The sequence below is a fragment of the Ornithorhynchus anatinus genome, chromosome 4 (assembly GCF_004115215.2).
Source record: "Ornithorhynchus anatinus isolate Pmale09 chromosome 4, mOrnAna1.pri.v4, whole genome shotgun sequence".
NCBI lineage: Eukaryota > Metazoa > Chordata > Mammalia > Monotremata > Ornithorhynchidae > Ornithorhynchus > Ornithorhynchus anatinus.
In genome coordinates this window covers 46,226,849-46,370,574 of record NC_041731.1, presented here as the reverse complement: position 1 = coordinate 46,370,574, position 143,726 = coordinate 46,226,849, and the positions used below count along the sequence as shown (strand labels likewise).

At 45.5% G+C, this 143,726-nt stretch overlaps 3 protein-coding genes and 2 long non-coding RNA genes across 14 annotated transcripts; 3 read left to right on the top strand and 2 right to left on the bottom strand.

Annotated features, from left to right (window-relative positions):
- Nucleotides 1-17,766: 17,766 nt before the first annotated feature.
- Nucleotides 17,767-22,220, top strand: LOC114811322. 2 transcript variants are annotated; one of them, XR_003759004.2, is made up of 3 exons: nt 17,767-17,860; nt 18,403-18,529; nt 21,993-22,220. It is a non-coding gene; the product is annotated as an uncharacterized LOC114811322 (long non-coding RNA). The 2 variants fall into 2 exon arrangements; XR_003759005.2 differs by lacking the exon at nt 21,993-22,220 and adding an exon at nt 18,632-18,749.
- A 4,769-nt stretch (nt 22,221-26,989) lies between these two features.
- On the bottom strand, nt 26,990-94,445 carry GAPVD1 (GTPase activating protein and VPS9 domains 1). Of its 7 annotated transcripts, none has more exons than XM_029062198.2 (27): nt 94,328-94,445; nt 76,748-76,866; nt 72,234-72,452; nt 70,218-71,061; nt 66,902-66,988; nt 64,796-64,930; nt 60,780-60,969; nt 56,677-56,837; nt 54,124-54,253; nt 52,306-52,431; nt 51,174-51,347; nt 49,780-49,920; nt 47,772-47,906; nt 47,067-47,186; nt 44,681-44,758; nt 43,397-43,770; nt 40,824-40,911; nt 39,685-39,765; nt 37,497-37,619; nt 36,882-37,011; nt 36,215-36,324; nt 35,254-35,413; nt 34,607-34,794; nt 33,977-34,190; nt 33,525-33,597; nt 32,861-33,058; nt 26,990-29,288 (listed from the first exon to the last, which is right to left on the bottom strand). In XM_029062198.2, the coding sequence occupies exons 3-27, from the start codon at nt 72,416-72,418 to the stop codon at nt 29,148-29,150; spliced, it is 4,386 nt and encodes a 1,461-aa protein (XP_028918031.1). In that variant the 5' UTR covers nt 72,419-72,452; nt 76,748-76,866; nt 94,328-94,445; the 3' UTR covers nt 26,990-29,147. The 7 variants fall into 7 exon arrangements, with proteins under 7 accessions (XP_028918031.1, XP_028918034.1, XP_028918035.1 ...); XM_029062201.2 differs by having other exon boundaries at nt 43,397-43,767; XM_029062202.2 differs by having other exon boundaries at nt 54,187-54,253.
- Nucleotides 94,446-96,090: 1,645 nt separating this feature from the next.
- On the top strand, nt 96,091-110,569 carry LOC114811080. Its single transcript, XR_003758780.2, has 4 exons — nt 96,091-96,170; nt 103,094-103,183; nt 109,020-109,118; nt 109,809-110,569. It is a non-coding gene; the product is annotated as an uncharacterized LOC114811080 (long non-coding RNA).
- Nucleotides 110,570-114,552: 3,983 nt separating this feature from the next.
- Nucleotides 114,553-121,959, top strand: HSPA5 (heat shock protein family A (Hsp70) member 5). Its single transcript, XM_003430953.4, has 8 exons — nt 114,553-114,846; nt 117,107-117,338; nt 118,108-118,245; nt 118,785-118,897; nt 118,993-119,383; nt 119,511-119,748; nt 120,598-120,765; nt 121,055-121,959. Exons 1-8 carry the CDS (start codon nt 114,716-114,718, stop codon nt 121,615-121,617), a joined length of 1,974 nt encoding a protein of 657 aa, XP_003431001.1. The 5' UTR covers nt 114,553-114,715; the 3' UTR covers nt 121,618-121,959.
- Nucleotides 121,960-122,716: 757 nt separating this feature from the next.
- On the bottom strand, nt 122,717-139,043 carry RABEPK (Rab9 effector protein with kelch motifs). Of its 3 annotated transcripts, XM_039911801.1 has the most exons (9): nt 138,918-139,039; nt 138,745-138,803; nt 133,412-133,569; nt 130,424-130,576; nt 128,440-128,601; nt 127,779-127,928; nt 123,832-123,981; nt 123,321-123,615; nt 122,717-122,992 (listed from the first exon to the last, which is right to left on the bottom strand). In XM_039911801.1, exons 2-8 carry the CDS (start codon nt 138,795-138,797, stop codon nt 123,329-123,331), a joined length of 1,113 nt encoding a protein of 370 aa, XP_039767735.1. In that variant the 5' UTR covers nt 138,798-138,803; nt 138,918-139,039; the 3' UTR covers nt 122,717-122,992; nt 123,321-123,328. The 3 variants fall into 3 exon arrangements, with proteins under 3 accessions (XP_039767735.1, XP_028918318.1, XP_039767736.1); XM_029062485.2 differs by lacking the exon at nt 122,717-122,992 and having other exon boundaries at nt 123,294-123,615; XM_039911802.1 differs by lacking the exons at nt 122,717-122,992; nt 123,832-123,981 and having other exon boundaries at nt 123,294-123,615; nt 138,918-139,043.
- Nucleotides 139,044-143,726: the final 4,683 nt, after the last annotated feature.

The following is a 143,726-nucleotide window of genomic DNA, read 5'->3' as shown; positions in this document are numbered from 1 at the left end:
GTATATATGTACAAATGTATTGTTCTATTTATTTTATTGATGTGCATATATCTATAATTCTATTTATATTGATGCTATTGATGCCTGTTTACTTGTTTTGATGTCTGTCTCCTCCTTTCTAGACTGTGAGCCTGTTGTTGTTGAATTTTACTTTCCAAGCACTTAGTACAGTGCTCTGCAAACAGTAAGTGCTCAATACACACAATTGAACGAATGAATGAAGTGCCTGGGCCAGCACTGTGGTCTTTTGGATGGAGAGGAAGTAACTTATGGCCCCAAACTCCCAAACTACCAGAATGCCAGGAGAGTGTAAGTGCCAAGACCACCCCCTAGTTTCCCTACCGACAATTGAGAGAAGCCCCATGTCAACATTTAAAATTTAAGACGACTGTGGCAAGGTTAGCCAAACTGAAAGAATAAGGTTTTGTTTAATAATATGTTTTAACCTCTTTATTGCTCTGTCACATCATCTGTGTGACTTTGGGCAAGTCACTTCACTTCTCTGTGCCTCAGTTACCTCATCTGTAAAATGGGGATTAAAACAGAGCCCCACATGGGACAACCTGATTACCTTGTATCTACCCCAGGGCTTAGAACAGTGCTTGGCATGTAGCAAGAACTTAACAAATATCATAATTCTTATTATTATTATTATTATTCCCCCAATGTGCTTGTCCTCCCCTCCCCAGCTTTTCCTAGAATGTGAGCTCAGGACTGTGTTTGAATCAATATGGAGGATCAGTGTGGTCTAATGGAAAGAGCACGGGCCTGGGTGTCAGGGAATGTGGGTTCAATCCCAGCTCCACCACCTGCCTTCTCTGAGGCCTTGGGCAAGTCATTTAACTTCTCTGGGCCCCAGTTTTCTCATCTGGAAAATGGGATTCAAATCTGTTTTCCCTCCCCCTTAAACTGTGAGCCCCGTGGAGAATATGGATCATGTCCAAAATGATTATCTTATACCTGACCTACTGTTTAGGACAGTCACTCATATTTAGAGCACTTCTTTTTAGTGGTATTTATTTAGTGCTTACTGTGTGCTGGGCACTCTACTAAGCACTGGAGTGGATACAAGCAAATTGGGTTGGACCCAGTCCCTGTCCCATGTGAGGCTCACAGTATCAATCCCCATTTTACAGTTGAGGTAACTGAGGCCCAGAGAAGTCAAGTGACTTGCCCAAGGTCACACAGCAGACAAGTGGCAGAGCCAGGATTAGAACCCATGACCTTCTGACTCCAGGCCCATGCTCTATCCACCAACCATGCTGCTTCCCTACTGTGTGCTGAGTACTGTACTAAACACGTGGCGAGTACTATACATAATACATTCCTTACCCCCAAGGAGGTGACAGCTTAGTGTTTAGTGGTTGGAACATAGTGAGCACTTAAATATAATTATTATTATTCTGCTCTGTACATGCCGAGTGCCTAATAAATGTTCTATAACTTATGCTTGTCCCCATTAGACTGAAAGCTCAAGGGCAGGGACTTGGTCCTCTTCTTCAGTTGATATTCTTCCAAGGACCCAGTACAGTGTTCTGCCTAGAGAAGATGCTTAATCAAAGCTGTTGATGATGGTGACGCTAGACTGTGAGTCCACTTTTGGATAGGGATTGTTTCAAGTTGTTGCCGAATTGTACTTTCCAAGTGCTTAGTACAGTGCTCTGCACCCAGTAAGTGCTCAATAAATACAATTGAATGAATGAATGAATCTTCATGCTGGGAGAAACATCTCTGGAGTTCTTGCCAGAGGCCAATTCAGCGCTGAGCAGAAGGGTCTAGGAAGAACTCTGAAAAGGACAGGTTAAACTGCAACTAGAGCCAAAGGGAACAAACTAACAGAGACATCTGCTAGTCAAGGGCCTTCACCATTAAACCACTGTAATCACGTCCCTTGACAAAAATCAAGAACACCGCTTAGACCCTCTGAATTAGTGGCTTCGTTTTTTTTCTTTCTTTAAGTCACTACTATACTACCACTATGACTTCTTGTATCACTATTATTAACATCACAACCATGAATGGAAGTAATTGACGGGTCACGAAACCAGGAAGAAACGCTTCCCCCAGATTACCCCCGGTCCGCACTTGGGTTGGTTTGGCCTCCTTCCCTTTTGCCCACACCACTCCTGTGCTCTCTACCAGCCTGAGTAATTTTGATGTTATGGAAGCCATACAGGGGTCAAGCAGCTCTGCTCCAAGCCTGGCAGATACAGCCGACTGCCCAGCGTGTGAGCTGCGGCTGCAGCTGCAAAAGCCATAGGGAATGAGTCATTAATGACAGAGCTCATTATTAGGCCAGCAGGTAACGTTCTGCCGGGCCGCGGCGAGGAACGGTAAATCTTCAGCACGGCTCCCTCATTCATCAACTCAGAAAAGAGCGACTATTAATATTGGCATCTGTTGAACCCCTGTGTGGTGTGAATGCCTGCGTCTGGGGCAAAGTGAAGAAAGGAAGTTGAGTAAAGCAGGGCTACTGCAGACCCCGCTTCTCTGGTTTTGGAGGCCTGGGTGACTGACTTCTGACGGGCTTTTGGACAGAACATCTTGGCTAGCTGTTGATGAGCGGAGCAGTTGTAGTCAGACCTAAAATGTGGCTCTGGGTCCTTTCTAACTTGGTATGATCTCCTTGTCTGCCCTTCAGTAAATGGGGGATTGCTTAAAGCAAGCTGGTCAGGGAGAGAGGTTTTTACCAGTTACAGGGATTGAGAAGGAAGGAATCATGACCCGCTTCACTAACTCCTTCCCTTCCTAATACGGGATTCAAAACCCACCTTTGTCCCTCTCCTCTAAACTGCCCAGGACTCCAGCTCTCACCTTGGAACTGCCAGAGGGTCAGCATCTGTTCTACTGCTGGGGCTGACTCACAACAGGAGGGGCAAAAGGCTGCAGGGATTGCAAAATAAGGCAACAGGGACCTCACTGGGCAGGGGCAGACACATACAATGGCATGAAGGGGGAGATATTCACAGTCTCTAGCTAACACAGTGCCTTCTGGCTCTTGCCCTAAGGCTTTCAACTCACTCACTGGTTTCCCCCTTAGATATTCTTTCTGAAGTTTAAATGAACAAACATTCCAATCGACTTCTTAGAAAAGTCTTCCCAGTTGGGTCCCATTCTCCCTCCCCACCACTGCTTCTGCACCCACAGATCCAGCCTCTTTAAACCAGAGGCTGAGCCTTTCCCATTCTGAGAATTCTGGCTGCGGCTGAAAAGTGCGACTGACAATCACATTCCTGAGGCCTGGGGACTAGCAAGGTCTAGCTGTCTTTCCTAGAGGAAGAAAGTCACTGTGCCCCCTGCCCAGGTTGGGCTGAATTTAGAGAGATTCCAACAGGTAAAGACATTGATCGCATTGTGCCTCAATTTATCACTTGAGAAAAGTGACTTCTCAGGCTAGGGCTAAGTTAAATGAGGGTCATTTTCGCAGACCAGTTTCAGCCAAGGCAAGAGTTGCTTTTGAGTCCTCGACTTCCACCTAGCAGGGGAGATCAGAAGGAGGAGGATTCTTACCCTTCCCAATCCTTGCTGACCGCAAGGCTGGCAATCTCAGGCAAACTCTAATAGAGTGACAGTGCAGAAACAGGATGCATCTAGGGAATGTAAAGGGCCTGAAGGGTCACAACTCTGCATCCAGCTGCTTCCCCTAACTGTAATTTATTTTTAAGGTCTGTCTCCTCCTTACTAAATCGTAAGCTCCTTGAGGGCAAAGATCACTTTTACCAACTGTATTGTACTCTCCCAAGCACTTAATACGGTGTTCTGCATACAGTTTAAGTGCTCAACAAATACCATTAATTGATTGAACTATCTCTGAGGAATTCCCACCGGGGTCCTGTTCCCATAGTAAGGCCAGTAGTCTGGCTGTTAAGTGCCACAGGAATTAGGGAGAGAAACCTCCAGTCAGGTGACCTGAAGTCCCCAGCTTCCCCAGGGGGGAAACGGAGCCCTAGAGTGATTCCTTTGTTACCTTCATAGGGAAGAAGATCTGCCCCAAAGGGGCTGAAGAACTCATGATGCCTTCCCAAATTTTAGAACACTCTTTCCCCCATCTTTTAATAATAATAATAATGTTGGTATTTGTTAAGTACTTACTATGTGCAGAGCACTGTTCTAAGCGCTGGGATAGACACAGGGGAATCAGGTTGTCCCACGTGGGGCTCACAGTCTTAATCCCCATTTTACAGATGAGGTAACTGAGGCTCAGAAAAGTTAAGTGACTTGCCCACAGTCACACAGCTAAGTGGCAGAGCCGGGATTCGAACCCATGACCTCTGACTCCAAAGCCCGTGCTCTTCTCTTTTAGACAACCTCTTGTGGGCTAGGGAAGGAATCCAAATCAATATCCCTGTACCTTCTCCGGTGCATACATAGTTTCACATTTTGCAAGTGAGCATCTTTTTTTTTCAAATTTCATAATAAGAAATAATCTTATTCATAGACCAGCCCAGAAAGGAAACACTGAGGAGGAATTTGGGATCTTTTGGAAGTTTTCTTCAACCTCTGCCTGCTCTGGGGGCAGCTCATACATTTCTGCAGAAACCTCAGAGAAGCTTTTTCTTAATTGTTTTTCTGCCATTTCCTTCGCCAAACATCTTCTAGTTTAATACATTTGACTCTCAGTCAAATGAATTAATCAATCTGAAAGCCAGGTTCATCAAATGTTCCTGAGTTAGGAATGGTGGGGAGAGGGCAGGAAAATAGGTCGCAATCACAATGAACTTAGCCTCTTTCTTAGGGAGAAAAGAACGAGTAAAAGTCCCATTCTGCAAAGTCACGTGCTCTTGTAAAGCCCTGTAAACCATAAGCTCTTTGTGGGCAGAGAACACGTCTATCAACTCTGTTGTGTTGTACTTTCCCAAGTGCTTAGTACAGTGCTCTCTATATACAGTAAGGGCTCAATGAATACACTTAATTGACAACTAAAGCAGCAATTTTCCAAACCTTTACAGACTCAACCCAGGTAATGTCTTTTCCCCAAACTTTTCAGATCAAAACTCATTTCTAAAAGATATTTCTGATCACTTTCTTCAGGTCAACAGTAATTTAGGGTTTTCCGCTCCTTTAGAGATGGCTCTCGCTTTCCCAGATTTGGAATCAACTGGAATTCTGTCTGATGTTCTCCGGCTTGCAACTGACTTCCAGGTATAGGATTAAATGAAAGGCACAATAAGAAGTGAAACAATTAGAATTTCTGCCTCATTATCATGGTAATCTTATCAGTCGGGTAATGAGGTATTAATGGAGATTTAATGTGCATCTCATAACAGAATCCCTTGGAGAAAACACATAGGGAAATTGCTGTAAATCCACTTAATGATGGAAAGGTCCCAAAACACCATATTCCAAAGGATGAAAAATGCTGGATGCAAATGAGAGAGAATCAAGGTCAATAACACTGCAGGGACCAAACTAATGGTAGTTGTGGAGATATATGTAATAAAAATTGCATGTTGCGTTTAAACCTCACCCTCTGTTGTTTTCAAATGTGCATTTCTGCTAATGAAATAAGGAATCATAGCTGAATGATTTGTATGTTTTAGAAACAATGGAGAAAAAAAAACTCTTCAATCTCATCCCTCACTGGGGAGTAATGGGACACTTGGCATTTCACTGTCAGCTCTCTAAAGAGGAGGAGGAAATGGTGGCCCAGGCATTTCTGGTTGCTTGTCAGAGGATGGGCGCCAGGATTGCCCTCAGAGTCAGTCAGCAGAAACCAAGCCGAAGGGTGGAAGAATTCAGCACAGATCAAAAAAAACGGGGACTCACCCAATCTGACCCTGCCTGGGCAAATACAGGCCCAATTCAACAGGGCCCCAGAACAATGGAGCTATACTCTGATACTTGGCCTGAAAGGAGCTCAACTTCACTCCCTGGGACGTGTGTTTGGCCCCTGTGGGCTGCTGGGATTTTTAGCCTCTTGGAGAAAATTACGCATGCATGAATACACCATGCAAGCAAGCGAGGCAGCACCACAGCTGTTGTTCGATGGCCATCCCTTGACCCTAACCAGAGGATGGGAGAAAAACTCCCCCACACCAGCCTTAGTCTAGCAGAGTTTTGGGTTTTGTTGGGTGTTTGTTTTTTTTACTAGCCCAGCTCATGTCACCCTGCAAGCAGGTTTCCTCCTAAGGCCAAGTAAATCCATGCAGGGTTCTAGTAATAGTAATAACAGTATTTATTATGACTGTAACTGTACTAAGCACCATGGGCAAGGAATTTGTCAACTGACTCTGTAGACTCAGGGACAGAGGGAGAAACCCAACCACATGTACCTATAGCAACTGAAAAATCATTTTTATACCTCCAGTAAAGCCTCATACTATCCAGACTGAATAGAAGCAGCGTGGCTTAGTGGCAAGAGCATGGGCTTGGGAGTCAGAGGTCGGGGGTTCTAATCCTGCCTCTGCCACTTGTCAGCTGTGTGACTTTGGGCAAGTCACTTAACTTCTCTGAGCCTCAGTTACCTCACCTGTAAAAGGGGGATTACGATTGTGAGCCTCATGTGGGACAACCTGATGACCTTGTATCTACCCCAGTGCTTAAAACAATGCTTGGCACATAGCAAGCACTTAAATACCAACATAATTAGTATTATTATAATAAGCTACAATTACATTTTGTATCATCAATAAAGAAGCATTCTCTAGAAAGACTGAAAAATATTTCCATGATTTTGTTAGACTCTGGAGAGAAAGAGCTACTTTGCCATGTCCATGCCATGTGCAGTACAGTACTCCACTTATCTTTATGGACTCATTTTCATTCAATCGTATTTATTGAGCACTTACTATGTGCAGAGCACTGTACTAAGCACTTGGAATGTACAATTCGGCAACAGTTAGAGATAATCCCTGCCCAATAACGGGTTTACAGTCTAAACAGGGAAGACAGCAAAGCAAAACAGAACAAAACATTTATACACTTAGCATTGACTAAATTTAATGCTTTTCACACTATTAACAGAAGGCTTTTACACCAAAACAACAATCAGGACAACACAACTTAACAGGTCTAGACTTGTGAAGAGAAAGGACAGTAGCAAAATAGCTCAGGAGCTGCCTATTGGGGAGCTAAAATGGGAATCCTCCATCCCAGCCAGTGTGGGCAGCAAAGGATGTGGCTTCTAATCCTGCCTCTGCCACATGTCTGCTGTGTGACCTTGGGCAAGTTGCTTAACTTCTCTGTGCCTCAGTCACCTCATTTGTAAAATGGGGATCAAGAGTGTGAGCCCCATGGGGGACAGGGAGTGTGTCCAACTTGATTACCTTGTATCTACCCTAGTGTTTAGAACAGTGATTGGCAAATAGTAAATGCTTAACTCTACATTACTATTATTATTAGCGCCATCTCAAAAAAAATCAGCAAATACTTATCCATTTAGTATTTAGAAGAGAGAAGCAGAGTTTTTGGTTTACTTAAATGAATAAATGAATGAATGAACTTAAAGTTAAAATGGAGCACAACTTCAAGCAGTGCTGTGAAATCTAGACTGGGATGTGGCATTTGGGAAGCTGAAGCCTTGGGAAGATTGAGTTACTAAGAGGCAGAATGGCATATGGCACCAGTTCCTGCAGATAATTGCATGCAACAGCACAGCATACGTGAGAAGCAGCGTGGCTCAGTGGAAAGAGCATGGGCTTTGGAGTCAGGGCTCATGAGTTCGAATCCCAGCTCTGCCACTTGTTGGCTGTGTGACTGTGGGCAAGTCACTTAACTTCTCTGGGCCTCAGTTCCCTCATCTGTAAAATGGGGATTAAGACTGTGAGCCCCACGTGGCACAACCTGATTCCCCTACGTCTACCCCAGCGCTTAGAACAGTGCTCGGCACATAGTAAGCACTTAACAAATACCAACATTATTATTCTTATTATTAGAAGGAACTGTTGATCATTCATCAGACACTTCCACAAACAAGAACTTGGAGGAAATATAGATAGAAATATAGATAGCTATACACATATACACACAAAAGACCTAACAAGTATTGTCTCTAGAGGGCCTTGGAGCAAGTTGCCCTCTGATCTAGGGTGATTTTGACGGTGGGGGGGGGCCCTCAAGGTTCAGTTCCGGGCGCCCTTCTATTCTCCATCTACACCTGCTTCCTTGGAGAAGTCATTCGCTCCCATGGATTCAGCTACCATCTCTATGCAGTTGATTCCCAAATCTACTTCTCCAGCCCCTACACCTCTCCTTCCCTGCAATCTCATATTTCCTCCCACCTTCAGAACCTAACTGGATGTCCTACCAACACCTCGAACTAAACATGTCCAAAACTATATTCCTGATCTTCCCACCCAAACCCTGTCCTCCCCAGGTCTTTCCCATACCAGTATCCTATCCCACAAGCCCATAACCTTGGTATTGTTCTCAACTCCTCTCTCTCATTCCACCTCATGTTCAATCTGTAACCAAATCCTGTCAGTTCTACCTTCACAACATCGCTAAAATCCACCCTTTCCTCTCTAACCAAACCGCTACCACGTTAATTCAAGCCCTTATCCTATCCCACCTTGACTATTGCTTCTGCCTCCTCACTGACCTCCTGGCCTTCCCTCTGTCTCCACTCTAGTTCATATTTCACCCTGCTGGAAGAATCATTTTTCAACAGAAAGATTCAGTCCACGTCGCCCCACTCAAGCATGTCCAGTGGCTGCCCATCCACCTCCGCATCAAAAAGAAATTCCTTACCATTGGCTATAAAGCACTCAATCAGCTCTCCCCATCCTATTTCACCTCACTAATCTCCTACTACAGTCCAGCCCACACACTCTGCTCCTCTTGAGCCAGCTTCCTCACTGTGCTCCGGTCTCATCTGTCTCGCCGCCACCCGCTTTTCTACGTCCTCCCCCGGCCTGAAACTCCCTCCCTCTCCACCTACAAAGCATTGTTAAGGTCACATCTTCTCCAAGATATCTTCTTCAATTAAATTCTTTTTCCCTGGATCACTCTCCTTCTGGGTCATCTATGCACTTGGCTCTGTGACCTTTGGACATTTGATATTTGCCCCACCACCCACCCCACAACATCTATGTACATATCTTTAAATTATACATTATAAATTATTTGCATTAATGTCTGTTTCTCTTTCTAGACTGTAAGTTTGTTATGGACCGAGAAAGTGTCCATTAACTGTTGTATTGTACTCTCCCAAGCACTTAGTACAGTGCTTTGCACATAGCAAGCATTCAATAAATACCACGGCTTGATTACAGAGCTGAACTACTTGCTGAGGATCGGGTTCACCACTGAACTGCTCCTTCCTCCCCACCTATTCACTTCTGTGTTTTCTCAATATTGTTTGTCAATTTAGGTCTCTTTCTTCCCCCTTTAGATTGTAAGCTCCTTAGAAAGCCCCTGACTGATCTTGGAGTCTTGCAGGGGAGGAAAAAAAGCTCCTGACCTGGCTCCAGAATGCAACTGGGAGACCACCAGGTTCCAGCTTGACAACTAAACCCAGTGCAGCACAAAGAGTGTCCCCCAAAGTGACAGGAGGTACCCCCAACTTGCCTCCAGCAACCTCATAAGCATCATTAATAATAATTATTATGGTATTTGTTAAGCACTTACTATTTGCCAAGCACTGTCCTAGGGGAACAAGTATTCTTCAAGGGAGGAGTCCCCAACTCAAACCTCTAGGCAGCTTGATGGGGCCAGGGTAGTAGTAAGCTGCGATTACGGTGACAGAATTCTGATCACCTTAGGTAGGACAAGCCACCTACCAATATCATTGGCCTACACACCTTTCTAAAATAATGAATGCCCCCAATCTGAAGGAGTGTTTCCTTCTGATTGAGAAATCAATAAAAATGATGCTTCAGTCCCTCAAGGGACTGTGATTGCGAGAAGACGAGCACATAGACAACTCTTCCAACTTTTCTAAAACCAGATTCCCCTTCCTTAATGCTTTTTCCCTTGTGCCTCCTATCCACTTAGAAGAAAAACCAGAGGGTCACCAAACCTTCTAGAGTTGCCCATCCCAGATTCAGTAGATCTCTCACCATTTGGGCACTGGAAAGAAGAGGTGAGAGCTGACTGAGCTTACCCAAGATGAGTCACAGAAAATTCACAGAGAGTGAAAAGTCTTTGCCCTTAAGCACATAGGATCCTCACACACTAGTTTCTTTGTGCTCTAAAGTCTCAATCAGAAAACACCTGTTGACTCACCTGTTTTACAACCTCCCTGGAGCCTGCTTTAAAGGAACAGCTTTGTTACACACCTCAAGGCGTAAGCTGTTTAGTCAGGTCATTGATGACTAAAACTGCAATCTCTAAATGTGATCAGAAGCTGGGACTAATTCGGGGCAGACTTTGGAAGCTCTCAGATTTAAGTTCACCCATTTAGGGAGGCCATCAAATACAAGCCATCACCTCAGATAAATGGATTTTACCTCATTTTATGTAGCTTGGCTTTACTAAAGCTGAGAGGAAACAATGCAAGATTTGAAGTCTAAGTATTTGGTCCTTGTAAGTAAAGGACTTTCTACTCTTTAATTCCTCTTCTCCCTCCTAGGATAAATTAAGCACTACTCAATAGAAGTTTCTCTTGAGTTCCCCTGCATTTCTTTTGTAAATTGACCATTTGCTTAAATGCTCCAGGATGTGATAATTGTATATTACTTGCATTAGCAGTTTGACCCAGCTAATTGCTGCCAAAATAACAGGCTGTCCTCATTTATCCTGTAATTAGAGCTGGTTATTATTATTTTTGTTTGGTTTGGTTTAACAAGGTGGTTCTTACCTGAATCCCTTATCCCCTGAGAACTGGCTGCTAGAAATGACTCTTCATAGTCCAAAGGTCTTTCTAAACAGGTACCTGCCTTGATTACCCCCAGGTTTTTCACTGGAGGAGCTTCCATTTATCTTCATCACTGATTCAGCAGTGGAGACAGGCTATTTCAGTCCACCACCCAACCAAGTCACCTGGGCTCTTGCTTGACCACTCTCTTCTGCTCACAAGGACTTTCATATTCTACCGGAGAATCATGGTTGCTTTCTTGAGGGTTTCTGTTTCTCAGCAAGGAAGTTCAGCATGCACCTCCACCACCCTACAGATCCTCTCTTCTTTCCTCCCACGGTGTTTCTCACTCACCTTTCAGCTGTGGCTCGTTCATCTGCCTCCAGCTGCTTCTACCAGCAGGCTTATTTGCATTTTCTAAAGGCCTCTTCACTAAAGCGGCCACTGGGGGAATTTTTATAGTGGCCTTCCCTCCTTTTCAGCAGGGATGGTGAATTTGACTCCCTGATGGAGAGCAGCTCAGTGGACCTGTGACAGAACCCTACACTCCAAGTCCAAGGCAAAGACTAATTAATGGTACACTCCTGCAGAAGCTTTCTTTGAGGAAACTTTTAGGTGAGGTTTTCCAGACCGTCTAGACCTCCCCCTTCTCTAACAGCAGGGTCCTTAATCAGTATGAATACACTTCTCAGAGGGGGCAGGGAACTCTTTTCTGTGCCACTCCACAAAATCAGGCTCTGAATAAGAAATCTGCCTTCTCCATTTAAGAACACAAACCCTTTTCTTGGATGGAAGGGGAAAATGGGGACATAGAAAGGAGGCCAGACAGACATCTCCTTAGGGTCACCGATGCCACTCAATAAGTCAGTTCACTATGATTTCTACTTCCTGAGACGAAGTGTCATAGTGCTGGCAGCCGCTAAGGCTTTCAACTAGTAAGAACGGTAATATTCACCTTCACTCTGACAAATCAGGGGTATTCAGTAGTCACCAAAAATATGCCATCGTCATAATTTAATCTGTGCCATCCTTAAAAACAATGCCAAACGGCCAATATTCAGCCTCTCAATGCCCACCCATTGCTCCCCTTATCTCTGACTTTTACATGCAAATTTATCATGCCTACATATTCCTCCTCACACGAATATGGTTGGTCATTCATTCAATAGTACTGATTGAGCGCTTACTATGTGCAGAGCATTGTACTAAGTGCTTGGAATGTACAATTCGGCAACAGAGAGAGACAATCCCTGCCCAATGATGGGCTCACAGTCTAATCAGGGGAGACAGACAGCAGAGCAAAACAGAACAAAACAAAAACAAGACAACATTATCATGATAAATATAATCAAGGGGATGTACATCTCATTAACAAAATAAATAGGGAGGTAAATAACATATACAAATGAGCACAGTGCTGGGGGGGGGAGGAGCAGAAAGTGGGGTGGGAAGCAGAGGGAAAAGGGGGACTCAGTCTGGGAAGGCCTCTTGGAGGAGGTGAGCTCTCAGTAGGGCTGTGAAGAGTGGAAGAGAGTTGGTTTGGGGGACGTGAGGAGGGAGGGCATTCCAGGACAGCGGGAGGACATGGCCCAGGGGTCGATGGTGGGATCGGCATGAACGGAGGACAGTGAGGAGGTGCGCAGCAGAGGAGCAGAGTGTACCGGGTGGGCAGTAGAAAGAGAGAAGGGAGGGGAGGTAGGAGGGGGCAAGGTGATGGAGAGCTTTGAAGCCAAGTCTCACATTGCACCTCCTGCTACAATTCCAGAGTGTCTTCAGATGCCTTTCATATCAATTACCTTCTTTATTTCTTCCTCCCCAGTATGGCACCCACCTGCTACTTCCTGGAGAATTTCTCAGGACTTCACAAAACATGCTCAATGAACTCTTGGGTTGTTGAACAGCCACACAGGAAATGGACATCTCTAGGAGTCTTCAGTCACAAACATTCCTTCTGAAGTCAAGGCAGTTGAGTGTAATGTGGATGCACCAGGTGATCTATGAAGAAGAACAGAGTAATCTGTAGCCAGTGGTGATCTGGGACAGGAAGATGGGGTTTACCAGAGAAAGGTCAGGGAGGGCAGAAATTCATCTGAAATAGAGGGAAGTGTTTTTCAGTTCAGAAAGGGAGGAGGAAGCAAATATTCAGTAGTTGGTCCATTTTCACCTTATTGCTTTTCATAAGCAGATCCTTGGCACCCCATTGGTTTTCACTGTGTTTACCTTTTAATGCCTTCCTCTTTATATGTTTCACCTGTTCAGCACTTGCCCAGCATTACAGGTGCCACTTATCTAGTAATAAACTTGGTTTCCAATAATAATCATGGTATTAAGTGCTTGCTAAATTCCAAGTTCTGAGGTTAATCAGATTAGGAACAGCCCCTGTCCCACATGAGGTTCACAGTGTACATTTTTCTCATTTTACAGATGAGGAAACTGAAGCACAAAGAGGTTAAATGATTTACCCCAAGTCACATAGCAGGCAATTTACACGGCTGGGACTGCAGCCCAGATCTCCTAACTTCCAATCCCATGGTCTTTCGAGTATAAGCCATGCTACCTCCCATAGAGAAGTCCATTTGAACCCTCAGACCTAGAGGACTTCTCTGAGCGATCTCCTTGTCCTCCTTGCCTCGCTCCAGGGCTAATGCATTCCATTCATTCGATAGTATTTATTGAGCCCTTACTATGTGCAGAGCACTGTACTCAGCGCTTGGAATATACAATTTGGCAACAGAGACAATCCCTGCCCAATGACGGGCTTACAGTCTAATCGAATTCCACTTTCAGCTCCCTGTTCTCCCAGGCACCGTTTCCATCTCGGGCTGGCTGCTTTTAAATTTTGAACTGCAGCATCCCTGGGCTTCTGCTCTCTTTCCACAGCTGCCATCCTCTGATGTTACACTCAGATTTCCTTACAAACCCACTAGCTGAAGCCTGCGGTTAAATGGTGGGGTTGGGCAAAACTTTGGGGGCTGTGCGGGACTTTACCTTAGTATAGTGGTCTGCACACTTAGTATAGTGCTCTGCACACCGTAAGCACTCAGTACATTCCATTGATTGATTGATTGATCAGACAGGATTCGCCCACTTTCTTCTACCCACCTTCCTAGGACTGAATTTGTAATTTGCACTATTGGCCACAAGATGGCCCCCAAGGAAAAGCAAAGTATCTGCGGCTCAAGTCCTGTTCCCCAAGCTAATAATAATAATTATTATTACGGTATTTGTTAAGCGCTTACTAGGCGCCAGGAACCTTACTAAGCGCTGGGGTGGATACAAGCAATCGGGCTGGACACAGTCCCTGTCCCACGTGGGGCTCACAGTCTCAGGCCTCATTTTACAGATGAGGAAACTGAGGCCCAGAGAAGTGAAGTGACTTACCCATGGTCACACAGTAATAATAATAATGTTGGTATTTGTTAAGCGCTTACTATGTGCAGAGCACTGTTCTAAGCGCTGTGGTAGACACAGGGGAATCAGGTTGTCCCACGTGGGGCTCACAGTCTTAATCCCCATTTTAGAGATGAGGTAACTGAGGCACAGAGAAGTTAAGTGACTTGCCCACAGTCACACAGCTGACAAGTGGCAGAGCCGGGATTCGAACCCACGACCTCTGACTCTAAAGCCTGTGCTCTTTCCACTGAGCCACGCTGCTTCTCAGTAGACAGGTGGCGGAGCCGGGATTAGAAACCATTGACTTTCTGACTCCCAGGCCTCTATCCACTACGCCAGGTTGTTTCTCAAGGCTAAGGATGACATAATGAAGATCACCACCACTGACGTTCATCCATAAACTTCTCACCATTGGCTTTAAAGCACTACTTCACCTTGACCCCTCCTACCTCACCTCTTTACTTTCCTACCACAACTCAGCCTGCACACTTCATTCCTCTAATGCTACAACCTTCTCACTGTACCTCTATCTCGTCTGTCTCGCCGCAGACCAATCGCCCACATCCTGCTGTTGGCCTGGAATGCCCTCCCACTTCATATCTGACAATAACTCTCCCTCCCTTCAAAGCTTTACGAAAGGCCTATCTCCTCCAAGAAGGCTTCCCTGACTAAACCCTCCTCTCCTCTTCTCCCACTCCCTTCTGGGCCGCTCTTACTTGCTCCTTCATTGATCCTCCCATCCCCACAGCACATATGTGTACACATGTACATATCTATAATTTATTTATTCATTTATTTATATTAATGTTTCTCCACATCTAGAATGAAAGCTTATTGTGCAACAATGTGTCTGTTTGTTGTAATGTTACACTCTCCCTAGTGCTTCATATTTATTGAGCGCTTACTGTGTGCAGAGCACTGTACCAAGCACTTGGAAAGTACAATTCAGCAATAGAGACGATCCCTGCCCACAACAGACTTACAGTCTAGGATGGGGGAGGCAGACATCAAAACAAGTAAAAAGGCATCAATGCCATTAATATAAATAAATAGAATTAGAGAAATATATATATACACATCAAAATAAGTAAACCGGCATTAATATAAATATAATTTTAGATACATATATACACAAGTGCTATGGGGCGGGGAGCGGGGGTAGAGCAAAGGGAGTGAGTGGGGTAAATGGTGAGGGGAGGAGGAGCTGAGGAAAAGGGGGGCTCAGTCTGGGAAGGCCTTCTGGAGGAGGTGAGCCTTCAGTAAGGCTTTGAAGGCAGGGAAGTATGATTGCTTGGTGGATTTGAGGAGGGAGGACATTCCACGCCAGAGGTAGGATGTGGGCCAGAGGTTGGCGGTGGGACAGGCGAGATGGAGGCACAGTGAGAAGGTTAGCACCAGAGGAGCGGAGTGTGAAGGCTGGGATGAAGAAGGAGAGAAGAGAGGTGAGATAGGAGGGGGCAAGGTGATGGAGAGCTTTGAAGCCAATAGTGAGGAGTTTTTGCCTCATGAAAAGGTTGATAGAAAACCACTGGTGATTTTTGAGGATGGGGGTGACATGCCCAGAACGTTTATGCAGAAAGATAATCCGGGCAGCAGACTGAAGTATAGACTCAAGTGGGGAGACAGGAGGTTGGGAGGTCAGAAAGGAGAAAGATGCAGTAATCCAGTCGGGATAAGATGAGTGACTGTACAACCTGGTAGCGGTTTGGATGGAGAGGAACAGGAGGATCTTGGCGATGTTGTGAAGGTGATGGTCACCAGCAGCCTTTGGTGATGGTTGGGATGTGTGGGGTGAATTAGAGAGCGGAGTCAAGAACGACACCAAGGTTGCAGGATTGTGAAACGGGAAGGAGAGTTGTGCCATCCACAGTGACGGGAAAGTTCGGGAAAGGACAGGGTTTGGGAGGGAAGGTAAGAAGCTCTGTCTTGGACACGTTGAGTTGTAGGTGGTGGGAGGACATACAAGTAGGGATGTCCTGAGGGCAGGAGGAGATGCGAGCCTGGAGGGAGGGAGAGAGGACAGATTTGGGTATCAGACATATAGAGATGATAGTTGAAGCCATGGGAGCGAATGAGCTCACCAAGGGAGTGTGCAGTGCTTTGCACATAGTAAGCGCTCAACAAATGATTGAATGAATGTTTGTCGTTATACTGTACTCTTCCAAGCGTTTAGTACAGTACTTCATTCATTCATTCATTCCATCGTATTTATTGACCACTTACTCCATATTCCTGGGTGCTTCTGTGGAAGGGAACGTAGTGGTCTTTTCACTTCACTCCCAAATCATGACACCAAGTTTCCCCAGAGCACTTGATGATTTAGCAGGAATTTTATGGCAGTGGAGTATTTGCATTTGGGGTAGGGCACAAGACCCCGCTGCTCCCTGAAAGAGGAAGATCAATCTGCCTCCGGCCTCAAGGAATACAGGGTGACAGAAGGGGAGAGAGGGCATTAGCAATCCTTTGAGTTGCATTCGTTCACTTTCAATGGTAATTAGCAAGCACTTTAGTGCAGGTGCGGGGAAGACGGCATGGTTTTCCTTAAGGAGCTGTCAGTGCAGCCACTGACCTCCCTCCCCACCCCCATACTTTATTCACACTAAAGCTTTGAGGTTCTGCCTTATGCTTAAGAAATGGGATAGAACCCCTCGGCCAAAGTGGAAACGGCAGCAGAATATCCTGTAAACTCCTCGGGAGCTGGGAACGTGTCTACCAACTTGCGGACTATGCTCTCTGGAGAGGTCACCAGCACCTGCAATTCAACCTGCCCAAAACCGATTGATTTTCCCTTTAATAACACCACTTTTCACCCTGTCTCTGAAGCCTGCAACCTCGGTGTCATTCCTTCGTTCAATCGAGCATTCACTGCGTGCCAAGCACTGTACTGAGCGCTTGGGAGACATTTTCTTGTAGCCCTCACATCTAATCAACTGCCGAATCATCCCACTAGACTGCTCTATGACTTTCCTCCCTCGTCTCCCAACTTCTGGCACCTCCCCATTCAAGTCTCTATTAGCAGCGTGGCTCAGTGGAAAGGGCCCGGGCTTGGGAATCAGAGGTCAGGGGTTCGAATCCCGACTCTGCCACGTGTCAGCTGGGTGACTGTGGGCACGTCACTTCACTTCTCTGGGCCTCAGTGACCTCATCTGGAAAATGGGGATGAAGACTGTGAGCCTCACGTGGGGCAACCTGATTACCCTGTATGCTCTGCAGTGCTCTGCACATAGTAAGCGCTTAACAAATACCAAGATTATTATTATCATTACATACTGTAGGCCAGATTGGCTTCCTAAAACGGCACTCGGCGCACCTCTTTCCACTCCACAAAAAAACCTTCAGTGGTCGCATGGCCCTGATGTTCTGTCCACTTACTTAAGCTGCGTAAATTCCGTTTCTGCTTTCTCTCCGCCTCTGCTAGGCTTGGCCTCTTTCCTAACCCCGGCCTCCTGCCCCCCGCAGTCCGGCCGGCATGGAGGAGGGCGCGGGAGCCGTCGAGGCTCAGTGGGGCCCAGTGGAGGAGGAGAAGGAGAAGGAGAAGAAGAAGAAGGAGGAGAAGGAGAAGGAGAAGAAGGAGAAGGAGAAGAAGAAGGAGGAGGAGGAGGAGGAGAAGGAGGAGGAGAAGGAGGAGGAGAAGGAAAAGGAGAAGGAGGAGGAGGAGGTGTCCCCCCGTGGCCCGGGTCCCAGGCCGGGGTCGCCGCCCGCGGGCCTCGCCGGCCTCTGCCAACGCTTCGGGTGCACGTGCTACCCCTGAGGGACGCGGGGGTCTGGGGCTGGGGCAGGGGGTGGGGCAGGACTGGGACTAGGAAGGCTGGTGGGGAGGGGGCAGGGGATGGAGGTGGGACTAGGAAGGCTGGTGGGGGATGGGGCAGGACTAGGGCTGGGGCAGGGGGGGGGAAAGGGCTAGGGCTGGGGCTAGGAAGGCTGGTGGGGCAGGGGCTGGGGCAGGAGTAGGGCTGGGGCAGGGGGTGGGACAGGGATGGGGCTGGGGCAGGGGGTGGGGCAGGGATGGGGCTGGGGCAGGGGGTGGGGCAGGGCTGGGGCAGGAGTAGGGGTGGGGCAGGGGTGGGGCAGGAGTAAGGCTGGGGCAGGGGGTGGAGCAGGAGTAGGGTGGAGTAGAGCGTGGAACAGGGGTGGGCAGGGGCAGGAGTAGGGCTAGGAAGGCTGGTGGGGCTGGGGGTGGGGCCTGGGGGTCTGTTGGAGCTGGGGCCGGGGGTGGGTGAGGTGGTGTATGGGGGTGGGCAGCAGCACGCTCTTTCCTTCCCCTTCCCCTGTAGGGTCCCCAGCACGCTGGTGCCCATCCTGCAGGAGGCGGGGGTCGACCGACCCCCCGAACGACCCCCCAATCGACCCCCAGACCGAGTCCAGAGGCACCGGCTCTACCGCGCTCTCCGCCGGACTCTGGTGAGGAGGGCCGGGCCGGGGATCCGGGGGGCCGGGGGCGGGCTGGGGGGTCCGGGGGGTCCCGGGGGTCCGAGGTGACCCTTCTGGGGCCCCCTTGCACAGTGGGCCGCCGGGCTGGGACGGCAGCGGACCCCCTTCCCCACCTACGTCTACCCCACCGAGCTCAAGCGCCTCGTGCGACACCTCTTCCCGCGGGACATCTGCGACCGCCCCGACCCCACCCACCCACGGGTAATAATAATTACTACTACTAATAATAACGTTGGCATTTGTTCAGCTTCTACCCTTGCCAAGCACTGTTCTAAGCACTGGGGGAGTCTACAATAATAATAACGTTGGTATCTGTTAAGCGCTTACTGTGTGCCAAGGACCGTTCTAAGCACTGGGGGAGATACAGTGTGATCAGGTTGGCCCACTTCGGGCTCGCAGTCTTCATCCCCATTTGACAGATGAGGTCACTGAAGCACAGAGAAGGGAAGTGACTCACTCAAGGTCACACAGCCGACAGGCGGCAGAGCTGGGATTTGAACCCACGATGACTTACTAGTTACTAATTACTACTTACTAGTATTAGTATTGTGCCTACTTGTTTTGCTGTCTCTCCCTTTTAATAATAATGTTGGTATTTGTTAAGTACTTACTATGTGAGGAGCACTGTTCTAAGCGCTGGGGGAGACACAGGGGAATCAGGTTGTCCCACGTGGGGCTCACGGTCTTAATCCCCATTTTTCCAGATGAGGGAACTGAGGCCCAGAGAAGTGACGTGACTTGCCCACAGTCACACAGCTGCCAAGTGGCAGAGTCGGGATTCGAACCCATGACCTCTGATTCCAAAGCCCGGGCTCTTTCCACTGAGCCACGCTGTTTAGACTGGGAGCCCGTCGCTGGGCAAGGATCGTCTCTCTCTGTTGCCCAATTGTACTTTCCAAGCGCTTAGTGCAGTGCTCTGCACATAGTAAGTGCTCAATAAATACCATTGAAGGAATGAATTATTGCATTTGTTAAGCGCTTACTAGGGGCCAGGCACTGTACTGAGCGCTGGGGTGGATACAAGCACATAGGGTTGGACACAGTCCCTGTCCCACATGGGGCTCACAGTCTCCATCCCCCTTTTACAGATGAGGTCGCCGAGGCCCAGCGAAGTCAAGAGATTTGCCCGAGGACATAGAGAGGACAAGTGGTAGGGCCAGGATTAGAACCCATTACCTTCTGACTCCCAGGCCCGTGCTCTATTCAGTTTGCCACGCTGCTTCTCGAGTCAGAGGACGTGGGTTCTAATGCCCGGCTCCGCTGCTTCTCTGCTGTGTTGCCTTGAGCAAGTCAGTTCAATTCTCTGGGCCTCAGTTACCTCCTCTGGAAAATGGGGATTAAGACTTTGAGCCCCGCCTGGGATGACCTGATTACCTTGTATTTACCCCAGCGCTTAGAATGGTGCTTGGCATGTAGTAAGAACTTCACAAATGCTATAATTATTACCATGCTCTGCACACAGTAAACACTCCATTAATACCATTGATGGTGAAGGGGAGGATGAAAGAAGGGACAGGTGGTTTTTGAGTTGAAGTAGCACCAGGCTGGGTGAGAAAATGAAATGGAAGAACCCTGAGATTTAAAGTCATTTCTAAGGGACACAGTGGGGCTCTTTGTCACCACGGTAAACTGTGGGGTAGACCATCAGGGAAAAATGACTCAGAAAGGGAAAAAGGAGAGGAAAAGGGGGGAGGGGGGTAAAGAAAGCAACGGAAGCAGAAACTGAAATGAGCATCCAGAGAAGTTGCAGAACCTAAAAGTCACCAGTGCCAGTGGGTTTCACATCAGTCCTCCTCTCTCTCCCTCTCCTATGCCACCCCTTCTCCCTATCTTAATAATAATGTTATTTGTTTTGGTATTTGTTGTACTGATTTGTATTTGTTAAGCGCTTACTATGTGCAGAGCACTGTTCTAAGCGCTGGGGTAGATACAGGGTTATCAGGTTGTCCCACGTGAGGCTCACAGTCTTAATCCCCATTTTATAGATGAGGGAACTGAGGCACAGAGAAGTGAAGAGACTCGCCCACAATCACACAGCTGACAAGTGGCAGAGCTATGATTCGAACCCATGACCTCTGACTCCCAAGCCTGGGCTCTTTCCACTGAGCCATGGTGCTTCCTGCTTTTCCCTACCTTTCGCCCCTGACTGGCCTCCCAGTTTTGCAATTCCCAGAATGTGGCAATCACAAGCTGTAATAAGCCGGTGGCAGCAAGGGTGGCTGTTTAAAGGTGATGGATGATGATCTTGGAGGTTCCAATAGAGAACAGACCCGAGTCCCAAGAATTCAGGAACAAGAATCTGCAGAAAGGAATTAATTATAGTGATAATTTTCAGAGCGGCCCTAGTTGCATTCCCTTATCTCAGTCTCTAGTTTTTCTGCTGGGGGGCAAAGTGCAGTAAGCTAGTAGGCAAACAGGTGTGCAGCCCTGGAAAATTGCTTGCAAAGCGATTTTTTTGGGGTGGGGGGCGGGGAGTGGGGGTTATCTGCACATTCATAGTTGAAGTGACGGCAGATTAGCGTCAAAACCCAGGAGGTGGTTAGCTTGGTAAGGGGTCTTTACACTAGCCAGCCATTTTGCCAAAAGCCTACTGGGCCCAGCCACCTCACCAAATACCATCGATGATTTTGGGGGGGGTCAGAATCATTCACCACAATTGGCATAATCCCAGTAGGCATCCCCCTATTTGCAGGGTGGGGATTAGAACCCAGATCCCCTGATTCTGTCCCATGTGTTCTTTTTCTTGATGAAGAGCAAGAGTATAAAAAGTGAGTTAAAAGAATAGACAAGACAGGGACAGTGGGGAAAAAGAAAAAAGGGGATGAAAAAACTGCAAACTGGGGAGCACAAAGGGTGAAGGGGATTGGGCTCAGTTTAAGGAACTCAAACTAAGAGATCATTTTCTTCACACTTTATCCTAAAGTAACTTGCCCAGGCTTTCTGATAGATAATTGTCTTTGACTATTAGGTCCCCCCTACCCTGACACATAATCATACATATATCTTCGAAGGAAGGGTTTCAAGTCTGTTTTGGGGGAGGGGGCCCTCATAAGACCCGGTTTTCCTCCCAATGTGTCATTGTCACAGACTCCTAGACTAAGACAGAGAGTAGGTGCCATCTGTTTCAAGGCAGTGTGGGCTTCTTTGAGTGTTTATAATAATGCCCTGCCACACACACCCCAGACACCCCAACGGGATATCAGACTCATCTTCCACACACTGCAATTTCAGCCTATGTCCTCTTAGGTTTGGAATTCGCAGCAGTGGAGAGCCTCTGGAACCAGATAACCGAAAGCCAGAAGGAAATAAAAGCCCTAGAAAGTATTTCCACTCTGCCATTTAAGGAGAACTTACTGGAACAGGGCTTGGAACAGTATATAAGGGTCCAGTGGCTCCAACATTCAGGTCTGGGATTTTGTGCCTCCATTTTAAGGTTGTGCATGTGACACTGGAAGATCTTCACCTTCTGGGAAATCGAAAAGCATAACCAAGGCCTGGCTCTTTGCCCGTCTCTGGCCCGTTCCTGCCAGGACCTGACCTTCCCCCCGGAGAACCAGCTGAAGCCATCTTGCTGAAGGACTTCCTGTTTCCACAGAAACTTGACTCTGTAGACCGATGCTCGTCCATGTTTCCACTTGATTAAAACCGAAGTTGAAAGTAAGTTTCATTGTTGTGTGTTGCAATTTTCGCAGACCCAAGCCTGACCCAAATCTCTATGGTGTAGTGGATAGAGCACCGGCCTGTCAGGCCATGGGTTCTAATTACGCTCCACCACGAGTCTGTGTGACCTTGGGCAAGTCCTTATCTGGGTCTCGGTTCCCTCATCTGTAAAATGAGGATTGAGACTGAGCCCTACGTGGGACAGGGACTGTGTCCAACCTGACCGGCTTGTGTCCACCTCAGCACTTAATACAGTACCTAACACATAGTAAGCGCGTAATACCATAAGCATTATTATTATCCATTGTGCTGCACCTTGCCCTTTATTCTGTACTGTTTCAGCCCAAGTGGCTGTCCACACAGCAACCAACCACAGCAGATACATTCTAGAATATTTCCTCCACCAGAATCATCATCATTTCTCCTCTTGCCCCTCCTTCCAAACTTTGGAATTAAAATATACTCCTATCCCTTTGATCAAACTTGGACCCCCATTTCCTTAGGAATCTCTCCAATTGGTACCTGTTGGGACAAGATGACTTATACCCTTTCATTCCCTTCCATTGTCCAGCATACATGTACAACAGGCAGGCTAGTCAGGGGGTTGAGAGACTTTAATAAGCTTAGTTTGATTAGGAGACACTGGTTTTGATACTACTGACCAGCAGTATTTCCCACATTTTCTCAGTACAGCAGCCTAAAGAGAAATTAGGCTGGGTGTTCTCCAGAAAGGAAGTCAAAGAAGTGCTATAAAGGTGCTGGGAAGACAAGCATCAAGTGAACATAAACTATTAAAATACAGTAGGGTTGCTTTCACTTCTTTAGACTTCCTCACACTCTTCCAGACTGTAGGCTGTAGCTAGTGGTAGGCAGGGAGCATGTCTACTAATTTTGTTGAACTGTACTCTTCCAAGTGCTCAGTACAGTGCTCTGGACACAATAAGCAGTCAAATACTGTTGATTGGCTTGACAGTTCCCTTAAAGTCTTGGGTTTTCTAGGCTAGTTTCTTTTACCACATCTGCATCACCTTTTCAACAGCTATCCAATTTTCACAAGAATCCCCCTTCTGCTTAAATCACAGCCAGAGATTTGGGGAAGTGCTTTTTTTCCTTTAATTCCTAGTTCTTTTGAAGTGCATACAGTAAGACTGTCTTTGATTCCAGCAATAATTGGAATGATCAGACAGTAATAATTCTGGAATTTGTCAAGCACTGTGTGCCAAGCGCTGAACTAAGCCCTAAAGTAAATTCAAAATCGTCAGATTGGTCAAAAGTCCCTGTCCCAAATGTGGCTCATGACCCAAGTAGGAGGGAGCACAGGATTAAATAGGATTGTGGGTTAAAAATATTTGTAAATCTCAATCTAATTGGTCTTACCTAGAGACACATAAAAAGGTCAGTATCATTTTTGATTCAAGTTTGTGATTACTAATTTTGAATATTATTTTTGAAAACTATGAAATGGAAATCATATTCTCACATTGAACCCCTCTACACTGTAAGCTCCTTGTAGGCAGGGGACAGTCTGCAAACTCTAATAGTGTACCCTCCCAAGGGTTTAGTACAGTGCTTTGCACAAAATAAGCACTCAACTATGATTAATTTAACTGAAACCTGTCACATTAAAAAATATTCTGTTTCCTGGAGTCAATCTATTGTATTAGAGTGCCTGTGTGTCATGATAGAAAGAGCCTAGGATGGGAAGTCAGGACGTCCAAGTTCCAATTCTGCCCACTGACATACTGTGTGACTTTGGGCAAGTCACAACCTCTCTGTGCCTCAGTTTCAACTGTGAAATGGGAATAACTTGCTCTCTTTATTTCTTAGATTGTGTGGGACAGGGACTGGGTCTAAACCTGAATCTTATAGACTTGTATCTACACCAGCATAATGCTTAGCACTGAGTACTTAATAAATATCATACTTACTGTATCTCAGGTAGAGATATCGCAGACTCCTTGCAAGCAGGGGCTATGGCTTTTACTTCTGTGTCACTCTCCCCAAGAATTACTGCTTTGCATCCATGATTGCATGCAATAAATACCAATCATCGGGGGCAGGAGTCTTTGAAAGATGCACAAAAAGTTGATCTGGAGTCTCTGTCCACAAGTGAGGGAACCTCTGATGTGAATGTAAAAGGATTCCCTAATATATTCTTATAGTGAGAAAACTGGAACCACACACTGATATATACTTCTGAGAGGACACAGTGTTGATTACACTATATACCTGGTCAAAACTTGCCTGTTACTGACTTTTATCCCACTTCAAATGTAAATATTTTTAAAGTAAATATAAAGCACCTTCCATGACAGCAAGCCCAAGGGGTTTGAACTTCCTCTTCCCCCAGGACCCGGGAAAATCTAGTCCTTTGCTTCAATTTCTGCTTTATCTGGAGTGTCTGCCTACTTCAGAGTGAGGGTTTCTCACCTACTAAGGAACCCAAAGCATTTCTCTACAAAGCATTTCTCAACATGACCAAAAGGGTTTCTTGTACCAGCCATCTTTGCATTTAGGGTTGATGCCGACTGGCACCTGCCAGGTACCATTACTTTAAGTCTCTAGGGTCAGATGTGAGCTAAGCCTGACCCATCTGTAGCCCCTCCTACCGTACCTGACTGATCTCCTACTACATCCCAGCCCAAGCACCTGGCTCCTCTAGCGACAGCTTACTCACTGTGTCTCCATCTCATCTCTCTTGCCTCCCACCACTTGCCCATATCCTCCCTTTGGCCCTCCCTGCTCCATCAACCCCAGACCACCACTCTCCCACCTTCAAAGCCTTATTAAGGTCTCTTCTCCTCCAAGAGGCCTTCCCCGATTAAGCCCTTCTTTCCCCTGGTCCCTCTCCCTTCTGCAGTCTAGGCACAGTTATACTTTCCCAAGCGCTTAGAACAGTGCTCTACACATGGTAAATGCTCAATAAATACCACTGATTGGTTCACCCAAACACTCGAAGGCCCCGATAAAGACTGAGGGCACAGAGAAGAAAGCCATTTACACCAACCACAACAAAGGTTCACAGAGGTTTCCAATAATGCTTCTGAACACACAGAACACTACAATGTAGAGGCGATGATGGCAGACATGAATTCCAGTGAGTTAAACTGCTCTCCTTTTTAATCAGCTTTACAGAATGATATAATACATTAATAACAACATTAGAGACAAGATGGGTTTCCTGTATACAAGATTGTGCAAGCTCATTAATTTAGATTTATATAAAGGCTTTACCAGTTTCAAAGAGGAGAGGCAGTACAAAGCTTTTCAATATAGGTGAAGCACAAGATACACAACACACAATATTTACTTGGCAGAAATGAATCCTCAAGAAGTCTGGACTTTGTCTATGCTGCCTGTTCTTACCCCCCACCCCCCACCCCCCACCCCCAAATAAAGAGTATTTTCTCCTTAAATCTAACTTCTTTTTCCTGCTACTTCCAGGCAGGCCTGCCACGGTGTTGGCCTGCAGGCACATTAAACACAATAACTGGACCACCAGATGAAAAATATAAGGCAAAAAACTGCTTTGTTTTCATGCAGCTCTCTCGGAAGCAAGAAAATTATTGCTGATGACTGCCCCGATTCATTATCTACTCACGCTCTACATTACGTTTTGCAGTCTTCATCTGGCGAGTAGTTCTCGGGTATTTTGGCATTCGACTTTTTCCTTTCATAAAAATGATTTAAAATCATTTCCTTTTTGTCTGTTGTCATCCTACCCACTAAAAGACTCCTTGAGTTAAATAAGATTGCGCTTGCATCTTTTCAGTTTTACTTTCAAAGTCATGGCAGTTACATTCAGAGTTTTGCAGAATAATCGCAATGGAATAAAACAACAAAAGAGAGAGGAAATACAGATCTTTCCTTAAAAGAGGGAGGAGGGAGAAAGAGGAGGTAGAGAACAAGGGGTGGAAAGCCTCACGAGACACTGGGGAAAAAGGAACGAACGAAGCAGGATCCTGGTTTGGGATCTGGGAACCTGCTGACTCCCATCCTGGCCACAACAGGGAAAATGTCTATCTACTTGAGTTTGAACACATAATGTGCTAATGGTCTGGGAGGCTGGTATGTCTGCCTCTTTACCCACCCCACCACCCAAAATCATTTCTGAAAAGGAAACCAAAAACCCCAGATACTAAGTAATCCATCGGCCATTTTCATCGGCTAAAAAGGTTTATGGCTGCCAAAGCTATTAAGTGTGGCTAGAGATTTTTCGGGCAAAACAGTTCCTTTGCTGTTTGATCCTGGATGGACTTTCTATGTTTTCAGTTCTTGCTTTTATGCACCAGAAAATATAATATACAAATTGATCTTCCTGGAAACAAAAGCTTTCAGGAGATCATGAAAAGACACACAGCACACACACGTTTTCTAAACTCTCTGGAAAGCCTAATTTCTTCTTTACTATAACTATTTAACAATGTTTGTACAAATTTTTTTAAGCAGGCTAAAAAATGTTTTTAAAGAAAAAAATGGAAAAGGACCAACATTTCTGGATGAGGTTTTTGATCCTCTGGGGTCAATAAAAATATTTAATGATTTTAAATCATTTTCCATAGGGAAAGACTGAAATCTTTTTGAATTATATTTTTCAACTCAACTTTCAGAAGCAGTAAATGGATAAGATATGTGAAAATGCATTAGGCGAGTCCCAAGCAAAATGAATAGCTGCTCCCAAACCGTAACTCTGTGGTGTGATATTTAAGACAACTTTAAAGTTCAAATGTTTCCCTTCATCTAAGAAAAAACACACCATCACCACTGTGAGAATTTTTGACTGATATCAACATTTCAAATCCAAACACAGAACAAAACAGGGTGATAGGTAAGAGTGAGATATTTGTTTTTGACAGAGTTCCTAGAATGATCATTTTAACTGTCTCCTGAATGGCAGAGCTTTTTTTTTGGCCAAAGGCCGTCGATCAGGAAGAAGAAGAGCTCAGCGGTCATCTCTGGCCCGACAAAGAACTTGGAACTGCATTAGTTGTGCTCTGACTACACTACTCTTGTTCCTGGCTCAAGCATTAGCACAGTGAACACTTACAGGAAGGTAAACTACTGCTATCAGAATCAAGTTCTGTTACCCCCAGAATCAAGTTTTTAAAGACATAAAACAAACAAAAAAAGAAACCTCCAAGACCTTCTCCACATGATCTCCACTTCTCAATTCACATAATTGTCACACTGGAAATATAGTACTAATTTGCGTATATGAAATATTAAATATTTTGCAGAAGAGAAAAAAAAAAGATTCTCACTGAACTGTATTACCCAGGCAAGTTAAACAATCCCATCCCATCAAGTATGTAATACTGTACAAAGGTATTGAATTAAAGAGTTAAGAGACTCAGGAGTACCAGTTTTATTCATTCCCTTTTTGTTTTTTTACTACTACTCCACACTGCTTCTACATAACTTGATATTTTGGTATTTTCAAGTAAACGGAGGAAAGAGGGAGAAATGAAAGAAAATCCAGTTTCCCTTAATAATCCAAAATACAAAGGTGCTCCTCAACATCGAGAAAGGATGCATCTTTCCTTGCCTAAGCAAGGCTGGCTGTTTTGGCTCACCCAATTGCCAGCAACAGGATACACGGTGCAGGTATTTGCCAGCGTCAAGGGGCCAACTAGCTTCTTGGTTACAAAAGAAACCCATCACTCAAAAGTGTAGGAAAATATACAAAGTGAAACCAGCCAGTGACAGCTTATATACAAGAGTGTCGCTTGATGCCTGCCAATGCCAAGTCACTTTCCCAGGCATCAAGGTCCACCTGTCTAATTAGTTATCTACATACAAAGAAAACTATTTAAATGTATTTATCCTGACAGTTTCAAGAGAGGAGAGGAGAAGAGAGTAACAGAAAATCTGCCAAAATACCCTGAAGTGGTGCCAAAATATATATTTTATAAGAAGTGTGTGGTCTTTTAAAATATTTTTATATGACTAGTAAAACTGCACAGCTAGAGCAGACAATAAAAAGAACACTTTGTAAAAAAACGCCATTCACTGAATCCCCTGGCATGTGCATTCAATGTGAATAATCATCAAAACATATATTACAATTTAAGGTTTATAAGGAGCTCTGTTTGGGATTTGTACAGTATACACAATATAATATTACAAGAAGGTAAAAGATATGTATTAGTTCTTTTTATATTTAGTGCTTGTCTACTGACATCCAGCTCCTAACTGTGCAGGTCCAAAAATCTGTAGTGAGAAAGCACTAAATGACCTTACCCAAGAAAAAAAAATGTACACATTATATCAAATGTAGCACTGCACTTCAAACCCTACTTCCAGAGAGGTCTATAACTCTTATTTTTCAATAAATATTTACTTACTTTTTTTTAAGGTCAAATTACATTCAATAGAAATCACTGAATGGAGCATTACAGCACCCTACTTGTTCATTAGTTGGAGGGTCAACCAACATAATTATGTATTTTACATTTACATTCTTTCTCAATGTTTAAATTTAGGGAAAATGTTTGCAGAGGTAATGCCCTTCAGGAGAACTGGTGTTTTCTGACCATTATGTTTGCTATGCATTAGGAAGTTTCCTGTTCTTTTTTAAAAGAGGATGACTATTCCTGAAAGAAGACCTATAATTTTCCTGAATGGTTTTTAGATTCCAAAACTCCTGAAGAATGTGGTTCCATATTGCAGTGCTAATCTCTATGGGGGGGGGGGGTGAGGGGAAAGAACAAAAGATTCGCCCCAGGAAAAGGGGAGGGGGAGATAGACCCAGAAAGAAAGGCAAATCTGCTATAGTTAACCTACTAATCTGTTTAGTAAAGACCTGTTTCAAAATGTCAGAACGCTGTACAATATCATACAAGGAAAAGATTCAGCTTCCAAAATAGCTGGTATACATTCTTAGAGATGCCATCTGCTAATAGTCTGCTTCGATATATTCCAGTCTAGGTCACTTTCGATCGTCGATGGTTTTAATAAATTCAACTGCTGCTGTGAACTGCATCCACCAATATGATTCTTCTCCGGACAGGCAATTAGCATAAAAGCTACTGATGTACTGAACAGTGGACAGCAAACAGGGTGGATTAGCCTGGTGGAAAAAGTTTAAAAAACAGATTCAGTTACTTTCAAATTATGTACAGTCAAATTCAGTTGATCACATTTCTAAATTAGTTCATGCATGTCAAATTCACTTCTGTGGATGGGTCATGCATATGGGTTGTGTTTTGAAAATGCTGCAACCTAATATATCATTATTAAACAGAACAAAAGAAAATTGAATTGCTAATTACAGCTACCTTTATTATTTTCTTGCAATTAAATTATTATTATATGGGATTGGGGAGAGAGGTCTAAGATTGGGCGGAAGGTGGCAGCAATAGAAGAGAGAACTCTCTAAAGGTCACCAATGACCTGCTTTTTGCCAAATCCAAACGCCTCTACTCCGTACTAATCGCCCTCTACCTCTCAGCTGCCTTCGACACTGCAGTTCACCCCCTTCTCCTGGAAACATTAATCAGTGGTATTTATCGAGTGCTCACTGTGCATGTTGTTCCAATGTTCCAATGCGCATAGCATTGGAACTAAGCACTTGGGAGAGGTCACTATAACAGAATCTAACCTTGGCTTCAATGACACCATCCTTTCCCGGTTCTCCTATCTCTCTGACTGTCCCTTCTCAGTCTCTTTCACCAACTCCCAATTTGCCACCCACCCCCTAACTGTGGGAGTCTATCAAAGCTTAGTTCTGGGTCCCCTTCTATCCTCCACCTACACTCACTCTCTTGGAGAACTGATTTACTCCCACAGCTTCGGCTGCCAACTCTGTGCAGATGATTCCTCAATCTACCTCTCCAGTCCCAAACTCTCTCCTTCTCTGCAATCTCATATTTCCTCAATCGATGGTATTTACTGTGTGCAGAGCACTTGGGAGAGTGCAAAACAAAAGACTTGATAAAACGCACCCCACCCACAAGGAACTTACAGTCTAGAGGGGAAGAGAGACATTAAAATAAACTCTCAAACTACACCTAAGTGCTACGGGGCTGAGGGTGGGGTGACCATCGAGTGCTTACTGGGCACAGATACAACTGCAGAGGCAGTGCCGACGGGGGAGTGTGGGGGTAAGGAGGGTTTAGTTGGGGAAGGCCTCTTGGAAGAGATGTAATTTTATTAAAACTTTGAAGGTGGGGAAGGTGACGCTGATGAAGAGGGAAGGAGTTCCAAGCCAGAGGGAGGACCTGGGCAGGGGTTCGGCAGTGAGACGGACAAAACGGAGGTGCAGTGAGTAGGCTGCCATTAGAAGAGTGTAGCGTGCTCGCTGGATAACAGTGGAAAATCAGCGCGACACGATAGGAAGGGGAGTGAGTCGACTGACTGCTTTAAACCTGATGGTAGGGAATTTCTGTTTACTGCAGAGGAGGGTAGGCAATCACTGGATGTTCTGGAGAAGTGAAAGATGTGGACTGAACTTTTTTTTTAAAAAAAAAAAACTGATCCAGCCAGCAGAGTGAAATGGACTGGAAAGGGGAATAACAAGAGGCACTGAGGAAGCTGGTGCAGAGGTACGATATATGATAAAGGGTTGGATCAACATTGTAGCAGTCTGGATGGTGGAGAAAGGGTGGATTTTAGCAATGTTATGAAGGTAGAACCAACAAGACTTGGTGACAGATTGAACACATTGGTTGAATGAGAGAGATATTTTGCCTTCCGGATACTGTTACCTACATGTCCCACTGGCATCTCACACTTGACATGTCCAAAACAGAACTCATCTTCCCACCCACATCCTGTCCTCCCATGACTGTAGACAATACCACCCTCTTTCCTCTCACAAGCCCATAACCTTGGCATTCTCTCCGATGCAGCTCTCTTACTGGATCAGTCAATCAATGGCATTTGAGTGCATACTATGTGCAGAGCACTGTATTAAGTGCTTGGTAGAGTGCAACAGAATTGGCAGACTCGTTCCCTGTCCATGACATGCTTACAGTTTCAACCCACATATTCAGTCTGTCACCAAATCCTGTCATTTCTATCTTCACAACATCCCTAGAATCTGCTTTTACCTCTCCATCCAAACAGCTACCATGCTGATCTAAGCACTGATTAATATCCTACCTTGACTACTTCATCAGCCTCCTCCCTGAATCCCTCTTCCTGTCTCTCCCCTCTCCAGTCTACACTTCATTCTGCTGCCCAATCATTTTTCTAAAAGAAACCCATTCAGGCCACATTTCTCCACTCCTCACAAACCTCGATCATTACCCATCCACCTCCACATTACAAAAAACAATACAAAAAAAACCCCTCCTGACCACCAGCTTCAGGGCAACCAGCAATCCCCATCCTACCTAAACTCACTGATTTCCCAGTAGAATGTAACCCATGCACTTCGCTCCTCTAATGCAAACCTACTTACTGTATGTTGATCTCTTCCTTCTCACCGCCAGACTCTTGCCCACATCCTCTCTCATGCCTGGGAGTCCCTCTGCCTTCATATCCAACGCCACTTTCCCCACTTTCAAAGCCCTGCTAAAACTCTACCATCGCCATGAAGACTTCCTTAAGCCTGCATTTCCTAAATTCACAAAGTATCGCCAGTGCACATGTACCCCTTAAGCATTTTGACATATACTTTCAGTCATATTTACTGCTTTTGTGTGCAAAGCACTGTACTAAGCGCTTGGGAGAGTACAATACAACAAAAGACACATTCCCTGCCCACGATGCTCTCAAGGTCTAGAGGGGAAGACAGACATTAACATATATAAACTACAGATAGATAGATATATATATGTGTGTGTGTGCGTGTGCTGTGGGGTTGGGAGGAGGATGAATGAAGGGAATAAGTCATCAGGGTGACGCAGAAAGGAGGGGGAGAAGAGGGGGGGGGCTTAGGGAAGGCTTCCTGGAGGAGATATACCTTCAATGAGGCTCTGAAGTCGGGGAGAGCAATTATCTATCTGATATGAGGAAGGAGGGCGTTCCAAGCCAGAGGCAGGATGTGGGCGAGAGGTCGGTGGCGAGATAGACGAGACTGAGGTAAAGTGAGAAGGTCAGCATTAGGGGAACCAAGTGTGCTGGCTGGGTTGTAGTAGGAGAGTATCCAGGTGAAATAGGAGGGGGCAAGGTTGCTGCCTGCTCTATCTGTAATTTGCCTTAAGTATCCAACTCCCCCACTAGATTGTGAACAGTGTCTAGTAAAAATCACCATTATTATTATTTAAAATTCCACCCAAACTGCAACCCCCAAAACAGCTTAATGCAACATGCTTTCTTGCCCAGAAATGGAATTTGGAAATTGGCGGTGAGCAAAATTCATTTCATTCATTCATTCATGCAATCATATTTATTGAGCACTTAGTGTGTGCAAAGCACTGTACTAAGCACTTAGGAGAGTACACCATAACAACAAATGGACACACTCCCTGCCCATAATGAGCTCACAGTCTAGAGGTGCTTAAAGAGCACATTCATCTACAATGAATACAAACAGCAAAATTCATCAACAGATCCATGGCAGCCAGCTCAGACCAGGCCGCTCAGCATGCCAACTAAACCGCAATCTGACTTTTGGTCATTCTGTATTTAAAATAGTCAAAACTTTACCCAAATTTAACTTAGGTTAAATTTAAATTGTTCAAAAAGTTGACGCACCTTTATCAGAACAAACACTAGGACAGGAACAAAATCATCTGCTCCAGGGACCGAATCTTCATTGGCTAGACTCAGCAAGTTCATAATAGTGGAGCACATTCTCAAGATGCACTGGACCTTATCTCTAGGGGTTTTGTACGCACTTATTGTACGGATTTCAGACTGTGCCGACGGCCACGGTGCCTCACGTAGATAAACCTAAATGGGGAAGATGGAAAGTCCAGCGTCAGTAACCACTACTGATAGAAATCGATAGAAGACGCCAAAGCACAAAAAGGCTTCAGTGCAACCCTCCACAAGAATTTGGAAACAAAAAGCGTATTTGCGTGGGTGGGCAGAGGGGAGCAGACAAGGTGACAGGTATCAGAGATGCTCTATGATGATACAGACTGTATATAGATAAAATTCAGCAGGTAGGGGTGAGCCTAGAGAGTAAAGCCCTATGGGCACTCCTCGAGAGTAATCAGGGTAGAATTCTTCCGTTTTTGGCAGAGGGACCCAAGCACTGAAAACAGCTGCACAAGGCCCTTAGTGATCAGGGCAAATCTAGGAATTACAAAATTGATTCACTGATGCAAACGTCTCACGTAGAGTACGTGTCCTTCCTTTAAGAGAGGCTAATTAGAGACCAGACTAATGGAGATTTTAGTCTAGGGATGGTTACCTCAGGTATCTGAAGTGCTCTGTGATTGGCTGAAACCACTTTAGACAACCTCTGGATGTGTTCGTGAAGGACTCTGTGAACCCAAAATCAGAATATGTTAAAAGGAGCACCGAAACAAATAACAAACAAGTTATTCCCAAATAAACTGGAATTTCTAACCGGACCTTAGACGTAGCATCTATCCAGTCAGGAGCAGCAAAATGCAGACTGAAATAACTGTAATACAGACTACTTCTTAAAACCTCTGATAAGCAGAGTGTGAGTTTAATGAGACTCGGTCTTCTGAAGATACATGAAACTGAAAAATATTCCAAGTGAGGACAGATAGACAAACTGTGTGGCCCACACTAAATTTCATTTATCTGAAGTAAGAACGTCTCTTGCCATCCTCTCCTCGATAACCCTCCCCAACTTAAGAAGAGAAACTTGATTATCTGCTCACTGGTACTCACTGGTCACGCAGGGTATCCCCATCTTGATTAGGGTAGAAGGCAAGCTTAAAGATGCGATTCATCACACTGCGCTCAATCGCAAGTTGGGCATCCTGAAGTTGATCTTCACTGGCATTTTGCCAGATGACATCCTGGGCCATGGCCCCATACAAAAACTGCAGAAAGTCTTCCACTTGGGCAGTTTTATCATCCGCCGCTGTGAGTTTCTGAAAGTCTACACATACGAGATAGTCAAACACAAAAAATTATCGACATCCTTTCATACCTCGAAATTCTAAAGATAGCATCGCTGAAGAAGCATGAACGTGACTATAGCTCTCTAAGGCTTTTAGATAGCACAGCGAGGCGGGGGTTGCAATAATTAAGAGCAGAAGAAAAATGAGAATAAGAACATATTCAAGAAGAAATTCATTAGTGAGCTCAGGAAATTTTGCTTATCTGAACACTAATCTTTTTCTGTGTTTTGGTGAGGTCCAATTTTAAGGCATAAAAATAACCTTGGGACAAGAGAGTCCATAAAATAAACTTTTAATGAGTTGTCCTCAGGCTCTCTCGCTCCAAAAACCCACCTCTCCCGCTCCACTCATCTATACCACTGGCACTATGGAGTTAATTCCAAAAGATTAATACCTTGAATGAATTCCCTAATCTTCTTTTCTTTGCTTTCCAGCAACAACCTCACACAAACTGTGGTGAAGTATCTGTTGGCCACCTCTTTATCTCGCAAAACCCTCTGCAGCAATCTTTCCAGGTGAGCCTGCGTCGTCTGAAGCCCTTGGCGACATCGAGTTAAGTAAGCGATATACGGAGCCCTTTTCCTGGAAGGTGAAAAGTCTGATTTAGAAGAGATTTGGAAGAGCTGGGGTAGGGTGAAGGGCACTATTATATCAGCTATCCTTAGATAATTCTGGTGGAAAAATAATAACTGCTGAATTAACATAATATTCTTAAAAGACTTTTAAGATCAGGCTTTCTCCAGCTCCCATTTCCCCAGCCAAATACTGCCATTTTCTCCTCTGCCGGGCCTTTGCCAAACAAATTCACCAGTGACCTTATTACCACAGGGTAGGGCGAGTTGTGTTTTTCCAGGGGTAAAGTTGGCAGTATTTGCATTCTTAGACCCAAATTGCAGGGGTAACCCATGAACACTTACTGCTTGTTCCCAAATGAACATGGCCAATAACTGCAAACCAATCATTGGTTTACTTCTGAAATGAAGGACAGTGAGAAAAGACCGGACTCTGAAGTGTTGCAGACTTTACAGGGGAAGAAATTACCTGTAGTCCTCAGCAATAGAAGCCAGCAGTTTTCGACAGGTCCTGTTATCAAAGCGTCCCACACAACGCATTGTTTCTTGAAGCTGAGCCATCAAGTTCTTATCTTGTAGGTTAATTGCTTCAGCTATCTGAACTTTGAGGAAGCACACAATCTCGTTGTCTAACCAAAAAGAAAAACCGCCGATAAGTAAATATCCCCGTAAAGATATTCTGTGACCCGGACAATCAAGGCATGTTCGATATCAATGCAACTTGCATCTATCAGATGTAATGGATTTGCTCTGGCATACTACAGACAGTTCATTCATTCAATAGTATTTATTGAGTGCTTACTATGTGCAGAGCACTGGACTAAGCACTTGGAATGTACAGTTGGGCAACAGATAGAGACAGTCCCTGCCCAATGACAGGCACAGTTCTGCAGAATGTTCTGGATGAGGGCTGGGGTGACATTAAATCATTATGTATATAGCTGTAATTTATTTATAGTTATATTGTCTTTCTCCCCCTCTGACTGTAAGCTGTTGTGGGCAGGGAACACATCTACCAACTCTGTTATATTCTTCCAAGGGCTCAGTAAAGTGCTCTTCTCACAGTAAGCGCTCAGTAAGTAATAATAATAATGTTGGTATTTGTTAAGCGCTTACTATGTGCAGAGCACTGTTCTAAGCGCTGAGGTAGATACAGGGTCATCAAGTTGTCCCACGTGAGGCTCACAGTTAATCCCCATTTTACAGAAAAGGGAACTGAGGCACAGAAAAGTTAAGTGACTTGCCCACAGTCACAGAGCTGACAAGTGGCAGAGCCAGGATTCGAACCCAGGTCCCCTGACTCCCAAGCCCGGGCTCTTTCCACTGAGTCCTCTGACTCCCAAGCCCGGGCTCTTTCCACTGAGCCACGCCTGATTGATTACTGACCGAGAAAAAACACACCATTAAATCCATGACAGGGTGCTGTTTACCTTCAGGATCTGTGTGGTCTGGTAGACCATTCCTTGTTGAATGGGTTAGCAGTGGAAATGCAATAGAATCTGCTGAACAAAGAGCAAGCCTCAGTTTCTTCTTGGCATCCCTGAAAGGGGGGTAGAAACAAATTTTAGATTAGTGTCCCATTTCAAAGATTCATTTTTTTTACAAATAGCTATTGGAGTTCATCCACGTAGGATCCAAACATGGAGTTAAACTTCCCCTTCACCTGAAATGCTTCCTTTTTGGAGCAATTACCCAAGAGCTATAGAAATTTCTACGTTCTTTTTTCTCTTTATAACTTTGGCACCTTGAGCCAACATTTCTTGGCCCAAACGGCCAAGAAGCAGCCTAGCAGAGAAGCAGCGTGGCTCAGTGGAAAAAGCACAGGCTTGGGAGTCAGAGGTCATCGGTTCTAATGCTGGCTCCGCCACTTGTCAGCTGTGTGACTCTGGGTAAGTCACTTAACTTCTCTGTGCCTTAGTTACCTCATCTGTCAAATGGGGATTAAGACTGTGAGTCCCACTTAGGACAACCTGATTACCTTGGAATGCCCGCAGTGTTTAGAATAGTGCTCTGCACATAGTAAGCGCTCAACGAATGCCTCATTATTATTATTATTTCTTGACTTTTAAAGTAAATGCAGCTCTGGCCTTGACATACCTATAAGAGAAGGCGGAATCCTGCGGCTGTGCCACCTGACTCGCTGAATCTGGGAGATCATCAGCTGAGATGTTCTGCAGAGCTTCATCCCGCGGAGAGTCATGCACACTTTCACCATCACAGATGGCCTCTGAAACAGAGCCCATTGCCACAAGCTTTGAAATTTTTGAGTCAGTTTGGCACAAGAAGATATTTCTGGGTTGACAAAAGGAAACTGTACTTTGTACTAAAAATCTCAGGCTCTTTGGACAAAACTGATGTGAAAATAGAACTTAAGCTTACATTTTCATTCAAAATAATTCAAAAGTGTTCAACATATAACTTACAACACCTGGAAGAAACGCAGTTACTTTGATTTTAAAGCAATGCGACTACATATTCTATGAGTTTTTTTGGGTGTGTCGTTTTTTTCCCGATTTCTGGGCCAACTCATTCCTGTTAACTATTGGAGAGTATTCTCAACCCGATGGTAACACTATCATTCTTCTTAAAATGCAGGCATTCATCCCCAGTGTTTTCTCTCTCATCTTCATTCAGTCCTGCTGCAAAGGTGGTCTTCATTTCTCAGCTCTTTCCATGCAGCAGTCACATCGTCAAACCTCTCATAGGTCTTACCTGCACTTTCATAGTTTACCCCTGCTCCTTCACTAGGACTAGTTCGCTTTATGGCATTCCTATACTTGTCCAGAATATCCTCAGCCATTTGAGCCTGTGCACTGAGCCGTGGGTTAGGATCATCTGGGAAGAAAAGGAGACCATTCACAGGAATTAGCTTCCTTCAATATACATCGGCGGAAATGTTAGTTTGATACTGGGAACATGATAATCCTATGGGCCAATTAGAGATCAATCTTAAAAAGAGCAGAGATTTCAATGTTAAGAGGCACCATGCAATTATCTCCTCATCCCCACTTCATCAGAATCTTGCTATGGAGTCTGGGGATGAACGGCTCCATTTTCTCATCATCACTAACATTACAAAACTAGTGTCCGAGTCCTACGCAGACTTTAGTGGGTGAAGCATGTTTCTGAGCAGTCTAACCCCAAGTAATTTTTCAACAAAATGCAGTTCTACTCGTAGACTTCATTTATTCATAGACATCTCCAGCTAAAGGGGGAAAAAAGGTAAAGCGTTCAGACACTAGAAACAAATTCTTCCTCCATCCTGCCTTCAAAATGTAGCATTTCCACATTATTTCTGAAAAGCAGCAACTAAATCAACCAATAGTATTTATTGAGCGCTTACTGTGGGCAGAGCACTGTACTAACACTTGGTATTCCAGCCAAATGAAACCATGCAGCTGTTACAGAAGGGCATAACTGTGCATGCTATGACCCCTGAGGCAGGCCTATGTTATCTAGAGATGCTTAGGGCATGCTCTGATCACACCTTTTATGCACAAAAGAAAACACCTTTTCACAGTCTAGAGGCCATGCTATTTATCCAAGCTACCATCCTGCAAAATAAGCAGTTCAAGAATGCTCTTACTCCCTGACCCTGAATGGCAAGAGCACTCAAGCATTCATCGGGCAGAGTTGAGCTCAGCAGCTCCCAACACAAATTCCTGGGAGCGATCTGGGCAAAGGAACTCCCCTGAAACATCCATATACCGTCTGATGAACTACGGATCAGGGAGTGAAAACATCCATTCATTTGGGATAAGTATCCTCATCTAAAATCATCCGAGGACACGAGATTAAGAAATCAAAAAGAATGGAAGGTAACTCCTCTTCAAGTCTCTAAGTTACCAGAAGGTATATGGCTAGCTGAAAACTCAAGATTGGACGATGACACCCAGTTCTCCTAAAATGTGAGGGTTGCAGTCTTGCAAAACCTAGCATTAAGGAAAACTTGTGTTGTAGTACTCACCCATCCCGGCACTGCTCACATGAGCACACGTGCCCCTACCCTTGCGTACAAGTGGTTTCTTCAGTCACAGGCTCACACTGTCGGAAAAACGTGCCTCGATTCCTTAACTGCATTCTAGCCAAAATACATACTGAAAACCCGCCTTGCGGCAGAACTGAGTGAATATACTCTCCATCAAGAGTCTTTTCTTCCAGTAAAACTATCCCAGTTCTCCCCAACCACAAACTACAGAGAGGAAAATGATGAACAAGATAAACTCCCAAGTTTTGGTTATATTTTCTGCAATCTGTCCTAGTAAAATGAGTGCTGGCCGTTTTCAAGTGGAAAGTCCGGTAAAACCTTACCATATTAGGTCAGTAATAAAGAAACTGTGCCTATTTGCAAGTTAAAGAAAAATTAAAATCAAGAGTCATGGATTTTGAGTGAGCTTGAACAGAAAAACATTAGTAACTACACAAGCAAGCAACTTGGGGAGGGAGGGTTACACTGTAATCCAGAGTATTAAGAGAGAAAACTATGATTGGAAATAATTGGAGGATTCCAGTATCAAGGTTAATTAAAGACCTCAAACCTATGGGCCAAAAGGGCTGCCTGCCTTTTGCTCGGCAGTTTTCTCAGACGATGATGTGTGTGTTCTTCAGCACTGCATAATCTGTGCCTAGCTATGTAAAGGTTCTGTTGAGGGAAGTCACTTATCAATTGGAATTGATGATGACAATGGTGGTGATGGCCTAGAATGAGATCACTTTAAACCAAATCCAATGGAATCTTCTGTGTGAAGATATGAAGTTATGAAGGAGATTTAGTCCCCATCATCATTTTACACACATACACACTTTTCTATAAAGGCAACATTTATGGCACCCAAGAAAAAGTGTTATGGAATATGGACTCTGGGAATGAAAGATCCAGGAAGTCCGTGGGTCTACAAACCTGTAAGTGTTGAGAATCTGTCAGGCCCCAGATCATCTTTGTCTTTTTCTTGTTTTTCTTTCTTTCTAAATGGTATTGGAGCTGGAAATTAAATAAAGTCAGTATTGTGACATATAAAATACTACACTGTTCTTGGAAGACAGTTGTCATTTTGGAGCTACTGGTGTGCCAACATTTCTAAGTGAAAGGAGGTTTCAAAATTGAATTGCTAAAAAAATGCCCTGTAAGGCGGCACATGAAAGTTCTCCAAGTTGCTCTCGGAGTTCATTTAAAATGCCCTCAAACATAACCATCTATTGTCGAGATCGTCTTTCACATGACGGGACGATTTACCAGGGAGTCCACTTGGTTCCGGTTGGATCAATTGTGCCCATTTGTCTCTTCCAGGAAAACACCCCATTTCAAAGCCCTTTACACCGCTCTTGCCTCAACAAGGAAGGTTCTTTGCAAGCGGCCCTCATGTTGGAATGAAAAGGGTCACTTGCCAGACTTACTCCCGCCAGATAGGCCCACAACTCTTGAGTCACACGAAAACTGGGAAGAGGCAACTGCTTCTAAACCGGACGCTGCTTTCCGCTTCAGGAATCAATACAATTACTACAATGCCAACTGCCCTCTGGCACAATGCCAAGCTGTTCACAAAAAAAAAAATCCGAGGGGACTGATACAGTCTAGCTGTGAGCAAGTTCTTTCATAATGAACTCCCACTAATGTTTACAGGGTAAAAAATATTTGAAGAGTCATTGAGGTGAGGTGACTAAATGGACTCCACACAAGTGCAATATGGATCTGTAAATTTCTGGCTCCATTCCAGATCCTTCACTCAAATTTCAAATCAGCATTTCTATGCCTAAAAGTGCCCACCTTGCAAAGCATTGGGCATTATTTGATCATTTATGAATCCTTGACAAATTCCCCTAGGTTCACAATAAATGATCAAGCCGTTAACACTCGTTTCAAATGGATTCCTCGTATAGCGACTCATAGAATACATACTGTTTAGAGCATCCTATCCCAAAACTTCAGTTAAGGAACCATCGCAAGAACCACAGAGGATTCCCCATCTATGCTGGGGAACTGAAAATGACCAACTCATTTCTTGCGTATTAAGTGACGGTATTAAAGCTTTGTAAAATTACCTTTAGGCATGGCAGAAACAAAACGCTTTCTCCACCAAGGTCTGTTCCTGTCGGATTTCTCATCGTCACTATCTTTTCTTTCTTCAGCCTGTAGAAAAAAGACCGTGTTTTGGTTTTTTTCAGTCTGCACTGTAGATTGTCAGAACCAGATGGCTTTGGCAAACTCCAGGAATGCTAAAATCGGCATCGAGGTACTCCCAAAGCACAGCAAAAGTGCTCTATAAATTGTGATATTTGTTAAGCGCTTACTATGTGCAAAGCACTGTTCTAAGCGCTGGGGGATACAAGGTGATCAGGTTGTCCCACGCGGGGCTCACAGTTTTAATCCTCATTTGACAGATGAGGTAACTGAGGCACAGAGAGGTTAAGCGACTTGCCCAAGGTCACATAGCTGACTAGAGGCGGAGCCGGGATTAGAACCCATGACCTCTGACTCCCAAACCTGCGCTCTTTCCACTGAGCCACGCTGCTTCTCTATCTCACTATGAGAAAGGATCTCAGTTTTCAATAGAAACCTGAGCAAAACTTCATTTGGTATTAAAGCTGTATCATGAAAAGGACTATGATAAACTGACATCTATCTATGTATGTAATTTTAAGTTCTGGAACTGACATCTATCTATGTATGTAATTTTAAGTTCTGGAAAGTGGGGGTAAAAAAGTCTTACAATTCTGTGCACAGTGGTAAGATAAGCTACTAGCTGGTAACAGGGCCAAGTTTAGAGGTTGAGTACCTTCCCTCTTTTGCACTAGCTAAAGTAAAGAGGACTTAAAGTTTCAAAGCTCATAGTTCTGGGGCTAGACCATGCTCAGTGGTGAACTAAAAGGGCTTTACTAGTTTCCCATTTACAGATTTTGGAGCTGCTCTACACCTGAGAGTTTCAAAAGCCTGGAGACTTATTAATCACAATAATATTAATAATAATAATACTACTTCCGGTATTTGTTAAGCACTTACTGTGTGCAAGCACTGTACTAAGCGGTGGGGTGGATACAAGCACATCAGGTTGGAAACAGTCCCTGTCCCACATGGTGCTTAGTACAGTGTTCTGCACACAGTACTACTCAATAAATATGATTGAATGAATGAATGGGGCTCACAGTCTCAATCCCTATTTTACAGATGAGGAAACAGAGGGACAGAGAAGTTAAATGATATGTCCAAAGTCACACAGCAGACAAGTTGTGGATCCAGGATTAGAACCCACAACCTTCTGATTCCCAAGCCTGTGCTCTATCCACTACGCCATGCTGCTTGCCCTGGTGGCATCAGAGTCTCCCCTGGAGTTTCAGTGAGCTGCCTAAAACTCATGCAACTTGGAGCAATCACCCTGGCTGCCCAACAGTTCTGCTCTTTCTAAAGAGCTGATTTTAAGGGCAAGACACACAATTAACTAATGACACTGTCAATTTGAAGGGCTTGCTGATTTGGGGCTCCATTTTTCCAGATTTTGGGTCCCCAACCTTACCTTGTCCAAGCCCAAAGAGCATTGAAAAAAAAATCAAAACCTCAACTAAAACTCAATTTTTTAAAAAATTGGTCTGCACTGTAAAACTGACACTTAGGCACCTAGCAGCCATTTAAAGAGCGACTGTTGAGGCTGGCTACATAACTCAAGGTGATCCTGACTCAAAAGAGTGGGAGAACAGGTAAGAGGAAAGGAAACCAAAACAATCAAGGACCTTTAAATACAAATTTAGTGTCCCCCTTGTCCTTCCTATTTAGCCTGGATTGGGGGCAGACAGCAGGAAGCAGCATAGCCTACAGGACAGAGCATGGGCCTGGCATGTCAGAAAGACCTGGGTTCCATCCCCAGTTCCACCACTTGTCTGCTTTGTGACCTTGGGCAAGTCACTGCACTTCTCTGTGCCTCAGTTACCTCATCTTTAAAAGGGGTATTGAGACTGTGAGCCCCATGTAGGACATGGACGGTGTCAACCTGATTAGCTTGCATCTACCCCAGACTATGCCCCGCTTTTCCTCTGCTCCTTCTCCCCTCCCCATCACCCTGACTCCCTCCCTCTGCTCCAGCGCCCCGCCTCACAGCACTTGTTTGTATATGTACATATTTAGTTATTCTATTTAATTAATAAATGTGTATCCATATATATTTCTATTTATTTATATCGAGGCTATTGATGCCTGTCTACTTGTTTTGTTGTGTTGTCTGTCTCCTGCCTTCTAGACCGTGAGTCCGTTGTTGAGCAGGAATTGTGTCTGTTGCCGAATTGTACTTTCCAAATGCTTAGTACAATGCTCCGCACACAGTAAGCGCTCAATAAATACGACTGAATGAATAAATGAATACCCCAAGCTTAGTATAGTGCCTAGCACTTAGTAAGGGCTTAAATTCCATTTAAAAAAAAAAAAAGAGGAAAGAATGTTACCTAAGCTTTGGATTCAGTTTTGAGCAGGATCATCCAGGCCCAAAGGCTTAGGACCCTTGGGATCTGTGAATCTCTGGGCCTCATGTTAGTCCAACACAGTGACAAGCAAATTTTCCTGCTAATGGAGCTTCTTAGAGGGAGTTCCACCCCTCGATCCCTCCCACTTCATCCGGGCCGCTCCTCACCTCTCCTTTAGAGGAATCTTTACTTGGAGAGGAGGATGACGAATGAGGTGCGGTCACCGAAGACAAGGCTCCGGTGGTGTGAGCTGGAGGGGGAAGCTCTCTTTCTTCATTTCCAGGACGTCGATTCCAGCTAGGATCACTCATGGGCCTCCTGACTGAGGATGCAATGTCTGAGCTTCTGCTGCGGACTAGTCTCTCAGGGTAGGAGTGTCTCTGCTTGAAAGTCTCAGAATCCATTGACATTAAGACGTGGGAACCAAAGTTGGGCAACCTGGCTTCATTCCCTCCCATTGCTCCTTCTAGAATCGGAGGGTCTGGTGGTGGGTGTGATGGTCTGGCATAGTGCACTTTTGGCCTCACGACAGCAGAAGCTGCTTGAAAAAAGAAAGAAACACTGAATGATGTCACAGTTCAACAACCACACTAAAACTGACAACTGCTTTTTCTTCTCCCACCCATAACCAAACCCAGCTGACAAAATATGTCCTGGATCTGACTCTTCTTCTCCAACGAAACAGCAACCACCCTGAACATACCTTGGCTAGACTACTGCATCAGACTCCTCACTGGCCTCCCCGCCTCCAGCTTCTCCTGCCTATAACCTATATTAGTTCTTGTTTCACACATCTCCTCTCCTCGAAACCCCACACTACCACCCTGTGTCTCTCTGCAATAAAGAAACACTCTTCCCAATCAGCTTCAAGACTCTCCACTAAGTTGCCCCACCCTATCTTTTAATTCTCTCCACCTAGTCCCCAATTAACTCTCTTTGTTTCTCCAAAGCCAACAAACCTCACTCTCTTCTCTCCCCCTTCCACCTCTTTGCTCATGCCATTCTCCCAACTTTGGAACTCCTTCCCTTTCCAAACTTGACAGACCACAGCTATCCTCACATTCAAAGCCCTCCTAAAATCCCACCTCTGCCAACAAGCTCCGTCAAGTAATTTCCCAGCACCCAGGAAACTACAGACCTGTAAGCCAGCGCTAGCACTTATGAGCTCATTTAAGCCTACTAAGAGTAATCTTGTCCATGTTTATTCAGCTGTAAATCCAATTGTTTACTTTGACTACTATAAATATTTTTATGTTGGCCTACCAAGTTAGAGTGTACGCTCCTCATGGGAAGGCAAAGTGTCACTTTATTCTGTATTTAATATAGCACACAAAGTGTTCAGTCAATAAACACTAATTCTTTTTCTACTACTATTAATACAACAAAACAGGGAGCATAGGAGCTCAGTTAATTTGGATTTCTCCTTCAGGGACTTGTTTTTAATCATTTACCTTCAGGTGGAGCCAATGGGTCAAACATTGCAAGGAGAGAGTCTGTGTGAGACGGCGGAGAAGTCAGTTGGTGGGCTCCTGAAAAACAATGAGAAAATCAAGCAGTCAGTGTCCCTCAGAGCTACCTTGATTTGTGTTTCCTGATTTTCTAGACCTTTACAGCAGGATTTCTCAGAGATGTAGTAAAAGCTTGACTGGATGTCTCTCCTGGAGGCCCATTTTAATCAGGGAAAGTTTTATCATTCAGGCCCAAATCTTAATATAAATAGTCTTAATATCTAGGTCCAATTTTAAATTGAATCCTCTAGCTTCTCTCACCAGAAGTCTTGTTCAAACTGAGCACTGCAGTTGAACCCCACCTTAAACTATGAAAAAAAGTGTAACTGGCACAACCCTCCCAACTATATGGTAAATTAATCTCTCTCTAAGGATATTCACAAGTATTTGAGAAAGAAGACTTTCAACTTTTTTTTTTAATACTTCAAAGAGAAGAGAAATAAAACACTGGGAAGCAGTATAGCCTTGTTGAAAGAGCTCAGGCCTGGGAGTCAGAGAACCTGGGTTCTAATCCCAGCTCTGCCATTTCCCTGCTGTGTGACTTAGGGCAAGTAACTTAATTCCTCTGTGCCTCAGTTTTCTCATCTGTAAAATGGCTGTTCTCCCCAATACTGAGAGAGCATGAGCCCCTTGTAGGGCCGGAACGATGTCTGACCTGATTATCTTGTATCTATCCCAGAGCCTGGGTCAGTAGTATTATTACACTCTCGAGTAAATATTTCATATCACTTTTACAGCCACTATTATTTTCTTTCAGGGTGGAGGAGGGAGAGGATTTTTTTTTCCAGTGAAACTCCGCACAAAATTGAAGGTGGTGTTAAGAGAAATAATACTCATTCAAATATACAGCCTACAGAACATCTTGATTCTCATTGGAAAATAGGTCTATTAAAACAAAAAACACAGTTCATTTTTTCCTGACTAGTCTCCCTTGACCAGTCAACCTGCCTCCAACCTTTCCCCTCTTCAGTCTCTACTGTGCTCTGTGGCCTACAATATCTTTTAAAAATATCATTCAAGACATGTCCTCTTCCCTTCTCAAAAACCTCCAACGGTTACTCATTTTCCTCTACATCAAAAACCACTGGCTTCAAGGCTCTCCATTGGGCTCTCTCCTTCTCACATATCTATTCTCTTCACCTGCTACATTATTACAGTTTGCACTTTCCGGTCCTTCTACGTAAACCATCTTATTGTCCCTCATTCTCACATTTACTACTACCAGCACCTTGTGGAACCCTGTTCTTTCTGGAATTCCCTCCCTCTTCAAATCCTGCCAGACAACAACTCTTCCCAGTTTTAAAGTCCTTCAGAAATTCCACCTTTTCAAAGAGGCGTTCCCTAATTAATTTCCTCCTCCCAAGGTCATAGCCTGTCACCTCGACATTTACTTACAGTGAGTCAGAGCACTTACGTACCTACCAATTTAAGTATTCTATGTATTCTTATCTACCTTTCTCAACTCATTATTTTCAGCTGTATCTCTGCTCTTCCTATTGATAGTTTCAGAAATAATAATTGTGGTATTGTTAAGTGCTTATAATGTGCCAAGCACAATCTGTACTAAGCACTGGGGTAGATACATGATAATCGGGCTCCACATTGGGCTCAGAGTGTAAGTAGAAGGGAAAATACGTATTGAAGCCTCATTTTTGCAGATGAGAGAAATGAGGCACATATGTTAAGTGATTTGCACACAGTCGCACAGAAGATAAATGGTGGAGCTGGGATTAGAACTCAAGATCTCTGATTTCCAGGCCATGCTCTTTCCACTAGGCCATCCTGCGTCTTACCCTCTCACTTCTCGGTAGTTACGTGATAAACCATAATGAGCTTGATTTTCCAGTATTCCATACTAAACGGAGACATGTAATAATAATATAACTGTGGTCTTTGTTAAGTGCTTACTATGTGCCAGGCACTGTACTAAGTGGTGGGGTGGATACAAGTAAATCGGGCTAGACACAGTCCCTTGTTCTGCATGGGGCTCACAGCCTTAATCCCCATTCTGCAGATGAGGGCATTGAGGCACAGAAAAGTGAAGTGACTTGTCTATGGCCATACAACAGACAAGTGGCGGAGCTGGTTTTAAAACCCATGACCATGTTCCATCCACTACCCTATGCTGCTGTGGGATTGCAAGGGGGCAAAGGTATAACAACATATAGAATAATCAACCATGTTTCTAGTTTTCACCCACTATCTTCCATAGGCTCATGACTCCAAACTAGCCCAGCATTCAAAACCTTGGGTAAATATCAATCTGAGGCAAACAGGGATAAAATGGAATGAAATTTTCACTCTATCCATGCTTTTCTATCATCTTTACCATGGGTCACTTCATCCATATCTGGACTAGTAACAGAATCTTTGCCTCCAAAGTCAGAGCTGCACTCAGATCTGATGTCCTCTGTCTTATTGGGGATATCCTCAGATGTTGCGCTGATACCTGACAAAACACAAGGGGAAGACATTTAAGACAGGAGAACACTTTAAGCATTCTCTTTCTTAAGCTATTACACTGGGAAAGCACTTTCTACATACGGAACAAACCTATTTCAGTCTACATAATCTAAGTGTCATTACACTAGAATGTTGGGGTTACCTAAGAGGGAGATAGAATCAAAATCCCAAATCCCCTCTAGACTGTACGCTCATTGAAGGCAGGGAATGAGTCTACCAACTCTATTTTATTGTACTCTCCCAAGCACTTAGCACAGTGCTCTACACATAGTAAGCGCTCAGTAATTCTACTGATCCATCTGAGTGCAAAGGACCTGGAGGAGGTCTCTCAACTTTAAGCTCACACTCTAAGACCTAATGATCAGATATAGTGCCCTTGAGAAATCTGGTTGGCAAGATTAAAAAGGGGAGCAAACTCTGCCATGGTAATCATGATCCAGTCCAAGTCAAATATATTAACTTAACACTATGGGAAATGTTAATTAAAAAAAAATGGGGGGAGAGGGCGGGAAAGGAGGGGAAGTGCACAGAGAGGCTTCCTTCAGATACTTCTTTCTTCTGAGAAACATACCCGACACCACACTGAGGCCTGGCGTACTGGGGCGGGAACTGGCCTCCCTCACATCCGTATCATCAGATGTACTGCCCAGACCAGAGCAGCTCTCCAGTTCCTGTAGTCTTTCTTCCTGCTTTAGGTCCGGGGCCTCTAAAACAGACATTAAGAGTCATGAGCTTCCCCAACCTTTAACTGCTGTGGCTCACATGAAAATGTCCATCGGTGGCTAAGGTACTTACTGCACCAGTGTAAATAGATTTCTGAACAGTATTCTAAAGCACTAACATTTGAGTTAATTGTTCCAGAATTAAATGGAAGGATACATTTTTTGTACATTTACCTACTGATGGTTACCAGCTTACCTAATACAAGTGAATGACTGTTTTTGAGACCTAAAGGACTGAGAGCCCTATGTGGGACAGGGATTGTGTGTCATCTAATTATCGGCGCTTAGCAATAATAATAGTAATAATTGTGGAATTTGTTAAGCACTTACTAAGTGCCAAGAACTGTGGTAAGCACAGTTACAAGATAATCAGGTCCCACATGGGACTTGCAGCCTAAGTAGGAGGGAGAATAGGTATGGAATTCCCCATTCTGCAGATGAGGGCACAGAGAAGTTAAGTGACTTGTCCAAGCCCACAAGGCAGACAAATGGCAGAGCCAAAATCAGACACCAGGTCCTCTGACTCCCAGACCCACGTTCTTTCCACTAGGCCATGCTACTTCTTGTACAGTGCCGACTTGTTCATCCCAAGCGCTTAGTACAGTGCTCTGCACATAGTAAGCGCTCAATAAATACTATTGAATGAATTGAATGAATACAGTGTTTGGCACACGGTAAGCACTTAAACACCACAATTATTATCAGTAAGGGGACTACATTTAGTTTCTGAAAAGACAGTGCTCGAATATTTACATACACTAACTTTGAAAATAGACTAGAGCCCTAGGAATTCTTATGCCTGGGGTTCCTAATTTGTTTTAAAAGATTTTCCAAAATGGACTGAAGAGCTTTAAAGGGTGGGCTCCCTCAGTGAAGAAAACAAACTCAACTGCAGAGCCCCCGGTTGTGCTGTATTTTTAACTTTCTGAGAATGAGGGGATCTGGACTCTGCTCTCGTTTCTGCCTATAGCTGTCGAACGCAAAGACTGCACACACGCTGCATGACGTGCTGTGCTCTGGTGAGAACATCAGTGGCGGGGACAAGTAACTGCAACTAGCACTGCCCAAGCCACTGACACTGGAAACGATTCCTCCGTACAGACTCTCAGTCCTGAAGTCTCTCAGGTGTGAGGCTTATCCACCGTTCCTGATGGAAGACTAGCGCAACCTTTGATCATTTCTACACATAATATTAAGAGAGCTACAAAAATCGTTTTTCTACACTGAGCACAAACATGCCAATAATAATTACTTCCAAAAAATTCAAAGCCAGTCATGGGATCAGGAAAATATCTGCCACCTTAGTCCCAATTCTTCGTTTAGTCTTAAAGAGGACGTCCCCACTAGAGTGTATGGTCCTTGAGGTTAAGGCTACTAATTCTATTGAACGCTCCCAATGCTTAGTTCAATGCTCAGCCCACTGTGGGTGTTCAATAAGTATTACTGATTGATTCTAAGTTGTACTTTCCCAAATGCTCAGTACAGTGCTCTGCAACTGACTGATTCAAGCTCCACTGCACTCTCCCAAACGCTCTACACTCTGTAGGTGCTCAGTACTCCTGAAAGATTGATTCTAAGACTAATACATTCCTTAGTGCTTAATTCACTGTTCTGCACACTGTCTGATTCAAACTCTTCTCTTTTCTCCCATATGCTCAATACACCAAAGGTGTTTAATAAATATTACTGACTGACGGAAACTAACTGATTACTTACAATTTTTATTATGAGAGATCCACAGAATTCCTAACAATGCTCTTCGCTTACTTTCCTCCACTATACTTACAATGGGAGGTGTAAGAGGGAAATTTATCATCTGGATGCAAATGAAAAAGGAAGCAATATTATGATACTAACCTGAATCACTTGGCAATACCTCTACACTCCAAGCTTCGCTGGTTGTTTCTGATATGGTAGAGCCTGTGCAGGGATCAAGAAGCACTGATCCTGAACCTGGAAGGCACAGCAAACTGCCTAACATGTTCTCTGCGGCTGCACCTGCACAACCAGTGGGGAGCAAAAGGTTAACAAAAGTTCCCAGTTGAAAGACCAGCAAAGGAGAGACCCTTTCCATGAGTCTAATGCAATCCTTTAGCCTATACCAGAGAGGTGAGAATGCTTTCGACCAGTTCCGTCAACAAAAACGCAATGGGATACTAGTCCTCTGATCACTCCTTCTCGTGCTTGCCTAATCTTAGAGCACACAAGCTTCATTTGTTCAAGGTATTTTAACCAGCTTCGCCCTTGGTATTCAGCAACAGTATTTTCCTCCTTTCCCGCTATTTCCCTCATTATAAGAGCCGAAGCAGGTGACAAAAATATTCCAGATTCCAAAAGTTGGAACTAAGAGACCCATCTTTTAGTGATACTGGCCAATGGAGCTTTATCTTGGTACATTAGCCTTGATGGAGTACACAGAGCAGTAAAGTGTATTTGCAGTAGAATACACATCTCCTCTACAGCATTCATTCAACTGCAGAAACAGCTTACTGTTTCATTTGTTTATTTCAGTGCCAAGAATAATAATAGGCGTCTAGAACAAAATAATGCAAAACTAATTAAGAAATCTATTTACACCATTTGCAAAGACAAAAAAAGGACCAAGCATTTTAGCTTATTGTGGCTGAAGCCCTCATCTTCAAGAGGCTCCTTAGTTCAGGACTAAGGATAATAGAAGAGCAATTCTGCCAAAAATTTCTCCAACACTTGTTTGCAGCACACATTAAATGAGAGGTCTAACCCAATGATAATTAAACTACATTCAGAGTGTAAATTATTCAACTTCTGGAGACGAACTAGCCCTTTCTAACCAATGTATTATTTACATATGTTACTTTGAAATTCAGAAAGAATTCATTTGCGACCTAAAGTGGACTTTGCTCTCAGCGGTTATTTGCTAAACCATAGGCTCAGAATAGTTTCCACACCTAAAGAGCAAATGACCACAAAGAAATTGCCGGTCAAAGGGTTAGACTGTCTCTTTTAGAATGAAATATGGGCAGTGGAAGCACTGCCTATATTTAAGTGTCCAATCGCTTTGCAGTTAAGTAACAAAGGAAAATGCTCTAAAAATCCAAAAATCTTCCTGCTCAGAGAGCATGGCTAGCCAGGCGGAGGTAAAATAGGGTATTCCCATTTTGTGCCCGTTAGGGTGCAAATGGCATTTTTAAGGAAGCATACAAGTGCACAGGTTGGAAAGTGCATAAATACATGTGCTTAAATAAAAGCTTACCAAATACGTGACCGGTTACCTGCGATTTCTTGCAATCGGTCTTCATCAATGTTTGGATCGAAATCACTGCCAAGGACATCTGTACTCCAGGTCTCACTGACGGTTTCTGATATGTCCCTATCATCCGTCAGCCCCATCATATCCCGAATTTCAAATTTCCGGAGTTTATCATCCAAGTTATCCTGTGTTGTTGCTGTATTAAAATTAAAGTCTTTTTTTTAGAAAAGGGGACTTGCTTTTCCCCATAAAACTGAGATAAACAGAACTGTGGACTTCTCCCCCAGCACACTGGGGAAAATGCCATTTTGGCAGGTAAAATCTAAGTAAGTCAAGAATGACCATTATCTTAATTGAAAATCCGTTGGGTAAGAGGTCTAACCTGCTAAGACCCTTGGGGAGAGCGGGTCTGAGCTCACCTGGACAGAGATTTGCTTTACCTTCTAGCAGGTCAGCTTTTAAATTCTATAGGGATGAGTCCTCCAGGCATCTAGGGACAGATACCAAAGTGATCGTCTGTCTTTTAAACCCATTTTTCAAGTACTTGAAAATAAATTTCTGAAAGATGGCATATTTGTCAAATCATCTGAAGGGAATTTAATCTTATTAAGAAAAACAATATCAAACTATATCCTACAGTTCTTTTAAAAATAAGTACAATCAATCATTACAGTAGTCTAAGGAGGAAAAGCACTCAGATTTCAAGAGATGAGTTAAGTAACTTTTTCCTACGTCAGTCAACGGTAGACCAAAGTGATACTTCAATACACCAAACTAGAGCCCCTAAAGCAACCCATCTATAAGGAGCAGAGTAGACAACAGCGTGAACTACCTTTTTCTGCCTTTAATTTCATGGAATTTAATCATATCACTTCAAGCAGCAAAATATACGTTTTACTAAAATAAGAAGCACTTCTCTTTCAAAGGAATGCATCTTTTAAACTAGTTAAACTTTTACACTTAACTCATTCAATAAAGTAGTGTGAAAATGAAATAGGGAAGCTTATAAGGAAAAAGGAAAATTAAGGAAATAATCTAGAGACTTAATCTAGCACTGTCAGACTAAATCCGTACTTGCAACCATATTGTCAAATACAGTCCAAAATGGAACTTTTTTATGTCACAACTACCATGAGTAGACAATTTAGTCCTACCTTGTTCATGTTCTAACAACTGGAGAGCCTCAACTCCATTGCTGCCTGAAGGTCCTGCTCCAAGTTCTGATACAGACTCTGCTTCCAAATCCAAAGAGGATACAGAATTGGAGCGATTTGATGGTCCTATTAAAATAATTTTCTTATTAACTGATTCACTGAGAGATAAGTTATTACCCAAAACTTTTCATACTTCGGTGACCAAAAATGATCACTGATATTACACTTACATTAAAATTAAGATCTTTATTTGAAATGGAGAATTAGTCATTTCAAAATTCTTCCGGGAAGAGAGAATTAAACAGCAAAATCTTAGTTTTCTAGAAGATGGAACAATTAAATCCTTGTCTCAAAACTGATCTGTGCATTCGTACGGTGCCACTGAGCCCAGAGGTACAGGGGAGAGGATGCAGCATTGTAGAAGAGATGCAGGGCAAATCAGGACAACTTAAATTGCTTATATCGAAGGACTCGCATTAGCTGTCCAATTCCAGAAAAAAGTAATCAGTGTGCCAACGACTAGGCTTAATTCTGGTCCAGATATTAAATTTGGGAAAGCCGAATCACCAAAGTTTAAATTTATACATCTCCTGAAATAGTACAGGACGAATTGTTTTTCCATTACCATATCAATGCTTCTATGCAAGTATTTTGATATCAGACTAATTGTGGACATAGAACGCCTGGTAATTTAAAAGATTAAGTCCTCATCCAAGAAATATGCCAAAAATCTTTAGGCTTCATTGAGGCAGACCATTTTTCTCATTTCCTCTCTTCAGAATATTCTAAGTCCCTCACAATACCAACTTTCTGTCAAGGATTAATCTTTGCCACCATGTGTTTAAAGTTTCAAAGGATAAATTAAACCATCTTCCATCAAAAATTCTGGTACCAAAAGCACCCAGAAGGCGAGGGCCATAACCACGACTCTGACCCTGTCAGGGTGAGGCCACCTGCTCCCCACCCACAGCTTTTTGGGCTAGCTCGTTCCGCTCCTCCAAGCCAGAATGGGGCTGGAAGTGGAGCCAAGACGGCAGTTCGCTTTTTGCCCTATGCGGGCAGAAACAGCTCCCCTGCACCACAGCATGCAGCAGCGTCACTGAGAGAAAGCTAGCTGAGCCCAAGCCACCAGAGATAGCCAGGGAAGGGGATAGGGCTCTGGCCTGACCTGGATGGACTAGGCGGCAGCGGCAACCAAAGAGGAGATTGCTGCCATTTTTCTGGTTTTCACCAAGGCTGGGAAAGGGCAAAACTCCCTGCCTTAACAGAAAGGCCTTAACCCTGACTTTGGCAGTTTAGGGAATGGGGAGGGGAGAGCACCCAGCAAGGGCTCAGTCCCTTGGATAAGAGACCGTGGTTATGGTACCAGGCCACTTTCAAAGCAACCGCAGTCCAAAGACAACACAGCTAAGCAGTGCTTGGGCAGCTCATTGTGGCACATCCACCAAGGCACCTTCCAGTGGATCCCCGGAGGGCAGATAGCTCCTCCTCATGGGAATATGGAGCAGGAATGAAAAAATGAGATGCTTCTTAACCAAGTATTCCTGGAAAGTCCAATGCTGTCCTCCACTGAGCCAGCAGCAAACAGCAAGGACCAAAAAAGTAGCAGTGGAAGAGGAAGAGAAACACCAGTGTGTACTTTCTTTCTTCCTATTCCTCTCTCCCCTTCCCCGACTTCCCTCCTCCCCACTCCCGACAGGCCCTCTCCCCAAATCATCATGCTTAAAATGGAAAGTGGAAATTGGTTCCACACTAATACAGCCCCAAGGAAAATTTTATTTAAAATCACATAACTCTTTGAATAAAGTAACCCTTCACCTTCAGATATTCCTTCCAGATTATCACTGCAGAGGGAAAAGCGCAAGGTTTTATCAGGTTTACCGTGGAGTTTGGTCTCATCAACAGGGACATCGCCTTGACTTCCATCTGCCAATTGCATGTTTAACACCTGGAAGATGAAGTGATGACTGAGTGAAAAGTGGGATTTTTCTGAAGGGATAAACGAACCACAAATCCCCACATCTGACATTTATACTGGTTTTGATTATGGGATTAATTCCTTTGAAACGTTTTGCCAGGACTTTTCTTATTAAATAGGCTGCTAGAGACCAGAAGATTTAATAGCCCTTCTCCCTAAGAAAATTAGGTTTTCCAAAACACCAATAGGTCCCCTCCACCATTTATTAATATGAAGACATTTATAACTCTCTTACCTCAACAACAGAGTTTAAACATGAAGAAATTTTTTACAAGGTAAATTTTTTACAAGGTAGGACAGACAAGTCTCCACAGGGGTGTCAGAACCACACAACTCAAGTTTCTATCAAGCCAAAAAGGGGGTTTTCCTAGTGTTCTCAAGCTTACATCTGTATCTCGTCCATAGTGCTTCTGAGAAGTTCATTTCATAATGTTTACTGCAGGGCTTCCTCTGTGGCTTTATTAGTTCTTTCTCAGAACAAGCACTGTGACTCAGCTTTATGGCACTCACTTCAATTTGAAGAAGGGATTAAGTTACTTGATCACAGTCACACAGCCTGATAGAGGTGGATCTGGAATTTGAACTCACTGCCCCGGATTCCCCTATTTATGGCTCAGCCCATCCACTCCACAAGCAGCCCACAGCAAGCACAGAAATCCACAGAAATAATACTGTACAAACAGAACAGGACACGTTGTTGGAAGAGTCAGTGAATCTCCTGGAGAAGATATTCTAGCCCTTACATTTATTTGAAAGTGCATAAATCTCTTTGCACCATACTAAAACTTCTGCCCACTTCCTTCTTCCACCTCTGACAGCCGTCTTCCCCACTCTACTCTCAATCGCTCCTTCCCCATTGCTTTCAATCGTGCCCAAGTATCGCCTAGCCTAAAAAAAACTCAATCTCAGGACACCCTCCAAGTTATCACCTCATCTTTCTCCTGCCATTCCTTTCCAAACTCCTCAAGCGGGTTGTTCCCACCTGCTGCCTCCATTTCCTGTCCAATTATGTCCTTGACACTCTGCAATCTTTGGCTTCCATCCACTTCGCTCCATGGAAACTGCCCTCTCCAAAGTCCACCCCTTCTTAGCAAATCCAAAGGCCTATAGACTGGATCTCCTCCTATCTCTCCGGCTGCTCCGTCTCGGTCTCTTTTGTCGGCTTCTCCCCTGCCCCTCCCACTCCTAACTGTGGGAGTCTCTTTAAGCCTCAATTCTGGGTCCCTATTTTCCTTTTTCTATCTGTAGCCACCGCACAGTACAGTGCTCTTCATACAGGAAACGCGCAACAAATACGATAAAATGAACTGGAAAATCACTGGCTCCCACGGCTTCAGCTACCATCTCCAGAGAGTGGATTCCTAAATGATGATGATGATGGCATTTGATAATGATGACGTTTGTTAAGCGCTATATGCCAAGCACTAAGCGCTGGGGGGATACAAGGTGATCAGGTTGTCCCACATGGGGCTCAAAGTCTTAATCCCCATTTTACAGATGAGGTAACTGAGGCACAGAGAAGTTAAGTGACTTGCCCAAAGTCACACAGTTGACAAGTGGTGGAGCCGGGATTAGAACCCAAGACCTCTGACTCCCAAGACCGTGCTCTTTCCACTGAGCCAAACTGAGCCAAACTCTCCAGCTCTGACTTCTCTGCAGTTTCGCATTCCCTCCTACCTTCAGGACATCTCTTCTTGGATGTCCCATCTAAACTTTAAATTTAACATGTCCAACACAGAACTAGTCTTCCCACCCTAACCCTGTTCACGGCCTTCCTTTTGCCTGGAACTTCTTTCCGCTTCAAATCCACCAGTCCACAGCTGTTCCCATCTTCACTGTCCTTCATATCTCCTCCAAGAGGTCATCCCCAATTAATTTTTCTTCTGTCCAGATCATAAGACCCTCTACCACCTCAGGACTCCCGTGCCAGTAACAAGGTTATTCACCTACAGCACTGGTGAACATATCGACTTACATACCCCAGTAAGCGCATAGTCATCTGCATATCCACTTTCCCTGTCCGTTCTACCCAGAAATGATTTTGTGTCTATTTCCCCCACTCGAGTATGAACTCCTTAAGGGCAGGAATTATGTCTTCTACTTCAAATGTGCTCTCCCAATCACTCAGAAGAGCATTCTGCCCATGGCAGATGCTCACTAAATACTGCTGACTAATTAACTCGTTCTTTCAACGTGTGTCTATCTGCGTAGAACATGATGCAACACTGAAAGAAACGGTATATGCATCCATGTGGAGGTGGTAGGGGCAGTCAAAGGTCTCGCAGTAAACACTTTTTTTAATGCTGCATTCATTAAGGATGTAACACTGTTGCGTGGATACAAACTGTTTCAACTTTCTTAGATTTTGCAATAGGCATCTGACAAGGTCATACCTCATTTTCTGACATCATACCCGGAGTGAGCTGAGGACCTGTCCCCAGAGAAATGACCAATACTTCTTCAGGCTGCACTTCCTGGATAGTTTCTTGGAATGGTCCTTCATGATCCATAAACTGGTCCATTAACATATTCGTTCGGCTTCTGCTCCGAGTTGCTAAGAAAAAAAATGCAGATGTTAATTTTTAAGACTATGGAACTGAGGACTGAACCACTTACAGAAAAGAAAAAGATGGCAAAATAAATTCTCTTGGTGTTGAATATCTGCACATGCATTAGAAAAGTGACCAAAACACAGATAAAGTGCTTACAAAATTCAGAGTTACAATGGCCCATTTATTCTATTTCGCCTATGAAAGACTACTTCAAGAACACAATGTGAGTTTTCTGAGATCTGTTCAACAAGTGGATGGATGGATGACAGGAATACAGTACTACACCAGGAATCATACATAGCATTGCCTCCACTTCCCAGTTAATGTAAGTCTGTGATGGCTTTACCTTATTGTCACCTTTAAAAAAGAAGACTTTGAAAAATGTATTCTGGAAGAGGAGTAATCACGCTTACATGGTGAGAAAATACCTCCCCATGGACATCTACTGCATACAAGAAGGAGTTAGAAAATTCAAGCCAGCTGGGCTTTGTGATGCATCTTGGGAAAAAAAATCAAATTATTCAAACTTCTCTTTGCCCTCACTCAACTAAAATATCACTAACTCTGCAAAGGGTTTGCGTAAATTCTTGGATGAGAGATCCCTAATGGGCTACTAAAAGATATTTTAAGGATCTTACAGAAAAAAGGGCTGTACAAGACAAAGTAGATCTATGGATGGTGGAGGGAAAAGGTGAAGATGTCCAATGTCACCTCATAACAATAAATATTTACCAAGAAAGGCAACCGCTATGTTAGTCTTCCAGACATTCTTTCTCACCACTGCCAAAGGAACAATACTGCATGGATAAACCACTGGCCTGGCCCGAAATGGGATTGTTTACCAACTTACATTTGTAAATACTCTGTAGCTCTTTTTGTTCTTTTTCTTCCCTGCCAACCAACAGTAAACTACCAGTGAACCCAGTAGGTAGGTAGATCCATACTTATAACAACTTTTGAAGAGAGTGGCTTGTTCACGCCCTCCTCTCCCTGAACTCTATACCCTTGAAATAACTGTCGGCCACCTTCTTTCGATGAACTATAAAATTAAAGATAAGCACAAAGCAAAAATCTTCTCTCCCAAGATCTTTAGGGATAAAAATATATATTCAAAGCAAAACAAAAGACTCCTAAATAACCTTCTAATGAAAGCCCCTAAACTGCAGTTGAGTAGAAATATGCTTATTTGATTATTACTTGATAAATTTATCAACTCATTTCAAAAGGGAGAGTTCAAAACCGGCTCAGAAAAAACTTATAACACTGCAAGATAATGAGTTTGGGGATATAAGATATCTGTGTATTTTCCCCATTACAAATGTTTTATCATTAAGACCATTATGACTTTCACGACTCACATAATAACAGGGCCCAAAGATACTTATTTTTATAGTAGTAAAAATTAAGTAGTTCATTTGGGAGGCAAATTTTCATTGAACTACATATTTCATAAAAGTGAAAAAATAACCTAACCTTTATAAACATCGTAATTTTCACCTTGATGAACTATATTCCTTAATTACACTGTAGATGTAAAAGTTTTGGACCAAGAGTCACGAGGTGCTAAGAAAAGCACACAAATAGTTCTTGTTTTCGACAGTTTACAAAAAAGTCACTTGGACATGCACATGAATTATTTTGTGAATCAAAATAAAGCTTGTAAGAGAGAAGGAAAAGAGCCTATTACACACCAAATGGGGCTACTAGAGTAATGTGAGCTGTGATATTGGTGACTGAGGTATCCCAGACAGTGAAGGCTGCTAACTGTTGTCCTGGGTTTCGACAGCATAAAACAGAAAGAAAATCAACCCTCTGAACAACAGAAATATTTTAAAGATTGTAAAATAAACACAATGAACTGATCATTCAACTTGATAATCAAGTAGCTGGGTAAATGAAATCTGACAATCACTTTCCACTAGCCCTATATTTAGAACACCTCTGGAAGGTCACCCCAACACCCCGGCCGTGCACCTACGCTCTTCAAAGATCTCTGTGGAGGGTTTGAAAATTGCAAATGGCCAGGTCCCGGCTCACCTCCAAGAGGCATTCCCAGATTAAGCGCCCCCTCTTCCCCGGCTCCCCCTCCATCCCACGTCACCCTGACTTGCTCCCTTTCCTCTACCTCTCCCCACCACCCGCCGTCTCCTTGCCCCACAGCATTTATTCATTCAATCGTTTTTATTGAGTGCTTAATGTGTGCACTCTACTAAGCACTTGGAAAGGACAATTCGGCAACAGAGACAATCCCTACCCACCAGCAGGCTGACTAAAAGAGGGGAGACAGATGACAAAGCAAGTAGACAGGCATCAGTAGCATCAATTATGTCTATATCTATAATTCTACTTACTTATATCGATGCCTGTTTACTTGTATTGCACTTCCCCAAGTGCTTAGTTCAGCGCTCTGTACACAGTAAGCACTCAAAAAATACGATTGAATGAATGAATGTGTATATAGCTGTAATTGTATAAGGCTGTAATTCTATTTATTCATATTAGTGCTTGTTTACTTGCTTTGATGTCTGTCCTCCCTGTTCTAGACTGTAAACCTGGTGTGGGCAGGGATTATCTCTCTATTGCTGAATTATACTTTCCAAGTGCTTAGTACAGTGCTTTGCACACAGTAAGCGCTCAAAAAATTTGATTGAATGAATGATTGAATGAACAGTTATTGGGTAGAGGTGAATTAAAGAAATGATCATCTCCAAATTGCCAAAAGTTACATCTCCCAAAGCATGCTAGCAGTCCCCTAATAAAATAGAACCTTTACATTATTTCATTTGAAAGATTCTAATTCTTATACTAATCGTGAGTGAAGAAAAGAGCAAATATTCTGTATTGTGACAACTGTTCCTAGAATTGAGTACTGCACAATTAGAATCTATAACTCCTCAATTTCAGATAACAGTTCTGATACACTGTTTGAAAAGTCAACTACTTAAAATAAGCCTTCTTGAAATATTTTCTGATATGTAGAAGCCAACTCTATGTGAATGATGGGACAAGGTCCCCAACTGTTTTTTCAACTGGGCTACCAATTTAACTCATCCCAGTTTTCTGACAAAGCTTGAATGTTTTCAATCAGGGCTGGAAAAAAAAAAGCTAAATGATTGTTTCTGGCCCGAAAACTCCTCGAAGACGATACACTCCTAGGTTCCATCCCCACTAAGATCTCAGTCCCCTTCTCACCCCTTCACTCCAAATGAAAACTTGACACCTTTGTTATGCTCTGAACACACCCATTTGTTTGTAGGGAGAGGGTTTTTCACAGATTCTATCAAACTAGGGGTAAATCATGTTTTGGAAGAAGTACAGGAAGTGCAAAAAGAAGCAGCGTGGCTCAGTAGAAAGAGTTCAGGCTTGGAAGTCAGAGGTCATGGGTTCGAAGCTGACCACGAATAGGAAATAAAGCTAGCATAGTCAGCTTTTAATAATATTGGTACTTCATTGGCCCAGGTTAATATTTCTAAATTAATAATTGGACAAATCCTACATTTTGCAAAAAGAGCTACATACTGCATAAAGAACTTTGGCACTTATTCATTTATTGAGTATTATATCTTGTATAAGTATCTCCCCTGGCACCTAGCTTACTACCTGATACATGGTAAGCACTTTAATAAATACCATTATATTGGTGTTAAATTTTGAAGTTGTTATAAATTCATTAGTCAATTTAAAAAATGACCAAATAGCCCACTCACGCAAAACAACACTTCGGATGATCCGCAAGGGGTCACTTTTGGACGAGGACAGCATTTGCTTAAATGATACCCATTTTTCCCTTCTCCGTGTTAACTTGGATTGCCAGGTAATACTTTGAATTACCAGATAGAGATAGAAATATCTGTCCAAGCCATCCAAGAACACTAAAGGAGGACCACTGCTGAACTGGAGGAAAGACTGAAAACAAACACATGCTTCCACTTTATACTCCGCACCTAGTGGAAGACGATTTTTTTTGTTGGCTGGTGTGGTCGCAGGAGAGAGCTGTGGGGTTCCATAAGGAGTCATTTCCAGGCTGCTGCTTTTTCCTGGCTTGGCCTGAGGTAAGTTTGCCAACAAATTGTCCAGAGCCATTCTATCTTCTCTCAGTTGATCCCCTGACATAACATTTCGCATAAAGCCGACCTACAAGAGAAACATCAGTTACTAGCCTGGCAAGTTAATAAAAGAGAACGATTAAATACTGCTCAACCCCTCACCCATCAACCACTCAATCAACAGGATCAACTATGTACCTACAGTTTGCAGAGCAGAGTGCTCAAAATGCAAGGGGAGTAAATAACATGATTACTCCCCTCAAGGCGCTTACAAAATTAATGACAGAGACATGCAAACATATGCTATCTACCACAGCAAAAGCAGAAGGAAAGACACCTGGAAATCAGAGGAATCTGGATAGATGATATACTGATAAATCCAGTTAGCGCTCCTAGTCGAGTCTATGAAAATTAAGTTAAGTGAAGAGTGTTACACAAAGTTTAGTTTCCCATCAGAAATAACATAAAGGGCATTAATTAATGTGTTCCCAAGATCCAAACAAATGGACTAATATAAACTTTTAAAAGTGATCCAAAATCAAAATGCAAAGCAATGTTAATACGTACCAGAAACGAAAGATTCTAATTAGCTTTTTTTAATGTGTGAAAATATAGTGCTTTTTTTTTTTTTTTTTTTTTAAGTAGAGGGGGACAAGGGTAAGAAACAAACTAATCAAAACTTGGATATGTCAGTATGGGAATCATTAGCCACAAAATAAATATTTCTTTCCACAAAACTTAGGGAGGGATAGACAACCTTTTATGTAATTTTTGGTGTGCAAGTGTCAAACAAAACCACCCCTAATTAACAATGCTTACTTCACTGGGAATTAAAGAGTTTAGGCTTGTTGTGGGCAGGGAATGTGTCTGTTATATTGTACTTTCCCAAGCACTTAATACAGTGCTCAGCACACAGAAAGCGCTCAATAGGAGAGACTGAAATGACATCCCCCACTCCTCACTGGGGTAGTAATTTTAATGCTTCGCCTCTCACCCCAATCTTGTGCAACGCTTGCTGGGCGGTGGCTAGAATGGACACACACACACTCAATCGTTTTTATTCAGCGCTGTGTGAACAGCACTGTACTAAGTGCTTGGGAAAGTACAATAAAATGATAAACAGTGACATTCCTTGCCCAGAACGAGCTCATAGTCTAGAGTGGGGGAGACAGATATCAATACAAGTAAACACACACACATACACACACAGACACGTTCCCAAACTACTCAGCCTTCTCATGACAGATGATATCACTACGCTAGACCAGCACATGCTGTTTCATAGCAGCAGTTGCTGCTGTCAAGAGGGGGGAAGGGAGCAGAAGAGGAGGAAGCAGAGGGGGGGAGGAGGAGGAAAAGAAGAGAAAGGGGAGAAAGAGGAAGGAAAATGGCGGGGGGGGGGGCAGGACAGGAAAAGAAGGCAAGGCAAAGAGAGAGGTGGCATGATGGGGCATCACTGAAAAGTTAGCACTTTACCCTCTTTTCTTCTCCCACAAGGATGCAAAAGGGCAGAGGACATGGGCCTGGGCAGGGCTCCTTCCTTGCTACCTGGATTCCCGGTAAAAGACTAGGGCCTGTCGCCCCTTGCCCATTCCCCACCCCCTCATGGACTGCAGCAAGGTCAGATGGCTGTACTCTTCCAGGACACTATCCCTCCCCACCCCATGATCCATGGCAGTGTCAGATACGCCTTTTTGAGCCATACGTTGCAGATCCCTGCCTCAGGGCAACAACAAAATGAAAAATAAATCATTTTTCTGGTCTTATACTCAACTTTGGATCTGCAATAAAATGATATTTTAGTACTCTTTCACTGATAGCCCTAATGATTAGTATTACTGATACAGGAGAAGGGGACTGCAAATCAGGAGATCCGGGTTCTACTTCCAGCTATGCCACTGGCTAGCTGTGTGGTCTCAGGGACATCATGGGCCTGGAGGGCAGAAGGACCTGGGTTCTACCCCTAGATCCTCCACTTGTCTGCTGTGTGACCTTGGAAAAGTCACTTCACTCTTCTGTGCCTGTTACCTCATCTGTAAAATGGGGATTAAGACTGTGAAGTCCACATGGGTCATGGACTGGGTCCAACCTGATTAACTTGTACCTACATCAGCACTTAGTAAAGTGCCCAGCACACAGTAAGCACTTAACATGCCATTAAAAAAAACCCCTCTCTATGCCTCAGTTTCTTCACCTGTAAAATGGGGATAAAATACCCACTCTCCCTACCCCTTAACCTCTGAGCCCTTGAAGGATAGGGATGGCATCAGATTTGACTATCTTGTACTTGCTCCTGAGTGTAGTAAAGTGCTTGGCAAGTAAGCACTTGTTAGGATAACAATAATATAACTCACCGTGATAATGCTGCAAAATTCACCTTCAATGAAATATTCCCTTTCCCTCCATTTGAAGTATTTTGACTGACTTGATTTCAGTGATTACAGCCCAAATCAATTTATGATTTCTGTAATCTATTCGATCAAATATATGGTATTTACTGAGCTCTTTCTATGAGCAGAGCACTGTAACTAAGCACTTGGGAGAATACAATAACAGAATTAGCAGACATTATTCCCTGCCCCTTGATAATGATAGATTTACCATAAGATAAATCTTTGTTATATACAATGTGAAAGAAAACACTTTTAAAAATTATGTACTTACATATTCACAAAAAAAAACTAATTGAAAATTTGCATTCTTGGTATACGTTAACTTTGCTCACTGTGTAAACACAAGTTTTTAGCACTTCTAAAAATATATTTTGCTCAGTGCCTTTGGATCTGGAAAATGCACTAATTCACAATACTATTTCTTAGGGGAAACTGTTAAGTGAAGTGCTTTCTACTTAACTTTATTTTCAGGGAATCAATTAAAAGCACTAATGGGGATATAGCATTTTTTTTCCAAGAAAAATTCAGTAAAATGGCACCTTGTGCTAACAAGTCTGCCATTCAATATCTATGCTAAATTGATCTGGCCATTGCCTAATGCTAAATGTAAATGGGCTTTAATCACCTATCAAGTCACTTAAAACACTCCAGAAGGAGGAGAATGGAAGTTCTTAAGCCAAGATATATTTTGAAGCTACTTTGAAGTGAGAGAAAGCTGCAAGTAATGTCCACATTTACATGTAATTCCTGAGAGATAAAAGTGTACTTATAATGGGACGACTGTAGATGAGTATGTGAAAATATGTAACATATCCAGATTTATATCCACCTTTCTGATATATCCACCAGTAAAAGTCAATATATACATAAGTGCCAGCGCCACTGTAAACATTGTACTGTTCCACTGTACTCTTCCAAGCCTCTACACACAGTAAGCACTCAATAAATAACACTGGTTGATGATGATGGTGTTTGTTAAGTGCTTATTATGTACCAAGCACTGTTCTAAGCGCTGAATGATTGACTGCTGAGGATGGAGGGTTAAAATATTTAAGTGCTCAAAGTAGTGTTGGGTTCTTTTAATAGCACTGTTAAGCTCTTAACTATATAGTAGGCACTGTATTAAGAGTTGGGACAGATAGAAGCCAATCAGGTTGCTCACAAGGCTCACAAGTCTTATCCTCATTTTATAGATGAGGTAACAGACATGGAGAAGCTAAGTAACTTGCCCAAGGTCATAAAGCAGACAAGTGGCAGAGCCAGGACTGCTGTGACTTGGGGTGGGAGAAATTAATCAAGGAAGACTTCCCACAGAAAGTGGAATTTCAAGAGGGTTTTGAAGATCAGGAGAGCTGTTGGATTAATTTAAAAGGGAGGGGAGCTCCAGGCAGGGGAAACAGGGTGAGCAAGGGGTTGGAGACAGGAGAGTCGAGAGAGAGGCAACCGCTCACACATGCCTAGCTATTTATAGTCCTTATTCAAATGATTCATGAAATTTCTGTTGCAGAACTAGGCCATTACCAGGGTAATAAGTTGGCTATAGGTCATATAAACCACAGTCCTACTCAACCCTTCTAGGAGATTAACAGAGGACATTGGTGGAGTTTCTACTGCACGGCCACCAATTACAACATCAAGGAAAGCAGCCACACAACTCTGTAAAAGAGAAAAAAGAAATAAAATAACACAGTTAAAGATTTAATACCTCAAGAGACAAAGAATAATGCAGTTTATTAGGGGACATAAGCAAAGCTACATATAGTACAACTGGAAAAAAAACCTCTAATGCTCTCATATCACAAAGTTTTGTAGTTCACCCTCTCTCAAACCCAATTTGAGAGTGCTTAGAGAGAAAATAGAAATTCTACAGTGCTCATTTCAAAGACCCCATTTTGACGACCCTAAGACACAGACCTATAAATAATGCACCTTTAACAGCTGAGGCCAAAGCAGGAACAAATGAAAAGTTGTATATGTAATACTACTACTACCTTGACCTCTCTGCTGCCTTTGACACTGTCGACCATCCCCTCCTCCTCCATACCTTATCTCACCTTGGCTTCACGGACTCTGTCCTCTCCTGGTTCTCCTCTTACCTCTCTGGCCGGTCATTCTCGGTCTCCTTCGCTGGAGCCTCCTCCCCCTCCCATCCTTTAACTGTTGGAGTTCCTCAAGGGTCAGTTCTCGGCCCTCTTCTGTTCTCCATTTACACTCACTCCCTCGGTGAACTCATTCGCTCTCACGGCTTTGACTACCATCTCTACGCAGATGACACGCAGATCTACATCTCCGCCCCTGTCCTCTCCCCCTCCCTTCAGGCTCGCATCTCCTCCTGCCTCCGGGACGTCTCCACCTGGATGTCGGCCGGCCACCTAAAACTCAACATGAGCAAGACCAAGCTCCTCATCTTCCCTCCCAAACCCGGTCCTCTCCCAGACTTCTCTATCACCGTGGATGGCACGACCATCCTTCCCGTCTCTCAGGCCCGCAATCTCGGTGTCATCCTTGACTCGTCTCTCTCGTTCACCCCACACATCCTATCCGTTACCGAGACCTGCCGGTTTCACCTCTACAATATCGCCAAGATCCGCCCTTTCCTCTCCACCCAAACGGCTACCTTACTGTTACGGGCTCTCGTTATATCCCAGCTAGACTACTGTGTCAGCCTTCTCTCTGACCTCCCTTCCTCCTCTCTCGCCCCGCTCTGGTCTATTCTTCACTCCGCTGCCCGGCTCATCTTCCTGCAGAAACGATCTGGGCATGTCACTCCCCTTCTTAAACAACTCCAGTGGTTGCCACCTATCAACCTCCGCTCCAAACAAAAACTCCTCACTCTAGGCTTCGAGGCTCTCCATCACCTTGCCCCTTCCTACCTCTCCTCCCTTCTCTCTTTCTACCGCCCACCCCACACGCTCCGCTCCTCTGCCGCCCACCTCCTCACCGTCCCTCGGTCTCGCCTATCCCGTCGTCGACCCCTAGGTCACGTCCTCCCACGGTCCTGGAACGCCCTCCCTCCTCACCTCCGCCAAACTGATTCTCTTTCCCTCTTCAAAACCCTACTTAAAACTCACCTCCTCCAAGAGGCGTTCCCAGACTGAGCTCCTCTTCTCCCTCTACTCCCTCTGCCATCCCCCCTTTACCTCTCCGCAGCTTAACTCTCTTTTTCCCCTTTTCCATCTGCTCCTCCACCTCTCCCTTCCCATCCCCACAGCACCGTACTCGTCCGCTCAACTGTATATATTTTCGTTACCCTATTTATTTTGTTAATGAATTGTACATCGCCTTGATTCTATTTAGTTGCCATTGTTTTTACGAGATGTTCTTCCCCTTGACTCTATTTATTGCCATTGTTCTTGTCTGTCCATCTCCCCCGATTAGACTGTAAGCCCGTCAAACAGCAGAGACTGTCTCTATCTGTTGCCGACTTGTTCATCCCCCAAGCGCTTAGTACAGTGCTCTGCACATAGTAAGCGCTCAATAAATACTATTGAATGAATGAATGAATACTACTAGCTATTTTTCATTCAAGTTTTAGAATCGGGAGACATAAAGGTCACTTGGGACATTTTCCCGAACTTTCAGAAAGCGAACACGATGCTTCGACAACATTCTCTTAATTGTTCTTACTTTGTCAAATTTACCCAGGCTTCCCTTTATGCGAGGATCACCCTCTTCAGAGCCAGTCATTGCCAACTGCTGCAAAAGGCGACCAACCTGCAATTGGAAAGAACATTAGGGTCAGAGAGACTAAGCCAACTCATCTCTAATCAAGAACTGGGTCGATTACGGTGAAGAAGAAACGTTCTCCTATAAAAAGCCACAAAAAATGTCCTTTCTTTTGAAATATATATAGTTCCTCCATATGTGCTTAAAATAATATACCTTTGCAGTGTTTCCGGTGTTCTGCAAAATCATCCATTTAAAGTACTGAACTGGTAGAGGTACAGATAAGAGTCTTGCTTTAATTTCTGCTGTGCACTAAGCATCAGGCCGGGAACAATATTTAGGCAATAATGCTATTCCCGAAAATTCTACTAGTGGTACACTTTTAAGACCTGTTTTTTAAAGCAGGTATAATAAAAAATTTGATTCAGCATCTGAGTTTAACCTACAAGCATCCCTCCTACAACAGGACAGTTGCATTCCTGCACACCTCCATGCTATCAAAAAAAAAAAAAAAAAAAGGTTAAAAATAAATGGAAATATGGTGGTCCCTCAGTAATCGCAGGTGACTGATTAGAAAAAGCATCACCAATACTGTCCATGAGACAAAAGCAAAAGTTTATTCAACAACTCAAGACTGCCTGGGCTTCAAAACTCTCCTAAAATCACATCTCTGTCAAGAGGCCCTCCCAGACTAAGTCCTTTATTTCCCCAAACCATCCTCCCCTCTGGGTCGGTTATGCACTTGATTGAGTTCCAGCGTGGCTCAGTGGAAAGAGCCGGGCTTGGGAGTCGGAGGTCATGGGTTCGAAACCCCGCTCTGCCACTTGTCCGCTGTGTGACTGTGGGCAAGTCACTTCACTTCTCTGTGCCTCAGTTACCTCATCTGTAAAATGGGGATGAAGACTGTGAACCCCATGTGGGACAACCTGATTATCCTGTATCTACCCCAGCACTTAGAACAGTGCTCTGCACATAGTAAGCACTTAAATACCAACATTACTGAGTACTTTTGATAGTAACCCAAGCCCCACAGCGCGCATGCCCACACACACACACACGTGTGTGTGTAGAGCAAAGGATATATATAAATATACATCCTTATCCATAAACTATTTTAATGTCCATCTCCCCCTGAAGACTGTAAGCTCCTTGTGGGTGCGCTCTCAAGTGCTTAGGATAGAGCTCTGCGAACAGTAAACGCTCAATAAACACCACTAATTGATCTATGGAGAAGTAGCCAGACAACGAAAGAGAAGGATGTGTAGCTGCTGGTGACCAAAGAGACAGGAGGGGTTGGCATTGTGGCCCAACGCTGCCATCAGTGCGACAGCTGAATATGTACGGATCCAGCCATATAAAATACATGCAAATGCCACGTGATTATTGTAGTGGCCTGTTTCTGTCACACCACATGAAATTCAAGAAGTGTGGAATTCAGAAAGTTTTTTCAAAGGGTCTGCATTGCCTTGACACTTTCTCTGATCCTTCTCTATAATTCTGGGAAGCAGCTTGCCCTACTGGAAAAAGCACAGGGCCTGAGAGTCAGAGGACCTGGGCTCTAATTCCACTTCTGCCAATTGCCTGTGTTTTATGACCTTGGGAAAGTTGCTTAACTTCTCTGTGCCTCAGTTTCCTCATCTGTAAAATGGGGATTCGGTACCTGTCCTCCCTCCTATTTAGATTGTGAGAGCCCCATGTGGGACAGAGACTGTGTTCAAAGTGACGAACCCGTATCTACTCCAGTGCTGAGAACAGTTATGGACACACGGAAAGCATTTCAAAAATGTCATGATTATCATTTTCATTTTTATTCATTGACATGAATAACTAGAAATCAATTTGTAACAGCTTTAAGCAACAGCTTAAAGTTAGCTTTTAGTTTCCAATAAACAAGGACAATTTTGCCACTGGCTCTCTGTACAATGCAAATAGGCTAACACTGTGGTCTCGGAAACTCTTGATTCTGCTTGAAACAAGCCAAACTGTTTCATATCCAATTTACAGCCAAAGCTACAGCACTGTGTTCCTCTATTCTATCACGTTCCCACCAAATCACATTCTAAAATATCATTTTCTGGCACAAATACCTGCATTCATATTAAACACAATTTTTATCCTAAGGCGTTCTGCACATTTTAACACTCAACTCAAAAACAACCCCCTCTTCTTTTCCTAATCCAGCTCCATGTACTGCTTAAAGAAGTTACCACTCCCTTGTTGAAAAGATCATGATATGGATATAATTCAGGGCGTTGTGGAAATTGTATGTTAATCTTAGCAACGATGCCATCAAGGATTAAAGCATCCATTTTCTTCCAAGTCTCCCCAATTTTTAGGATGAACAATCACACCCAACATCACCTTCCCGTGATGGCCTTTGAATTTTTAAATTATGGGCTCACTTTGAACTTAGAGCTGTTACACAAACATCAGCACATCACATAGTAACCTGAGCACTGCTTAACCAGTCAATCATTACAAAATCCAGGATGAGAGTGTGGAACACAAGCAAAAATAAAGAACTACAACCTAACAGTAATAAACACTTCCTCAAGAAGAATTTTGCATAGTAGGAAACACCATGCCTTCTCTGAAACAACTCTCCCATTTCATAGGCAAGGATTGATGATGATCACCGGAAAGTTGTTGATGATCACCGGAGAATCAACAGCATTCCTCTAGACTGTAAGCTCGTCCTCTGTACTCTAAGTTTGTTATGGGCAGGGAAGGTATCTGATGATTCTGTTGAACAGTCATCTCCCAAGCGCTTAGTAAAGTGCTCTGCACATAGTAAGCGCTTACTAAATACCACTTATGGACTCAAAAAACTAAACCACTGTGTGTGTCAACTCACATAAGCAGTACAAAGATTTAACCTGGTACAACTTTTTACCAATGAAATTCGTAAGGGGCTGGGGGGAAAGCTCTGCAGCTAACCAAACTGCCCCAGAAACTGCTCTTTTAAAAGTTTTGAAAAATGACTGGAAGTCAGTTTAATTAAAAAGACTGGCAGGGGCAATGAAGAGTGCCTGAATATCTGCCTCTGAGAGAGTTGGTAAAACGATCAGACTGTAAGCCCGTCAATGGGCAGGGATTGCCTCTATCTGTTGACGAATTGTACATTCCAAGCGCTTAGTACAGTGCTCTGCACATAGTAAGCGCTCAATAAATACTACCGAATGAATGAAAATACCCAAACCACCAAAAGGCACAAAACAGATTTCTAATACAGCAGTGCTTTCCTGCCACGCCAACGCGATCGCCAGGAAGCTCTTACCTGCATCAGATTAAATCGGGCCACCTCATTTATCGGTGCATCCGAAATGATTCCATACTGTTCTGGGTTGACAACTGCCGGGCATATGAAACAGGCCAAGAGGAGGTCTGTGCACATCGCTCTCACCTCTCCCACTTCTAGCCTATCTACGCAGGAGAGGGTTTTGTACATCTGGGACACAATCCACCTCAAGCTGTGCGGAAAGCAGTAGGTGTTCTGTTTGAGGTATCCGATAAATTTGTTCACCAAGGCCACCAGTTTGGACTCATTGGAATCCACCATCTCTTGGACCTTTTGTTTAAACTTATCTGAGCCTTTCTCTCCAAAGAGCTTTTCCTGTTGGGATGGTGAAAACCTCTCGATTAACTTGTTTGGGTCTGTTTCTAGGTGGTCTTCATCTTCAACCAGCAGTTGCATGATTGGTTCATGAAGCGTTGCTGTGAGAAAGAGTTTGGCAGAAAAGAGGCCTTCTGAAAAAAGCTTAAATAAAATGCTGAACGCACAGGTGCCTCTTCTCAAAAGCCGCCTAGGGTTGTCACTTTCTTTGAGTTCAAATTCAATCAGGTAGCGCAAAACCTGAAGGAGGTAGCTCTCATCTTCTTGCATAATGCAGTTGCCGTAGAGGGAGGTAAAAACGGTGTAGATAACACTCTGAGTGTTATCCTGATTCAGTTTCTCTCCAGCAACCAGAGAGGAGGCAATGAGTCGTGGATTTTCCCTCAACCTGTTCAAGAACTCCCCATAAGCCGACTCTTGAAATCCCAACTGCTTATATCCATCCACAAACTGGGTGTCTTCTAAGATCTTGGCATGTTGGCAGCATTCAGCGGGGGAAGCTTCAGCACTGAAAAGGATAGCAACAAACGCACACCATTGAAACAGATCTGTGAAACTACTTTCACTGAGTCCACTAAAAACCGCTAAAATCTATTAACTCAAAAAGGCACAGCACCTGGATTCGACAAAAACAAATCAATACGGGAAAAAAAATGCAACATTCTGCCACACGCAATGAAAAGGACATGATTTTGGCATCCGTTATTGCGTACGATTACTCATTTTTTCATCTGTCTTAGCTTTAATGAAAAGCAACACGGGTTACAAGCTACTCTTCAGAAAGCAGCAAGCCCTAGTGGATAGAGCACGGACCTGGGAATCAGAAGGACCTGGGATCTAATCCCAGCTCTGCCATCTGTCTGCTGTGTGACCTCAGACAAGTCACTTGACTTCTCTGTGTCTCAGTTAACTCATCTGCAAAATAGCATTAAGACTGTAGCCCCCCAATTGGGACATGGGCTATATCCAACCAGATTAGCTTGTACCTATGCCCAAGCTTAGTACCGTGTCTGGTACGCAATAAACGCTTAATGAATACCTTAAAGAAAAAATCTAAATCAACATGAAGAGCAATATTCAGTAAATAAGACAATACACTTAGACCACTTGAACTAATGAAACCCCCATCCAGAAAGACAGGATGTACCCAGGGCAGAGGAACTGATCACAGTGAGAGCACCAGTTGTCACTGTCTCAGCCCTACCAGTCTTGTGTTTCCTAGGACACAGAGTTCTAAGCAAACAGGCGGGCTATGGGACCTGGGAGGTGCACGGGAGAATTTTTTGTACAAAATCCACTTTGGATCAAAGAGACTGCAATGTAGTGCCGTTGCGGTGCCACAGCACCACAGACCAATCAATCAATTGTATTTATTGCAGAAAAGAGTTGCCTAAGGAAGCCACCTCGAAAGCCACGGCAGTTTTCACTACCCGTGTTGGCCAACTATTTTAGGGTTTCCTGACGATTCCTTCTGTCCACTGTGCGAAAGGTCCTATGTGATTTTTTTGGGTCAGAAACCTTCACCACTACTGGCAATAGCAAACCTGGAACTACTTTGATGCCAATGTAGAGGAACTGAAACTCCTGAAATAGCACATTCATCTAGCAAATGTTTAGCAAGTAGAGTAACGAATTCTTCAAATGTGGAAAAATTTCAGAGCTCAAAAATATATTTATTACCTTGTTATGATTAGCCTGTCCAAGTTAATTCGCTGCTGCTTGGCAATCCATGCTGTTCGGTACAATTTTTCAGCAGTCTTGAGTACATCCGCATTGAGCCTCTGGATAAGTTGCTTCTCCGAGTTTACGTAGAGTCGTTCCTGCTTGAGTTGATGAGCCAGGGAATGAATGTCCTGCTTCACCATTTTGGGATGTGGAAAAGGCACTCAGGTTGCCCCCCTGAAAGGGAAAACAGGAACAAGAGGCAAAAGTAAAAAATGATTCCAAGTGAATCCCACTGTAGGACATGTGTAAAGTATTTTGCTCTATTCCACAGGGAACCAGTTCATTCTAATCAGCAAACATCTTGCTGGCCCTCTAAGAGCTACATGAATTCCAAAATAGTTACACTCTTATTTAAATGATTTTCTTACAAGGTTTCTAGAGTGACTGCCAAGTAGCAATTGGTATTGATTAACTTTTCTAAGCTGTAGTATTTGGGTTAATAATACTCAAATTGAAATAACCCTTTTCTACTGTGTATTCATAGTAATCTTAGTAATATTCATTATGCACTTACTGAGAGCGGAGCACAGTACTATGCGAGGGAGAAAATATACAGGTGAAAATTATAACACGACTCCTAGTCCACACAGAGCAATCTAAAAACAGAAAAGGCATTTCCTCTTTTCCATTAAGTGCTAAAATGCTCTAGTTCATTTTAGATATGCTTTTAAAAGCATTTTATCAAAAGAATACCCTTAGCTTGGAAACAATTTTATCTAACTGAAGTTTTTCTTAGAAGTCTTATTATTTTAATTAGGCAGTTCTGCCCAAGATGACTTCAAGACCTACTTCTACACCTGAACTCTCATAAAGCCAGAAGACAGCACTCTCCCTCTCAAAGATGACTTTCCATTTAGGGTGAACAGATGGGTGGTCACCTTGGGCGGAGTGAGTTGGGAACCAGGAAAGGGGAAAGGGTCAGGGAAAAGGATGAAGGGAGAAGGTGGAAAAGTAAGGAGAGAGAAGACACAGAAAAGAATGCAGAGACGAAAATGAAAGGAAAAAGAGCATGGAGGGTACAGAGGGGTAAAAAAAGAGAGGGAAAGAGGGCAAAGGAGATAAGGGCAACAATGGGGAAAGTGAAGGAGAGGGAGAAGCAAAGGGCAGAGAGGGAGAAAAGGGCAAGAGTTGGTACTCATTTACTTGTGGTGTTTCCACCTAGTGGCCCTGACAAAATCAGGGCTCAGATTGGGCCAGTCCACTCGGAACCAGAGCTTCCTCTCTATCCAGGCTGTCCTGGTGAAAACACTGGTCTTGGAGAACTATCACATCCTGAGTGACTCCAAGATCAACAGGTACACAGGTCTGAGTCTCCAGGGGCTGCAGCCACCCTACAAAGGCTGGATGGACACAACTTCATTCATTCATTAATTCAATAGTATTTATTGAGCGCGTACTATGTGCAGAGCACTGTACTAAGCGCTTGGGATGAACAAGTCGGCAACAGATAGAGACAGTCCCTGCCGTTTGACGGGCTTACAGTCTAATTGGGGGAGACGGACAGACAAGAACAATGGCACTAAACAGCGTCAAGGGGAAGAACAACTACCATAGCTACTGACCTGAGTGCCCAAACCCTAGACCCACGGCTCCTAGGCTCGCAGGACGGCTGTACCCATCCTTATCTACCTTCCCAACTTCCTAAAAAGAGAGGAAAATATTTCTAAAATCATCTCCCTGCCTCCAGCCTTTCCTGATTTTAATCTATATTAGTCTGCTACACGGCCCGTTTCCTCATAGCACTGCTTGGCATTCACTTTTCTATGCCTTAAAAATGGCTACCCATCTTCACCCGCAAACAAAGACTCCTCGTTATTGACTTCAAAGCTCTCCGCCAGCTTTATCTTCTATTTCCACTCCCTTCACCCGCTTCTCCCCAGCCTACACTCTCCTCTCTTAACTCACCTTTCAACAAGACCTCGTTCACCACTTTCCGGCCTGCAACCCTGCCCTTATTCTATTCCTCCAGTTTTACTCAGTCGAGGATTGGTTTACTCAGCGTGGCTCAGTGGAAAGAGCACGGGCTTTGAAGTCAGAGGTCATGGGTTCAAATCCCTGCTCGGCCACATGTCAGCTGTGTGACTTTGGGCAAGTCACTTAACTTCTCGGTGCCTCAGTTACCTCATCTGTCAAATGGGGATTAAGATTGTGAGCCCCACGTGGGACAACCTGATTCCCCTGTGTCTACCCCAGCGCTTAGAACAGTGCTCGGCACATAGTAAGCACTTAACAAATACCAACATTAACATTATTATTACTCATTTTCAAAATTCCACTTTCTCCAGGAAGCCTCCCTTGATTATGTTACAGCTTCTCTCGTTAACATCAGACCAACCCCTTCCTTAAACATGGATGTTTTTATTTTATATTCAGTTACTTGTTTGGCCATCTAATCCTACAGTTGTAAAGCATTCTGTTTACACCTATTTCTTCCTCCTGTTCCCACTCTTTGTAAATCTTTTGTGTCTGGCCACCAATAGATTGTAAGCACTTGGAAGACAATGAACTTGTGCCTTCCTTTTGCTGTACTCTCCCAAGCCCTTATCATGGTGATTTGTACATGGTGGGTGCTCAAGAACACCACTGATAACTGATGAAGATGATGTGAACACATGCCTCCTTCCCTAGATGACATCTCCTATCACTTGAGATTCATGCCTGCATCTCAGTTGTTCATTTTTTTCCATTAGGTTTTTCAGGTCATGAATTTTGAAATTTCCTGGCCTAACTGAATTGGGGCATCTAATCACCTTTAATTTAATTCATCAGGGCTAGTCTAGAGCACACTCGTATCTACTGTTTCTCTGATCTCAAAAACCTTTAATGGATATTCATTTCTCTCCACATCAAACAGAAACTTCTGGCCACTGGCTTCAAAGCACTCCACCACCTCCCTCTTACCCATCTTTCCAATCTATTCACCACTGTATCCCAGCTCACATTGCAATTCAGTTCTCTCAAGCTACTGTAACTATACCTCATCATCAACTGTCTCATCACCAACCTACCTTTCATGGCCTTCTTCCTTCCTGGGACTTCCCATCCCCCTTAAAAACCACCAGCCCACACCCCTGCCCTCCTTAAAAGCACTTCTGAAATAACTATGATAATAATAATAATAATAGGAGTATTTGTTAAGCATTTACTATGTTCCGGGCATTGGACTAAACGCTGAGGTGGATACAAGCAAATTGGGGTAGATACAGTCCCTGACCCACATGGAGTTCAGTCTTAATCACCATTTTACAGATGAGGTAACTGAAGCACAGAGAATAATAATAACAATGATGGTACTTGTTAAGCACTTACTATGTGCCAAGCACTGCTCTAAGCATTGGGGTAGACACAAGTTGATCAGGTTGTTCCATGTGGGGCTCACACTCTTAATCCCCATTTTACAGAGGAGGTAACAGGCACAGAGAAGTTAAGTGATTTACCCAAAGTCACACAGCACACAAGTGGTGGAGCCGGGATTATTCATTCATTCAATAGTATTTATTGAGCGCTTACTATGTGCAGACTACTGTAGTAAGCGCTTGGAATGAACAAGTCGGCAACAGATAGAGACCGTCCCTGCCCTTTGATGGGCTTACAGTCTAATCGGGGGAGACAGACAGACAAGAACAATGGCAATAAATAGAGTCAAGGGGAAGAACATCTCGTAAAAACAATGGCAACTAAATAGAATCCCACGCCCTCTTACTCCCAAGCCCATGCTCTTGCCACTAAGACACGCTGCTTCCCAGAGAAGTGACTTGCCCAAGGTCACTCAGCAGACAAGTGGTGGAGTCAGACTAGAACCCAGGTCCTTCTGACTCCCAGGCCCAGTTAAAATGGGGATTAAGACTGTGAGCCCCATGTAGGACAGGGACCGTGTACAACCTGATTATCTTGTATCTACTCCAGCTCTTAGAACAGTGCTTGGCACAAAGTAAGTGCTTAACAAATACCACAGTTATTAATTATTATGATGATTATTAATCTCTTTATGACTAAGGATCAAAGGCTCCAAAGGAAAAAGCTCAGATCAGAGTTTTAGTATGACTAAAAGAAGTTCAAACTGCATATTCTGCTGTTTCCCCACAGAAAGTAATTCTTCCATCATTGACTATAAAAGTGCTATTAAAAGAAAGTTAGATAATTCAAACCAATAAAAACCGAAAAATCAATTGAAATACTGGATTCTGAACGGGTCATGTCTTTAGGGCCAGATCTGACTAGCAAAAAGCCAAACCTGGTTTTAGGCCGGGGCCCTTTGCCACCTTCCTTACTCCCCTCCACAGTTTTGGGGATTTGAATTGTGGGAGCGGCAATATGCTACCTTAAGTGCAGAGCCTTTAACAAATGCACAGCATTTTCGGCCAGCTAATGGAACTACAAGTTCCAACAGTCCAATGGGGTCACCTTGCATGCATAACAGGCCACCCAGAAGGGAACTTAGACCCACTTCTGCATTGACTTGGACTTACTTCTGTTCTGGCTTGATGTTCGGATCCCACAGTCCAGGGTCAGTACTGAATTGCTAGCCCAGGCAGGACTTAACCACGTATGTACTTGGGCCTCATTTTGTTTCCTGGTACTTCAGCATCTGGGGTAGAAAGTACTGGAATTTAATGCACTATATATACAATTATCACTAAACATACAATTATCCTTTGGGGTTGCGCGGACAAATTCCTCACAATAAGACAAGGATCAACCAGTGACAGGGCTTCTGGTCAAGACCTCTGGTCCTCTAGACTGTAAGCTCATAGAGACAGGGAAGTGACTGCTGATTCTGTTGTACTGTCCTTTCCCAGTGTTTAATTGCAGTGCTCTGCACACAAAAAGCGCTCAAGGAATGCCATTGAACGACTGATTGACTCTCTCCCATCCCCAGGCTCCAGCCAGAATCCTGGGTGGCCCAGCCTCAAACTATGACCAGGTGCTCCAGACCTGGCCTAACCACCCTCGAGCCAAAAATACTACTCATCCTGCCAATCCCCAGCCTCAGCGGGGCAAATAGACTCTTCCGGTACACTGGGTTTGTATTTCAATTAACCAACCAACAGCAATTATTGAGGGCCCATTGTAAACAGAACATTGTATTAAGCAATTGGAAGAATACAATAGAGGCAAAAGATACAATCCTTGCCCTCAAAGAGTTTATGCTCTAATGAGAGATGAATCACAATTATTAAGCATTAGGAGGAACAAGAGAATGGAAAGACGGCTATCTGAGTAAGTACTTAAGTAGTACAGTGCATAAATCGATATGTACAAAAGCGCAACGGGTGACTATAAGTACATAAGTACTCAAGTGGTAGCGGAAAGGATATGACCTGGGAAAACAAATAAAAAAAAAAATCAGAGAATGCCTTCTAAAGTGGTGGAATTTCAGAAAGACTGTGAAAATAGGGAGACGTAGAGTCTGTCAGATTTGGAGGAAAGAATTCTTATGCAGGGACCCTGAGAAGTGAGGGAAGTCATAAGCAAAGGCTCAGAGGCAGAAGAGCTGAGAGCAAGGGATCACAAGAAGGTTCCCCTGGGAGGGGCAAAGACAATTTCCCCTCCCCTTCTCAGGCTTGTGCCTACGTGCCCGCCTCCCTGGCACTGAAAGACTGGAGGTCCATCTCCCTGGTATAATGTGGGTGGGCGAGTGGGTGTGCATGCATGTGTCCACCACACTGGCTCCAGTATGTTTACGCCTCTCATTTTTCCCTAGCTCCACCCCAAGGAGCATCACCCCTAAGGAGCCCTCAGCTCAAAATGAAAAATTGGTATCCACGACAACCCCAACCCCCTTTTTTTTTTTAATCTCCCTGCCCCACCTACTACAGTATCCAAGATTCTTACTTTCCGTTAATCTTTGGCTGGAACTCAGATAATTGGGTCACTGATTTTAATCAACAATCTGCCATACGCTTTTCATGCAAAACAAGTTTAACTGGATATGCTTAAGGTCAAAGTTCCATCATGAATACCTCTATGACAAAAAAATCCTAAGATTACGAAAGCAAAACTGAATCTCAAACATTTGGGAAGAAATATTTTTAGGAAGCTCTATTTTCAATAAACAAAACAAAATGAAACAAGAAACACTGTTTCAATGGTTTTCTTGCTAGGAAATGTCCCACAGAAGAACCTTTGTTCACAGAAGAGCTGCAGAATAATTTTGTAAGATTGCCCGCTTGTGAGGCTAAAAATTTACATACATTAGATATGCTTACAGCATTAGAGCTGCAAGTAGCATCTAGAAACCGGATCTCCAGGCTCCTGAATATGTCAGAGGGGCTAAATGACATGGGGAAGCAAAAGTGGGCACCAGTAAAGCAGAAGACTCAGGTCCTAATTCCAATGCTGCCCCAAATTTGCTGATAGGCAATTCACTGAACCTCACTGAACTTCGGGGGAAGAAAAACGCAAGCAGCGGAACAGTGACTCAACTACCCAGAATGTCTGTATATCTAGGCCAGCCTCAGCCCCAAGCATTCCAGATAACTATATTTTTACTGTACCAAGTTTGTGAAACCGTTCCATTAATTTTTATTGCAAAAAAGATATGGCTTGAATAGCTGAACCTTTCATTTCTTAGTACTGTATTACTAGAAGTACTATTATATCATTATTTTATTATTGAAAAGTCGAATGGCTTGGTGGAAAAAGCACAGGGCCTGGGAGTCAGAGGAGCTGGTTTCTAATTCGGCCTCTGCCACTTGCCTGCTGTGTGATCTCAGGCAAATCACTTAAACTTTTCTGTGCCTCAGTTTCCTCACCTGACAAATAGGGATTCAATACCCGCTTTCCCTCTCACTTAGCCTCATCTGACTATCCTGTATCTATCCCAGTGCTTGGCACAGAGTAAGCACTTAGCAAATAACCACTACTCTTACTATTATTTCTATCAATAAAACATGCAATCAAATTAATTGAGCACGCACTGTACTAAGCATTTGGGAGAATACAATTATAACAGAGTTGGCAGACACATTCCCTGCTCACAAGGAGCTTCCAGTCTTGAAGAAATGCATTTGAACTGTTTTAGCAGAAGTGCTAAAGGTTTCCACTAAACCACCCACACTCTCTTGCCCGTCCCCTTGTGCAATATTTTTGTGAATGCTTCCAGGACTGCTGAGGGTTGTAGCCCAGGCGGCCCAAGTGATGAGCGCACTAGGAGCCCAAGAGAAGCACCGTCAATTGACTGACTGGCAAGCAGGCCAGCCCATGATTCATGATCTGCCTTGAATATCTACCTTTGAGAACACCCTGAAATGGGTCTGGCAAGAATAAAGGAAAGAATGCGGGTCTGGGAGTCAGGAGACCCAACAATGAATTCAATCCTCCCATGATTTGAAGGGCATAATAATAATAATAACGTTGGTATTTGTTAAGTGCTTACTATGTGCAAAGCACTGTTCTAAGTGCTAGGGCTGACACAAGGTGATCAGCCCCCATGTGGAACTTACAATCTTCATCCCCATTTTACAGATGAGGTCACTGAGGCACAGAGAAGTTAATGATTGGCCCAAAGTCACCAGCTGACATGTGGTGGATCCGGGATTAGAACCCATGACCTCAGACTCCCAAGTCCGGGCTCTTTCCACTGAGCCAGGCTGCTTCTCTGGCACGTAAAGTCAACACCTCATTTTCCAGACTATACGTTCATTTGAGGCAGGGAAAATGTCTGCCAATTCTGTTATACTGTACTCTCCCAAGTGCTTAGTACAGTGCTCTGCAGACATTAAGCACTGAATAAAAATGACTGCTTAAGTGGCTTTCTTCCAGCTCTCTCTTTCAATCTAGTGCTGGATCCTGCCAGTTCTTACACAACACATCCCAGACTCTCCTCTTCCTCACCACCCAAAGTGTTACCACACTGTCCCAAGCTATTTTCATATTACAGCTAGACTATCGCATCAGCCGCCTCACCGGTCTCCCAACCGCCACTTCTCCCCACCTCCAATCTACACTTCACGTTACTATGTGGATCATCTTCTTGACAAGTCACTCACCAACCATCTCCTCACTCCTCAAAAACCGTCACTGGCTTCTTATTTCCATCCAAATCAAGCGAGACTACTCATGATCAATATCAAGGCTCTTCCGGAACCATCCCCACCATCCTATCCGTTACCAAGACCTGCCGGTTTCACCTCTACAATATCGCCAAGATCCACCCTTTCCTCTCCACCCAAACGGCTACCTTACTATTACGGGCTCTCGTTATATCCCGGCTAGACTACTGTGTCAGCCTTCTCTCTGACCTCCCTTCCTCCTCTCTCGCCCCGCTCCGGTCTATTCTTCACTCCGCTGCCCGGCTCATCTTCCTGCAGAAACGATCTGGGCATGTCACTCCCCTTCTTAAACAACTCCAGTGGTTGCCTATCGACCTCCGCTCCAAACAAAAACTCCTCACTCTAGGCTTCGAGGCTCTCCATCACCTTGCCCCTTCCTACCTCTCCTCCCTTCTCTCTTTCCACCGCCCACCCCGCACGCTCCGCTCCTCTGCCGCCCACCTCCTCACCGTCCCTCGGTCTCGCCTATCCCGCCGTCGACCCCTGGGTCACGTCCTCCCGCGGTCCTGGAACGCCCTCCCTCCTCACCTCCGCCAAACTGATTCTCTTTCCCTCTTCAAAACCCTACTTAAAAATCACCTCCTCCAAGAGGCCTTCCCAGACTGAGCTCCTCTTCCCCCTCTACTCCCTCTGCCATCCCCCCTTTACCTCTCCGCAGCTAAAGCCTCATTTTCCCCTTTTCCCTCTGCTCCTCCACCTCTCCCTTCCCATCCCCACAGCACTGTACTCGTCCGCTCAACTGTATATATTTTCGTTACCCTATTTATTTTATTAATGAATTGTACATCACCTTGATTCTATTTAGTTGCCATTGTTTTTACGAGATGTTCTACCCCTTGACGCTGTTTATTGCCATTGTTCTTGTCTGTCCGTCTCCCCCGATTAGACCGTAAGCCCGTCAAACGGCAAGGACTGTCTCTATCTGTTGCCGACTTGTTCATCCCAAGCGCTTAGTACAGTGCTCTGCACATAGTAAGCGCTCAATAAATACTATTGAATGAATACCTATCTGCTCTCTTCACCCACTACTCCCTAGCCTGCCCTCTTCACTCCTCCCAGACTAACTTTCTAGTTGTTCCTTACTCTGGACCCACCCACCTCCATCCCCTGACCTGGAAATTGCTCTCCCCGAAATCCAGCAGACCCGCAACTCGCCCATGCCCAAAGGCCTCTGGAAATCCCAACTCCTCCAAAAAACTTTTTCTAATTAACTCCCAACACCCTGGGGCACCTTTAGCACTTGGGTAGTTGTTTCCACCCATCCTCAGCAAGTGGGTGTGTTTACATGCACTCGTGCAAACGCATATACACCCCACACACCCCCCTCCGCCACCACCATTTAATTAGAGGTTCCAACCTGCCTTACCAGAGCAGGGCAGAGAGAGACTATTAAGAGCACACGCTTCCAGAGACTTGGGTGCGATGGGAAAGCTGTGGCCGGTGTGCCTTACTGGACTCTGGACAGCCTGTACTGAACCACAAAATGGCTCCTTTTAACTGCAGTGTTCTGGACCTCGTCTTTACGTATTTCTTCTTTCCTCGGCCAGTTGATGGTATTTACTGAGCGCTTACTGGGTGCGGAGCACTGTATTAAGCACTTAAGAGAGTACAGTATAACAGAGTTGGTAGATATGTTTGCTGCCCACAAAGTGTAAATCTTGGCCTTCCTCAGACCCATTTTAGACTGAACCCCTGTGGACTAGAGATTGACTTATTTATCCTTTATTGTATTTTTCCTAAGCAATACCAAATAATATCAGTGATGATTAAATATACCATTACAACTCCTCCTCCTAAACTCCTCAACCTAAAAAAAAATTGTTATAAACTAGATCTTCATTCATTAATACTTAGTTAACAGTATTTGAGCACCTACTAGGTGTACTAAGCACTGGGAAGAGCACTTAGAACTAGTACATATGAAATTTGAGCACCTACTGGGTGTACTAAGCACTGGGAAGAGTACTGAGAACTAATACAGATGATTCTGGTATATTCTTTGTTTTATGGAATTTGGTAAGTGTTCTTACTATGTGTAGAGCACTGTACTAAGTGCTGGGGTACAGAGTCCATGTCCCACATGGGGCTCTAAAATTAATCCCCATTTTACAGGTGAGGTAACTGAGGCACAGAAAAGTAAAGTGACTTTACCAAGGTCTCACAGCAGACAAGTGGCCGAGCCGGGATTAGACGCCAGGTATTTATTAAGCGCTTACTATGTGCAGAGCACTGTTCTAAGCGCTGGGATAGACACAGGGGAATCAGGTTGTCCCACGTGGGGCTCACAGTCTTAATCCCCATTTTACAGATGAGGTAACTGAGGCACAGAGAAGTTAAGTCACTTGCCCACAGTCACACAGCTGACAAGTGGCAGAGCCGGGATTCGAACCCATGACCTCTGACTCCAAAGCCCATGCTCTTTCCACTGAGCCACAACCTTCTTACTCCCAGGCCTGTGCTCTATCCATTAGGTCACACCGCTTCCTGATAGAGTCAGATTTTCTTGCCTTTCCAAACCCAAGATGATTGAAGCACTATTAATTAGTTGAATTAATAATTATTTTGCTCCTGACAGCAAAGGGTGTTATTACCCTGCAGAGAAATTAAATCAGAGCCTAGACGATGATACTCTGTAATACAAGTCTGCCCATGAATTCAATTTACATCAGTAGGCTGAAAATACGCCACCGAAGCAAATTTTTTTTTAAATTTATGTATTATTTGTTGAGTTCCCATATCTCCCGAATTGCACAGGACTGAAAACTGTGAGAAATTCTCTTTGGCCCCACCGTTTAGAGCCATCAATATGGGGAATGGCAACATTAAACAAAATAAAATTTGAAAATAACCATTAGCATTCTTCTTGCTGATTAACCTGCCAGTGTGCTTACTGAAAAACAGGGCATTAAGAAAAAAACAGCAGTGAGGCATGCTAAGACAGTTTTCGGTGATGAATCTTCAGTTGCAATAAAAGAGAACATAACACTTATGTTCTAGACAAGGTGAGACATAGCTCAGAAGTGACAAGTAGTTTGCTAGTGAGTACCCTAGCACTGGCACTAAAATGAGAATCCTTACACTTCCCAGAGTGATTACATGATACAAAAACACTTACCTCAACTTCACAATATAAGAAAAGGATAAATAGCTTTCACAGTTTTGTAAGTTTCCATAAATTAAGTCTATCGGCCTGCCTTGAAGCCAACTGAATTCACTCCTCATGGAGAAAGCACACCCAAAAAAGCAGATTTTCCCTCACTCACCAACTTACAATATCAAATGTGAGCCACATAGGAGAGGGACTGTGTCCAATCTTTTGAACTTGCTACATAGTAAGTACATGACAAATACCACAATTATTATTAAAGGCTTATCAAACCAAAGATAAGTCTGGAGTATGAGAATAAATTCTACCCTGAGAATAAGTTGGGAAAGTCAATAGATGAAGTGAGAATCTCCCAAAGCTGTCTCTAAGTTTCTTGTAAATAAAAAAGAAAGGCAAATTCTCTTCCTAAATCTTTCCATAAAGACAGTGGATGGATATAGTAACCAAATGCTGCTCAGCAAAAAGAGAAGTGATAGAAAATGCTATCAAGAAATGACTGCTTCAGTCTCATTTTCACTGTTTGAGGTACTAGCAAAGTTTAAACCTGTCTTCTCAATAAAGGAAAGGCTACACTTCATTTAATTTCAAACTACAATGCAAGAACTTAACATAATGTGTCTGTTTCACTTCACTCACAGGAAAAGAAATTTAAACAAATGTTTCCTTGAACAAGAAATTTTCATTATCTTCTAGCGTCATCATTAGCTTAGACCCCACGCACTTCATATCTCCTTGAAACAAAAATTATATAATTAGTCAGCAAAGAGCTTTTCTAAATTAAAGCAACCATATTGTAAGAAGACTCCTCCATGAAATTAGCAATTCAAACTTCATCATGATCACAAAGATCAAGGGAATCAATCCATCTAAACAAAGGTTCTTAGTGTGACCCAAACCTGTGGGTTGATAAGAGATATTACATATAATAGAAATAATGTTATCCATTGCTCTAAAATGACTAAACGTAATCTCTCAGATTAACTCAAAAACTGGCTCACAACAGTTTGTGAAAAAGCACCTTAGCTTACAAGAGGCAAACTCATCTTGGCTCCATCACTTCTCGCTATGTGACCTTGGGCAAGTCACTTCACTTCTCTGTGCCTCAGTTATCTGTAAAATGGGGATAAAGACTGTGAACCCCATGTGGGACATGGATTGTGTCCAACCTGATTCTCTTTTATCTGGTCCAGTGCTTAGTACAGTGATTGGCACATATTTAACTAATTTAACAAATATATATTAAAAAACTCTTTAATAATAATACTACTAATAATGGTATTTGTTAAGCGCTTACTGTGTACCAAGCACTGTTCTAAGCACTAGGGGAGATATAAGGTAATCAGGTTGTCCCACATATGGCTCACAGACTAAATCCCCATTTTACAGATGAGGTCATTGAGGCACAGAGAAGTTAAGTGACTTGTCCAAAGTCACACAGCTGATAGGTGGCAGGACCAGGATTAGAACCCATGACCCCTGACCCCCAAGCCCATGCTCTTTCCACTAAGCCAAGATCCCTCCATTTCTGAGAGAGCAAATGACTACCAGACTTGTTTCATTATACTGTAATGGAAGCTTCCTTTTTGCAGGAATAATTGATTTCTTCTTCCCTTTTTATTTTTACAGAAGAGATTCTAGAGTCCTCGAAATCTTTTCAATCCTACCTAAAAAATGCCAAGACCGCTGACCCCTTCTAATTACGTTAGGGGGCTGACAGAGTGACATACCAAGTCAAGAGACTAGGTTCTGTCAGGAAGTGAGGGAAAGTTGTAGAAAATAGTTCTAGGGAGTTAGGTTCAGCCTTGGAGAGCTGAGTCAACGGCTACAAATGCAATATGCAGCCTCTAGACGGTAAGCTTGTTAGACACAGGGAAAGTGTCTGCCAACTCTGGTATACTGTACCCTCCCAAGCGCTTAATACAGTGCTCTGCACATAGTAAGCGCTCAATAAATACCATTAGTTGATCGATCAGACTTGAAGGTCACAAATAGTCCACAAATCACACGGTATACTGAAGTCTCCTCTCTTCCTCCATCATATTGCCCTGACCTTTCCCTTCCTCTCCACCCAAATGGCTACCACTCTGGTGCAAACTCTAGTCAGATGGTGGCTAGCTCACTGTACTAGCCTCCTCACTGGTCTCCCAGCCTCCAGACTCCCCCCCCCGCTCCAATCTAAACCGTATACCGCTGCGAGGATCTCGTCAATCAAATCCACCAGTGACGGTCATTGAGCGCTTACTGTGTGCAGGGCACTGTACTAAGCGCTTGGGAGAGAACAATGCAACGGATTTAAGTTAGCCACATTCTCTGCCCACATCGAGCTTTCAGTCCAGAGGAAAGCTCAGCACACAACTCTCCACTGGCTTCGATAACACCTCACATTCTGCTTCGAGGCTCTCGACCAACTCCAACTCATCTGCTCTGGTCACCTGCTACTCCTCAGCTTGCACTCTTCGCTCACCTCAAGCTAAGCTTCTAACTGAACCTCACTCTCTCCTCTTCCACCTCTTTTGCCAGCCAGATCTCTCCATCCCCCCAAACGTGATAGACCACAGTGCTCCCCACATTCAATGCCCTCCCAAAATCCCACCTCTTCCAACAAGGCAACCTGATCAGTTCCCAACAACCCACGACAAATAAACCACGCAGCCATTTCTAGCATTTTTTTCTACGCGTTCTCATGAGTTTTGTGTGTATGCTAGTCAACTGTATATTCAATTACTTATTTTGATTACTCTACTTATAAATATTTTTATTTTGGATTACCCCATTACAGCATAAACTCCTTGTGGGCAGGAAATGTATCACTTCTCTGTTTTGTACTTCCCAAGTGCCTAACAGCGCACTGTACCCAGTGGGCCCTCACTAAATACTATTACCATTAATAATTTTTTTAAAAAAATCCTCAAAATGATGACGTTTTCCACTGGTCCCATCAATCCAATTTAAAGTAATCTCCCTACGTGGAACATCTAAATGAACCCAAATCAGTTGAATTTATTAAGCGCTTACTGTACGCATGACATTGCGCTAAATGCTTGGGAGTACAGTACAATAATATCAGCAGACACAGTCCCAGCCCACAAGGCGCTCACCGTCTGGAGGGGGAAGAAAGATGTTAAATTACAGCTGGGGAAAGGGTAGCGTAAAAGGATGCATACCTAAGGTGCTGGGGTTGAGAGAAATATCAAGCGCTTAAAGGGTAGAGATACATAAGCAATACAGTGGGAGGGAAAATGGGGAAATAATAATAACTGAGGTATCTGTAAGCACTTACAAAGTGCCAAACGCTGTACTAAGCACTGGGGTAGATAGAAGATAATAAAGTCCCATGGGTTTGGGGCTCACAGTTTAAGTAGAAGGGAGCACAGGGATCGAATCCCCATTTTGCAGATGAGGGAACTGAGGCACAGAGAAGTTAAGTGGCTCGCCTAGGATCACAGAGCAGGTAAGTGGCAGAACCACAATTAGAGCCCTGGTTCTCTGACTCCCAAGCTCGGAGTCAGGAAACGAGGGCTTAGTAGGGATGGTTTCTTAAAGACATGATTTTATTGATGTGTGCTGGCCGAGAAAAGACTGGCAGAGATTTTCCTTTAGGAGAAACATAGGTGGCTCTTTCAAGGAATCGAGAAGCAACATACCGAGAACCTCCGAATGTTACGTGAAAATCTCACTCCCTTTAACTATCGATACTCATTACTTAGATTAAAAGTAGATGTTTTGGCTTGAAGAGCCTTATTTGGCCACAGTCCTGGGCCTGGCTGAGAAACAAAAAAGCCAGCCAGGCTTTGGCCTGAGGTAGAATGATCATGGCCTCTTCATTCTGGGGTGGGGCGACCATGATCTTTGCAAATGCGTGACTGCAATGTAGCTGAACAGGTGTGATTCAACCAGGACATGGGCAAGTCACTGTGTGGGCACTTGGATCACCTGCTAGTCTACTGCTAGTGAAATTGAGCCATAGTTGCCCCATCTATTAAAGGGGTTAAACCGCCTGTTCTTCCCCCACCTTAGATTGTGAGCCCACGTGGGACGGGGCCTAGGTCCAATCTGATTATCCTCTATCTCTCCAGCACTTAGCACAGTCCTTGGCATATAATAATAATAATGATGGTATTTGTTAAGTGCTTACTATGTGCCAAGCACTGTTCTAAGCATAGAGCATAACCTTAACAAATAGTATTATTATTATACTACCACCCTAGAACTCCACTCGGGTGACACTTTGGCCGGCAGGAAATAGAATACTCTGGTCAAAAGGATATCTTGAGGAAATATGAAGCTGTAAGCTTGTTGTGGGCAGGCAATATGTCCGTTTATTGTTGTATTGTCCTCCCCCAAGCGCTTAGTACAGTGCTCTGCATACAGTAAGCACTCAAATATGACTGAATTCCAACCCAATTATTTAGTCCGAGTTACAAGCTCCTTTAAGAGGCCTATTTCTGAATTCGATACTCACAGGACAACTTTTTGTTACCCACATGTTTTAAACTGCTTCTACAAGATCTCAGTGGGAGAACACAGAGCACACAAACATTTCTTTTCGATTCTGATAACATCCTTAACTGATTCAACACACACTTAGGGGATCATGATTTCTAAATAAACAACAAGTTGGATCTCAGCCTATAAAATAAGAAAACCAGGGCTCATTCCAAACATCCTTTTCAAAGAGTTGCAGGTTTTCAAATCCATTAGGACCTGGCTCCCTAATGCCAATAAAGAACATTGGGATTTCCCTATCAGGATAGTTGCTCAGAGACCTAACTACACAGAATTCAGCTTCCAATGCAAGTTAAAGCAGTTCAATGTGGGCAAGGCAAAATTGGAACCATGCCACAACAGAGAAAACAACCCAGGGTTAGCTCCCAAACAAACTTCTCCCACTTGAAAAACAGGAATAGTAAACCTCCACACGCTGCATAGGAGAAAATACCAGCCAGGCAAGAAAAGGTTTTATTAAGTAGGGCTACTTTCAAAAGGAACTACGACTAAAGATTTCACATAAATCATTTTCTGAAGTAACTTCAAAATTTCTGTAATACTTGGCATTCTTTAGAAAGCAATAATCATTCATTCCCTCACACCTGGCTATCACTTCAGAAGTTCTGAAAAATGCTAATAATTTTTCTTATTGGGACACCTACAATCTTCATTTTACTACAGCAAGTGCTCTAGGTATTTGTGAACAACAATGTCAGCAAGTCCCTCTCCATAATTTCTAACTTAATACTCTTATCTTTTGACTCATACTTTCTATCAAAATGTCACATACTTGAAAATCCAACTGGCAAAACTACTGGTGTTATTTTCATGTACCATTTTCCAAAGTTAGAACAGTCACAGGCAGGCATACTCCTCTCCCTGGCAATTTCCCATCATTTCCAAACAATAACATTCAAGAGATCTATGCAATTTGCTAATTAAAAAGAAAAAAATCATTGATTTTATGTACAAACTTTTTTTTTTCAAAAAAAAAAAAAAAAAAGGCTGAGACTGAGCTCCTCAAAAAGAAAACTAAACCTGACCAACACAAGGGAATTTAAGCCACACGTCGATATTGGTTATTGCTGTAACATCCCTTCGTGTGTAGCTACCATCTGACTTTAAAACCAAAGTGAAAGACAAAAAGGCAAACTCAAGGTTCCCCCACAAAAAAAATCTGCAATTAAAACCCAGAGGTAACATTCATATAGCACATAAATTAGAAGCAGGCCCAATTTATAACATTTTACATATCCTAGAGTGGCTATGACCCCAAGAAAATTAGTTCAAGTGAAAGACTGCCAGCATCTTCATGATTCCTGGTGCAGTTCCGGGTTTTGTTTTGTTATATTTTCAGGGACCAATCCAATCATTTATAGAGTTTTGCAATTCAACTGCAATCACTTTCAAACATCCACCTGGTAACAAAGTGTCTCTGGAAAAGTCTCAGGCTCTAGTAACTTGTATAGGTATTCAGGAAAGAAATAGCTGCAAAACCTTCACTTTTCCATGCCATTAACGAAAGCTGGGAAGGTCTATACCTTCATGACAGCAAATTATGTTCCAGTTCCAGTGACATATTACGGAATATTACAGGAGCTCAAGAGAAACAAACAGTTCTGGATAAACATTTCTCCGTACAAATGTTATTCAAAATGCTCTAATACCTTTTTGTTAAACATGATGTTACGAGACCTAATTTTAAAAACGCACACAAATAAAAATTTGGCAATTCCTATAAAAACATTTGCATGCAATCAGCACTGTTCAATCACCTTCTATTACGTATTTACCCTCTGGAAAATAATGCGATGTTTTCTATACATTTACCACTGCAGAGAAAATTAAATTCTTCCTCAAGATGCAAATGGCTTCTCTTCTATCAGCTGTAATTTTCAAATTATTTAGACCTTGAAAATACATTTTAGGTCACGGTGGAAAAGTTTAAAACAGAAAGCCTGTTCATAAAAGTAGAAAATCCAAGAAAACTTCAGAGGTTAAAAGAGAATTTTAAGAAAATGGCTCGTTAACTCCATTTACTTCCTAGTTACTTGGTGCATGTGAAGAGAAAGAAAATAAATAAAACCATTTAAAATATTGTCGGAAAATCATAACGGCCTTAATTTGAAGGTAAATTAAGAGCAACTCATTTAAGAATTTTAACCAGGAGTTTCCAATCCAGCTAACATAAAGCCTAACGAGCCACCGAAACTCCCTTCTACATACTTACGTAAGGGCCAATCTTGAGAAGCCAAAGCAGTTTTAGGACAAAATGTTATTTGTGCCGAAGTGATTTCCGTTTCCCATGTCTGCAACTCCTACTCCTACCGATTCAAAGAATTATGAGTTACCCCGCAAATCAAATGAAAGTTTCCTGGGTCGCCCTTCCTTTAGCCCTCCAAGACACTGCTACTGCCTAGATTTCATCTTCAACTTCAAAATACCAAAATTATACTCCAGCCAAAACTCTCATTGGCCTCCCCTCTGCCTCTATCCCTTTCTTCCTCGGTGCCTCTCAAATAAACCCCCTTGCCCTTAAAACCCTATTCACGTCTTCCGAAGATCCTTCCAAGATTTTCCCGAGTCCACTGCAACCAAAACCAATGACCGAATTTCTCTTCGGGACAGTGGTTAGAGAGAAATGGCCCGTTTTCACTTAGATACAGTCTCACGACTCCTCCTGTTTGTGTTGTGTCTGCTTACAGGGCCAGGTCTAATAAGTGAAGTTGGATAGCACTCGGAGTCCTTTTGGCCCTCAAATGCCAGGAGAAAAAAAAAAAGGGGACTACAAACAATAACAATCCTATTTACTGAGCATTTACTGTGTGCAAAGCACTTACTAAGCGCTTGGGAGAGTACAACATAACATTCATTCAATTATTCGATTGTTTTTGAGCACTTTCTGTCTGCAAAGCACTGTACTAAGCATTTGGAAAGTACAATTCAACAGTAGAGAGAGACAATCCCTGACCACACAGGGCTTACAGTCTAAAGGTGGGGAGACAAGACATCTCAACAAATAAACAAGCATCAATATAAATAAATAGAATTACGTATTCCCTGTCCACGATGATCTTACAGTTTAGAGGGGGAGACGGACAGGGATGGTCTCTCTTTATTGCTGCACTGTACTTTCCCAAGCACTTACACCCAGTAAGTGCTCAATAAATGACTGAATGAATATAAATAAATTACAGATATCTACAGATATGTTCATATGTGCTGAGGGGAAGGGAGCAGGTGCCTGACTAGGAGCAGGTGAAGGAGAAAAAGCAAATGAATTCCGAGGGGCCATCAGCCACTTCAACCTGAAGGGAGGAGCAAGACCTGGGGCATGATCTGGATATTCCTTCATTCATTCAATCGTATTTACTGAGCGCACAGCACTGGACTAAGTGGTTGGAAAGTACAATTCAGCAATAAAGAGAGACAATCCTTGCCCACACCAGGCTCATAGTCTAGAAGGGGGAGGACAGTCATCAGAACAAATAAACAGGTATCAATATAAAATTACAGATATATAAAATTCATGCATTCACTCATTCGATCATATTTTTTGAGCGCTTACTGTGTGCTGAGCACTGTACTAAGTGCTTGGAAAGTATAATTCAGCAATAGAGAGAGATAACCCTTCCCCACACTGGGCTTACAGTCTAGAAGGGGGAGGACTGACATCAAAACAAGTAAACAGGCATCAATATAAATTACAGCTATATACAATTACAGATATATATATACATTCGTTTGTTCATTCATTCAATCGCATTTATTGAGTGCTTACAGTGTGCAGAGCACTGAGCTAAGTGCTTGGGGAAGTACAATACATCAAAACAAGTAAACAGGCATCGATATAAATGGAATTACAGCTATATACACATTCACTCAATCGTATTTATTGAGCGCTTACTGTGTGCAGAGCACAGAGCTAAGCGGTTGGGGAAGTACAATACAAGTAAACAGGCATTGATATAAGTAAACAGAATTATAGATATAGACATAATTGATGCTATTGATGCCTGTCTACTTCTTTTGTAGTCTGTCTCCCCCCTTCTCCACTGTGAGCCCGCTGTTGGGCAGGGATGGTGTGTTGCCAAATTGTCCTTTCCGAGTGCTTAGCAGATTGCTCTGCATATAATAAGTGCTCAATAAAGAGGACTAAATGAATAAGTGCAATGGGATGAAGAGGCGGGGGGGGGGAGGTAGAGGAAGGGGAGCGAGCCAGGCTGACGCGGAAGGGAGAGCTAGGGAAGAAGGGGGGCTTAATAATAATAATGTTGGTATTTGTTAAGCACTTACTATGTGCAGAGCACTCTGCTAAGCACTAAGGTAGATAGAGGGTAATCAGGTTGTCCCACGGGAGGCTCACAGTCTTCATCCCCATTTTACAGATGAGGTCACTGAGGCCCAGAGAAGTGAAGTGACTTGGCCACAGTCACCCAGCTGACAAGGGGGCAGAGCCGGGATTCGAACCCCTGACCTCTGACTCCCAAGCCCGGGCTCCTTTCACCGAGCCACGCTGTTTTCAATCCGGGCAGGCCTCCCGGCAGAGGTGAGCCGGGCCCCGGCCCTTCGCACTTTTCAAACCCTCCGCAAAGATCTGCGCCTGTTAGTGGGCAGGGGGGCCTCTCTCTTTTGGCCAAATTGTCTATTCTGAGCGCTTAGCCCAGTGCTCTGTGCAGAGCAAAGGGCTCAATTAAGACAACTACATCAATCTTCGAAGCGGGCGGGCGGGCGCACGGCCGGGTTCATTCATTCAATAGTATTTATTGGGCGCTTACGATGTGCAGAGCACTGGACTAAGCGCTTCGCATGGAGAATTGGGCCACAGAGAGGGACCCTCCCTGCTCCACGACGGGCTCGCCGTCTAAACAGTTGTATTTATTGAGCACTTAGAATTTGCAAAGCACCGGTCTAAGCACTTCGAAATGGACAGTTGGGCCACAGAGAGGGACCGTCCCTGCCCCATGACGGGCTCGCTGTCCAAACAGTCGTATTTACTGAGCACTTACAGTGTGCAGAGCACTGGTCTAAGCGCTTCGAATGGACAATTGGGCCACAGAGAGGGACCCTCCCTGCTCCACGATGGGCTCGCCGTCTAAAAAGTCGTATGTATTGAGCGCTTACAATTTACAAAGCACCGGTCTAAGCACTTCGAAATGGACAGCTGGGCCACAGAGAGGGTCCGTCCCTGCCCCATGCCGGGCTCGCTGTCCAAACAGTTGTATTTACTGAACGCTTACGATGTGCAGAGCACTGGTCTAAGCGCTTTGAACGGACAATTGGGCCACAGAGAGGGACCGTCCCTGCCCCACGATGGGCTCGCTGTCCAGTTGTATTTACTGAGTGCTTACGATGTGCAGAGCACTGGTCTAAGCGCTTCGAATGGACAATTGGGCCACAGCGAGGGACCCTCCCTGCTCCACGACGGGCTCGCCGTCTAAACGGTCGTATTGATTGAGCGCTTACGATGCGCTGTGCACTGGTCGAAGCGCTGGGAGCGTACCTGCCCCACGACGGGCTCGCCGTCTAAACAGTCGTATTGACTGAGCGCTTACAATGTGCAGAGCACTGGTCTAAGTGCTTCAAATGGACAATTGGGCCACGGAGAGGGACCGTCCCTGCCCCACGACGGGCTCACGGGCCGCGCGACTCAGTGGCAAGAGCCCGGGCTTGGGAGTCTGAGGTCCTGGGTTCGAATCCCTCCTCCACCACTTCTCAGCTGGGTGACTTGGGGCGAGTCCCTTTACTTCTCTGTGCCTCGGCTCCCTCATCTGTCAAACGGGGACGAATCCTGGGAGCCCCAGGGGGGACCCCCCCCCCATCAGCTTGTATAATAATGTTGGCGTTTAAGGGCTTGCTCTGTGCGGAGCACTGTTCTAAGCGCTGGGGTAGAAACGGGGTCATCAGGTTGTCCCCCGTGAGGCTCACAGTCAACCCCCATTTTACAGACGAGGTCACTGAGGCCCTGAGAAGTGAAGGGACTCGCCCACGGTCACACGGCTAGAGAGCCGGGATTCGAACCCATGACCTCCGACTCCCCGGCCCGGGCTCCCTCCACGGAGACCCGCCGCCTGTATCCCCCCCTTCCCAAGAACAGTGCTTGGCACACGGTAAGCGCTTACCCAACGCCATCAGGATCGTTCCACGGGGGAGTCGGGCGGCCCGGCAAAGGGGAAGGAAAGCGGACATCATGATAAATAGGATGCAGGGGAGGGAGAGAGGCCTCGCGGGGACGATAAAGAGGGTGGTAAATAAGCTGTGCGACTGGGAGGGGGCGAGGGGAGGCCAGGCCGGGTGGAGGAGGGGGCGAGGGGAGGCCAGGCCGGGTGGAGGAGGGGGCGAGGGGAGGCCAGGCCGGGCCAGGCCGGGCCAGGAGCGGCTAGGCCCCGGCCGACGCTCACCGACAGGACGAGGCTCGGGTCCCGAGGCCGGGTCCGGGGGGAGGCTCGGCGGTCGGGGAGGAGCCCCCTCGCCTCTTCGCTCGGCGGGTGGCTGGACGTGGTGGTCCGGGGCTGGGCTGGGCTGGGCGGGCCGGTCCCGGTGTGTCCTGCTGCCGCTGCTGCTACTACTACCACCACCACCACCACCACCACCACCGCCGCCGCCGCCGCCGCCGCCGCTGCTGCTCCTCCTCCTCCTCCTCCTCCTCCGGGCCAGCCGGTCCTGGGCGCCCCGGCGCAGGCCTACAAAACCACCGCCCGCGGGGCAGGCTGGGACTTGCAGTTTCCGGGGGCTCAACCTGCGGCCCGTCCCACCGTCCACCTCCTCCCCTCCCCTCGTCTTCCTCTTCCTCTTCCTCTTTCTCTCTCTCTCCCCCCCTCCCTTTCCTTCTCGGTCTTCTTCCTTCTCTCCCCTCCCTCCCTCCCTCCCTCTCTGTCCCGCCCCCCATATCCCTCTCCCTCCTCTCCCTCCCTCTCTCTCTCTCTCCTCCTCCCTCCCCCCGTATCTCCCCCCCTCTCTCCCCTCCCTCTCTTCCCCCTCCCTCGCTCTCTGTCCCTCCCTCCTCCCTCCCTCTCTCTCTCTCTCCCTCCCCCCATATCTCTCTCCCTCCCTTCCCCCTCCCTCCCCCCATATCTCTTCCCCCCTCCCTCTCTTTCCCCCTCCCTCCCCCCATATCTCTCTCTCCCTTCCTTCTTTCTCTCCCCTCCCTCTCTCCCCTCCCCCTCATCTCTCTCTCTGCCTTCCCTCCCTCTTTTTCCCCCTCCCTCCCCCCATATCTATCTCTCCCTCCCCCTTCCCCTCTCTCTCCCATCCCTCTCCTCCCTCCCTCTCTTTCTTTCCCCCTCCCTCCCCCCATATCTCCCTCTCCCTCCCCCCATATCTCTTTCTCCCTCCCCCCATATCTCTCGCTCCCTCTCTCTCCCCTCCCCTCCCTCCCTCCATATCTCTCTCTCCCCTCCCTCTCTTCCCCCTCCCTCTGTCTCCCCTCCCTCCCTCTCTCCTCCGTCTCTCTCCCTCCCCCTCCCCTCCCTCTCTTTCCCCCTCCCTCCCCCCATATCCCTCTCTCCCTCCTCCTCTTCCCCCCTCCCTCCCTCTCTCTCTCCCTCCTCTCACCCCTCCCTCTCTTTCTCCATATCTCTCTCTCCCTCCCCCCCTTCCCTCGTAAGATGACTTAATTATTATAATAATAATTACAGTACTTCTTAAGCGCTTACTCTGTGCCCAGCACTGTTCTAAGCGCCGGGGTGGGTACAAGTTAGGCAGGTTAGATTCAGTCCCTGTCCCACATAGGGCTCGCACTCTTATCCCTATTTTACAGCTGAGGTAACTGAAGCCCGGAAAAGTCAAGTGGCTTGGCCAAGGTCACGCAGCGGACATGTGGCGGAGCCGGGATTAGGATCTGGGTCTCTTTGACTCCCAGGCCCGTGCTCAGTCCACTAAGCCAAGGTTTATTTTGGATATCCCTAGCCTCTCTCCTTCTCGGCTGTCTCTGCTGGTGTCGGTCCGGTGTAGATCCTTAATTAATCAATCAACAGTACGTATTGAACACTTTCTACGTACAGAACACTGCACCGGATGCTTGGGAGGAGTACGGTACAACAGAATCAGCAGACGCTAATAATGAGTTTACAGTCTAGATGGGGATGATGGTATTTGTTAAGTGCTTACTATGTGCCAGGCACTGTCCTAAGTGCCGCGGTAGATACAAGTTTATCAGGTTGTCCCATGTGGGGCTCACAGTCCTCATCCCCATTTTACAGACGAGGTAACTGAGGCACCGAGGCAGACAATATGGATAAAGAGGTAATCTATAATATTTAATTGAATGATAGGTACATAAATGCTGTGGGCCTGAGGGTGGGTCAAATATCAAATATCCAAAGGTCACAGATCCAAGTGCATAGATGCCACAGAACGGAGAGCGAGCTGGGGAAAAGAGGGTTTAATCAAGGTGAGAACCCAAGTCCTCAGACTCCCAGGTCTGGTCTCTTTCCACTAGGCTACGCAACTTCTTGGGCCTAGTGTTTCTCCCTCGGTCACATTCATTCATTCATTCAATAGTATTTATTGAGCGCTTACTATGTGCAGAGCACTGTGCTAATTGCTTAGGTTTTACTACAAACAGTGCAGTGTTCAACTGGCTGTCCCCTCCCTGGTAATGATGTGACATAAGTAATAGTGGTAGAAATAGAGCATATTAAGCATTGACTGAGTGCACAGCACTGTACTAAATTCTGGGAGAGAATACACAAAGTGGGAATTAGACGTGGTCCCGGTTCTTCAAGGGACTTACGTTACTTCCAGTATTTTTAACACCCAATCTCCCCTTCCTCGGATCCTGCTGCCAAGTCCCGCGTGCCGAAAGCCGTCCCCCCGTTTATGGAGACTTGGGCAGGAAATACAACGGCTCTGCACGAGGAAGAGGGTTGGGGATCCTCCCCAGCCGCGTACTCTCCAGTTTTCCATAAACAACCTTTTCGTGTGTCGTTGGATGCCATTCCCCATTCCCACCCCCACATCTGACCCACACCTCATCACGTTGTGTTCCAGCCAGATGTGGGGAGATACCTGAGAATATGCCTCAGTGGTGCTGGTCTATAACTAAAAAAACTCATCTAGGGCATCTCGTGTAGTAAACAGGCTCAGGGAAAGACCTGAAAAGAACTAGCTAACAAACACCCGCTGGTCTATTGCTCTATAACACAGCATCGATCGTTACTATGCTGAGGTCGCATTGGTCTTAAATAGGTTTGGCACCTAAAATTCCTGTGTATCCTTTGTAACTTCACCCTGCTGGTTTGCATTTCGGGCTCTAGAAGGAATAAGACTGCCAGCAGTGAATGTGTACAAGTGACACTGCGTAAATCATTAGCACTGGAATCAAACGCCTTTGTATTTGGACCAAGGTCTGTCAGACCTTTACCCACTGCGGAATCCATCATCATCATGATATCAGGGTTTTAAAATTATTATTATAATTATCATTATTATTGTTATATTTGTTAGGCATGCTATGTGTCAAGGACTGGGGTAGATACAAGTTAATAATAATAATAATAATAATAATAATGGTATTTGTTAAGCATTTACTATGTGCACAGCACTGTTCTAAGCACTAGGGGGGATACAAGTTGATCAGGTTGTCCTACATGGGGCTCATAGTTTTAATCCCCATTTTACAGTTGAGGTAACTGAGGCACAGAGAAATTAAATGACTTTGCCCAAAGTCACACAGCTGACAAGCGGCAGAGCTGGGATTAGAATCCATGACCTCTGACTCCCAAGCCCGGGCTCTTTCCACTGAGCCACGCTGCTTCTCTAAGCAGGTTGGACACAGTCTCTGTCCCACATGGGACTCCTAGTCTACGTAAGAGAGAGAACAGGTATTGAATTCCCCTGGTACAGATTAGGCCACTGAAGCACCAAGCAGGTAAGTGACTTGCCCAGTGGCTACAGCAGGGAAGTGACAGAGCTGAGATTGGAACCCAGGTCCTCTGACCTCCCAGGCCCATGCTATTTCCAGGAGGCCACTCAGTTTCCCATTAATGATTGTGGTATTTGTTAAGTATTTACTATGGGTCAAGCACTGTACTAAGCACTGTGGTAGATAATAATAATAATGTTGGTATTTAAGCGCTTACTATGTGCCGAGCACTGTTCTAAGCGCTGGGGTAGACATAGGGGAATCACGTTGTCCCACATGGGGCTCACAGTCTTAATCCCCATTTTACAGATGAGGGAACTGAGGCACAGAGAAGTTAAGTGACTTGCCCACAGTCACACAGCCGACAAGTGGCAGAGCTGGGATTCGAACTCATGAGCCCTGACTCCAAAGCCCGTGCTCTTTCCACTGAGCCACGCTGCTTCTCCGATAGAAGATAATCAGGTCCCACATGGGGCTTACAGTCTAAGTAGGAGGGAGAACGGGTTTTGACACCCCATTTTGCAGATGAGGGAATTGAGGCACAGAGAAGTAAAGTGACTTGGCCAAGGCAAGTTGTAGAGGTGGAATTAGAACCCGGGTCCTCTGACTCCCAGGACCATACACTTTCCACTAGGCCAAGCTGCTTCCCCATTACACATTACCCTATTTATTTTGTTAATGAAATGTACATCGCCTTGATTCTATTTAGTTGCCATTGTTTTTACGAGATGTTCTTCCCCTTGACTCTATTTATTGCCATTGTTCTTGTCTGTCCGTCTCCCCCGATTAGACTGTAAGCCCGTCAAACAGCAGGGACTGTCTCTATCTGATGCCGACTTGTTCATTCCAAGCGCTTAGTACAGTGCTCTGCACATAGTAAGCGCTCAATAAATACTATTGAATGAATGAATTACATTATGTTACATAACCTTCGTAACCCATGTCATGTAATATACCTCTGTTGCTTCTAGGTCAGCACGGGAGTGTTAGGTCTGCTCGACTAAAACCGATCAACGGCCACCTTCATTCATTCGATCATAATTATTGAGTGCTTACTGTGTGCAGAGCACTGGACTAAGCACTTGGGGAGTATACTGTAACAATAAACAGACACATTCCCTGTCCACAATGAGCTTACAGTCTAGAGCGGGAGAGACAGACATTAATATAAATAAATAAATTACAGATACGTATAGAAGTGCTGTGGGGCTTGTTATACCTCATCTAAAGTCCCAGGATAAAAATCAACTAGAATGACTGAAGTTCATTCAATAGTATTTATTGAGCGCTTACCAGGAGCAGAGCACTGTACTAAGCGCTTGGAATGTTCAAATCGGCAACAGATACAGTCCCTGCCCTTTGACGGGCTTACAGTCTAATCGGGGGAGAAGGACAGACAAGAACAATAGCAATAAGTAGAATCGAGGGGAAGAACATCTCATTAAAACAATAGTAAATAAATAGAATCAAGGTGATGTACATCTCATTAACAAAATAAATAGGGTGATGAAGATATATACAGTTGAGCGGATGAGTACAGTGCTGAGGGGAGGGGACGGGAGAGGGGGAGGAGTGGAGGGAAAGGGGAGAGAAGAGGGTTTAGCTGCGGAGAGGTGAAGGGGGGGTAGAGGGAGCAGAGGGAAAAGGGGAGCTCAGTCTGGGAAGGCCTCTTGGAGGAGGTGAGCTCTGAGTAGGGTTTTGAAGAGGGGAAGAGAATTCGTTTGGCGGAGGTGAGGAGGGAGGGCGTTCCAGGACCGCGGGAGGACGTGGCCTGGAGGTCGACGACGGGATAGGCGAAAATGGGGGACGGTGAGGAGGTGAGTGGCAAGGGAGCGGAGCGTGCAACATGAGGCGAGCCTAAGCCAGACTTGACAGTTGGCAAGGCCAGATTTATCAGAAAATAACTGTCTCTGGGCTCAGGCACCCTGTTGTTCAAGTCCTTTTACCATCCCCTCCTTACGGAGTGTCATCAGGCATTGCATTTCTTTGGTAATGGCCCTGGGATGTTTCTAAAGGAAGCATCTTTTTTCTTCTCGTGGAGTCTCTGTTCTTCAAGAAAATCTCAGATGATAAATTATGAGTTCTGCTACTCTTAGGTCTTTAGGGGAAGCCGCTCCGATGTCTTGGTTACCTGAAAATTTCTGATTTCTATGAAAATGTATTCTTTCGAAATCCAAAAAACCTCTCCTAAGTGTGTGTGCGATGAATGGAAAAGTTCTTCTGAGCCAGTATGTGAAGTGCAACAGGTTTAAGCACTTAAAGATTTTCTAGTTCTAAATTCTCTCTTGCCCAAGGCACATTGTTCATAAATACACAGACATCCTCCTGCTAAGTATTCATCAACTGGCTTGGGTGGAACCTACTCATTCAGTTGTAGCAGTAACCTGGATTCCCATCCATCAACTATTGCAGCATTTCCTTTTAATTTGTTGTGGGAAACTTGCCAGACGCTTATTGTAATTAAAGGGGCAGAAACAGCATATCTCCTAAGGAATCAAAATATCATAAAATCGAAATAACAAAGGAGAGCAAACTCTATGTCATTAAAGAGTGACAAATTTCCATTCTGTGACTTACTGCTGTCTGGGGAAGAAAATGTTGCCTAGCTCAGATGTTCTGTCCTGATCCGGAACACAATTTGGGAAAGAAAGGAGTCAAAAAGCAGGCCTTTTTTTTTTTTCCCTTAGGGAACTCAATGGAACAGAGTTCTGGGCACTTTGTTAAGGGAGAGATAAAAAAACACGTAGTAGATGCTCAATAACTATTTGTCTGTCAGCAGCAGTGAGATTGAAATCCCTGCTGGGAAAAGAGCAGTGGATGGACATAGTTTGTTAAAGAATCACTCTGCCCCTGTCATCACCAGGAGATGTTCAGAGCCGCCCAGCTTTGGGCTCTGGGATAGTTTTTAAGGAATCCTAACCTCTCCCATTCTTCATTTAGTTTGCCATCAAGACTCAGGCTTCTTTGGCCACCTTAAAGAGTAAATTATGTTTGAAACTGGATACTAGGGGGATATAATAACACCTACAAATGAAATTCAATCCATCATCATTCACCAAAGCCAGAAATCCACAATGGAGTCATTCATTCAATCAACTGTATTCATTGAGCGCTTACTCTGTGCAAAGCCCCGTACTAAGGGCTTGGGAGAGTACAATATAACAACAGACAGACACATTCCTGCCCACGACAAGCTCACAGTCTAAAGGGGGAGACAGACATTAAAATCAATCAATAAATAGATAAGAAAATCAATTACAGATATATACATAGGTGCTATGGGGATGGGAGAGAGGATGAATGAAGGAGCAAGAGCGGCCCAGGAGGGAGTAGAAGAGGAGCGGAGGGCTTAGGGAAGGCTCCTTGGAGGAGATGTGCCTTCAATAAGGTTTTGAAGTGGGTTTTGAAGAGCAATTATCTGTCTGATATGAGGAGGGAGGGCCTTCCAGGCCAAAGGTAGGATGTGGGCGAGAGATTGGTGATGAGATAGATGAGATTGAGGTACAGTGAGATGGTGAGCGTTAGAAGAATGAAGTGTGTGGGCTGGGTTGTAGTAGGAGAGTAGTGAGGTGAGGTAGGAGAGGGTGAGATGATTAAGTGCTTTAAAGCCAGTGGTGAGGAGTTTTTGTTTGATGTGGAGGTGAATGGAAAACATAAATGTCCTAATAGTAGACCTAAGATTCCCTAGGAGCAGTTACACACAAAAAAAAAAAAGGATACTGTGACAAAGATAGAATTTAAATAATAATTATAGGGTGCTGTTGGAGCACTGGGGTAGATGCAAGTTAATCAGGCTGGACACAGTCCCTGTCCCACAAGGGGCTCCCAGTCTGAATCCCCATTTTACAGATGAGGGAACTGAGGCCCAGAGAAGTGAGGTGACTTGCTCAAGGGCATACAGTAGATAGGTGGTGGAGCGGGGATTAGAACCCATAACCTTCTGATTCCCAGGCCCATGCGCTATCCACTTAACCATGCTGCTTCTCTTGAATCCTCGCGGTCCTGTGCCACTGGGGCCCTGGGATCCTTGAGGCATCTGAACCGGCCTCCCTCCTCCTAAAGGATTGAAGCTTGACTTTGGGAAGTTGTGAAAATTTATAACATGGTCTCTTTGCTGTGAGCAATAAAATATCCCAAGACTATCCCCTCCAAGTACTGTTTAATCTGTTTATTTTACTAGAGTTGTTTTACTGTTGTACTTAGCTTTCTGTAGTTATAGTTTATATTGTGTTCTTACTGTGCTTCTTGTCTGTCCTCCCCCACTTAAACTGTGAGTCCCTTGTGGGTCAGGGCCCGGGTTTGAATTGATCTCTGTGTAATTAGCCCAGAGTTTAGTAGAGAGAGTTGCACACTGTGCTTAATAAATGTTGTAATTATTATCATTAGCAATAATAATATGATTCGCTTGCAGTCTCCCATCATAAACAGTGGACAAGCCTTGGTCTATCATGAAGATTCTGGGATTGAGAAGCAGAGTGGCCTGGTGGAAGACTTTGGGACTGTGGGAATCCGTGCGGCCTAGTAGAGAGAACACAGGCCTGGAAGTCAGAGGATCTGATTTCTAGTCCCAACTCTGCCACCTGACTGCTGAATGGCCTCGGAAAAGTCACGTAAATCACTGGGCCTCATTTCCTCAACTGTAAATGGGGATGAAATACCTTTTCTCCCTCTCCATTAGTCTGAGAGCCCTGTATGGACCAAGGCCTGGGTCTCAGCTGCTTATCTTGAATCTACCCCCTAATGCTCAGTACAGGGCTTGGCACACAGTAAGCGCTTACCAAATGTCACTATTACTAGAATCATAATGAAGGAGTTGATTATAATCCCAGATGTTTGTTCAGAGCTACTTGCGCTCTCTTGATCCTGCTCCTGATGTTCTCTCTGGGGTAAGGAGTGCAACAAAATGAGTATATTTAAAAGACAGAAATTAGAACCTAGAAATGAGAAACTATTCCTCCCTTAAAACCCTTTCTCCCTCATCGACTTGTGCAGTGATGGGATTCACAGGAGATAGACTACTGTCTCTGTGGCCTTCTTACCCCTCGGGGTGCACTTTGGAGAGCCCTGAGCCCGAATCCTCAGAGTCCTATTGCTCCCCCTTTCCCTCCCTGGGAGGTATCAGTTTGTTCATTCATTCATTCAAACGGGTTTATTGAGCGCTTACTGTGTGCAGAATACTGTACTACGCGTTTGGAAAGTACAGTTCAGTTCTCTGGAAAGGGTGAGTTCCCCCTAGGATTCAGAGCTCTCAGGAATCATGCTGGGACCCCAAGGCCCTTTCCATCCTTCTTCTCCCATCCAGACACCAGTCACCACATGGGACAGCAGAAGGAGTGAGGAGGGAGGAAGTGACAGTGGTGAGCACGTTCCTTGCTGCTCTGCCCTGTAGCAGGTAAGCAGATACTCCCAAGTGCTTAGTACAGTGCTCTGCACACGGTAAGTGCTCAATACATACGATCGATCGATGGAGTAAAGTGTAGGCCTGAAGGCAGGAGGAGGCTTCAAAGCTCTCCATCACCTTGCCCCTTCTTATCTCACCTGCCTTCTCTCCTTCTCCATCTCAGCCGGCACACTCTGCTCCTCTGGTGCTAACCTTCTCACTGGGCCTCCATCACGCCTGTCCTCGACCCCTGGCCCACGTCCTACCTCTGGCCTGGAACGCCCTCCCTCCTCTAATCTGCCAAACAATCACTCTTCCCCCCTTCAAAGCCTGACTGAAAGCTCACCTCCTCCAAGAGGACTTCCCAGACTAAGCCCCCCTTTCCAACAGCTCCCCCTCCCTTCCGTGTCACCTTGACTTGCTACCTTTGCTCTTCCCCACTCCTTCCCACAGCACTTGTGTATATATCCATAATTCTATTTATAGTGATATCTGTTTACTTGTTTTGATGTGTATATATAAATCTATTTATATTGATGCTCGGTTTACTTGTTCTGGTGTCTGTCTCCCCGCTTTGAGACTGTAAGCCCTGTGTAGGCAGGGATTGTCTCTCTTTATTGCTGAATTGTACTTTCCAAGCGCTCAGTACTGTGCTCTGCACACATTAAGTGCTCAATAGGTACGACTGAATGAATGAGGGAGGTGGCAATAGACCCAACTGACTGTGCCCGAGGAACATCCCAGTAAGGAATGCATTTTATTCAAAGACTGAAAGACCCCCTGTGGTCTAAGGAAAGAACATGGGACTGGAAGCCAGGACACCGACCCATTTCTAGCCCCAGCTCTGACATTCATTAACTCAGTCGTATTTATTGAGTGCTTACTGTGTGCCAAGCACTGTACTAAGCACTTGGGAGAGTACACTATAATAGTAACCAGACCTATTCCCCGCTTCCAGTGAGCTGTCCCAGGTTGCTGTGTGACCCCGGGAAAATCATGTAATCTCTTTGAGCTTCAGTTTCCACATCTGTAACTGTAAAATGGGGGATAAAATAGATTGAGAAATTCACGTGAGACAGGGATTGTGCTCACTCTGATAACCTTGTATCTATCCCAGCCTTTGTCATTCAGTAAGAATACATGATGCTTGGCTTTAAAGCACTTATTCACCCCCTCCTATCTCACCTCGCTACTCTGCTACTACAACCCAGCCCGCACACTTTGTTTCTCTCATGCCAACCTCCACGATCTCGTCTATCTCGCCGTCGACCTCTCACCCCCATCCTACTTCTGGCCTGGAATGTCCTCCCTCCTCATATCAGACAGATTATTGTTCCCTCCCACCTTAAAACCTTATTGAAGGCACATACTCTCCAGGAAGCCCCCCCGATTAAGCCCTCCTCTCCTCTTCTCCCACTCCCTCCTGGGCTGCTCTTACTTGCTCCTTCATTCATCCTCCCTCCCATCCCCATAGTACATATGTATATATTTGTATAGATCTGTAATTTATTTATTTATATTAATGTCTTTCTCCCCCTCTAGACTGTGAGCTCGCTGTAGGCAGGAATGTGCCTGTTTGTTGTTGTACTCTCCCAAGTGCTTAGTGCAGTGCTTTGCACACAGTAAGCACTCAATACAATTGAATGAATGAGTGATGCAAGTAATCAAACCATACTTTTTTTTAAGGTGTTTGTTAAGCTCTTACTATGCGCCAACCCTGTACTGAGCACTGGTTTAGATTCATTCATTCATTCAATCGTATTTGCTGAGTGCTTACTGTGTGCAGAGCACTGTTTTAAGCACTTGGAAAGTACAATTTGGCAACAGATAGAGACAATCCCTACCCAACAACGGGCTCACAGTCTAGAAGGGGGAGACAGACAACAAAACAAAACCAGTAGACAGGCATCAGTAGCATCAAAATAGATAAATAGAATTATAGATACAAGACATCATCGCACATCACAACACGCATGACAGAAAAAGTGCTGATCCCTTTTCCTCTTTCCTTACACACATAAGCAGGATCTACCGACATGGTGACGTCTTCTCATTACCTGGGCCAATTCAAGCCTGAATTCTGGGAAGATTTGGAGATAATTTTTTTTCTACTGCTTTTGACTGGCCTACGATGGCTCAGGATGGAATGAACAAATAAGAAAATAATGTCACGTGGGATGAAAAGCAGCAAAAATGGGAAAAGTAGATCTATGCTCCTGATTTTGGGCCTAGATTAAAGTCTAGAAGGAAAACGTAAAATGTGACGAGGCTGAAAATTAATAAGAACTTTCCACGCTGAGGAGAAGATGAAGAGAAGTTCTCTGATACTGTATGTAATAATAATAATGATGGCATTTGTGAAGTACTTACTGTGTGCCGAGCACTGTTCTAAGCACTGGGGTAGATACAAAGTAATCCGGGTAGTCCCATGTGGGGCTCACAGCCTGACACGCTCTCTTAGTTGGGGCAGAGAAAGCTGGATGTTTCTCTGCCAGAGGGAGGAAGGAAGCATTTTTCCTGGCTCTGGGGAGCTGGCTCCAAATGGGTAAAAAGTCCATATCTCCTAATTAAGATGATGGGAAAGGAGGCCAAGGAATTGAGAGTGGATGAACATTTCTAGCTCAGTGGAAAGAGCCCGGGCTTGGGAGTCAGAGGTCATGGGTTCGAATCCCGGCTCTGCCACTTGTCAGCCGTGTGACTGTGGGCAAGTCACTTCGCTTCTCGGGGCCTCAGTTCCCTCATCTGTAAAATGGGGATTAACTGTGAGCCTCAAGTGGGACAACCTGATTACCCTGTATCTACCCCAGCGCTTAGAACAGTGCTCTGCACATAGTAAGCACTTAACAAATACCAACAGTATTAATTTCTATTTGAATTTACTTTCTTACAGTATTTTCAATTGCACCTCTAATGTGAAATCAGGGTTTTATCATTTTTCAGAATACTCAGGCAGAGTCCAGATTAAAGGCAGATTTTGAGTGTGAAGCACTTACTATGTGCCAAGCACTGTTCTAAGCACTGGGGTAGATACAAGGTAATCAGGTTGTCCCACGTGGGGCTCAGAGTCTTCATCCCCATTTTCCAGATGAGGGAACTGAGGCACAGGGAAGTCAAGTGATTTACCCAAAGTCACACAGCTGATCAGTGGCGGCGCCAGGATTAGAACGCATGACCTCTGACTCCCAAAACCGGGCTCTTTCCACTAAGCCATGCTGCGTCTCTATGTACTAAAACAATCCCTAGAGGTAAACGGTTGTTATCTAAGCAGAAACCAAGCAGAAGCAGTGCCCTTGACAAAGCAGCGTGGCTCACTGGAAAGAGCACGGGCTTTGGAGTCAGAGGTCATGGGTTCAAACCCCGGCTCTGCCACTTGCCAGCTGTGTGACTTTGGGCAAGTCACTTAACTTCTCGGTGCCTCAGTTCCCTCATCTGTAAAATGGGGATTAAGACTGTGAGCCCACGTGGGACAACCTGATTCCCCTGTGTCTACCCCAGCGCTTAGAACAGTGCTCGGCACATAGTAAGCGCTTAACAAATACCAACATTATTATTATTATTATTATTGTCAAATGGAAAAGATTCCTCAGTAACGTAGGTCCGGAAATGAAGGGTTGGGGGCACTTTACAAGAATTCTGTGTTGGCAGATGCAAGGCTCCCCCCGTCGCTGAGATTCAGAGTCTCACGTGGGACAGTGACTATGCTCAATTTGATTATCTTGTATTTACTGCAGCGTTTAGCCCAGTGTTTGCCACACCGTAAGACTGCGACGTATTATGTTTTGCTGAGAATTATGTGTGCTCAAATCCTCTAAAGGTTCTGCTGAGGGTGGTTAAGGGAATTGTGGAGGAGAAAGGGAGAAACTCCCACAAAGCAGAGAAATGGGATGATCCTGGGTAAAGCCAAGCCTGACACGTTCTCTTGGTTGGGGTAGAGAAAGTTGGATGTTTCTCTCCTAGGGAAGGAAGGAGGCATTTAGCTCGGATCTGGGCTCCAAATGGGTAAAAAGTCCATATCTCCTAATTAAGAAAGGAGGCCAGGGAATTGGGAGTGGATGAACTATTTTGGAGTTTTCTGGTTTTTAATTTCTATTTGAATTTACTTTCTTACAGTATTTTCAATTGCTCCTCTGATTAATGTGTAATCAGACTTTTATCATTTTTCAGAATACTGGGGCAGAGTCCAGATAAAAGGCAGATTTTTGAATGTCTGATTTGGTGAAGGGCTCCTAAGGCTTCTCATTCTAGATATGTTATCTAAGTGCCCTCTATCTAAGAGCAAGAACTTAATAAATGCCGTTATTATTATTATTACTAAGGCAGCTTTTAAAAATAACCAATCAACATCCTTGTTGCTTTACTACAGGAGCAGATTATCCAGAGACTGTATATCCCAAGCCCCTTTCTTCTTTTTAATCCACTGGTAACTACTGTTTGGCTATTTTATTATTATCATTATTACTGTATTTCTTAAGCACTTACTATGTGCCAAGCAGTGGTCTAAGCACTGGGGTAGATATAAGATAATTGGGTTGGACATAGTCCCTGTCCCACATAGGGCTCCCAGTCTTAATCCCCATTTTACAGATGAGGGAACTGAGGCACAGAGAAGTTAAGTGACTTGCCCAAGGTCACAGAGCAGACAAGTGGCAGAGCCGGGATTGGAACTTATGACCTTCTGACTCCCAGGCCCGTGCTCTGTCCACTAATTGTCCTGTACCACTACCATCAGAGAGCATGAGAAGCCAGTGAGAAGAAGTAAAACTCAATCAGTTTTGCCATTTCTTAGCAGCTGTTAAAATGAATTTTGGTAGTTTGGGGGTGAGAGAAAGTTGAGACCAGAAGATAAAATGAGGTTGTACATTATCTGTGGATTTGCATTTAACTGTGTTTCCCTTGCCCCTTGATTGGTTTGAGCTCTGGGCATGTCACTCCCCTTCTTAAAAACCTCCAGTGGCTGCCTATCAACCTCAGCACAAAACAAAAACTTCTCACTCTAGGCTTCAAGGCTCTACATCCCCTTGCCCCTTCCTACCTCTCCTCCCTTCTCTCTTTCCACTGCCCACCCCGCATGCTCTGCTCTTCTGCCGCCCACCTCCTCACCGTCCCCCGTTCTCGCCTATCCCGCCGTCGACCCCTGGGCCACGACCTCCCGTGGTCCCGGAACGCCCTCCCTCCTCACCTCCGCCAAACTCATTCTCTTCCCCTCTTCAAAACCCTACTCAGAGCTCACCTCCTCCAAGAGGCCTTCCCAGACTGAGCTCCCCTTTTCCCTCTACTCCCTCTACCCCCCCCACCTCTCCTCAGCTAAACCCTCTTTTCCCCCCATTTCCCTCTGCTCCTTCCCCTCTCCCTTCCCTCCCCTCAGCACTGTACTCGTCCTCTCCACTGTATATATTTTCATCACCCTATTTATTTTGTTAATGAGATGTACATCGCCTTGATTCTATTTATTTGCTATTGTTTTAATGAGATGTTCCTCCCCTCGATTCTATTTATTGCTATTGTTCTTGTCTGTCCATCTCCCCCGATTAGACTGTAAGCCCGTCAAACGGCAGGGTCTGTCTCTATCTGTTACCGATTTGTACATTCCAAGCGCTTAGTACAGTGCTCTGCACATAGTAAGCACTCAATAAATACTATTGAATGAATGAGTGAATGAGACCAACCCTGACCTAATCACCATCTGAAATGGAGCAAAATACAAGTTTTTTAGACCGTGAGCTCGCTGTGGGCAGGGAACTGTCGGCCAACTCTGTTACACTGTACTCTCCCAAGTGCTTAGTACAGTGTTCTGCACACAGTAAGTGCTCAATAAATATGATTGATTGATTCACTGATTGATTTTCAGCCCTTGCCCACAAGATGGAATGTCCAGGTCTCCCAGCCTCTGAGGAATACTCACACTGAGGGATGTCTTTACCCGAAAGATCTATTTGGGGTATACAAGGTAAGCGTATTAGTATATATACTTGTATATTTTTCCCCACATTCAGTCTGAATGGAATCCTCGACTGAGAATTATATTAGCTACAAACTAATACTTAGCATTTGCATATTACATCAAATTTTCAAGCCCTCTCTAACCATTCATTAGGTAATAATGTACTCAGTACCACTGTGACTAGGCCAGGGTTGGTAACATCCCTCATTTCAGGGAGAGGAAGCAGGCATAACTTCTCTGAGTCACTAAGGTGACATTCAGGGACACAACTGGTTCTGGAGCTTGCTGAGATCCAGCTCTCTAGCCTGACTTGGGATCAAGAAAAAATAGTCTTGGCAAAAATAGCGTCTCTGACTGGAACACGATCAAGCCGTGTTGCGAAGGATAGTTCGAGCTCTGCATTCCAATGATGCAATACTAAGGATGGTTAGCAGTGAGCTATGATGCAAAAGCAAAGTCAAGTTGTGATGTTTGAAGGTTCGTAAAGGCTACTAAACCTATCCCAGTGTGACTATTAGAAGAAATGCTCAAGTGAAATAAAGCCAATTTACTTATCTAAATGTTTAAACATTGAAGTTTAGTATCCTGACTTGGGGGGCAGGACAGTGAAATCAGAGGCAACAGCTTATGCGTTCTTCCATGTCCCAGACCACTGGTGTTAGCTATAACTATCTCAACCTAAATACTTCCTCCCAGGACACCGAGATTTGGGGGATTACTTCCTACCAGGACACCAAGATTTGGGGGATGCCACTGACTTGCGGATGACCTTGACCAAGTTGCTTTGGATGACCTCGACCGAGTTGCTTTACTGTAAACAAAGGCTGCTATTACCAGTCTCCTGCTCACCTTCTAGTTTCCTTATCTATAAAATGGGCTAAAATACCTATTTTCCCTTTGCCTTAGATTACGGGCCTCATTCTGATTGTCTGGTGTATACCCCCACACTTAGCAGAGGTCTTCGCACCTAATAAATGTCATAAAAAAACAACCCTCAAACAAAATTAAAGTGTGTAAAGTGCCGAAGCCAATCGGAGAAGCACTAGGTGAATGATTAATTGACAGGATCTGGCCAGGGTGTGGCGGTGAGTTGGGTCGGAAAGGAAAAGATTAGTTTTGGTGAATCTACGGGTTGTAATAGCTTGTGAGGAAGTTGGCAGTGACAAGCAACAGCAACGGTGATGGAGGGTGACTAATCACCGGTAAGGTACGGAAACAAGGATAGTGTTTCTACACCTATCAACTTACACCCCCTACTCTTTAAGCACCGGCATACCTCTCCATTTCTCCTTCTTGCTTCCCTCTTTAAATTATTTGTATCTGGTTCCCTCACTGGACTGTAAAATCCTTGAAGGCAGGAATTGTGACTTTTCAACTCTATTGCACTTTCCCAACCACAGTAGGCATTCAATCAATATGATCGATGAATTGATTGAGGAAGTGATGGTAAAGGCTGATGAGACGTATCAAGTTATGAGTGGTCCAGGGTGACTGGACAAACATGAAAGAGAAGTATTAGTACTCACTGTAATAATAATAATTCTAATAATGATCACTGGGGTATTTGTGATGGTAAAGGTTGATGAGACATATCAAGTTATGAGGGGTCCAGGGTGACTGGACAAACATGAAAGAGAAGTATGAGTACTCACTGTAATAATAATACTAATAATGATCTCTGGGGTAATAATAATAATAATAATAATGATAGTAATGTTGGTATTTGTTAAGCGCTTACTATGTGCAGAGCACTGTTCTAAGCGCTGGGGTAGATACAGAGTAATCAGGTTGTCCCACGTGAGGTTCACAGTTAATCCCCATTTGACAGATGAGGTAACTGAGGCACAGAGAAGTGAAATGACTTGCCCACAGTCACACAGCTGACAAGTGGCAGAGCAGGGATACGAACCCATGACCTCTGACTCCCAAACCCGAGCTCTTTCCACTGAGCCACCCTGGGTATTTGTTAAGAGCTCACTATATGCCGGGCACTGTACTAAGCACTGGGGTCGATACAAGCAGATGTGGCCGAACGCTGTCCCTGTCTTAATCCCCACTTTACAGATGAGGCACAGAGAAGTGAAGCAACTTGCCCAAGGCCACACAGCAGACAAGTGGCAAGGAAAGGGGTATTAGTTGGGGAAAAAAGAGTGCTCTGAGGGAATGGGGAGAAAGGGCATGAATTGTCCGTGGCGACGGAAAGACACAACAGGTGGTATTGGCGAGGGAGGATGAAAATAGGACTCCGGTTCTGCCTGGTGGTAAAGGAAGGTCCGAATTTGATTCCAAGTAGGACCTGGGGCGAGAGGATCGTGGTACCAATTGTGAGGCACCGGGGATGGGCTGTGTGAGAGGAGGTCTCCTCTGTGTGATGGTGAATCGGTTACCATTATTGATGTGGAGAGGAGATGGAATAATGGCTGGTTAGAGGGGTAGGCAGTGAACGTGAGAGGATGAGGTCCCAGGCTCAGGCAGAAATATAGACGGGGGTCTCAGTCCTGGCTGTGATGGCTTCTAGGAATGGAAGCAGCGTGGCTCAGTGGAAAGAGCACGGGCTTGGGAGTCCAGAGGTCATGGGTTCGAATCCCAGCCCTGCCACTTGTCAGCTGTGTGATTGTGGGCAAGTCACTTAACTTCTCTGGGCTTCAGTTACCTCATCTGGAAAATGGGGTTTAAAACTGTGAGCCCCACCTGGGACAACCTGATAACCTTGTATCTCCACCAGCGCTTAGAACAGTGCTTGGCACATAGTAAGCGCTTGACAAATACCATCATTATTATTATTACAACAAACCGTGGCTGAGTCCCGGGCATTAGAGACAGTGACAGTGGAGGGGTGAGAGGCAGGGCTACGGTCTCAACCCAGGCTGACGCTGGTAATAATAATAAGTTCTGTTTTGTTTTGTTGTCTGTCCCTCCCCGTTTAGAATGTGAGCCCCTCATTGGGCAGCGATTGTCTCTATCTGTTGCCCAATTGTCCATTCCAAGCACTTAGTACAGTGCTCTGCACACAGTAAGAGCTCAATAAATACGATTGAATGAATGAATTAGGTCAGGCCTTCCCAGAGTAAGCCCCACTTTTCTCATCTCTCCCTCCCGTCCTTGTCACCCTGAGTGGCTCTCTTTGCTCTTCCCCCCTTCCTGCCCCACAGCATTTATTTATTTATCGATCTGTTATTTAATTGATTTTATATTGATGTCTGTTTACTGATATTGATGTCAGTCTCACACACGCCCTCCCCACCCCGTAGACTGGATTTTGTTGTGGGCAGGGATTGTCTCTCTCTGTTGCCAAATTGTACATTCCAAGTGCTTAGTACAGTGCACATAGTAAGCACTCAATAAATACGATTGAATAAATGAATGAATGCTCTGCACATAAGAAGCAGCGCGGCTCAGTGGCAAGAGCCCAGGCTTGGGAGTCAGAGGTCAGGGGTTCTAATCCTGGCTCCGCCACTTGTCAGCTGTGTGACTTTGGGCATGTCACTTAACTTCTCTGGGCCTCAGTTATCTCATCTGTAAAATGGGAATTAAGATTGTGACCCCCCCCCCATGTGGGACAACCTGATCACCATGTATCCCCGCCCCCAGCGCTTAGAACAGTGCTTTGCACCTAGTAAATGCTTAACAAATACCATCGTCATCATAGTAAGTGCTCAATAAATATGACTGAATGAAGGGTCTCTCTTTATTGCTGTATTGTACTTTCCCAAGCGCTGAGTACGGTGTCCTGCACACAGTGAGCACTCAGTAAGTAAGACTGAGTGATCGATTGGCCTTGATTGACCGTGGAGACGTTGTACCCATAGCAGGCCCTGGGGCAGTTGGGATGGGGACTTAGGCCTGGGGCTTTGTGGGGAAGATGATGATGGTATTTGTTAAGCGCGTACTATGTGCCAAGCACTGTTCTAAGTGCTGGGTTAAAAACTTGTGGGGAAGATGGTGATGATGATGATGGTATTTGTTAAGCACCTACTATGTGCCAAGCACAGTTCTAAGTACTGGGATAGAAAGTTGTGGGAAAGATGGTGATGACGATGATAGTATCTGTTAAGCGCTTTCTATGTGCCAAACACTGTTCTAAGTGCCGGGGTAGAAACTTGTGGGAAAGATGATGATGATGATGGTATTTGTTAAGCGCTATGTGCCAAGCACTGTTCTAAGTGTGGGGTAGAAACTTGTGGGAAAGATGATGATGATGATGGTATCTGTTAAGCGCTTATTATGTGCCAAACACTGTTCTAAGTGCTGGGGTAGAAACTTGTGGGAAAGATGATGATGGGATCTGTTAAGCGCTTATTATGTGCCAAACGCTGTTCTAAGTGCTGGGGTAGAAACTTGTGGGAAAGATGATGATGATGGTATCTGTTAAGCGCTTACTATGTGCCAAACACCGTTCCTAAGTGCTGGGGTAGAAACTTGTGGGAAAGATGATGACGGTATCAGTTAAGCGCTTATTATGTGCCAAACGCCATTCTTAGTGCTGGGGTAGAAACTTGTGGGAAAGATGATGACGGTATCTGTTAAGCGCTTATTATGTGCCAAGCCCTGTTCTAAGCGCTGGGGGAGATAGAAGGTCATGGGTCGTCCCACATAGCCCGTCTAAGGGCAGGGACTGTCTCTCTCTGTTACCGATCTGTCCATTCCAAGCGCTTAGTCCAGTGCTCTGCACGTAGGAGCGTGGCTCAGTGGAAAGGGCCCGGGCTTTGGAGTCAGAGGTCATGGGTTCGAATCCCCGCTCGGCCACTTGTCAGCTGGGTGACTTTGGGCGAGTGACTTCACTTCTCGGTGCCTCAGTTCCCTCATCTGTAAAATGGGGATGAAGACCGTGAGCCCCACGGGGGACAACCTGATGCCCCTGGGTCTCCCCCCAGCGCTTAGAGCAGTGCTCGGCCCATAGTAAGCGCTTAACAAATACCAACATTATTATTACTGTTGTAGTAAGCGCTCCATCAATACTATTGAATGAATGAATAAGGCGGACAATCTTCATCCGCATTTTAGAGATGGGATGGAGAAGTGACTGGGGCCGAGACCGGGGCGGAGGCGGGATTCGAACCCACGCCCTTGGGGACCAAGATGGAGCGGGAAGATGGAGGCGTCCGAGGCCTCCCGGCCGGTGACGGAGGAGCCGCCCCCTCCCCCCCCACGGGGTGAAAGGTCACCACGAGTCACGCGGCGGGGGAGCGCCCCGGCAACGAGCCGACCAATGGGGCGCCGCCGCAGGTGGTGGGGCCGCGCCCCATTGGTCGGCGCCGGGCCGCGTCCCGGCGGAGGGGGGGGCCCTCCTCGAATCGGAGGCGGCCAGCTTGGAGGCGGGGGCCAATGGGCGGCCTCCAACGCGCGCCATCCCGGCCAATCGGCGGCCTCCACGACGGGGCTGCGGGGAAGCTATAAAGGGCGCGCGCGCGCGCGGAGGGGCACAGCCGTTGGGCGGAGGGAGGGAGGGAGGGAGCGAGCGGAGAGGAGAGGGGGAGGACTGTACGGCCGCGCTGCATCCCGCGCTGCAACCCGCGCTGCAACCCGCGCTGCATCCCGCGCTGCAACCCGCGCTGCACGTTCCGCCAGGCCGGGCTCGCCGGCCCCCGCCCGGGACGGCCGCCATGAAGCCCTCCGGCCCGCTGCTCCTGCTCCTCCTGCTGCTGCTGGTCGGCCCGGCGCGCCCCGACGACGACGACAAGAAGGAGGACGTGGGCACCGTCGTCGGCATCGACCTGGGCACCACCTACTCCTGGTAAGGAGCCCGGGCGCCGCCCCGCCACGTTCAGCGCAGTGCAGACTCTGCGTTGGACGCCTCCTGGGCAGTCGGTCGTGCGCGGGCGGGGGGAGGGGCGGGGGGCGCGGACTATGGGCGGAGCACTGCGCCCCGCGCTCGGAAGGCACAATTAGGCCGCGGGTGGAGCCCACACTGCTCTGCACCTAGTAAGCGCTCAATAAATACTATCGAATGAATGAATGAAAGGTGCAGAGCACTGGACTAAGCGCTCGGAAGGCACAAGTAGGCCACGGGGAGAGGCCATCCCCTCCCCCCCTCCAACCAGCTCCCACTAGGTCTTATTTATTGAGCGCTTACTAGGTGCGGAGCACTGGACTAAGCGCTCGGAAGGCGCAACTCCCACGAGCTCCCATTCCATCTTATTTATTGAGCGCTTACTAGGTGCAGAGCACTGGACTAAGCGCTCGGAAGGCACAAGTAGGCCACGGGGAGAGGCCATCTTCTCCAACCAGCTCCCATTTGGTCTTATTTATTGAGCGCTTACCAGGTGCACAGCACTGGACTAAGCGCTTGGGAAAATAGAGTGCAGCAATAGAAAGCGACAGACCTCCCCTTTCCCAACGAGCTCCCATTCGGTCTTATTTATTGGGCGCTTATTAGGTGCGGAGCACTGGACTAAGCGCTCGGAATGCACAGTTAGGCCACGGGGAGAGGCCATCCCCGTCCTCCCCAACGAGCTCCCATTCGGTCTTATTTATTGAGCGCTTACTAAGTGCACAGCACTGGACTAAGCGCGCGGAATGCACAGTTAGGCCACAGGGAGAGGCCCACAAGCTCCCAGTCCGTCTTATTTATTGAGCGCTTACTAGGTGCAGAGCACTGGACTGAGCGCTCGGAAGGCACAATTCGGCCACAGGGAAAAGCTGACCTCCCCCCCCCCCCCCCCCCCCCCCCAACACAACGAGCTCCCATTCAGTCTTATTTATTGAGCGCTTACTAGGTGCGGAGCACTGGACTGAGCGCTTGGAAGGCACAATTAGGCCACGGGGAGAGGCCAGCCCCCCCTCCCCCCCCCCCCGCCCCCAACAAGCTCTCATTCAGTTTATTGGGCGCTTACTAGGTGCAGAGCACTGGACTGAGCGCTTGGAATGCACAATTCGGCCATAGGGAGAGGCCATCCCTCCCCCCACCCCCCCCCCCAACGAGCTCCCATTCAATCTTATTTATTGGGCTCTTACTATGAGTAGAGCACTGGACTAAGCGCTTAGGAATGGACAATTCGGCCACAGGGAGAGGCCACCCCCCCTCCCCCCACACACACACAACGAGCTCCCATTCAATCTTATTTATTGGGCGCTTACTATGTGCAGAGCACTGGACCAAGCGCTTGGAATGCACATTTCGGCAACAGGGAGAGGCCATCCCCGCCCACAACGAGCTCCCATTCAATCTTATTTATTGAGCACTTACTATGTGCGGAGCACTGGACTAAGCGCTTGGGACAGAGAGAGACCATCCCTGCCCGATGACGGGCTGAAGGGGGGAGACGGCAAAGCCAAAGAGAGCAAAACAAGACCCCATCATCAAGATAAATAGAATCGAGGAGATATACATCTCATTAACAAAATAAATAGGGTAATAAATATATACAAAGGAGCACAGTGGGGAAGGGGGAAGAGTAGAGGAGGAGCAGAGGGAAAGGGAGGGCTCAGTCTGGGAAGGCCTCTTGGAGGAGGTGAGCTGTAAGTAGGGTTTTGAAGAGGGGAAGGGAATGAGTTTGGCGGAGGTGAGGAGGGAGGGCGTTCCGGGACCGCGGGAGGACGTGGCCCCGGGGTCGACGGCGGGATAGGCGAGAAAGGGGGACGGTGAGGAGGTGGGCGACAGAGGAGCGGGGTGGGCAGGAGAAAGAGAGAAGGGAGGAGAGGTAGGAGGAGGCCAGGGGATGGAGAACAGTACTGGACACATAGTAGTAGTGACAATAGTGGTATTTACTACTATTATCATTTAGACTGTGAGCCCCTTGTTGGGTAGAGATGGTCTCTCTCTCTCTTGCCAAATTGTATATTCCAAGGGCTTAGCACAGTGCTCTGCACATAGTAAGCGCTCAATAAATGCAATTGAATGAATGAATTTTTATTATTCACTTATGCTACTGTTAATTATTATGATCATTATGCACCATAGGATCACTGTTGATGCTCCAACTTTGCTCTTTTTTGTTTTTTATTAATTTTCTTCTCACCCCCTCCCTGTCGTCGTCCTTTTTCTCCCTCGCCAGCGTGGGGGTGTTCAAGAACGGGCGTGTGGAGATTATCGCCAATGACCAAGGTAACCGCATCACTCCCTCCTATGTGGCCTTCACCCCCGAAGGGGAGCGGCTGATAGGAGACGCCGCCAAGAACCAGCTCACTTCCAACCCCGAGAATACGGTTTTCGATGCCAAGAGGTTAATCGGCCGAACGTGGAACGACCCCTCCGTGCAGCAGGATATCAAATATCTGCCCTTCAAGGTACTGGAACTCTCCACCTGAGGGTTTGGTGGGGGGTGGAAATCCCAGCGGTTAGAACAGTCTGCGCTCAGTAAATACAGTCGAATGAATGACTTTATGATAGGCATGCCTTTTGTGCCATATGCCCTGTGGTCAAGATTAGAGAAGCAGCCTGCCTTAGTGGAAAGAGCACGGGTTTGGGAGTCAGTTTGTGGGTTCTAATCCCGACTCCGCCACATGTCATTTGGGTGACTTTGGGACAAGTCACTTGACTTTTGCCTCAGTTACCTCATCTTGAAAATGGGGATTAAGTCTGTGAGCCCCGCGTGGGTCAACCTGATTACCTTGCATCTACCCCAGCCTTAGAACAGTGTTTGGCACATAGTAAGCGCTTAACAAGTACCATAATTATTATTATTATTGTCAAAGGTGTTAGCTGCAAGCTGCTGGAAGCCCAAAACTAGTTGTAAAGCCATCCACTTCCAACAGTGAAGTGTGACCGGTACATGACTTCACTAACTTCAAATAAGCCTCATAGCTGTGCGCCTTTAGACCTGTATTCTTTATTTCTTACACTAGGGAAAATTGTGGGGAATAGCCACTCAGTTCGTAATACCTTAATCTTCTATTCGTAAAGAAGTGCCGTCTTACCGCAGTTAAAGGTCAGATAATCCAATCGATTCACTTTCTAGAGTCGTGGCCTTACACTCTTAGGACTCAAAAGTCATCGACTTTGGAAAACGAACTCAAATATTCATCTTTGTACCATTTGACTCTCTTTTTAAAATAGGTGATTGAGAAGAAGACTAAACCGTATATTCAGGTTGATATTGGTGGTGGGCAAACGAAAACATTTGCTCCTGAAGAAATTTCTGCCATGGTCCTGACTAAAATGAAGGAAACAGCTGAGGCGTACTTGGGAAAGAAGGTATGACTTCAGTGGTCTTTTATTTCATGGGAAGCTACTCTTACTAACTTGAGAAGCCACTTGGTGTAGTGGAAAGGGCAGATACTTGAGAGCCAGAGGGTTTAGGTTCTAATGCTCGTTCTGCTACTTGTCTGCTGTGTGACCTCGGGCAGGTCACTTGGGTGACTCCGTGTCCTCGTCTGTAAAATGGGGATTAAATCCTCATGTCTCCAGTCCAGACTTTGAACCCCATGTGAGACAGAGATGGTATCCAACCCGATAAGCTTGTATCTATCCCAGTGCTTAGAAGAGTGTCCGGTACAGAGTAAGCGCTTAGATGTAATTATTAAAAGCCAGTGAGGAGGAACCGGGAACTTGGTATACTGGAGAGAGTGGGATGAGGGTGTATACAAACACCACTTACCCTCCCCGTATACCCCCTTTCCCTGTATAAAAGGGTACCGGGGCCATTTAAAAGGCTCACCCTCCCCACCGCCTTTTGAAATAACCTAAAAGCGAAGCCTGCAGCGCTTGCTAAATGCTTATTCTATACCTTTTAGGTTACTCATGCTGTAGTGACCGTCCCTGCCTACTTCAACGATGCGCAGCGCCAAGCAACTAAGGATGCTGGGACTATTGCCGGATTGAACGTTATGAGGATTATCAACGAACCGTAAGTCTCATTGAGTCTCCAGCCCCTCGGACAGAATTCTCAACGGTGGGCAGAGTTCGGAGGTTCCTAAGTCTTGTGTCCTTTTCCTTAAACAGGACAGCCGCTGCCATTGCTTATGGACTAGATAAAAGGGAAGGCGAGAAGAACATCCTTGTGTTTGATTTGGGAGGCGGAACCTTTGACGTGTCCCTCCTCACCATCGACAACGGAGTCTTCGAAGTGGTGGCCACCAATGGAGATACTCATCTGGGTGGCGAAGACTTCGATCAGCGGGTTATGGAACACTTTATCAAGCTGTACAAGAAGAAAACTGGAAAAGACGTCAGGAAAGACAACAGAGCCGTGCAGAAGTTGCGGCGCGAAGTAGAGAAGGCCAAACGGGCCCTGTCCTCACAGCATCAGGCCAGAATCGAAATCGAATCCTTCTTTGAGGGAGAGGACTTCTCTGAGACATTGACCCGGGCCAAATTCGAGGAGCTGAACATGGCAAGTATATCTCACTCGAACTACAGTAACGAAGGAAACGGTCTCAGGGTAGACTCTAACCAGCGCATAACACAGAAGAGTTGGGTAAGGGCAGCCAGTTGATTTTACTGCTTTGTTTATTTTTCAGGATCTTTTCCGTTCCACCATGAAGCCTGTCCAGAAGGTACTGGAGGATTCAGACCTGAAGAAATCTGAGATTCATGAAATTGTCCTGGTTGGCGGCTCCACTCGAATCCCCAAGATTCAACAGCTGGTTAAGGAGTTTTTCAACGGCAAAGAACCATCTCGCGGCATTAACCCAGACGAAGCCGTGGCGTACGGGGCCGCTGTCCAGGCCGGCGTGTTGTCTGGTGACCAAGATACCGGTAGGTGAAACAAAATGGTCCTTAAGTCCACGTGCCTCAGACGCTACCGTAGTCAGGAATTGATATCGAACGGGCCAATCTTAAATACATTTTTCCTAATGGCATTAAATGCACTGATGGTCCGAGCAGACAGCTCCACGTAGCTCGTACGCAGGACAAGAGTAGTCGTGTTCAAGTGCTGGGAAAGAATTCGTAGGTGGATCTTACGGGGGCTTCTTATATTCTAAAACACACTGAAGCCTTTGATCAGCCACCTTGGGTACATTGCTCCTCTAAACAAAACTCAGTTTTTATGGTGTTTTAAACACTGACGGTGTCAAACATTGTTCTAAGCACTGGGGTAAGTACAAGCTAAGTCGGTCAGGCCCAGTCCCCGTGCCCCATGGGGCTCACAGTCTAAGTAGGAGGGAGAGCAGGCATTGCCATTGTAGGCAGGGATCATGCCTCCCAAAACGTCAGTATTGGGCAGATTACAGTGCTCTGCATGGAAGTGCTCAATAACCGTGGCTTTTGATTAGACAGGTCCCTGTTGTTTGGGACTCACAGAGTAGGGGGAGAGGAGGCCGGCAGCAGAAAGAAAGGAGACAAGTAGTAGCTTACCTCCACTTTATAGGCGTAGAGGACCTGAGACTCAACCGAGTCCCTTTCCCCTGGTCACAGTGCCGGGTTCGTAACCCGATCTAGATGTAATCCCTCTTCTCTCGGAGACCGTTTTAAAAATCTGAACTGACACTCGAATGCCCGATAGCCCCGTCCCCAGGTTTTTGCGTGAATCAGACAGCCAGGGTCAGAAGAGACGAGATGTTCTGTGTGAGAGGCACGATCACATTGATTTTTGTCACTTTCTAGGTGATCTGGTGCTGCTTGACGTGTGCCCCCTGACCCTGGGTATTGAAACCGTTGGAGGTGTCATGACAAAGCTGATCCCGAGGAATACTGTTGTACCCACCAAGAAGTCTCAGATCTTCTCCACAGCTTCAGACAACCAGCCAACTGTTACGATCAAGGTCTACGAGGGTAAGTGACGCTTTAAGGCTTTCCAAGACCTGGACGGCAATTACGTTAATGCGGCTTTCGCTCCCAGTACCTCAGTACTTGGCAAGAAAGGATGCTCAACAAACCCAACCCCTATCTGAGATCCTCTGAAAGGTGTAGATGAGTTGGTCTTAGTTCAGCTTCCCCAGTCCCAGCTCTATCCATGATTCTCTACATGAAGATGGGGGAAGGGATAATAAGACTTTCACAGTAGCCTTCAACTTTTGTCCCTCCGTGGTAATGGAACGCTAACAGAATTAACTCTCCCTAGGCGAACGTCCACTGACGAAGGATAACCACCTCCTGGGAACCTTTGACCTGACGGGAATTCCGCCGGCCCCTCGGGGCGTCCCCCAGATCGAAGTTACCTTCGAGATAGACGTGAACGGCATTCTCCGGGTGACGGCCGAAGATAAGGGGACGGGGAACAAGAACAAGATCACCATCACCAACGACCAGAACCGTCTCACCCCCGAAGAAATCGAAAGGATGGTGAACGACGCCGAGAAGTTTGCGGAGGAAGACAAAAAGCTCAAGGAGCGTATCGACACTAGAAACGAGTTGGAGAGTTACGCCTATTCTCTGAAAAATCAGATTGGGGATAAAGAGAAGCTCGGGGGCAAGCTCTCGCCGGAAGATAAAGAAATAGTGGAGAAAGCGGTAGAGGAGAAAATCGAATGGCTTGAAAGTCACCAAGACGCAGACATCGAAGACTTCAAAGCCAAAAAGAAGGAACTGGAAGAGATCGTGCAACCCATCGTCAGCAAGCTCTATGGAAGCGCCGGCCCGCCCCCGGGAGCCGAAGAGGAGACAGCAGAGAAAGATGAATTGTAGAAACTCTGCAAGTGTTGTAAATATTGGACTCAGGAACTTTTTGTTAGGGAGAAAATTGAGAGAACTCAAATCTCGAATGTAATTGGAATCTTCACTGCAGAGTGGAGTTGAAAATGCTATAGCCGAAAGTGGCTGTTTACTGCTTTTCATTAGCAGTTGTTCACATGTGTTTCCGGGGCGGGGGACGGGGTGGGGGGGGAGTTGGGTGGAAATGACTAAAGCTGGGTTGGGAAATGTGTTCACCTTGAAGATGTTCTATTTAACAACTGGGTTATGTGCATTTGGTGTAGAACCTTTTTTCTACCTTAAGTGACACAATAAATGTTTGTTATTTACCCCTGGTTTCAGTATCGAAAGTGCAGTACATACCTGTGGAAGCACAGATGACATTTGCACAATGTACTCTTAATATCTGAAGCATTTACTAGGACCAACTGCTGAGGTTGATTTCAGTACAATCAGGGGCCACCTTTCCTGTCCTGCATTTGGGCCTCCAAGAGAACAGCCACTCTCTTCACTTAGCAGGAGGTCATTCATTCAATCGTATTTATTGAGTGCTTGGAATGAACAATTCGGCAACAGATAGAGACAATCCCTGCCCCACAACAGATTCACAGTTTAAAAGGCAAATTACTTTTGTATAACTTGCAGAGTAAAGCTTGAACTAAGCTTTGGACTAGGTGAGGGTTAGTTAGCCTCGCTCCATTCACCCTTCCTCAGCTAAGTTGCAACAACCTAGGCAGAGCACTGTCAGCAAGGGGAAAATTCCTCACTCGGAGGCTACTGCAATATATATAAAGTGTAGGTTTAAAAAGCATCAGTGTTTTCCAGAGGAACTACTCCCTCAGGCTGGGATGCGGTCATTAAAAAATGGTGGGTTCAAAAGGAAAAACCTTCACGGGGTGAAAATCAGAATTTAACTTGATAGGAATTAGCTTTGAAAAACAAGGTGGGCCGGGCAGTAGCTATACATTCCATCATGCCATTCTAACTTGTTTTAGGGAATTTTAAAAGGGATCAAGAGGGGCGATACCTAATCAGGGACAGGGTTAGAACCGGAAAGTAGCAACGTGGTTGTATTTGGGTCCCTCTGGAGTGACCAAAGTGAGAGTTCCACCTGTTTAAGAGGCCTAGAAGGGTGAACCGAGTCACTCTCATTAATATCCAGGTATCAACTCTGGCTCAGGATTGACTGCAAGAGTAGTTATGGGGGGGAGGGGGGCTGCAAATAAAATATATGTCCCTGGTCTACCACCCACTTTGCTTCCTCACCCCACCCCTAGCAAAAAATTGGGATACAAATCCAGGTCCACTGAAGTAACTTCATAAGCCGCGACTCTTCTCTGTACTTCAGGAAGAGGGATGTTGGAATCAGCTGCAGGAAGAGCACGGGGGAAAAAAGTGGGTGTTCCATATACACGAGATACCAATCAAGCTGTGCTTAAAACAAATTTTAACACAGAAAGATGCTTCAGGAATGTAACCCTTCAAGTAGAGAAGAGGGCATCCCTATCGTGTGCAGGAGAGGCAGCTAGTCAAATCTATTTCTTTGCTCTGTATACAGGTGAGAACCTGTCCCCATAGGACAAGACCAGATTCTTAATTTTAGTAAGAGTGAAAAGCTAAAATTGTGCAGTTTTTTCTCTCGAGATTTGAACACACGTCCGACTTAATCCTTAATATAAAAAGGTGCTCCTGCTCACCATTTTTATTAGTCAACCACTGTTGCAATACAGTCGCTAAAGATTTCTCCTTCAGTATTCATTCCACCGAACACTAAACACAGGAGCGTTTCTCTGCGGTTTCTTGGATCTGAGTCACCAACTTCACCACCCGTTCCATCCGATAAGTTTTCTTTCTCTATTTCGTCCTCGGACTTTACGCCGTCTTCTTCCTTAAAGCCTGAATCTCCTTGCCATGGAATGATGCACATGGAATGATCTAACCGTCCAGGGGGCAAAAAGGATTCAAATTCTAGCAATGTCCAATGTTGCTTTTCTGTATTGGAAAGAAACCAAGTGATTACTACTTAAGCTACAACACATGTACTTTAAGCCCTGTAAAAGGCATTTAATTTTATCAATCAATAGCAATTATTGGGCACTTACTAGGCACATCTGTTTCAATTTTTCTAGTTGAGACCAACTAACACCACCTAAGGGGGGAGGGAGGTGGGAAAAACACATTTGAAAGAGCCAAAATGAAACTTCCCACCTATGTGATACCGGTGCATGGTATCTAGAGCCCCCGCAGGACTCATTCCTCCGAAGATATAGATGTGTTTTCCTACAGCCGCAGCAGCGTGCGCTGCACAGGCGGGGGGGATGGTCCCACTCGTTTTCAACTTCTCCCACTTCAGCTCATCTACAATAGAAAAATGGTTTTAGATAAACTAATAATAATGGTGGTATTTGTTAAGCGCTTACTATGTGCAAAGCACTGTTCTAAGCGCTGGGGGAGATACAAGGTGATCAAGTTGTCCCACGTGGGGCTCACAGTCTTAATCCCCATTTTCAGATGAGGGAACTGAGGCCCAGATAAATTAAGTGACCTGCCCAAAGTCACACAACTGACAAGTGGTGGAGCCAGGATTAGAACCCATGACCTCTGACTCCCAAGCCCAGGCTCTTTCCACTGAGCCACGCTGCTTCTCCAATGACAAACTGGTAATCGCTGAAAGAATAAGCACTTGCTTTCATAGGCAATTTGGACAGGGGTAATTCCATTTCCTGTTCCTCATATGCGGCCTATCTTTGTGCCTTAGCACTGGTCATTTCCTCACCACCTAGAATGTTCTTTTCCACTTCTCCCCTATCAAAGACAGTTTTCCCTGGTGTCAAAACTCCACCACAAACCTACTTCTTCTATTAAGCCTTTCCAGATCAACCTAATCTGGCTCTAGATCTCCAACTATTCCAGGTAATCTTCAGCATGTATCTTCATCAATTACATTTTTATATTCCTGTCATTCATACTATGCATCTACTTACTTACACAGAAGCAACGTGCCTTAGTGGAAAGAGCCCGGGCTTGGGAGTCAGAGGTCATGGGTTCTAATCCCGGCTCCGCCACTTGTCTGCTGGGTGACTTTGGGCAAGTCGCTTCATTCCTCTGGGCCTGTTACCTCATCTGTAAAATGGGGATGAAGACTGTGAGCCCCACGTGGGACAACCTATCTTGTATCTACCCCAGCGCTCAGAACAGTGCTTGGCACATAGTAAACACTTCACAAATACCATCATTATTAATATTATTATTACATACTTCTGTGTCCATTTGTATAATCACATATTTTGGTGCCTCGTTTCCCTCAGGTTAAAAACTCCTTAGGGTAGGGTCCGTGAACGAATAATAATGGCATTGATCAAGCAGTTATTACATGCCCAAAATTGTGCTAATTACTTAGATAGGGCCAAGATAATCAGCTGGACACAGTCCCTATCCCACATGGGCTAATGTAAGGGAGGGAATTCAGATATTTTATCCCCATTTTACAGGCGAGGAATTGAGATGTAAATAGTGACTTGCCCAAGGTCACTCCGTCTAGCAAGTGGCAGATCTAGGACTAGAACCAGGGTCTCGACTCTCAGCTCTGTGTTCTCTCCACTGGCTCTGCCTCCTCCTGTAACTCTACTATTATTCGGTCCACAGGACCTGATGGGTGATCAGCGCTCCACAATCCTGCAGTAAATCTTATTGGTCGTCTGGCTGGCTGCTCTAAAGGGGTAAGCATTATTTGATCGCTTCCAATATCAGCTGTATTGCTTTATAGCAAACAGAAGTAGTGCCTAGACTAGGCAGGTATTGTGGCAGAATAATAATAATAATGTTGGTATTTGTTAAGCGCTTACTATGTGTAGAGCACTGTTCTAAGCGCTGGGGGAGATACGGGGTAATCAGGTTGTCCCACGTGAGGCTCACAGTCTTAATCCCCATTTTACAGATGAGGGAACTGAGGCATAGAGAAGTTAAGCGACTTGCCCACAGTCACACAGCTGATGAGGGGCAGAGCCGGGAGTCGAACCCATGACCTCTGACTGCCAAGCCCAGGCTCTTTCCACTGAGCCACGCTGCTTCTCCTATACTTGGATACGGCCTCCCTTGGTCCGGGGTGTCAACGACCTGCACGATTAAAACCGCAGCTTTTACAGCAAGGATTTACTGGATCTCAGATTTAGGAATTTCGTGGGCATGACATGTATCTTCTCTGCTCACAGGAAACGGGATTCAATTTTTCATTTATTGCTTAAGTCATTAAGAGCCCTCTTTGGGACCACCTGCAAAAAACCTCGAAATAGCTTCACTTGAGAGAGTTCTCTGTCCAGATAATTTTCTTCTCTCTGAAGGGGAGCTGGGTGGGATCTATACAAGTAGTTGGCCGACAGTCTTGGCACCTGCAAGAAATTACATTTCTTGAATCTACTGAAAATTGAAAATAAAGTAAAAAGTGGATTGCCCGAGTTAAGGAGAAACTGTGTTGATTCTGAAAATGTACAAAAATTGGTTTGGGCTATCTTAGAAACTTGTTAGCTCAGGCAACTGGCCTGCCCAGTTTTATTAACTTTTTATTTTTATCGTTTAATCTCCAAACGAGTCAGTGTCGACCTAGCAAGCAGGAATTGACTTTTGGCTGGATGTCACCATCTTTCTGCCCCCTCGTACCTCAGAATGGACTTGTTCCTCAAGAAGCAACATGGCTTAGTGGATAAAGCATGGGCCTGGGAGTCAGAAGGACCTGGGTTCTAATCCCGGATCTGCCACATGTCTGCTCTGTGACCACTGATCCTCTCTGTGCCTCAGTTACCTCATCTGTAAAATGGGGAGCCCCATGTGGGACGAGGACTGTGTCCAACTTGTATCTACCCCAGCTCTTGGAGCAGCGCTTGGCACATAGTAAGCACTTAAGTACCATAATAATAATAATAATAATTATTATTATTATTAAATGAATGATGCCCATTAATTTTTTTATGGTATTTGTTAAGCGCTTACTATGTGCCAGGCTGTATTAAGCACTGGGGTAGATACACGTTAATGTCTCATACAGGGCTCACAGTCTTAATCCCCATTTTACAGATGAGGTAACTGAGGCACAGAGAAGTTCATTCATTCAATCATATTTATTGAGCGCTTACTGTGTGCAGAGCACTGTACTAAGCGCTTGGAATATACAATTCAGCAACAGATAGAGACAATCCCTGGCCGACAATGGGCTCACAGGCTAAAAGGGGGAGACAGACAGCAAAACAAATAGTCGGGCAACAGACAGCAAAACAAAACATGTAGTCAGGCAGTGACTTGCCCAAGGTCACTCAGGAGACAAGTGGCAGAGCTGGAATTAGAATAATGATAACTTTGGTACTTGTTATTGCTTACTATGTGCCAAGCACTGTTCTAAGCGCAGGGGTAGGTACAAGTTAGGTTGGACACAGTCACTGTCCCACATAGGACTCACGGTCTTCATCCCCATTTTACAGAGGCAGTAACTAAGGCCCAGAGAAGTGAAATGACTTGCCCAAGGTTACACAGCAGACATGTGGCGGAGCCAGGATTAGAACCCAAATCTTTCTGACTCCCAGGCCTGTGCTCTATCCACTAAACCACGCTCCTTCTCATCAGATGCTTTGCTTCCAGCCCAGTGGAAAAGGTGTAAATTTTGGAGTCTAACATAAATCTATATACAAGACAGTACTACAAATCAGGATGGCCACATCTCATGAGATGAAGAGCTGCATACCAGAAACGATATGATCGACAGCCTCAGATCGAGGGGGAGGATGGAGAAGAGGTATAGAGGGATAGAGAAGAGGTATTACTGGGTTGGGTGTGGGGGGTCAGGGGATAGAATTAGGGAAGGGGCTGTGAGGGGGGAAGCCGCAGGATCTGGGGATCTAGGGCCAAGCTCCCCCCCTCGCCGCCTCTCACACGGGCTGGCCAAGCAGCACACTGCCTGCAGCCTGCGACGATGAAACAATCTGCATGCTGGAATGGCTATTCTGGCCATTTTTATTCTGGCCTCCCACTTCATTTTCACTCCCCACGAGCCGTAAGGCATACGTCACCTGCCTCGCCAACGTTAGATGCGCAGCGTGGGAAGAAAAGCGACAAGTAGGTTTGTTTTTGGCCAACCCTCTCCTCCCGCAAACCTCCACCTCACGTACTTGTGTCAATGCAATAAAGGTCGTCGTAGAACGTGTCCCCTGCTAAGCCTCCGTGGATAAATAGCTTAGACCCAGCCGCCACCGCCACGTGGCCATGCCGAGAGGACGGAGGTTTCCCGTCTATCCGGGGCTGCGACCAAGTCAGGGTGCCTACAAACAGAAATCCGTCATCAGATGTCAGGGCTACGACAGAAGGATCCAGAAAATCGGCACCTCTAGGCAGAGTTTCAACAAACGAATGAGGGGAGTGATTCGAGGGGCGTTCGTTAAATAAGGAGCTTCCGTTAAATAAAGGTTGAGAAATTAGACTGCACTGTCTGGTCTGGAGTCATCTTCCGAGCAACGCGAGGCACGGCTGAAAACGTACTCAACATCCAAATGGAACTATTAGGAATCTCCTGCAAAATTACCCTCTGGCACCAGAAAGAGACTGATATAAATAGAGAGCCATCAGCTAGATGCTTCCAATGGAACTATTTAAGCCAGTCAACCCACTCTTGCATATGGCCAGAGTTAAACTGAAATCAGGTCTCCAGAAATGAAGAGATAATTATCTGTACTACATTTTCTATTGCGTGACGTAATTTCCCCAGCAAACCTCGGGTCCCAGTGGTCTATGATGTTTTTCAGGCCAAAAAGACAAAATGTATTTTAGTCATACTTGCGTCAAACACATGGAGCTGGGTGTCCTGAACGGGCTCGGCTCTTCTATCTCCGCCACCAAACACATACAACCGGTTGCCGACGGCGGCGGATCCCGTGTGAAATGTTCTCGGAGACGGTAAGTGGCCGGTCACTTTCGGAGTTTTCCACATTTCGGTTTCTGACCCAGAACAAATGAAACTATTTTAACAAGAACAACATCCCGTTACCCTTAGTGTTTTTCAAGAAGAGTCACGTATTATCATAAAAATAATGATAATAATGATAATCATAATGGAATGTGTTAAGGGCTGACTACGTTCCAGGGACCGTACTAAGCGCTGGGATGGATACGAGATAATTGGGTTGGGCACAGTCCCAGATCCACATGGAGCTCACAATCCTAATCCCCATTTTACAGATGAGGTAACTGAGGCACGGAGAGGTTAATTAAGTAACTTGCCCAAGGTCACGCAGCAGACAAGTGGTGGAGTTGGGATTAGAACCCAGGTCCTTCTGACTCCCAGGCCTGTGCTCTATCCACTAGGCTAAGCTGTTACTCTCTAAAGAAAGAACAGATGCCCTGAACAGCATGCAATCTGTACGAGGACAACCACTGAATACAGAAAACAGAAAAGCCCAGCGTATCCTGATTAAACTTAGAGAAGACGAGTGCCGCGACAAGTTAAGAAAGCCGATTTGAACGTACTAGTCATGGGATAAAATTCCCAGGGTTCTTTACTATCTACTCTGATTGAGGAATCACTACAACTTTCCTGGTGATGGACAGAGCACAGGCCTGGGAGTCAGAAGGACTTTGGTTCTAATTCTGATTCCACTGCTTGTCTGCTGGGTGACCTTGGTTAAGTCACTTAACTTCTCTGTGCCTCAGTTACCTCATCTGTAAAATGGGGATTGAGACTCTTAGCCCCATATGGGACCTGGACTGTGTCCAATCTGATTAGCTTGTACCCACCCCAGTGCTTAGTACAGTACTGGGCACATAGTAAGCGTTTAAACAAATACCTGATAGAAAAAATTTCTTTCGGAGGACTTCTGCCTGTCTCTCCATCTAGACTGTGAGCTCCTTGTGGGCAGGGAACATGTCTTTCAGCTCTACTATATTGCTCACTCCTAAACATCTAGTACAGGGCTCAGCACACAGGGAGCGCTCAATAAATACCATTGATTGATTAATAGCTCTCAAAATAAAGCATCTCTAAGGCTGAAACTTGGTTTTATAAAAACACTGGATATTTCTGCCCTTTGTAAATCAACCAGGGAAGATCTAGATGAAATGTTTACAGTCTACAGAGAAGTCAATATATGCAGACCAAAGAGACCCAGCCACTATTAGATTACATACTCCTCAAGGGCAAGGTTTTCAAGGGCCAACTTCAGTGTTCTCCCTGGAGGAGGCAATAAATAATGATGTTGTGGGTAATGATAGATCCACAGATTTTTAAATGATTTCGAAAAACACTTAGAGCGCTTAGTTCACCGTTGTGCACATAGTAAGCGCTCAATAAATACGACAACGAACACAAATTAAAGCACTTAAAACAATTAGTTAATGAGGATTTTTACTCATTGCCAAGACCCCGGAATTGGGCGCTGAGATACTTTAAGGGCAAACTTGGTACCAGAGAATCCTGAGCCACTTGAGGAAACTGCCTTGCTACTAAAATCACCAAGGGATATGACTTAAATATTGCCAAGTCAGGGTGTCCAATTCAACTTTTAAGGACAGAAGCAAAAAGGAAGTGGCTTCTCATTCCAAGTCCTTTCAAAGTTATCATCAGCCATATTTGCATTTGATTATTTCTACCGCTTTTCTGGATTTTCAGTCAAGTTGGATTTTTTACAATCCCTCTGGGAAAGAAAGCTCCTTCTTTCGGCAATCGGAGCAGTAAAAAATTTCAGCCAGGGTGCTCCGAATGATATCCTGCCAAGAAAACGGATTTGCGCTGCCTCCAGATGAGACAGAACGTTTCTGCACTTACCGGGTTTCAAAACTTGCAGGCAGTTTCTGTTTCCTGCCTGGTCAGCACCTCCAAACACCCAGATGCTGCCAGGGCTATCGGAGGGAATGAAGCTGGCATGCTCGTATCGGGGCAACAAGCCTTCCCAGTTGGTAGTTTTCCACTCATACCTCTCTGCAACACATTTCACACACCAAACGGATTAGAGCCGGGGCCGGCTTTGCTACCAATAGTTGTTTATAGATACCATACCATAGCACGTCCTCGTGGAGAAGCAGTGTGGCCTGGGAAACAGGAGAAGTGGGTTCTAATCCTGGATCTCTCACTGTCCTGCTGGGTGACCTTGGCCAAGTCACTTAACTTCCCTGGGCCTCAGTTACCTCATCTGGAAAATGGGAATTAAGACTGTGAGCCCCATGGGAGATGGGGGACTGTGTCAAACCCGATTAACTTGTATCTACCCCGGCGGTTAGAACAGTGCTGGTCACATAGTAAGCGCATAATAATAATGATGGCATTTAAGCCCTTACTATGTGCCGAGCACTGTTTTAAGCGCCGGGGTAGATACAAGGTCATCGGGTCGTCCCATGCAGGGCTCCCAGACTTAATCCCCATTTTCCAGATGAGTTAACTGAGGCACAGAGAAGTGAAATGATTTGCCCAAGGGCACACAGCTGATAAGTGGCAGAGCCGGGATTAGAACCCATCTCCTCCCTCCTCGCAAGTCCCACCCCCTCCACCTGCGCCTCGGACCCCATTCCCTCTCACCTTATTAAAAACATCACTCCTGCCCTCCTCCCTTCCTTAACTTCTACTTTTAACCACTCAATCTCCAATGGCTCCTTCCCCTCTGCCTTCAAACATGCCCCATCCTAAAAAAACCCACTCTCGACCCCACTTCCCCTTCCAGTTATCGCCCTATCTCCCTACTACCCTTCCTTTCCAAAATCCTAGAACGAGTCGTCTATAATCGCTGCTTAGAATTCCTTAACTCCCATTCTCTCCTGGACCCCCTCCAATCTGGCTTCCGTCCCCTCCACTCTACCGAGACTGCTCTCTCTAAGGTCACCCATGACCTCCTTCTTGCCAAATCCAATGGCTCCTACTCCATTCTAATCCTCCTTGACCTCTCTGCTGCCTTTGACACTGTCGACCATCCCCTCCTCCTCCACACCTTATCTCACCTTGGCTTCACGGACTCCATCCTCTCCTGGTTCTCCTCTTATCTCTCTGGCCGGTCATTCTCGGTCTCCTTCGCGGGTGCCTCCTCCCCCTCCCATCCTTTAACTGTTGGAGTCCCTCAAGGGTCAGTTCTTGGCCCTTTTCTGTTCTCCATTTACACTCATTCCCTCGGTGAACTCATCCGCTCTCACGGCTTTGACTACCATCTCTACGCAGATGACACGCAGATCTACATCTCCGCCCCGTCCTCTCCCCCTCCCTTCGGGCTCGCATCTCCTCCTGACTCCAGGACGTCTCCACCTGGATGTCGGCCCGCCACCTAAAACTCAACATGAGCAAGACTGAGCTCCTCATCTTCCCTCCCAAACCCGGTCCTCTCCCAGACTTCTCTATCACCGTTGATGGCACGACCATCCTTCCCGTCTCTCAGGCCCGCAATCTCGGTGTCATCCTTGACTCGTCTCTCTCGTTCACCCCACACATCCTATCCGTTACCGAGACCTGCCGGTTTCACGTTTACAGTATCACCAAGATCCACCCTTTCCTCTCCACCCAAACGGCTACCCTACTGCTATGGGCTCTTGTTATATCCCGGCTAGACTACTGTGTCAGCCTTCTCTCTGACCTCCCTTCCTCCTCTCTCGCCCCGCTCCAGTCTATTCTTCACTCCGCTGCCCGGCTCATCTTCCTGCAGAAACGATCTGGGCATGTCACTCCTCTTCTTAAACACCTCCAGTGGTTGCCTATCGACCTCCGCTCCAAACAAAAACTCCTCACTCTAGGCTTCGAGGCTCTCCGTCACCTTGCCCCTTCCTACCTCTCCTCCCTTCTCTCTTTCTACCGCCCACCCCGCACGCTCCGCTCCTCTGCCGCCCACCTCCTCACCGTCCCTCGGTCTCGCCTATCCCGCCGTCGATTCCTGGGCCACGTCCTCCCGCGGTCCTGGAACGCCCTCCCTCCTCACCTCGGCCAAACTGATTCTCTTCTCCTCTTCAAAACCCTACTTAAAACTCACCTCCTCCAAGAGGCGTTCCCAGACTGAGCTCCTCTTCTCCCTCTACTCCCTCTACCACCCCTGCTTCACCTCTCCGCAGCTTAACCCTCTTTTCCCCCCATCTCCCCCTGCTCCTCCCCCTCTCCCTTCCCCTCCCCTCAGCACTGTACTCGTCTGCTCAAAACTGTATATTTTCATTACCCTATTTATTTTGTTAATGAGATATACATCGCCTTGATTCTATTTAGTTGCCATTGTTTTTATGAGATGTTCTTCCCCTTGACTCTATTTATTGCCATTGTTCTTGTCCGTCCGTCTTCCCCGATTAGACCGTAAGCCCGTCAAACGGCAGGGACTGTCTCTATCTGTTGCCGACTTGTTCATCCCAAGCTCTCAGTACAGTGCTCTGCACATAGTAAGTGCTCAATACAGTGCTCTGCACATAGTAAGTGCTCAATAAATACTATTGAATGAATGACCTCCGACTCCCAAGCGGGTGCTCTTTCCACTAAGCCACGCTGCTTCTACCAGTTCTTCTCTGACAATAATTTTTCCCTCCTCCATTCTGACCTTACCATGGGCCCCGGATTTGGGAAGTGCAAATCACCTGTATATGGTCCTGGAAGGAAAAAAAAGCCTAGTCTCCAACAGCCACGGTCTTCTCGGACAAACTCATCTAAAGCAAGTCCCAATCTCCTTCCAGACCGCACGCTTGCTGTGGGCAGGGAATGTGTCTACCGACTCTTTAGAACTGTACTCTCCCCAAGTGCTTAGGACAGTGCTCCGCACCCAATAAGAGCTCCGTAAAAAAACATCGAATGATGGATTCTTACCCAGATCAATGATGTGCCCATCAGAGAAGCTCCCATTAGGATCTGCTCCCCCGACGATGACAACTTTGCTCTTTCCTGATTTCGGATGAGGGGGGACGTACAAGCAGTTGTGGCCAACTCGAGGACAGGGACCTTCTCCAGGAGGAGTCAGGGTATACCTGCCAATGAGAAGGAAGAGTCAAGAAATTCAGCAAACACACAAAAAGACGTGGTATGCGGTTTTCCTTCAGCCCGAAACAATATTCGCCAGGGAACAACCCTACGCACGCATATACTGCATGCGGTCATGGGTTCGTATCCCGCCTCGGCCACTTGTCAGCTGTGTGACTGTGGGCAAGTCACTTAACTTCTCTGTGCCTCAGTGACCTCAGTGTAGAAGCAGCGTGGCTCATTGGAAAGAGCACGGGCTTTGGAGTCAGAGGTCATGGGTTCGAACCCCGGCTCTGCCACTTGCCAGCTGTGTGACTTTGGGCAAGTCGCTTAACTTCTCGGTGCCCCAGTTACCTCATCTGTAAAACGGGGATTAAGACTGTGAGCCCCACGTGGGACAACGTGATTCCCCTGTGTCTCCCCCAGCGCTTAGAACAGTGCTCGGCACATAGTAAGCGCTTAACAAATACCAACATTATTATTATTATTAAAATGGGGATTAACTGTGAGCCTCACGTAGGACAGCCTGATGACCCTGTATCTACCCCAGTGCTTAGAACAGTGCTCTGCACATAGTAAGCGCTTAACAAATACCAACATTATTATTATATTGGACCTTTGTACTAAAAAAAAAACAAACTAATGGCGATGTTTACTTATATGGGTGTGTGTGACTGAAAAGGTCAATTCAGGGCCCACAGTCCTCCACAAGGACTGTTCTTCATCGAACTGTCGTTAGCCGCATCTGCTGCTGTTTTCACTTTCGTTTTTTTCATCTGACAAAGGGAACTTATTGAGCGCTTACTACGTCCAGACCACTGTACTAAGAGGTTGGGAAAGTACAGTGCAACAGAATTAGCAGACACTTTCCCTGCCCAAGCTTACAGTCTAGAGGGATCCTAGATAAACCTCTCAAAGCTTCTGCTCAAAGGAAAGTTGCTCCTTTCTTGATGTGATGTACCACGCTGAGCTGTCTGTGTGGTTACCTGTACATTCCAAGCGCTTAGTAAAGTGCTCTGCACGTAGTAAGCGCTCAATAAATACTATTGAATGAATTTGGAGAAGCAGCGCGGCTCAGTGGAAAGAGCATGGGCTTTGGAGTCAGAGGTCATGGGTTCGAACCCCGGCTCTGCCACTTGTCAGCTGTGTGACTGTGGGCAAGTCACTTAACTTCTCTGTGCCTCAGTTACCTCATCTGTAAAATGGGGATGAAAACTGTGAGTCCCACGTGGGACAGCCTGATTCCCCTGTGTCTACCCCAGCGCTTAGAACAGTGCTCTGCACACAGTAAGCGCTTAACAAATACCAACATTATTATTATTATTAATTGAATGAAAGGTTTCAGATTCATTCATCCCATCATATTTATTGAGTGCTCACCGTGTGCAGAGCACTGTTACTAAGCGCTTTGAAATGCAGTATCGTCTGAGGCTTCGTTTTACCGCACCCCTAAAACGTTTCCTCTACCCCTCCTGTTTCCTGTTGCCCGGATCACCTCTCGACCCAGTGACTGTTGGATATTCTACTATCATTCATTCTTCTGTGCCCCGGCAGCAAAGCTGTGTTGCAGTCACCATGGATTCAATACTAAGAGACTGACTTTGTTTCGAGAATTCATTGTCTGTGATCCCGTCCTGCCACTTGATGTGGAGCACGGCCCTGGCGTAGCGGAAAGCGCCCGGGCCTGAAGTCAGAAGTTCCCGGGTCCTGCCTCCGCCACCTGTCTGCTGTGTGACCCCGGGCAACTTGCTTCACTTCTCTGGGCCTCAGTTCCCTCATCTGTAAAATGGGGATGAAGACTGGGAGCCCCATGTGGGGCCATGTCCAACCTGATTACCTTGTATCTACCCCGGCGCTTAGAACAGGGCCTGGCACATAGTAAGCGCTTAACAAGCACCCTAATTATTATAAAAATGCAGACGGAACCGCTCAAGGAATCAGATGTAGCATCTGGGGATGGCCTAGTGGTGAGAGCACGGGCCTGAATGTCAGGAGATCCGAGTTCTAGTCCCAACTCTGTCCCTGCCACTGGCCTCGGCTGTGACCTTAGACAAATCACTTCACTTCTCTGGACCACAGTCCCCTCCAGACTATACGCTCTTTGTGAGCAGGGAATGTGCCAACTCTGTTGCGCTGTACCCTCCCTCTCAAGTGCCTAACGAAGCAGCGTGGCTCAGTGGAAAGAGCCCGGGCTTGGGAGTCAGAGGTCGTGGTTTCTAATCCCGGCTCCGCCGCTCGTCAGTTGGGTGACTTTGGGCAAGTCACTTCATTTCTCTGTGCCTCAGTTACCTCATCTGGAAAATGGGGATGAAGACGGTGAGTTCCATCTGGGACAACCTGATTACCTTGTACTGCCCCCCGTCCAGTGCTTAGCACATAGTAAGCGCTTAACAAATATCATTTTTATTAGTAGCAGTAGTACAGTGTTCTGCACATAGTAAGCGCTCAATAAATACCATTTATTGATTGATTCCCTCATCTGTAAAATGGGGAAAGCCATTCTCTGACCCTCGTAGACTGTGATCCCTGTGGCCTTGTCCGATCTGATTATCTTGCCTTAATGAATGCCATAATAATTATTACTATAGAAAAAGATGGGCAGCACTATAGCTCTGAAGACTTTTAGTTTGGGCTGAAGCCCACTGACGCTGAGAGTCTCCCAGAAGATGTGCTGAACTTTTTGATATGATTTTCTACTTCTTGTCTACCACTGCAGCATTAATAATGTTGGTATTTGTTAAGCGCTTACTATGTGCAGAGCAGTGTTCTAAGTGCTGGGGGAGATACAGGGTAATCAGGTTGTCGCACGTGAGGCTCACAGTCTTAATCCCGTTTTACGGATGAGGGAACTGAGGCCCAGTGAAGTGACTTGCCCACAGTCACACAGCTGACAAGTGGCAGAGCCAGGATTCAAACCCATGACCTCTGACTCCCAAGCCCGGGCTCTCATCTCAGCACTTTCGAATGTGATAATTATTATCACTCAAGAAAAAGATGGGCAGCATTCACCACCTCCCACTGCGTTTTTGAACATTTTTCTCTTACGCGCACTACTTTTTAACCACTTCTTCCTCCTATCTGTTAATCATTATGGGTCTGTCTCCCTCCTCGGATCATAAACTCTCTCTGAGAAGGGACCGTAGGCCTCCTGTTTCTAATGTAGTGACCCAAGTGCTGGAAAAGAATCGAATTATGATTCTTAAGCTCCTTCCCTATGAACTAAGAACCACCCGGTGATTCAGATCTTAGCAACAGCAAAGTCAACAGAGGATCCATTTTATGAATTACATTCGATCCATCAGTTCTCTCTGTTGAGTGTTGTTTGTGCAGAGCACCGTACTAAGCACTGGGGAGAGTACAATGCAACAGAGTTGGTAGACACGGTCCCTACTGACAAGAAGCCTTGGAGGGGGAGACAAACATTAAAAGAAATTACTGCTATGTACTTAAGCGCTGTGGGGCTGAGGTGGGGTGAATACTGAGTGCTCAAAGGGGACAGATCCAAGTGCACGGGGAACACAGGTGGGAGAGGAAGTTGGGGAAAAGAAAGCTTAATCCGGGAAAACCTCTTGGAGGAAATGGGATCTTAATATGGTTTCAAAGGTGGGAAGAGTAGGGGAAGGTCACCTCCTCCAGGAAGCCTTCCCAGGCTAAGTCCCCCTTCTCCTCTGCTCCTCTTCCCCATCGCCCCGACTCCCTCCCTCTGCTCTACCCCCCTCCCCACCACATAGCTCTTGTGTATATATGTACATACTTATTATTCTATTTATTTTACTAATGATGTATATATAGATATAATTCTATTTATTCATATTGATGCTATTGATGCCCGTTTACTTGTTTTGATGTCCGTCTCCCCCCTTCTAGACTGTGAGCTCGCTGTTGAGCAGCGATTGTCTCTGTTTGTCGCTGAATTGTACTTTCCGAGCACTTAGTACCGTGCTCTGCACACGGTGAGTGCTCAATAAATACGATTGAATGAATGGTCTGGAATATATGGAGGGGGAGGGAGTTTCAGGCCAGAGGGAGCATGCAGGAAAGGGGTCGGCGGTGAGATAGACGAGATCAAGGCACAGTAATAATAATAATAATGTTGGTATTTGTTAAGCGCTTACTATGTGCAGAGCACCGTTCTAAGCGCTGGGGTAGATACAGGGCCATCAGGTTGTCCCACGTGAGGCTCACGGTCAATCCCCATTTTACAGATGAGGGAACTGAGACCCAGAGAAGTGAAGTGACTTGCCCACAGTCACACGGCTGACAAGTGGCAGAGCCGGGAGTGGAACCCATGACCTCTGACTCCGAAGCCCAGGCTCTTTCCACTGAGCCACGAAGAGTACTTTGAAAGGGAATGAAGGGATGGGGCAGAGAATCAGTCAGGCCAAATTAACCAGTAATACAACCCCCTCATCCATGAAGATCATATAAAACGAATTTAAAAATGCAAGGGTGGAAAAATCCTAATTTTAGAACGGTGGGTTGCTGTTGTCTTATGCCGTCGAGTCACATTCGATTCATAGCGACGCCACGGACGCATCCCTCCCAAAAGGCCCCACCTCCAACTGCAATTGTTCTGGTAGTGAATCCACAGAGTTTTCTTGGTAACAATATGGAAGTGGTTTACCACTGCCTCCTTCCACCCAGTAAAATTGAGTCTCCACCCCCGACTCTCTCCCGTGCCGCTGCTGCCCAGAATGGGTGAGTTTTGACTCGTAGCAGATTGCCTGCCACTCGCTAGCCGCTGCCCAAGCTAGGAATGGAATGGATAATATGCCTCTGCTTGACTCTCCCTCCCGTAGTCGAGACTGGTAGAGGACCGGAAACTCTCCGGCTGCGACCCCGAGGGGGGAGAACGGTGAGCGCCAACTGCAAATTTCTTCATCCCGACATCAGAATTTGTAGAAAATGACCATCAAGTGATGGTTTGATGTTTCTGCAGTCGCATCAGTTTCTGCAGGCGTGATTTTGACAGCAGCAGGGTCCACCCCCAAAAGAGCCTTTCGAAGGCATTGCTCGGTTGTGATTTAAAGCCTCGAGGATGCTCTGCGGGTGCACTGGGCGGTGAGGCCTCTTTGCCATCTGTACATTATCTTGCTCAAAACTTTTCATTTCCTTTCCGAACAAAAACGCTTTCAGAACGCCAACCAACCCCCACCGCCCCCCGTCCCCTTCCCTCTACTGACCAGGTAGCTTTTCTGGGGCGGGCTCCGGGCTCCAAAACGCTGAGAAGCTTCATGATGTCCTAAGCAGATGAGACAGAGGTTGGCCGCGATCCCTCCCTTCTACCCCTTGCATTCAGGCGGAAACTTGATAATAATAATAATAATGATGATGATGGTATTTGTTAAGCGCTTACTATGTGCGAAGCACTGCTCTAAGCGCTGGATTGCAACCAACTTTACGGCAGAGCAGCTCCGGGGCCTGGGCCCGAGGCTCACGCTGTGTGACCTCGGGGAAGTCGCTTGGCTTCTCTGGGCCTCAGTTCCCTCATCTGTAAAATGGGGACAATAGTAATAATAATTATGGTATTTAAGTGCTTACTCTGTGCCCAGCACTGTTCTAAGCGCTGGGGTAGATCCAGGGTCATCAGATTGTCCCAAGTGGGGCTCACATTTTTTAATCCCCATTTTTTTTTTTAACAGGTGAGGGAACTGAGGCCCAGAGAAGTGAAGTGACTTGCCCAAGGTCACACAGCAGACGGGCTTGGGAGTCAGAGGTTGTGAGTTCTAATCCCGGCTTCGCCAAAATCGGCTGTGTGACTTTGGGCAAGTCAGTTCACTTCTCTGTGTCTCAGTGACCGCCTCTGTAAAATGGGGATGAATAATAATAATTATTACAATAATGTTGGTATTTGTTAAGCGCTTCCTCTGTGCAGAGCACCGTTCTAAGCGCTGGGGGAGATCCAGGGTCATCAGGTGGTCCCACATGAGGCTCACAGTTAATCCCCATTTTACAGATGAGGGCACTGAGGCCCAGAGAAGTGAAGTGACTTGCCCCCAGTCACCCAGCTGACAAGTGGCAGAGCCGGGATTCGAACCCATGGCTTCTGACTCCCAAGCCCGGGCTCTTCCCACTGAGCAGCGCTGCTTCTCTGTGAAGACTGTGAGCCCTGCTGTGAGCCCCACGTGGGACAACCTGATCACCTTGTATCCCCACCCAGTGCTTAGAACAGTGCTTTGCACCTAGTAAGCGCTTAACAAATGCCATTGTTATTATTATTTTCGGGGCCTCAGTTCCCTCATCTGTAAAATGGGGATGAAGACTGTGGGACCACCTGATTCCCCTGGGCCTCCCCCAGCGCTTAGAACAGTGCTCTGCACCTAGTAAGCGCTTAACAAATGCCATTGTTATTATTATTTTCGGGGCCTCAGTTCCCTCATCTGTAAAATGGGGATGAAGACTGTGGGACCACCTGATTCCCCTGGGCCTCCCCCAGCGCTTAGAACAGCGCTCTGCACCTAGTAAGCGCTTAACAAATGTCATTGTTATTATTATTATTCTCGCGGCCTCAGTTCCCTCATCTGTAAAATGGGGCCGAGGCCTGTGAGCCCCACGTGGAACAACCTGATCACCTTGTATCCCCACCCAGCGCTTAGAACAGTCCTCTGCACCTAGCAAGCACTTAACGAATGCCATTATTATTATTATTATTATCCTCGGGACCTCAGTGACCTCATCTGTAAGATGGGGCTGAAGCCTGTGAGCCCCACGTGGGACGACCTGATCACCTTCTATCTCCCCCAGCGCTTAGGACAGTGCTCGGCACGTGGTGGGCGCGTAAGGACCAGCCCGGCGATGGGGATTTCCCCTTCCCGCCCACCCCCGCTATTCTCCTCCTCCTCCTCCTTCTCCTTCTTCTTCTTCTTCTTCTTCTCCTCCTCCTCCTCCCTCCCACCCCCGCCCTTCCGGCCCGCAAACCTGCCTGGGCCCCGGCTGCGGCTCCGGCCCGCACCCCCCCACCCGCCCTCTGGACGCACTTCCTACTCATCGCCCCGCCCCCTCCTCACTGCCAACCAATCACCGCCCCCCGATCTGCCCCCGCCCATCTCGAGCCCCGTCTACCAATCACCGCGCCCCGATCTGGCCCCGCCCATCGATCACCGTCCCCTCTCTGGCCCCGCCCATCTCAAGCCCCGTCTACCAACCACCGCCCCCCGTCTGGCCCCGCCCACCTATCCCCGCCCCCGCTCTGTCCCCGCCCACCAATCGCCGCACCCCGATCTGGCCCCGCCCACCAATCACGCCCCCTGCTCTGGCCCCGCCCAGCTCAAGCCCGCCTACCAATCACCGCATCCCGTTTGGGCCCCGCCCACCAAATACCGCCCCTCGCCCTGGCTCCGCCCACCAATCACCTCCCCCTCCCGCTCTGGCCCCACCCACCAATCACCGCCCCCCATATGGCCCCGCCCATCTCAAGCCCGCCAACCAATCACCGCACCCCGTCCTGGCCCCGCCCACAAAAACCCGCCCCCTCGCCCTGGCCCCGCCCATCAATCACCTCCCCTCCCGCTCTGGCCCCGCCCACCAATCACCGCCCCCTCTCAGGTCCCGCCCACCAATCACCGCCCCCGGCTCTGGCCCCGCCCACTAATTATTGCCCCGCCCCCTAGTCACCACCCGAGCTCTGGCCCCGCCCACTAACCCCCCTTCTCCCCCCTCTGCCCCCACCCCCACCCCGGCCCCCCAGTTTGTCGCGCGTGGGGCTCACAGTCTTCATCCCCATTTTCCAGATGAGGTAACTGAGGCCCAGAGAGGTGAAGTGACTTGCCCCAAATCACACAGCCGACAAGTGGCCTGCCTCTCCCACCCAGGCTCTTGACACTAAGCCATGGTAGAGAAGTAGGGTGGCCTAGTAGTAGGAGCACAGGCCTGAGAGTCAGAATAATAAAAATAATAATTATGGCATTTGTTAAGTGCTTTACTCTGTGCAGAGCACTGTTCTAAACGTCGGGGTAGATACAGGATAATCAGATTGTCCCACGTGGGGCTCACATTTTTTAATCCCCATTTTTACAGATGAGGTAACTGAGGTCCAGAGAAGCGAAGTGACTTGCCCAAGGTCACAGAGCAGACAAGTAGCAGAGTCGGGATCAGAACCCACAACCTCCGATTCCCAAGCCCGGGCTCTTTCCACTGAGCCACGCAGAAGAACCTGGAATCTAATCCCGGCTCCGCCACGTGTCTAAAATGTGACCTTGGACGAGTCACTTCACTTCTCTGGGCCTCAGTTATCTAATCTGTAAAATTGGGGATTCAATCCTACTCCCTCCTACCCAGACTGCGAGCCTCATGTGGGACAGGAACTGTGACCAACCCGATTAATTTGTAATAATAATGTTGGTATCTGTTAAGCGCTTACTCTGTGCAGAGCACTGTTCTAAGAGCTGGGGGACATACAGGGTCATCAGGTTGTCCCACCTGAGGCTCACAGTTAATCCCCATTTTCCAGATGAGGGAACTGAGGCCCAGAGAAGTGAAGTGGCTTGCCCAAAGTCACCCAGCTGACCAATGGCAGAGCCAGGATTCAAACTCTTGACCTCTGACTCCCAAGCCCAGGCTCTTTCCACTGAGCCATGCTGCTTCCCCTATTTGTAGCTACCCCAGCGCTTAGCAGGGTGCTTGACTCATAATAAGTGCCTAACTAGTACCTTAATATATATTACTATCATTCTCATTATATAAATTACATCAATAAGTAGTCGTATTTACTGAGCACCTACGGGGGGCAGAGCACTGTACTATAAACACTTGTGAGAACGCAACAGAAGAAAAGACAGGATCCCTAATCTAGCAGAGGATAGAGCCATAAAAGTACAGCATGGCTCAGTGGCAAGAGCATGGGCTTTGGAGTCAGAGGTCATGGGTTCGAATCCCGGCTCCGCCGCTTGCCAGCTGGGTGACTTTGGGCGAGTCACTTAACTTCTCTGTGCCTCAGTTACCTCATCTGTAAAATGGGGATTAAGACTGTGAGCCCCACCTGATTCCCTTGTGTCTACCCCAGCGCTTAGAACAGTGCTCGGCACATAGTAAGCGCTTAATAAATACCAACACTATCATTATAAAATAATTTACTGATGGGGGAAGAAGACTTCTCAATCTTACTTATCCTTTCGCCTCCAGGATGCTTCCATGTGGATGCCACAAGGTTAATGGGCCTCAAACCGAACAGCGTGGCTCAGTGGCAGATTAATTAAATACCACCACTAAATTAATTAATTAATTAAATACTCTCTAATTAAATACCACCACCAACAACAACAACTTCACTTCTCTGTGCCTCAGTTCCCTCATCTGGAAAATGGGGATGAAGCCTGTGGGACCACCTGACGACCTTTTATCTCCCCCAGCGCTTAGAACAGTGCTGTCTGTCCGTCTCCCCCCAATTAGACTGTCAGCCCGTTTTAGGGCAGGGATCGTCTCTCTTTGTTGCCGAATTGTCCATTCCAAGTGCTTAGTACAGTGCTCTGCGCATAGTAAGCGCTCGCTCGCAAATCAATACTATTGAATGAATGAATGCTTGGCACACAGGAAGCGCTTAATAAATACCAACAGTATTATTAATCGTTGAATGGTAAGCAAGATTGAAGCAGCGTGGCTCAGCGGCAAGAGCCCGGGCTTGGGAGTCAGAAGTCATGGGTTCGAATCCAGGCTCTGCCACTTAGCTGTGTGACCTTGGGCCAGTCACTTCACTTCTCTGGGCCTCAGTTCCCTCATCTGTAAAATGGGGGTGAAGACTGTGAGCCTCACGTGGGACAACCTGATGACCCTGTGTCTCCCCCCAGAGCTTAGAACAGTGCTCTGCACATAGTAAGGGCTTAACAAATACCAATTTTATTATTATCTTCGCTCCGAAACCAACACCATTCACTTCGCCGTTCCGGAAGGCCACCACGTCAGTACTGTCCTTGATTACTTGCTGCTTTTCAACGCTCACATCCAGTCTGTCACTAAATCCTTCCAGTTTGACTTTTACAACACTTCTTTCATCCACTCCTTCCTCTCCAACCAAAAGGGCACAATCCTGACCCAGCTGCTTTTCATTTCCCAGCTAAACAGCATCAGCCTCTTTACTGTTCTCCCTGTCTCCAGCCTCTCATTCACTCATTCAGTAGTATTTATCGAGCGCTTACTATGTGCAGAGCACTGGACTAAGCGCTTGGAATGG

Bases quoted from the DNA above. Each gene is read 5' to 3' on its own strand.
- RABEPK (XM_039911801.1), bottom strand. From the start codon at position 138,797: ATGAAGCTTCTCAGCGTTTTGGAGCCCGGAGCCCGCCCCAGAAAAGCT. The intron at 133,570-138,744 runs GTCAGTAGAGGG...TCTCATTGGCAG, and splicing joins CGCCCCAGAAAAGCTACCTG to GTATACCCTGACTCCTCCTG. The intron at 127,929-128,439 runs GTATGACTAAAA...TTCTGTTTGTAG, and splicing joins GCTCCATGTGTTTGACGCAA to GCACCCTGACTTGGTCGCAG.
- HSPA5 (XM_003430953.4), top strand. From the start codon at position 114,716: ATGAAGCCCTCCGGCCCGCTGCTCCTGCTCCTCCTGCTGCTGCTGGTC. The intron at 119,384-119,510 runs GCAAGTATATCT...TTTATTTTTCAG, and splicing joins AATTCGAGGAGCTGAACATG to GATCTTTTCCGTTCCACCAT. The intron at 119,749-120,597 runs GTAGGTGAAACA...GTCACTTTCTAG, and splicing joins GTCTGGTGACCAAGATACCG to GTGATCTGGTGCTGCTTGAC.
- GAPVD1 (XM_029062198.2), bottom strand. From the start codon at position 72,418: ATGGTGAAGCAGGACATTCATTCCCTGGCTCATCAACTCAAGCAGGAA. The intron at 37,012-37,496 runs GTAAGACCTATG...GCTCTGTTTCAG, and splicing joins GGTAAACTATGAAAGTGCAG to AGGCCATCTGTGATGGTGAA. The intron at 35,414-36,214 runs GTAAACAGCACC...CTTTTTGGTTAG, and splicing joins AGACCACACAGATCCTGAAG to ACAACGAGATTGTGTGCTTC.